Here is a 112,500-nt window from a genome sequence, read left to right as displayed (position 1 = left end):
GTCCGCCGCCTCAGAGCAGGTGGACAAGTTATGGAGTAGCAGTCTTTAGACCGCTGCTTCATAACTTCTGTTTCAGGGCCTCAAGCTCTATATGAAGCTTGATAAATATGCCCCATTATCTTTAGAATAAGTGTGAGTATAACGCAATGTGGCTCCCAGCAAATTCACGTAAAAATATTTCACCCCTTAAGTTGGCCACTGGACAGTACCTGTAGGTAGGGATGGACAAATGTGGCTAAATCGAAATTTGAATGGAAGAAAAAATACTCCTTTGAATATTCGTTTTACACAATCGAAATATCATCAAGAACAAAAATTATTTAAAATTCGAAAGTCTTATGTTATTTTCAAATTTTATATTGTTTTTTCTACGGAGGGCTGATGGGTTTCGGGCTCCACCTGCCTCATGTCTGGCCCCTCTACATTCTTCAGTCTACAAAACAGGGCTCACAGTTTAAGGAAATTGTATGGATTTACCTTTACAAATATGGTGGCTGGGTTTCCAAGATGGCTGTCACAGTGTTATACTGAAAAACCTGCCAAGAAATTTGTACAGGAAAGCTGGGTAAGGGCATATTTTCCCGTTGTGGACTAACCAAAGAGGAAGGGCTACTCACAATCACAGAGAGGTAGCTACTCGTGCTCCTATTTAGCTGCTAGCTTAGCTTCTGCTGATTTCAGACAGCCCAAAATGGCGCTACTGAAATAGATGTCCTGTTGCAGCCTTTACTCTGGGGCCCAGTAAAGTATTAAAAAGTCTATAAACTCAGCAGCACAACCAAGGTAGACTGTAGTCATACTTTATTTAGTACCAGGAGGATATGATTAAGGGCTGAGCTTGAAACGTCATGTTTTTTTCCTCCTGGTACTAAATAAAGTGTGAATACAGTCTACCTTGGTTGACTATCTGGTGTCTTTTAGCAGTGGCTCCTTCAGCTTGCACACCAATAGCCACTGGTGCTGGAGAATCTTTTGTTTTGCCCAGTAAAGTATTGTTATGAACCTGGATATATCAGTCCAGCTTTAAAGGTAGCGGATAACTAAAAACAGGCTGTGAAAGATCTGTATATAAATGTGTTGGCACATATGTTTGTCTTGGGAATCCAGTTTAGGTCACCACCCAGGACATTGATTATCGATCAATGAAGCTGGTGTCATCACTCAGAGCTAGAACAAATGGCACTATTGCCACAAAATATTAGTTTCATAAGGGGTCTTATGTCTAGAGTCCCCATATTATGCTTAGGGTGACTGTACCCAGAGTAACCTGTGTACATATAAACAATAGAGAGGCACACTCTTATGTGACAAGGGGGAAGCCATATCTCTCTCTCTGCTGAATGTGTATCTTATTTATCTATGTTTATGCAAATTAATTTGGGTGTAGTCACCCTAAGAGTATATGGGGAATTCAGGCACATTCCCAGTTTAGTATGGCTCTTCCTTATGGTAATGTAAATAGTTAAATGAGACTTTATGGAAAAGACTATTACCTTCTATAAAAATAATAAATTAGTAGACAAAACAGGTTACCAACACCTTGGTTAGAAATAGTCTATATCTCTGAAGCTTTGTCACAGCAGCCAGTGTAGAAGCTTCCAATAATAGTAGCATTGGTGATGGGTCACAAACATCTCTTCCATATAAAGACCACAAGCTTCTATTAATCCCAGTGTAGTCTGAAAATAAAAGTGTGATACGAAGACAATTTTGCTGACCTGAGAGCTGTTCTGAGGATTACCAGATAATGCCCCACCAGAACACTAGAGAATGTGGTATCTTCAATAAACTTCTGCTATCAATATGGGGCTCAGGTGGTGATTTGAGATTGAAAGACAAGTATAGAAAATCACCCTTAGAGCCTTCCTGAATTGCTGGACAGATATGGACACTGCAGAGTTCTATGCCGACATTCTGGATTTCTTTACAAGCATTTGTTGTTTTAAACACATTTATAATAATTACAATTACTATGTAATAAGATTTTGGATTGTATGTTACTATAAAGAGACAGTAAACACAAAGGGCCGATTTGTGAAACTGCGAGCGGACTTGATCGATGTAGCGTATCATATCCGCCGCACATCGATAAATGCCGACAGCGTATCATTGCACAAGCAGTTCTTGGGAACTGCTTGTGTAATGCCGCCCCCTGCACATTTGCGGCCAATCGGTCACTAGCAGCGGGTGTCAATCCGTCTGATTGTATAGGATCAGGCAGATTGATGTCCACAGCCTCAGAGCAGGCGGACAGGTTTAGAACACTGCTTCCTCAATGCTGTTTCCGCCGAGCCTGAAGGCTCACGCGGAAACAGGGGCATCAAGCTCCATTCAATCGATTGGCTTTGTGCATTTGCGCTTTTGGACATGGAGAATTTTGCGTGGTCCGTTAAAGAAAATCTATTACATGAGGGAAGTTGTGTATTGTGCTATCCGACATGAATCCTGTGGAACTCATTATACTATAAATTGCTTGATAAATATTAACAATCTAGTGCAAGAAATTCAAGCGGTATTGAATATAAGTATATTGCGCTCCATATTGCTGTCATTTTTTCATTTACTTGTAATCTAGGCAAGAGTGTTTACAATATAATATTAAACATGTGAAGATAAAATGTGATATGATACTCAGTCAAAGGAAGTTAGTTTATTAGTGAATTTAATTTAACTGTATATACTACTCAAATTTACAACATTTGGTAGAAATACTCATGCTTAATTACCTAAGTCTGCAACTTTAGTTTTTTGATAATAAACAAAACAAACTACTGATCTCTGTTTTCTGCTCAGAGGGGCTGGCGGCTATAGAAAAACCGTTGGCCTGATGTGGCCCTCGGGCCGTTATTTGGGCTGCCCTGATCTAAAGGAACATTTCACTACTATACTTTTCTGCTACTATTTACCGCTGTAATTGAAAACAGAATTGAAATTCAGAGATTCAGTTACAACCCACCTACCACTGTGCTATTTTTTTTCCATACAAGTGACCCTCATATAATTATTTTTAAAAAATTTTTATAGCTTTCAAGAGACTGCAGTTTTTGAACAAGAAAGTGTCCCATTTTAGGAATGGCTTACAATTATCATACTATTATCAGTACCACAATCTTACAGAAACACAAATGATATAGCTCTGTATTCATTTTGGGGATTAACCCTTCCCCCCCTTCCAAACACACAGCCTGCACTCCGAATAACCTTGTTCCAGCTTCCCTCTGCATGTCAGCAGGACACAGGATCCCAGTTCTCCCAGGAGCCTGGACACTGTGGGACACACCACGGGGTGTATACATTACTGAGTGACACAGGAAGATCTGTCATTCTGTCCCTTACAGGTTCTTCCATCCGTTGAAGGATGGACATGATAGTTACATCACATCTATTTTCCATCTGTCACTACTGTCCTCACACACGTCAACAACAAAAGAGGATGTGGGAAACAGACAAATGACACTAGGTGCCCGTTGACATAAATAATGGTCAAGGTACCAATATGGTGTCATTTGTTTAGTTCCAAAATGTAAAATCAACATAAATTGGTTGTAGTAAGTGATACAAACTGATAAAGTCTGAAGAATTTGTTGGGTTTGGGAAGCTGTCTACACCCTATTGGTTAAAATATCAGGAAGATATGGGTTTTACCCAAGATCTGTACTTTTACATTCAAATTTATTTAGAGGGATATGTTAGTGCAATAATATATAAATAATATAATGTTAATCTTATAATTAGACTATTGTTCCCTTAGAACTGTGGTTAACTACTGCACATGGGTGAAAAACATACTCAAAAGAACATTGAATACTAAATATATATGTCATGCACCTCCCACTAATAATGGGTGCCGCCATTTTGAAACTTAGGTGAGCTGCAGGTATCTGAAGGTGAGATGCTGCCCATGTGCAAAATCATCAAGACTGACAAGGGAATAACCTCAATACTATGCTTGTAAAATATATTTATTGTTTAATCTCCCTTTAAATTAGCATACCAGCATGTTACTGAGCATGGTATAGCTGGAACCCTAATACTATATATATATTATACCTATATATGTATATATATGTGCTCTGACATCTTGAGGTTTATTTAATTTTTGCGTTAGAATGACTGGCATGATAATGCAACAATAAAATGCTCAATTTCGTTGGACTATATCGCACAAAACTAGTTCATTCTTGAGCTGGTCCTGAAAGTATATGTGGTTGGCTACTCACATATAATTTTGATTGGACCACTGTTCATGTTTTGCTCAGTCCGTCGGCCCTGAACATGACTTTAACTATGTGTTTAACTCCTCTGCAGGGGGGGGAGTTATCTAGGAACATTTGTGCCATAAGAAAATGTGTTAAAGGGATAGTCTACACTAAATGGTTATTGTTTAAAAATGATAAATAATGCCATTACTACCCATTCCCCAGCTTTGTACAACCAACATTGTTAGATAATATACTTTATAATATTTAAACCTCTAAATTTCTGCCTGTTTCTAAGCCACTATAGACAGCCTCTTAATTATATGCTTTTTTATTTGCTTTTCACAACAGGAGACTGCTAGTTCATGTGGGCCATACAGATAACATTGTGTTCATGCCCAATGAGTTATTTAAGATTTAGCACAACACAGCACTAAATGCAAGTCAATAGATAATAAATAAAAAGTCATGTGATAAGGGAGCAGTCTGCAGACGCTTAGATACAAGGTAATCACAGAGGTAAAAAAGTATATTAATATAAGTGTTGGTTATGCAAAACTGGGGAAATGGGTAATAAAGGGGCTTATCTATCTTTTAAAACAATAAAAAAATCTATTGTAGACTTTCCCTTTAACGAATTAGAGCTTTATATAGTGCACTTTAAAGTGAAGGTCAAGTCTTGCGTTCTGCTTATAATTTTTCAATATGTTAGTTAAATTCAGTATGATGTTCATTCATCAAATTATATATAAATACAATCAAAATTTTTATTTTAACGTTTTCAATATGCTCCGTTTCACCCTGTATAATCCGCCCGCCATAACTGCCGTTATTGGAGTGACAGTTTTTCTATCGAATCTAGTGTTTACCCCCGTGGCGTCCAGGCCCTTTCCGGTTTCGTCATTGCAACCTTATGCGCATGCGTTTAAACCAAAGCGCGTCATCATCGGCATGCTCATTCATGTTTCGTGCATGCGTTGTCCGCTCTCACAATTGTTGATACATTGAATCCACATCAACGCTCTCTCGCATCCTAGCAAATTAGCCTGCAACTATAAAAACAGGTAAGAATCAATACGCTGCGCCTTTACAAAAACGAATTGGGCTAAATTATAATCGATCGTCTACATCATAAGAGTATTTATTTGTTACGTGGGTTGACGAAACGCATGCGCTATTGACTTGACGATCGCACTGCATGCGCAGTTCAAACAAAACACGGGTGCACGAGCGTAGTCCGCCTTGTAAGAAAACAAAGCACGTCATAACATCTGAATAAGGAAGTGTGGTAGGGGGCGGAGCTAATCGCAATAACGGAGGTAATATCATAAATACCATTTTATTTGAAATGGATTCGTTATTCATACATATAAACTCAGCGACTTTAATATTTATAACATAAACTTTAAATGGTATATAGATAATAGCAAAAATTGACCTTCACTTTAAAGGAACATGGATGTTATGATTCACTAATATGTATAAAAAAATGGAATGAAGTTTGTTATCTTATTTGTCTCTTTCCTTTAGTTTCCCGTTGCTGAAAACGTATCTTATTTTCATGAGAGCATAATGAGTAGGTGTTTGCAACAATGTTATAGATAAAACGTATTTGGCAATTTACTGCCTTGATTAGTTCCATGCTTATTTTTCATATGACTCTTGACTACATTAATAATAACAGGTACCCTAGGGCCAAAACATATAACTCCAAATAAGATTTAAGCCAAAAGAAGACAAAACATTTTCACTTTAATTTTTGCAGTTTGAGACTTTAGAGATCTGAGATGAAATACACAGCCAAAAAATGCAAGATTTACTCCAGATTACAGAGTGCATTTAAACCCTCAAACCCTATCAGTTCCTCTGCCTAATTGTGTGTGCATATACTTGTGAAGTAGATATGAAAAACACACACAAGAGCCATTGAATGAAAGTATGTGATGCTAATTACAGATATACCTTGCCTCAAAGGCAGGATGTCAGGGTTACACAGCCCTATTATTGTGTAATACCATTAAGATTATAAAAAAGAAAATCTAAATTCTCCATAAAATGTTTAACTGGGCATAGCTCTCTCTCTCTCTCTCTCTCTCTTCTATATATATATATATATATAGATATAATATATATATATATATATAATACAGTGTGTATGTAATATATATATATATATATATATATATAATATATATATAGCACAAAGGAAGGTAACAGCACTCCTGGTAAATATATTCAAGGCCCAATCCGCCTGTTGTTCCCAGGGTGCGCTTCAAAGTCCCTTATAGCAACAAAGAAAGGAAGGCACTCACGGGGTCTTTATCACAAAGTATTAAAACTATAATCTGTGACGTTTCGGGGTCGCCCCTGTTTTCAAAAAGACATACAAATGTTAAGCACGTGTTCTGAGGGGTTTAAAGATGGGTGAATACACTGCTTTTACTTTTGCTATGTCTGTTTGAAAACTAGGGGTGACCCCAGAAATGTCACGGATTAAAGTTTAATACTTTGTGATAAAGACCCAGTGAGTGCCTTCCTTTCTTTGTTGCTCACAATACAGTATATATATATATACTATAATATATATCTATATATATGTGTGTGTTGAGTGTGTAGTAGATAGATAGATCTATATTTTGTTGTATGTCCCTGGATTTTTTTTTGTCCCTGGAAATGTCCCTGAAAATCTCTTTTGCACAACATTTGTTTATATATTATATATATATATATATTATATATATATATTATATATATAATATATATATACACACATATACGCACACACACATACATATATACAGAAGATTAGATGATAAATAGATATAGTGTATATTTAAATATAATACATTACTAATGGAATATGTTATAATTATTGAATGGGTTCACATATTATTTGTCTTTCTAATTTTGATGCTGTGTTGTAAAAATAACCATATGCCCAGAATGTGTTCCAGAGACTGGGTAGGTGTAAGAGCTTGGTGCTGTAATCTGTATAATAAACTATGGATAGTCTAATTATACTATTTACTTTCAAATGGGTGTGGTTTTGATTGCAGAACTGAGTGGGCATTGCAGTTTGAACAGTAGGTCTTGATAAAGGGCCTATGGGGCTGAAACGCGTAGATTGCTCATCAGTATACTTGAAGTGGCACTCTGGTTATAGTAGGTGAGGTGCATCAATGCCGTCTAAATTGCTAGCGGTGCATACATATGTGTAATTCCTCACCCAGGATCTATACACCGAGTGTTTCACCCAAACCTTACTACCAATCTTTGAATCATACGGACTCTTTACTTGTGACCCCTCACACCGGAACAGGCAATAGGACCTGGAGGTTACAGCCCGTAAGAGAAGGTTTGGCTGCCAGCAAATACCTTGGCCCCAGGACTTACCTGCAACTGAGTGGAAGCACCACAATTATTCTTCAAACGGAACAGGATCTGGTAACTTTAGAACTCCAAAATACCCAGCAACATTGTTTTGCCACCCAAACCGCATAGGATTTCATCGCTGGAGTGGATACACTTACTTTTTTAGGTCCGCAACAATCCTTTTACCATACAGGATTTTCAAATACCTGAGGACGGTAACCCCCACACGTCAGTACGGTAAACACCACTAATCAAATAAGAAGCATACAATATAATTCCTCCCAATGTGGTCAAAGTTGATATGAACTGTATATGATAACAGACTTTCTTTTATGTATCTTGTATTTTTAGTTTTTAGCCGCGATATTGCTCTACCATTTGTTTTAGCACACGTTTTTAATTGTTGTCCTTGATATATTTGGTGCCGGCACCTTACAAATTATTATTCAAATCGTTTTACTATCATTTATTAATTTTGTTGTAACATTCTTTTCTGTACCATTAAAAACATAGAATCTTTTATGCTTAAACATTTTGCATATAGTTTTATTCAGTTTTATCATTGAGGTTACCTAAACACAACACGTTGCAAATGTACTCTATCTTCCCATATCTAGTTCAATTTTTTTTCCCTTATTAAGCCTCTCCACAACTGACACATATTGTTGTCTCTAACATTTTAGACAATTCAGTCCATTTCTATACTATTCCAGGTACTTCCCTCACCACACTGTCACCTATATAATTCTCCATTTTTATATACCGAGTACCACAGGTATTATCATATGCCCCTTCCTCTAAGCTGACTTAGCGCTACCCAATAAACTGTTTTTAGTTGAACAGTAGGTCGTCAATACTCCAGTAACCACTTGCTTGCTCTGCTGCAAAGGGTCCCTGGATTTTTTTTTTAAATATTGGCAACTATGTAGATAGATAGAGTAGATTGTAGTAGCCATATTAGTCCAGTAGTTAAATATAAAAATAACAAGAGTACTGCAGTATGCAGTCAATTCTTTTTTTTGCTGAACATTACATAGTAAAAGACAATCTTTCGAGAGTTTCCTCTCTTCCATTGGTATTGCTACAGACCTGAGGAAGAGATTCTTGAAAGTTTGTCCTTTACTATGTAATGTTAGTCCAATAAAAAATATATTACTGCATACTGTACTCTTGTTATTTTGAGAAAAGGGGACAAAATAAATAATGAAAGTATTTTGCAGAGTTTTTTTTATATACAATTCGATTATAATGTATACCATCACCAAAGTGTTTAATGTCCCTTTAATTATTAATATATACAGAGCAAGTATCAAAATTATCTTTGGAGATATATTCAATACATATATAAAATAATATATTTTTATCTAGAAAATGTAGATGAAATTCATCAGCATTTTCTCTGTAATATGCTTCATTAAAATATCTGACAGGATTTTTGTAGATGGAAACTGTAATTCACTCTTTTTCTTTTTTAACTGGTACTCTATGTCAGATTTTCCTGGCTTTCCCCCGCGGCGTGAAGAAACGTGTTCAGGAATTCCTTGCAGTGTCAGATCTGCGGGCAGTGAGTCGCCTAAGAGGCTCCAGGTATTGTCAAAAATATCATGGGAGACTGAGAACGAGGCGTGGAGACGCGTGAGGAAGACGTGTTGGCGAGAGAGCATGAAGGGGACACAGGAACTACCTCGGGGATAACGTCCTGTGTGTGCATAAGGCTGAAGACTTCATATATTTTCCTACCACAGATAATACCATGAAATAGCAATATGTTAAATGTGTTGTCAGAGTGTAAATATATTCTAAGTATTATATGACACCAGAGCTGTCAAGTTACACTACGGACCTAATACTCTAAAGATATTGTTTAAAATTCTGAAAGTGTTTATGTTTTATTTGTTGAATGATTTCTGTAGTGCTTATAAGTTAGAACAAGAGGGGTTTCACAAGTAAGCTTGTTTGCAATAAAATTCATTTCGTATCCTGTTGTTAATCGTTTATATAGAAATAATACAGTGATTGCACCTTTTTATTTTATTACAACTTTATTAAAAAGAAATTGATTAGTTCCCTTAAAGGGACATGAAACCAAAATGTCCTTTCATGATTCAGATAGAACTTTAAACAACTTTCCAATTTACTTTTATTATGACATTTTCTTTGTTTTCTTGTATCCTTTGTTGAGAAGCACTAAGGCAAGTTAAGGTGCGTGCACGTGTCTGCAGAACTATATTTTTTGTAAGCTTTGCAAGCATAATCGTATAATCAAATCATAGTACGGTGCCAAGCTTGTTTATCTTTACACTAGAGTTGCCAAATGCTGGACAATCTCTTGATGACTGGGCACATTGGTAGGAGGTAGGGTGACCTTATTGCCGCTTTAAAAAGGGACACATATGAAAAAATGCATATGCCAGAGTTCTTATAAAAAAAACATTTCTTTAAACAGCCTTGAAAACTGCCCTGACATATGTTATTTTCATATGTGTCCCTTTTTAAAGCGGCAATATGGTCACCCTAGTTAGTAGGAGGGGACACACAATGGGACCATTTTGCACAACTGAGCAGTAATTTTACCACTTGGCTACCAGTAACATATGTAAACAAAAGTGATTTGACCCACTTGACTGCCCTTCACTTCTTTCTGCTCCATATTTGCGATGCATTTAGATATTTATATACTTAGGGACATTTCAGTGTCCAGTACCTTTGTTTACGGAACTGTCCGGTTGAGTACCAGATACCTCGCACCCATACGTCACACACAATTGTCCTGACTCACTCTCATTAGGAAGATTTGTTTTCTCTTAAATATTAATATATCATTTTCCATATGGGAAATCATAAAATGCTTTTAGATTACAAAATACGCTTATCAATCAACCAATCAGCATTAGCAAAATGTACTAACAACCCAAAGTATTGTAAGGAAATACATGTACATTTTACAAAGTGGAACTTTTCTGTAGTATACCATTTTGGTCCTGACTTAAAAATATTGCCAGACAATCCCTCTCTGTACAAGAGACATTGGAAACCCCAGATATTCACTTTGGTCTAGTCTGGGCCTTGTTATTGCTCATCGGGTCCATATCTGGTTTCTTGCCATCACCCTTAGGGAGACTTCCCCAAGGGTCATAATTTGCTCTCAGGTGGTGACCTATTAAAGAAATAGATACTGAGCTTTTGTTCATTCCTGGTTGAGATTTTATCTCTATTTGTATATCTGAATTATGACTCTGGCATAAAGTCTCCCTAAGGATTTTGGGGAAAACCAGATGCCCAATGTTCCTAGAGGAATATGGCTGCCCCTCACTGACATGGCCCAATAGAAGGCCAAATGGTTGTTTGGTATTTCAGAGCTGGACCCTTCCTTTTTAGACAAGATCAGACTGATTACTTTCAGGAAGGTTCTCCTCTATAAAAGGCACAACTGAGCTAAAAGAGGCTGCTACAAAGTGGTGAGCTGTTGTTCATTTCTCGTTGAGCACTTCTCTTTTTGTATATTTGAATTATGAACCTAGAGAAAATCTCCTTAAAGGTGATGGGGAACCAGAAGTGGAATCTCTCTCGGTTGTTCGTTCTTGGTTAAGCCCTTCTCTCTCTTTGTATATTTGTATTATGACACTGAGGAAAGTCTCTCTAAGGATGATCAGGGAAACCAAATATGGACTCCCTGCGCAATGTGCCGAGGGATATGGTTGTATCTCACTGATAAGACCCAGAGAAGACTAAAACGTTCATCTGCAGTTGCCATGTTTCTCATTCAGAGGGGGTGCCTGTTTTTTTGTTTATCTGAACTATCTATTTCAGTCAGGATCAAACTGATATACTTTTATAAGTTTTCCTCTATAAAAGACACAATTGGTCTAAAGGAGGCTGCAAACTACTGTGTCATTGTTTATTCTTGGATGGGCACATTATTTATCTTTGCATATAGGAATCTGCACCTTCACTTGCAACAGGAATTGAAAAGCCCACAATTTTCAGCATTCAATTACAGAAAAAAGGGGAACAAAATAAATAAGGTATTTTGCAATATTACTTTTTTTACTACAGATAATTAAACTTTTTATATTATAATTTCAAAGTGTTTATAATGTCCCTTTAAGCTGGCAGGTGATATAGATTGCAATATGGCACAGCAGTGATTTTCCGTACATTCCTTTAGACCACATGTCCAGAAGTATAGAAATGAATTAGAGACACTCTAAAGCGGGTCTAATAAACTTATGTGGAAAACAAAGACCTCAGTATGCATTGCCTGATGGAAATAGGTGAAAGAGTATATGTTGAGTTAGAAACAAGCGAATACAAACAGGGAATAGAAACAGGACATAAGTATATGTCAAGGAAAGGAAAACGTATATTGTACTTATACTTATTTTTAATTAAACTTTCATTATTCATATAGAGTACAATTGAAAATAAAAATTCTGTTATCAAATGTATCTATTTCTCTCTATTCTCTTTGTTCAGATTAGCTCATTTCAATAAGGGTATACTGTGTGCTCGTGTTATGAGCACAATATTTTCTAACATTGTTGTAAATACTGCAGCCATATAGTGCTCAAGATACGTGCACACTCTTTTGTCTACCAAAGTATGCTCTAATAAAATTGAGATAAAGAGGGGAATTTAATCATCCAAATGGGTTGGAAAGTTTTAAAAATGTATACACTGTATCTTAAATGGATACTAAACCAATTTTTTCTTTCTTTCATGAATCAGATAGCGCATGTAATTTTAAGCAACTTTCTAATTTACTCCTATTATCAATTTTTCTTCATTCTCTTGCTATCTTTATTTGAAAAAGCAGGAATATAAGCTTAGGAGCCAGCCTATTTTAGGTTCAGCACCTGGGTAGTGCTTGCTGATTGATGGCTACATTTAGTGCTTGCTGATTAGTGGCTACATTAAGCCACCAATCAGCAAGCGCTACCCAGGTTCTGAACCAAAAATGGTCTGGCTCCTAAGCTTAGATTCCTGCTTTTTCAAATAAAGATAGCAAGAGAACGATCTGAATCAGGAAAGAAAAAAATTTGGGTTTAGTATTTAATTTTGACGTCCATGTCTTTGGTTGTACACATGGGGCAGAAAAAAATCCCTATACATATAATTGCACTGATCTGCTTATTGTGAGGTGAGTACATGGATAGCCAGTTATACTGTTTCAGAATATACGACAGGCAATGGCTGTTGTAGAACGTTGGGGGTCTAACAAAGGTGGAGGTGGTAACAAATGTGAAATACACAGCACACATATTATATGGAGCCACTTGGCAGAGGGTGCTGCACTGGTGTTTGGAGGGGTATAGCTGCCCCAGCCCCACCATAGAACCACCACTGAGGACAAGCACATTACTATATAGGACTGGGGATCTTAAAACAACCTAATGAAATGGGCTGACTCAATAGGTCAAGCAGTTCACATCCTCTGTCTGACATGATATCATGACAAAATATACAGATTCCTTAATGGACAGCAGGTGATTCCGTTTGGCTATTTTAGGCTACAGACTTGTTGGGTGATGACCTGGATGTCTTCCTGCAGCAGGTGGTCTGTTTATTTTTTCCTGTGGCACCTGCTAATAATACAGATCACATTTTTTTACTCAAATTGACTTGAAGATGTGGAGAACAGCAGAGCTTATCAATGGGTTTGTTGTGTTGTGCAAAAGAATCTGGACTGAGTCAACCCACCACATTCCATGCTTGTACTGATTGCACCATCATGATAATATAGTAGTTCTTAAAGGGACATAAAACCCAAAATGTATCTTTCATGACTCAGATGATGCATATCATTTTATACAATTTTCCATTTTACTCTTAGGGGTAGATTTACCAACGTCTTTCCGCCATGATACGCTGTAGCAAATCATGTCCGACAGACATTGCTGAATGCTGACAGCATACACTGTCGGCATTTATCATTGCGCAAGCAGTTCTTGTGAACTGCTTGTGCAATGCCGCCCCCTGCAGACTTGTAGCCAATCGGCTGCTAGAAAAGGGTGTCAAGCAGCCTGATTGTATAGGATCGGGCGGATTGAAGAGGCAGCGGGGAAGTTATGGAGCAGCAGTCTCCGGTGAGCCATTCGGCCCTTGTTAAATCTACCCCTTATTATCTAATTTCCTTCGTTCTCTCGGTATCCAATGTTGAAAAGTATACCTAGGTAGGTTTAGGCGCTGGGAGCTAGCTGCTGATTGGTGGCTGCACATATATGGCTCTTGTCATTGGCTTACAGATGTTTTTCAGCTAGCTCCTATAGTGCATTGCTGCTCCTTCAATAAAGGAAGCAAAATTGCTAATATAAGTAAATTGAAAAGTTGTTTAAAATTGTATGTTCTGAATCACAGAAGAAAAGTTTTTGGGTTTCATGTTTCATGCCCACCATGACAGAACTAAACTTATGCATTACTCTAGCCTAGCAATATCACTAACAGTAGTGTAGCAGTACTTATGTTCACATCAATTTATAGCAACACACATGCTGTAATGATGTTTTCCTTGTTGCTAGCAATTCTCCTTTAAAGGGATATGGAACCCAAAAAATGTATTTTGCGATTCGCTTTAGGCAGCGCATACAATTTTTAAAAAAGTTTCCAATGTACGTCTATGATCAAATATGCTTTGTTCCCATTGTATCCTTTGATAAGGAGATACCTAGGTAACCATGGTGTTACTGATCAGCTGATTAGCGCACCTGTGCACTGGTTCAGTTATAATCGAAACCTGGCCTGTTGGGGGTACTTGAAGACCGTGGTTGAGAAACACTGGTTTAGACTAAGTGCTATTGCATTGTCTTGTTATCATGCATTTGTTGATTATGCAAATCTAATGTATTTACTGGTCCTTTAAGACTCTATAGCAGCATTGCTTGCATTACTTAAAGCATTGTTGCAAGCACTGCTGCCATAGAGTGTTAAAGACACATACACATTCCGGAGCTCAAGCCTAACTGGGTTTACTCTACAACAAAGGACACCAAGAAAACAAAGCAAATTCGCTAATAAAGGTAAACTGGATAGATGTTGTAAGTCACACACACTATCTAGAGCAGTGTTTTTCAACCAGTGTGCCGTGGCACACTAGTGTGCCATGAGAGATCCTCATGTGTGCCACGGCAGACTGACAACAGTGTGACATATTTTTTAAACTTTGCTTGTTTTTTACTCCCAGTGCAGGGGTAGTTTGTAGGAGGCATAACAGCACAATACATACAGTAGGTGCGTGTTTGTGTGTATGTGTATATATATATATGCTGTATTAGGCTACAATGTGTGATTTTTTTTTAAATTTTGGGATGGTGGTGTGCCACGGGATTTTTTTAATGTAAAAAAGTGTGCCACGGCAAAAAAAAGGTTAAAAATCACTGATCTAGACCATGAAAGTTTAATTTTGACTTTACTGTCCCTTTTAGACAGTATGCTATGTCTATACATCATGTGACACTGTTATGTTCATTTACACTGTGTGTGATCTGCCAAATTCAAACTATATTTATTTTATTTAATTATTTATTTTTTAAATGTCTACAGAAAAGCTGACATCAATTAAATCTGTTTATATAACTGCAAGTAACTTAGAAAAATACAAAAACAAAAAACAAAGACCTCATAAAAGAACTGATTAAAAACAAGAAAACATAAAAAGAAAAAAAGGTATTAGCTGGGATTAAACGGATAGAAGAAAGATAAATCTCTACTGTTAGTTTATGCACCTTTATAGGAGAGAAAGGAAATGGATTCCTCTTTTGTAAAACACATATCGCACCCCTCACCCCCCCCCCAGTCTTCTCTTGGTTTAAGCATTGCATTGTCCCTGTATTGTGCTACCTTGTAAAGCCTAGCTCTGTTGACAATAGCCGGGCTACAGAATCACTCTAATCACAGTAATACCCTGTGGGAATGCTGCAGATCGGTGTTACTCAGTGGGACTTGTTCCCCTCTCTGAGAGGCTTCAGTTTATAGATGCTTGTCAGAGATATTTACTCCAAATAATTTCCTGTGGAAGAACGTTTCAGTAAAACCACTTCCCCTGAATTACCCCAGGCAGTAGATTTTAGTATATTTTACAGAAACAAGGAAATATTATACAGACGCGCACTTAGCTGCGAGGTGTCGACACTTTCTGTATTTTACACAATGTGATTAAAGCTGGCGTTTAATGCTGAGCAGCCCATAAGTAATTTATGTGATCTATAATGGTTCATAAAATCTCTACAATTTCACTAATATTTTGCTACATGTCTGGAGAAACCACCTGCATTAACCCCTTGTGGCATGGGTTGTGCGTATCCAAACATACTGTATGTGTTTTTACCACATTTTCTGGAAGGGAAATTCATCTAATTGCTCTAAATAAATAAATATCACAAAATAGCCAAGTGCTATACACTTTAAACATGATTCAGACAGAGCGTGCAATTATTTTAAATGTTTTTAGCTCTGGTTTGCTTTGTTGAACTGTATCTGCTTCCCATGAATGCAGATTCAAAAGCATGCACGTGTCTTGTGCAGTGCGGACTATGGTCTGGATTACAAATGGAGCGCAAAAATATTAGCGCTTTTGTGCATTAACATTGCTTGAGTGTAGTCAATAGTAGACATGTGCGACGCTAAAAAATTGGTTTTGTTTTCATCAGTTAAATAAATAATTTAGTTTTTGCAAATTAGTTTAGTTAAGTTTAAAAATAAAAAAATGTTTTGGTAAATTAGTTATGTTAAGTTAAATAGTTTGTTTGGATCCATTTGTTTTTTCTGATCCATACTTTTTTTTTTATATGAATTATTCTATTCTGAAGTTTAGAAAAGAATAATGCATATGAATAAAGAATGGATCCGAAAAAACGAAAGGATCCGAAAAAGACGATTTAACTTAACATAACTAATATGCCGGCGATTGCCGAAACAAAATGATCTAAAACCGCCACCCACATCACCAACACTAAATAAAGCTATAAACCCTTAAACCGCCATCCCCCCCACATTGCCAACACTACCTAAACCTATTAACCCCTAAACCGCACTCCCCATATCGCCGACACTAAATAAAGCTATTAACCCCTAAACCGCCATTCCCCAACATCGCAGATACTAACTAAACACTAAATAAAGCTATTAACCCCTAAACTGCCATTCCCAAACATCGCTAACACTAACTAAACCTATTAACCCCTAAACCACAGTTCCCCAACATTGTCAAAACAAAATAAACCTATTAACCCCTAAACCGCCATTCCCAAACATCGCCAAAACACTAACTAAACCTATTAACCCCTAAACCGCAGTTCCAAAACATTGCTGACACTAACTAAACTTATTAACCCCTGAACCGCTGCCCCCCACATCGCAACAACCTAAATTAAACTATATTAACGCCTTAACCTAACACCCACTAACTTTAACATAATTAAAATAGACCTAAATTAAAGTTAAAATTATTAAATACCTATTTAAAAATAAATACAAACTTACCTGTGAAATAAAAATAAAACTTAAGCTAGTTACAATATTACTATTTACTAACTACCTAGTTAAAATAAATACAAACTTAACCTGTGAAATAAAAATAAAACCTAAGCTAGTTACAATATTACTATTTACTAACTACCTAGTTAAAATAAATACAAACTTAACCTGTGAAATAAAAATAAAATCTAAGCTAGTTACAATATTACTATTTACTAACTACCTAGTTAAAATAACTACAAACTTAACCTGTGAAATAAAAATAAAACCTAAGCTTACACTAATAAAACCTAACATTACTAAAAATAAAAAAACTAACATTACTAAAAATAAAAAAAACTAACATTACTAAAAAATAAAACTACAATTACTAAAAACAATAAACACTAAAATTACAAAAAAATAAAAAATATCCAAATAAATAAAAATCATTTCTATTCTAATACCCTGTTTAAAAAAAACAAAACACCAAAATAAAAAAAAAACCTAATCTATAATAAACTACCAAGGGCCCTTAAAAGGGCTTTTTGTAGGGCATTGCCCTAAAGTTAACAGCTCTTTTGCAAAAAATAAAAACAAACACCCCCTAACATTATAACCCCCCCCAAACCAACAAAATAAAAATAAACCTTATCTACCCATTACCCCGAAAAGGGCATTTGTATGGGCATTGCCCTATGGGCATTCAGCGCTTTTTTGGCCCATTAAAAATAAAAAATCTAAAAAAAAAACCACCCCAAAAATAAAAAAAATCCCATTACAAAAAAATAACAAACGAAATTATCCAAATTAATAAAAATGATTCCTATTCTAATACCCTGTTTTTTTTTAAAAACACCCCAAAATAAAAAAAACCCTAATCTATAATAAACTACCAATAGCCCTTAAAAGGGCCTTTTGTAGGGCATTGCCCTAAAGTTAAACAGCTCTTTTGCTAAAAAATTTTTAAAACAACCCCCCCCTAACATTACAAACCCCCACCCCCCAAACCCACAAAATAAAAAACAAAGTAAAAAAAACCTAATCTACCTATTGCCCTGAAAAGGGCATTCAGCTCTTTTACTACCCTTAAAAGGGCATTCAGGTCTTTTTCGGCCCATTAAAAGCCCTAATCTAAAAAAAAAAACACCCCAAAAAAGCAAAACAAAAAAATAACACTAACCCCAAAATCGGTACTCACAGTTGCTGAAGTTCGGCGAAAGATCTTCATCCCAGCGGCGAAGCATCTTCATCCAGGTGGCTCCATCTCCATCCATCGAGGGACCGGCATCTTCTTCATCCCTGCAGAGGAGGAGCGGTCCATGCGCGAAGGTCCAGGCGGAGGTCCATCGGTCCGACGTGGAGGTCCTCTTCATGCAATCGTCCGCCACACACTGAGGATTCAATGCAAGGTACCCCTTTTATATTGGGGTAATATTAAAAATATTCCTATCAGCCAGTAGGAATTAGAGCTGCTTAAATCCTATTGGCTGATTTAAACAGCCAATAGGATTTAAGCAGCTCTCATTCCTATTGGCTGATTTGTCTTCTCCATTGACTTTTATTGGGGAATACGTGAACGCGTACGCTATTTGGCTGTTTAGATTACCCTGCTTAACGTGCGTGCAAAATAAGTTATTTTGCAACTTGTAATAGCTGCGCAACCCCAAATGTGAAAAAGCCATAACACGTGCGGTGTTTTCGCAACTGATTTGCAGCCGATTTGCAATGTTGCCCATAGTGGTGTCAAGAGTAGAGTATAAGCTAGAGCTTTGTGGAGGGGATATTAATTATGTCACCCCACCTATCACCACAGGTCACCTACAGACCATCTAATCGTTTTGTGGAGGAGGGCGGACAACTCTAGTTCCTGAGCCTACCACTTATGTAAAGGAGCTGATTTTCAACAAATGATTCCAAAAGAAAGAGGTACATTTGATAATAGAAATCATTTTTTTTTAATTGTCCTCTCTATGTGAATTGTGAAGGTTTAATTTTGACTTTCATGACCCACATGACCTCTTGTTCTTTTATTCCTCATTCTCCAAAAAACAAACTCTTGCTCCAGAATGTTATTAGATTTTTAATATATTTGTTCTCTTTATATCACCCGTCTCTTCTCCAAGTTACACGTTAAGGTCATGTTTGGCGTCTGCTTAGAATAAATACGAGCGACAAACCTCCCTACAGCTCTTGGCAACCATGAAAAACCTATAACCCCAATAAAAACATATCCTTGTGCTCACTATCACTGTTGCACAAGGGCAGCTCTTCTGCAAGACCAAAAGAAAGAATCAGTATTGCAAATATTAACATTGTCTTTAGGGTTTACAGTAGAAAAGTGCTTTTTCTCAATATGAGCAATGCAGCTGAATGCCTCAGAGATTTTTCACTTCATCATGGGCATAGCAGCATTTTAAGTGGTCTTTTAAAGGGACATTATACTGTAACCCCCCCTTTAATTTTGTTTACAGTGATACATTCACCTGTGTATTAAATTGTTTACCTATAACTCCTTTATCTTTATTTTGTCATTTGAAATAACTAGTTTTGCCACTGTATACTCGTCTATACTGAAAATGTTAATACTTAAGTATTGGCTATAGAAAATCTGTGTAAACATAGCCAGCAGAGGAAATTACACTCCCACTGGGGGGTAGGTGATATAAGTAATAAAATGTTAATTTTCAATTGTTCTTTTTTAAAGGTCCAATGATCTAAGGTCTCTGGGCTGGCGAGAGTATTAAAGAATGTTTGTTAGTATCTCTACTTCCCTGTTGGAATGATGTAAAGTCACTTTTTACTCTGAAAACAGGGTGTCTCGCTAAGGGGTGTATATGCATTTTCATATGGAGAGGAGAGGCAGACATTACAAAAGTACACGATAAAATTTGTATTTTAAAAATCTTACAAAACTAATAATTGAACTATTCACACAAAAATACACAGGAAAAAATTGTATTGTTAAGGCACATCAAAAATCATAACAAAATTGTTCATCAAAAATCATATTTTATCAAAAATTTTAAATTTGTATGTAAATTACACAGAAATAAATCATATTAAATATGCACAGTGTAAATCGTAATTTAAGTCCATTTGGATGTGCAAAACTCACTTAGAAATTTGTACTTTTAAATACAAAATACAAAGGGTAATTGTTTTGTTTTTTTCGTAAAATGGGCGGAGCATGGGCGTATATGAAATTATGTAAATATTTTTGCACTACAGATCTCACAGTTTTTTTGTGGAGATTAAAAGGTGGCAAGCTTTTCTCAAAACACTTAAAATATTTAGGGACCTATTAACTAAAGGTCTCTGGGCTGGCAAGATTATTTAAAGGGACAGTCCACTCAAATATTTATTGTTTTAAAAGAGAGATAATCTCTATTACCCTAATAGAAAAAAACATATGCATACAAAAATAGAGGTGATTGTAAGATGCTATACGCAGAAATCAGCGTAATGTGATTTATATTGGCTGCAGGATTTAATTTTTAAAGTGCACTCTCTGCTCACTGCTAACTTCGCCGGCCCTACACAGCGAAGTTTCCCTTTACAGCGAGCTCCACTAATTTCAATATCAGACATTTTACCACTCGCAGGGACTGCCCCTTTTATAAGATAATTTGAACAGGGCAGCCACTGTGAGGGTCAGCGTCAAAAACCATGTCTGATCTGGCGAGGTTTAGATAATTGGCCACTTATAACTAATAGAAAAACACATGCATATGAAAATATAGGTGAGTGTAAGATGATATGCGCAGAAAGAAGCATAATGTGACTTATATTGGCTGCTGGATTTCATTTTTAAAGTGCACTCTCTGCTCACTGCTAACTTCGCTCCACGGAATGAAGTGTCCTTTTCTAGCGAACACCATTAATTTCAATAAGAGACATCTAGCCCCCTTTTTACTATAATTCCACCAAGGCAGCCCCTGTGAGGCGCGGCGAAAAAAAAACACCTCTGATCTGGCAAAGTTAATATCATCGGGCTCCAAGGGCCCAGTTCTCTAAGGCTCTCTGGTCTGGCGAGATTCTATAAAATGCTTGGTCAGTCTTACCAGTAGAAATGTGTGATTCGTTTCGGATCAATTCGGCTGAATTCATAAAATTCAAGATTCGATCGATTCGAATTTCCGAATTAAAATAGTGCATAATCTACCGAATAAATCTGAATTAGTTCGGATTTATTTGGTAGATTCGGATGGCCATGGATTACACTAGTATTGTACAGTATATTAGGTTATATCACTCTGCTATGGGTTACACCTAATATACAGTACATAATACTAGTCTAATACACAGCACATCCCACCTAACACTTACTGAAATTCCGAATTTCCGAACCGAATCGAACCGAATCCAGCCGAATTTATTTGAATCCGAAACGAATCCGAACCAAATTGATTACAATTTTTCCAAATTTGAATCGATCCGAACTGAAATTCGAAAAAATCAGAATCGATCTGAACCGAACCAAATTTTTCCGCCATGCACATGTCTACTTACCAGGCCCCTCAAGGATTGTTTTAAAGGCAATTTTTACCTTGGGAACTGTGTATTTCATTTACTCCTTTGTGGGGGGTCATATTAAAAACATAGTTAGCCAGTATCAGTAATACAAACATGACATATTGTAATTTTTTTACTATTAGAATATCCCTTTAACATTGTTGCAGCTAGTGAGTTCCACCAAAGAGTTAAACAAAATGTGCAAACGGTATTAAGTCTATGAGGCCTCCCATGAAGTCTGACTGCTGCCTATCACTTGTCTAGAAGTGAAAATATGTGAGAGATAAAACGTGACAGAAAAGCATGGTGTGATATGAGGAGCTGCAGTGCCCGTGTACAGACACCGACAAAGGTGTCAGGGCTGCTATCAAAGTTTTACTCCAGGGCAAAACAACTGCCGGATTTATCTATTATTTTTAATAGGCAAAAAAACTCCCATTCAAAACTGAAGTAAAAAGTTTAATAAATTCCCCTCTGAACGCGTAACAAGAAACACATGTTGCTTCTGTTCGTTGTAAGGCTGCCCTGCGGGCACAGTTCCCACTTTATCCAAACTACAAATGTCTCTTATTTTCTGTTGCTATCGCAAGAGATGCCTCAGGAGGCAAATATTCGTAGGTGTTTATTTATACATCAAATAACTCCCAGAGAGGTGTTCTGAGGCAGACAGGCAACGTGAGAGAGAGGTAATTATGGCGCGCATCCTTAGCTAGGTAGTCACAAACAGGCGAGGAATGTGTGATCTCTCAGCTCTGAGGATGTTTTGCCATCATAATAAATGACTAAGCCATGTAACAAAAAAAATAGTGGCCTGACTAGAAGTGTGGGCTGTGTGAGGGGTACATGGCTGAATTCTTCACCTCAGGGTCTTCAGCCTTGTCTGGGCAGCCAGATTAGAAGATTCTTGCTCTGACAGGATTTCATAGATCAGAGAGACCCTAATACGGGATAAACCTGGTGTCATATTGTCACTTCACTGTCTACACATACGTCTTAACATAGAAAATGTTCTCACTCTCTATGGTGGTTAGGAACATTACTGAAAAATTACATTCTTTTTATTATTACTATTTTGTTACTAGGGACATGAAAGTCAAAATAAAAGTTAATGTAAATTTTGATGCTAAAATGCCCGGTTTTTAAAAATTTGATTAAAAACAGGGGCACTTTAATTCATCAAAATTTACATTTCACTTGTATACTTACCTTTTAAACTTGACAGCCGCTCCAGCTTCCTCTGGTAGTTGCAAGCCATTTTTGATGTCAGAAATGATGGATAGATCATCCTCCAATCACAGCTTCCCCCCTGGGGGAATCAGTGTCTGATTCAACGCCGTGATTAGAGGAAGCCTGATTCCTCATTTTAGACCCAGGAAGAGGCTTTACGACAGGTGGACGAAGCTGGATCTGCTGTCAAGATAAAAAGGTAAGTATTTTCACAACATGAGTGAAATGTAAATTTTGATGAATTAAAGTGCCTCTGCTTTTAATCGAATTTTTAAAAACCGTGCACTTTAGCATAAAAATTTACATTCACTTTAAAGTTTCATTATTCAAATAGAGCATACAAAAAATAAATAAAAAATGATCAAATCTACCCGACCCTAGGAGTCGTCAAGACTCAGCCCCCCCATCCCTTACAAATTAAACACGCTCCTTTATCCAAACCCCTACCCCAATGAAAACACAACACTTTTTTGTGGGTATAAAATGTTGACCACAGTTTCTTTATTAATACAATTACTAAATATTCAACAAATAAATTTGATAGTAAAAATAATTCATGTAGTTAACTTCAAAACCCCTTATAGATTTTATTGTGCTAAAACCAGTGGTGAGCCCCCTTATTCTAACCAACCCTAGTGTCAACAAGGCCGTAACACCCTAAACAGCTCTGGACAAAACAAAACCCTTGCAGTGTCCGTATTTCCGCCTTATCTATCTGACTCCAGGGAACCCCGTGCCACCAGAACTACCTCTTTTGTTCCCCCACCACGTGGCGAGCCATAAAATTATCAGTTAAACCTTGCTACGTACCGTAACTCTAAACTTAAAGTGGGCTAGCACCCCCGTCATGCTGCAACAATTTAGAAAAATCTCCACTGTAACCAATCTCTAAGTCGAAACAACTTCCTCTCTGGGTCAAAGGCCCCCTCCCTCCTAGGCTTTGCTCTTTGTCCGGGGCCACCTTATTGAGGTAAGCTCATGAGCATGCACGTGTCCTGTGTACTATCTGTATAATATTGTGTTAAACATTGTTCCATGTAGTGTTTGAAACACATGCATTTTTCAGAGCCTACTGTAGTAAGTTCTTATGGAAAAGAGATACGTTTTAAGTTAGGATACCAGTAAAAATATGTCAGTTGGATAATAAAACAAAATTGGAATTGCATTCTCTATCTAAACCATGAAAGTTTAATTATTTAGCTCCCAGTAGTGCATTGCTGCTCTGCAGCTGATTTTAACTATGTGTTTAAGCAATAGTGCAGTCATTTATTCTTTTTACACTTTTATGTCCTTTTGAAGACACAGCTGAGCACATACACAGCCTTTACATGAATGTTGAAATTACATAAATGCAGTCACCAAACTTTTTAAATAATGAATGAAGACTTAGAGTGGCAAGTTTTTATTATGCAGTATTTCCTCTGTTTATTGATCAATGATAAGGCCTCCAGCCAATCAAAAACCAGCACACGTGGATGACATATGACCATGCACAGCTGTGAGATACCCTTGAAAGAACAAATATACAACCATTATAGAATGACTTGCATCAGTAGACTGCCAGGACTACTATTCTGATTTCCACTGTCCCTTAAAGCAGGGTCGGAACTACAGGGGGTGCAGAGGTTGCAACTGCAACTGGGCCCCCAAGGGTGCGGGCCCAGCTTAAATTTTTTTTTATTTTTTTTTATTTTTGTTCAATAAAAAACATTAGCCTGCCACTGCCTGCACTGATATCATGTGAGTGTGATGTGATGTTAGTGTCTCTGTCTGTGACAGGGGTTAATGTTTCACCCATTGGTGTTTATGTGTGTGTGTGTGTGTGTGTGTGTGTGTGTATGTATGCCTGTACGTGTATGTTTGTGGAACCAGCAAATTACAGACCTTGTTACTACAGCATGGGGGGGCGGGGGGTAAACAGTGTCACTATACAGTACCACTATATAGAGTACGGGGGGGCTGGACCATGTCACAGACTACTGTGGTCACTTTATAAAGTACTTGGGCAGGTAGGGTCAGGTTTTTTTTTTGGGGGGGGCCTTCTTAGATTCTTGCACCTGGGCCCTGTGGTTTCTAGTTACGCCTCTGCCTTAAAGGGATATAAAATTTGTGTAGTGGAGCATGCTGGGAGTTATCTGATAAGGATAGGCGCATGGTGGGTGTTACCTGATGCTTGGGGCCTATTTTGGGTGTAGATTGTATGAAATTAACTTGGTACATACATGCATCTAAAAAGTCTCAAGTTCCACAATATATGGTGAGACCCCACTGACAAAGGGGTTAAACCAAAACATCTTTAGAGTGCTGAAACTTTAGAGTGCTACTGCAAAACATTTTGTCCACTATATTGCAGCCAGGAGATAATCAGCCACAGTATCAAACTGAAATGTCATGGGTGGGCATGCCAAAATGTGTTGCCCTTGGCTTCCTGTACAAGAATGTTGCAGTCATCAATCTCAATTTCAGGTAAGGGTAAGAGATCAGGGTCATGTTTGGGGTTAATGACAGTGTTAGGGAATTAAATTAGAGATCATAGACAGGTCTGTAGAAGTGATCCCAGAGGTCTCATTTGAGACCAAGCCTGCACCTTTTGGGGGGCCCACCTTGCCCTGAAATCAGTAGTGTTGTTGCTACATTGGGGACTGGTTGGGTCTAGGCTCTTGAAAAAGAAAACTAACCCTAAAACTAGCCAATTTAAGGGGATCACATTTGTGACTAACTATAGTCAACAATTTGAATTTATTTGTAGTATCATAAAGAGATATCTCCCTTTGTTGGCAGCAGATGATGATTTGGCCAACGTTGTTTCAAAAGGTTGCAGATTCTCAAATAGGAAAGCCGAAACTAAAGGAAATATAGTATCCCCCACAGCACTCCCGACCAAGACCACCACTACTGGGTCATGGCTGACTCATAGAGGGGTATTCAGGTGTAGTAATCGGACTTGTAAAGCCTGTGAACATTTTATACCAGGGAATGAATTCAAAAGTGAGGTTACTGGTAGAACATTTGAACACAGAGAGGTTTTGAATTGCAGATCCTATAATGTTGTTTACTTGCTGACATGCACACAGTGTCACGTACAGTATACAGGCCTAACCACAGGCCTAACCACAAGATAGGTAAGAGAAAGAATACGTGAACACATAACAAATATAGAGGCAGGAAAACTTACAACACCTAGTCCAACACTTTAAGTACAAACATGCTAGCTCCCCTGATGGATGTTAATAGAAAAAGTAAGGCAAAAGAACAATTTGGACTATGTCCTTGCAAAGAGGGAGGTTTTTTGGATCTTCAAACTGGGGACTAGGATGCCCCAGGGACTAAACTTTGAATTTGACTTAGTTATTTTTTGGCACTGAAACCTTACCATATATACCTAAACCCCTATTCTGTTAAAATTGGGCTAAGCTGTTTGGGTATATAACTAATTAAACCAAGTAAGGAGATAAGCAAAAACTAATGGATTCCAATATAAACTAAGACCTATATATATATATATATATATATATATATATATATATATATATATATATATATATATATATATATATATATATATAATGAATTAGATTGGATAAATCAAACTTTCTATACATTAGGAGTACTTTTTAATGTATGGCTTTCTGATATAAAGTTAATAAAAAGTACAGTTCTCTGTGTCCCCCATCTGAAACCACTATATTGGGTTCTTGAGGAATACTCCCCTAAGCATAGATATGACATTGACTTAGCACCGGAGAGAAAGGGAGGTATGCACCGAGTGACACGTTATACAGGGACAATAGAGTGACACATCCTCTTTTTCTGGGGTACAATGATGATGTGCTGATTTATTAAAGTTTCGTATCCTGTATATATTTTATTCACTTTTGTACAATGAATTGTTATATTCAGTTTAGACATTTGAGTACTTATTGATACAGTGATTTACGATTAGAAGATAAGCATGTTAATATGAAAAACTATCCAATTAAGGCCATTGAGCAAGTCACATATCTGTTTCACATTAATGTCGGTGTTGTTGTTTTTGATATTATGAATTTATGCAATTAAGAAAGTTACAATGAATGTACCCACTGATTATGTATTGATTCCAGCCCTTCCTCATTATAACATACATGCTATTTTGAAAGATATTTGAGCCTTGTGCAAGCAGGATTGTATTTGTATAAATATATTGTGACAAGGGATCCCGAAAAGTGGGCTGGGCAGACAGTGTCATTATGAATTACAACCTATCACGGAGGCTTTTAAGTTTTTTAAATCCAGGTTAACTTAATTTACGTTAACTGGATAGGCAGGTCATACAGCTATGACTACGGCCATTTGCTGAAACGCGTTAGCTGATCTGTGACGCTGCCGGCATCATCCGGATGTTTGAGGATCAGCGGGTATGAAGTTTGTGAAACGCTGTAGAGCGTATTTTAAATGCATATCAATAAAAGAAATTGATTTTATACAAACGGACTCCCCAGATTTCATTTTTAGATTGGATCTACCTGCATCAGGTCTGGCCTCTGTGTGTGCCCCCTGCAAAACCTGACTCACAGTTCAAGGGAAGTGTATGGGTTTGCCTAGAGTTTCATGATGGCTACCATGGTGTTTCTGTACAGAAAAAGCTACCTCTTTGACTGCACATGCAGGTAAGCAAACAGTCACAGAGGCATAGCTTGACGAATTTCTCCACTGTCAAAAAAGCTACGAATAGCTATAGCATTCCAAACATATTTGTGCAACAGATTTGGAATGTGGTGACATGAAATTGCACGGAGGTAGGTTAATTTTTTCTGAAGGGTAGCTTATTCTGATAGAACACCGGCTCAGCTTCTGCCCGAAAAGACACTGTGGAAAATGGGCCCCGCCACAGCCTTTATGCTGAGGCTAAAAGATGTCTAGTTATGCCAATGATCACGGGTACATTTTTGAATTATATAAAGACCATGGCAGCTTCCAATATTTGGGCAGATCCAATATAGCTGTTGGAGTGACGTTCCCAACAGGAAACCTACAAAAACTGAGAAGTGTGACAACCTTTCCAGCACATATACAGTACACTATGTGCTCCAGTCCCCAAGTAATCAAATGTATGGTCTGGAAAAGATAGACAACAATGAATAAGACTATTACATAGATCAATATTAGAACTGTGTTTTTTGTAGGACCTAAGGAAATCTATTATGTGTGATTAGATGTTCCACAAGAAATTACTCCAAAAGAACAGGAGCTGTAGCTGTTTTGGGTAGCAGTTTTAGAGCTTTGGGGAGTAATTATGTTGCGTGGAAGGTTTTGATGTTCTACACTATAAACTTGTACCCAGAATGTTGCTGGTGGAGTTGTTGCCTATACATAGAACGATGCCCATGAGATCCCTCTATAAAAATGTTATGGTCCTCTGTCTCAGGCAGGTGATTAGCAACATTGTGGTTGTTAGGGCTAAGGTTATAATAATAAAATTATAGCCAACAGCTATTAAATAATAGTCATTAGGTTTACATTCAAGCAACATTGGCAGAATTCATGGTCGAGATCAGTGGTTCTCAACTCAAGTTACCTCAAGGTCTGGTAAATAATAGCAGAATGTGACCAGGACCCAGTAGTCAAGTATGTATCATGAAGTTTTCAAGACGTGTTGTTGTAAAGGTGAAATTATGTTCAAAAATCATTGAACATTGCTTCAGCTGTATTTTCCACCGTTTTGTTAGCGGGCGTCCCTACATCTATAGTCACAGTGGAACCTGTTCTACGAACTGACAGGTTATTGGTTATGAGATAGACGCTGCTCCATTGATTATAATAGAGAGTAACTTGCAACTTGCTAGGGGAGAGCACAAATCTTGATGAACTATGTACATTTTTTAGTTGCGATGCTGTGGTGAGTTTTTTCCCCATGAGACATTTGTTTCACATGATCTATTGGCTCTAGGCCATCGATGCACTGCCTCTCTGCTGTAGCCACATTATATCTACGTCATTTTTTTGGTAATGGCGAAATCTTGGCTGCAATATTATAAAATTGCTGTAGGGATGATGCATCTACATCCATTATTGACAGCACAGGGGACATTACTGCATCCCACCACTTGGTTATGAGTCAATGATAGCTGTGTTAGGGTCAGATGGTGCCCCATCAATATCTCCGAAACCCCAAGAGATTTGTATATTGCAAGAAGTACTAAGTTAGATAAATACAGAGAGATTGCAATTCAACAACTACAAGAAGGGTTACCACCCAGCAGGGGTGGTTTTAGGTCATACAATTTTCAGATGCAATTTTTTTATATAAAATTTTAAATATAACGAGAACAGAAGGTACTAATGTGGAAACTAATTTTCTGCTACCTATACCCCCTTGATTTTCTTTAAAAACCCTCTGCTCCCCAGCTGGAAGAGGGCAAGGGGGGCATTGGCCTAACTGGAATTTAGCTCTTTATCAAATGAAATATATATTATGAGATGACCATGTGCACTGGATTTTAAAAATAACACTACCTTGCAAATTTATATGGCCCCTTTAAAATACGGGGTTGCAACAGTAAAAAATGGGGTGATTAACTCCCCCGGCAACACCTAAAACTTGGATATTTTAACTCAATATTAACCTCTTTAATTTTTGGTTCTTATGGAATTAGGCAATTTTGTATGGTGGGTTGACCTATTATAAATATAAGATTTTTTTTATTTTTTTTAAATTATTAGTCAACAATCTTTCATTATTATTTTTTCTTCTCACCTATAATTTAGTTAGCAAAATTGTGCATTTTGCACTGCCCCTAGAGACTGGAGAGCATTGTTCAGACTCCAGGATATAGTAGATACTGACCCTGCAACATTCTTAAACAGTAATTGCTTTATAAGTATGGAGCTCCTTTATATCTGTCCTTAAATGGATACAGCAGATGAGATAAGATAAACATTATGCTTATTCACTCAAAAATGCTGATTTTATAAAAAAAAAATACTAATTTTAAAACACGTATATATAGTAGTAGTACTTAATTTGTCATATATTACTGTGCATATACAAATTACTTATGAGTATCAATTGAAATGTACAGTGAATTGTGCCTTAGAGGTACCTGGTGGTGATCAGGGGGTCTCTCCATCAAAAAAACTGTCACCCAGAACAAACCTATCCATCATCACATCAAAACAAGTGACTGCTTTGAATTGTGAATGTGAAGTGTGTGTGAGATCTGAGAGGATCTGTGAGGGAGGAGGAGAAAAAGGATCAAAGACAGGGGAATAACTGCAGGGCATCAAAGGCTGAGCAGCACAAAACCTTCCAGGTCCTGGCTCAGACTGGCTGCTGCAGTCAGGTGCTCTGTGCCTTTAAGTGACTGTTTGCAGGAGGAGGGAGCAGTGTAGGGTGGAGCTTTCAGTTCGGGATGAATGGGAAGGACTGCAAACTCTAGCAAGTTTCATTAGACTGCAGAGCCAGAGGAAGGAACAGTGGGGGCAATAATATAACCTCACAGGAGTAAGGGGCAATACCAGGGCATTCTATACCCAGTGATCTAGAGGGGCAGAGCTAGAGAGTGAGGGCACAAACACCAGGATTACCTAAAGTAAGAAGTACAGCAGAGATTACACCATGGGACCCCAGAGGACTATCACCCTTTTTATTGTATTTATCAGCAACGTTTTCCTTTCTCTCCATGCCAAAGAAGGTGAGTTTTGTGCGCCGATGCCCAGTAGGGGTGGTCTGCTAGTTTATTTCTTCTTATGGGACCTACATACATTGTTGTAAGTTTGTGAAAGCCATTTGGGTAACGTATTATGTGGCCATGGATCATTTGTAAATGATTAACTGCCCCTCTCTCGGGCAGATTTACAGGGGGCAGCTGCCAGCTGGGTATGATAGGGTGGCTGCTGGTTTAGAGATTCCTGCCCATGTGGCTTTTAGACTGCGAGTTAGGAAGTGAGTGTTGCGCACCTGGGCAGTGAGCTTCGGTGACTTCACTTGTGAGTGAGCTGATACTTTTTCTTATAGTTGAGGTCTGCGGTGATTTGACATTTGGGATTTGAGTCTGGGGTGGAATGATCCGAATTCCAGATCTTTATTTTACTTTTATTTGAGAGTTTAGATTCCCATGTATCTTGAGTTTGTGTATTTCTTTTGTCTATGTTAAATGTGTAGGATCTGGGGGGTTGTATGAGTAGAATGTTGGGGGATTTTTTTTTCCACCCAAACTGTGTTTAAAACTTGTCTGGCTGATAAGGCGTTGCTGGCCTCTGGCAATGTAAAGGTTAAACTGTAGCATGTTTGGAACCTTGGGCAGCGTTTTGTTTTTTTATGTCTGAACTGGGGATTGAAACTGATCTGCAGGGTAAAAATCCTCTTCCCTATTCTGATCTGTTGGGCCCCAATATATGGTCTTTTCTATGCCCACATGGCAGGAGAAGGGTTAAATATTAAATCTGAATCTACCTAATGTGCCTTATTTGTAAGTGGTCACAAGAATACCCAGACATGACTGTGCCTACTTGTTTTGGGTGGCAGAGTAATTTGAGGTACATAGGCCTGTGCCCATGTTTCACATGGTTTGTAATTTAAACAAATGTAATAAAATATCTTATAAATTATATTTTGGTAACAAAGTGCATGTAATCTCTTGGATATTAATGGGGTTAATTAAGTATTGAAATTTCTACTCATCCTCACAGTATTGTGAATGCCAAATTATCCCACCTGGTCAACAAATCTTGTTTTCCCACGCCTGTGTTATTAAAGATTTAAGATCACTATATACTGTAGTTTAATTTTCATCATTTCTCAAGTTCTCCTTTGTGTGAAGTTGGTGTCATTACAACTAATAATAACTTAACACCTGCAGTGCCTTACACAGTTTGTATGTTCACAGCTCAACTGCTGATTTCTGCATATTTATATATTTCACTAATTTGGATTCAATGTTTCTCTCTAGATGAGATCACACATCCTCTGATTAATGGAAATAAATTACAAGGTGAATTTTTGGAACATGTGAGATTCAGAAATAGTGTGAAAGATCCCTGAGGGGCGACATTTATAGACTCTGTGCCAGGGGAGGAGATCATGTGCCAAACATTTAGATTCAGTTTACAAACTAACACTTTACAGCTGTTTAACAAATGAATTAACTAATTTTCTGGTACCTTAGAAGATAAACCCTTTGATTACCAACCAAGACTGTATGGCACAGTTGGTGGTGAACAATGTCAGTTTTTGCCCAGCCGGCAGGTAATCCCTCTGACCGCCACATGCCATGAGTTGAGGTTGAATTTGTGGGTCAGAGCAGGCAGACGTGATATCATCTCCCAACTCATTTCCAATTACAGCTTCCTGTAAAATAAGTGCATTATTTACCCCTCTGTGGAGTTTTCAAGCTTTACAACATCCAGTGCATAATATTTGTGTATAGGAACTTCTGAACAGAGAATTCTATGTCCACCATGTCAGACGGTCATGTGGAAAATAATCTCAAAATCTGAGATTTTCTGACCAGGTCACCAAGATTATCTATAGGACAAAATAGCCTTTCACTATAAATCTGTTCATATCTGAGTTGAGATTTTTTAATTTATACATTTTGTCTTTTAAGTAATATTTTAACTATTTAACATTTTATTATAGTGGCTTGCTGCTGTTATACAGTGTTTCTCATACACCATCAGATGTTGTAAACTCTGCTATTGCATGGTGTTTTGATGGACTGAACATTTGTGGAATACTATTACAACAAAGCGATTTATAGGAATAGTTTGTTTTACCTTTAACCCCATTTATCACTACAGGTCAGTATCACATTTGGGTTTCTTGAGATTTAGTAAGTTTTAAAGGGATAGTCTAGTCAAACTAAAACGTTGATAATTCAGATAGAGCATGCAACTAATTTACTCCTATTATCAATTTTTGCTTCGCTCTCTTGGTATCTTTATTTAATAAAGCGGGAATGTAAGCTTAGGAGCCAGCTCCTTTTTTGGTTTAGCACCTGGGTAGCGCTTGCTGATTGGTGTCTAAATGTAGCCACCAATTAGCAAGCGCTACCCAGGGTTCTGAAACAAAAATGTGCTGGCTCCTATGTGTACATTTCTGCTTTTTCAAATAAAGATGGCAAGAGAACGAAGAAAAAATAAAAATAGGAGTACATTTGAAAGTTGCTTAAAATTGCTGCTCTTTCTGAATTGTAAAAGAAAAAAATTGGGTTTGTGTCCCTTTTTAAGATGAGCTCTAAACCGTACTTGGATGGTTAGTATATATGTGTGTGTGTATGTATGTGTGTGTGTATATATATATATATGATATAGATATAGGTCCTGGTGGTTTTGTAACGTAATGGACCAAAAATTTGAGACAATACCTGGTACTTGCTTTGGAGAGCGATGTGGTTTTTTTTTTACGGGGTCCCATTTTATATTGATATGGCTCTTGGCAAATGCCTTTAGCTGTCTTGTGATCTCCTGTTAGTGAGCCATTAATGCTTCTAGATCATTATTTTTATTATTTATATTTTAGCATACATCAACCATTCCCAGGCTCTTAAAATTGGTTGTTTACTTCTTGGTTTTCATTAAGGTTTCATAACTAAGTTTAATTAATATAGATATTTTTCTAGTTACGTGTGTGCCATAAAGTGAGGCTCGACAAACCCAGGAAATAGGAAGTCACTGACTCCTAGAATTTTATTACCCCTGGCTCCTAACTTTTTGGGCCCTAAGCAACATATCTGTGTACAAATACCTCAGTCCGACTCCTAACAGTATGTCTGGCTCCTAAATTTTAAACAGATTTGTTGACCCTGCATCGAGTCACTTGCCTAATTAATACTGTAATTAATTTCTTCTGTAATTTATAGTTGGTGACCTCCGACCCCAGCATATGATGCCTTTTAACTCCTTGTTTTCAAGAGATGGTTGTAGTTTGTGTAACCAAAATGTTATCATGGTCACTAACACGCTGGCAGCATAAGGCCCTATATGTCTTTATTAGAAATAAGCTTGTACCCCGGTTCGCTGGTAGCCATTGCAACCTCCTTGTTTGGGCACAGGGTTGTCAGCATTGCTGTGAATATGACCCACACACTCAGAAGTTATTCTCACTAACTGGCAATGGGGAGCGGCTGCTCTGAGCTTGTCTTGATTCACTCTGAGGAATGCTGAGTGTTCTGCGTAATTAACCAGCTCTCTGACTTTCAGGGTTGTAAAACTCTTGTAAAACCTTAAGCTTTGTATTGTGAGCATGAGTTAGTAATCCTCTCTGGGTTCACCCTGTAGGAAACTATGGGAAATTGTAATATTTGAAGGAGGGGCTCCTTATAAATGCTGCAAAATATAATTATCCAGATGACTTTGTGTTGCCCTGGTGTGGGATATGAGGGGAAGATCCTATAGGAAGCTGTGTGAGCCGCTGTCATAAACTTGTCGGATAGTAAAAAGTTACAGGATAAAAAATACTGATGCAATTTGTAGTAATACTGATTTAGAGCGATTGTACTAAATTCTTTGAAATGGCATACTAGAGCAATAAGACAACCTTTTATGTTACAACATCTTATCGCACTGTTGTGTTAATCCCCCCACCACCACACAAACACACAGGTTAAAAACATAGCCAAAGTCAGATCTGGAGTAACAATGCACTTCATCAAGGGGTTCATGTGCATAGCCTCCAATCATAGGTTGTGTTCAGAGTTGTAGTGTATTGCTGCTCTGGAGACGATATGCAAATCATATCCTCTTCCCTAATTTAGATAAAAGAGAGTTTTATTGCTATCTGCATATGCTTCTTACTAATAGTAATTCATTTTCATTCTAAACAATCCTTGTTTATACCCATAACAACAAGCTCAGCATGTAGTGATTCCTTTTAGTGTTTAAAGGTTTCAGGTATCTACGTAATCCTAGCTGAGGTGTGTTGAATTCTAGTTTACATGTTGGTGTCTGACTTAATATAAACTTACACAGCTCATCAGTATGTGTGACATATCTCACATATACCATTGCCATCCTTATGGTCATTCAGTTACTAATGAATGGCTTTCTCATGCTTGATGGGGACACTCATGAATATGAATGAACAGGTAATGTCCTTGTAAATGTTGTCACCTTTTTGGAAAGCTCTTGTTTGCATACTGACTTCAGCTTCTGTGGGGCTTTGATATGAAAAATACCTGTTTACATCAGCAAAAGGTCATGTTGACAATCCCTTTTTTTACTAAAGGCTTTTTGTCCTTTTTTAATCTTACAGGAACTTTTTTTTTTTGTAATATGAATATCCCTCGTTTCAAAATGTGTGAACTATAGGAAGGAATGGTCAGGAAACCCCCAACTTTTCTTTAGTGATTTGGATAAAACACAACAACTTTCCAATTTACTTCTATTATCAAATTTGCTTCATTCTCTTGTTATCCTTTGCTAAAGGAAAAGCATTGTGTGTGTGTGTATATGTATGTGTATATATGTGTGTGTGTGTGTATGTATGTATGTATGTATGTGTATATATATATATATATACAGGTGGCCCTCGGTTTACAACTGTTCAATTTAAGCCGTTTCAGAATAACAACCTATTTTTTCAGTCATGTGACTGCTATTGAAAAACATTGAGAAGCAGTACATTGATTAAAATAGCCAGTAGGTGGAGCTGTCTGCTTGTGTTGCAGCAAAGATATGCAAGCCAAGCAAGCTGAAATTAATTTGTGTAACTAGACCTGAGCTATCGAGCAGTTTTCAAAGGAACAAGATTTTTCTGTCTATAAATCAGTCCAAATTGGAATGCATATAAATAACTGTTTGCAGAAAAATGCAAGTAAAGTCTGTGTTGTGTGATTATTTTATTAGGTTTATAATGCTGTTAAGGAAATGTTTTTGTTCATTTAACTTAGTTTAATTATATTATCTGTGTTGTGTGATTATTTTATTAGGTTTAAAGTCTTTATTTCAAAGCTTTAAAAATAATGTATTAGGTGTTACTTATGACAATTTTGAGAGGGGCCTGGAACCTAACTCCCTCACTTCCCATTGACTTACATTATAAACTGGGTTTCAATTTACAACGGTTTCGATTTACAACCATTCCTTCTGGAACCTAACCCCGGCGTAAACTGATATATATATTCTCTTTCTCTTTCTTTTTCTCTTTCTTTTTCTCTCCTTTTTCTCTCTCGAGCTAGGACCAAGAGAGAGGTGAATTTCATAAAGTAATTTTGGAAAGTTTTTTTTTTTTTCTTTCTATTGTACAGTGTGAATAATTACAGTTTAATTTTCACTCCCAGATCCCTTTAAGATTTTAAACAAACCATTGCAGAGTGTTTAGGCAGCCAATAGGTTTAAACTTGCTATGCAGTAACTCTAGATTTCTCTTTACAGACTGAGGTTATTGGTAGCATATTTTTCCCTTCATTTAGATGTGATGAGGCATCTGGCAGCATTTAGGACGTGTTACTGTTTCCCTGGGATTTTCAGCCACTGGTCTATTTAGTAAGAAATAGCTGTGCTCCCTGGGGGTAACACCATGTGTGACCTTCCCTAATAAGCAGTTTTTTTTTTTTTTAATTTTAGGAAAACCCACTATATGTGATGATCTTTTTAAAATGGCCATTGTCTCTTGTAGAAATAGGAATACATTGGACATTTTTTTGGATGCACTTGTTACTGTGTACTTTTAAAGGGACATAAAAAAGCAAAAATATTATTCTAATGTGTTAGAGTAATTTATTATTGCACTGTTACTCATTTGGTAAGAACAAAAATGTTCAATCAAAGTAACAGATTGTGTAAAGAAAAACAGCAAATAACTTACTTAAAATCTTTTAAAATGACACTTAGAAATTCTCAGTGTAGCCACTGCCCCCAGTGTAATGAGTGGAGATTTTTTTATTTTTTTTTATTCTGTCAGTTCTGGGCATGAGCAGATCTGACTCCCTGTTATTGAGTCTATTCATTAGCCTACAAGTTTTGACATCAGGCTAAGATAAAGCTTCCTGCAGAGACCTCTGCTGCCTTTTAGGGCTGTGACAGGAAGTAAAAGACACTGCGCAAATCTAGTGTTAAAAATAAATAAATCGTAAAATAATTAAAAAAAAATTAATACATATTGCAATGCTTTCTATTACGTATAAGAAACTGCTTAGTTTCATTATTTTATAAAAAAATAAAAAAAGCACTGTTTAACATCCTTTTTATGTGTACTCCAAAGCAGCAATACAGTCCTGGGAGCTAGCTGAGTACATCCTAAGAGCCATATGTGCGTACCCACCAATCGGCGACTAACTCCCAGGAATGCATTGCTGCTTCTCAAGATATGTACATATGCTTTTCAACAAAGGATACCAAGAGAAGAAACCAAATTCAATATTTTGGAAAAAATAAAACTTCATTCTTTCCAGTTCATTAATGAAATCACTTGATCGAGTAATAAGGCGTATCTAGTGAGTAATTATAGTCAGATTGTTCTCACCAGATTCAATAGATGACTAGTTTGTAAAACCTTCCTATTGTGTAGGGTGGAACCATTTACCAGAGCTTCCAGTGAGGGTTTCAACACCCTGTCTGGGACTTGGCAGCACTGGACATATTAGTGAGAAATGAGGAAACCAAATAGTGAAACTATAAGATGCCTTATTCAGAAGAAGTTGGGGGCAGCTGCATAAATCGTTATTATAATTTTATTATATAAATTCAATGCACCATCTTTTTTTTTATGAACATAAAAAATCTGTTGCTTTTGTGTAAAAATGTTGCTTTCCTACTTTCCCTAGAGAGGCTAAAAATCTAACATACGTTTTCTTCAAATTGCTGCAAATTGCCTAAACTAGCTATTTGATTTGCAGCATTTTCTAGAAAACCTAGGTTACATATTTTGCTTTTTGGCATCTCTAGGGAGTGTGGAACAAGCATCATTTTTGTACAAAATAAAGCTGTGCTTTTGATGATGTTTTAACCCTTTAAGGACACAGCTTTCAGTTTGCTCAATTGTTTTATGACAGAAAAATTCCGTCATATGTCTTTAAGAGGTTAATGTCACTAATAGTGTGTATTGTGCACCTTGTATTTGGTGTATTTGCATTTAGTATTGGGTCATAATCTCTCCATAGTTCATATTTGTTTTGCTGATACGGATCCCGGTTTCTGTTCAGTGAAGGGGAAATTCCAGCACAGGAAGCCTGATAGAGTTATCCTGTTAGTATTCAAAGTCTCTTCCCATACACATGCCTGAATGTCCCCTCTTCCTTCCCTGTGACCGATTGTGGCCGGAAACTAAGGATAGAGGCAAATACTTGGTTAACCTCTCCCCTGCCCAGTACAATGACACACAGTAGCAGTTTTTTTCTATTGATACCTCAATTTTACCCCTTTATTGCTGGAAAAGTGTTTAAGCACCTTAAAGTTGGGATGAAAGTGACATTAAAGTGAAGGTCAATTTTCATCAATGAGTGCCCGGTTTTTAAAAATACTTTTAAAAACAGGGGCACTTTCATTGATGAAAATTAACATTGCACTGGATTTGAAGAAATTCTTACCTTTTACTCCTGCAATGCCGGATCGACGATCCCCCTCCTCCTTCCTGCTGTAGACCACAGCAATGACGAAACTGGCTTGCTCCAATCACAGCCAGGCATCACGAGCTGGACGCTCTGGGGTGCAAGCCATGATTGGAGGAAGACTTTTTTCGTCATTTCTGACGTCAGTACAGAGGAACTGAGGCTGAGATCGGCGATCCGGCATAGCAGGAGTAAAAGGTAAGTATTTCTTCAAATCCAGTACAATGTTAATTTTCGTCAATGAAAGTGCACTCATTAATGAAAACTGACCTTCACTTAAACTTAAAATATAACCCCCCCTCATTTTTTTTTTTAAATTTATTTCTAACAATATGTAACAAAAATTCAAGTGTCATTCAAATGCAATTCTTTGATATATATATATATATATATATATATATATATATATATATATATATATAAAATTTATTTATTTTTTGCATTAGTGACCTCTGTCAAATACAACATGCTACATAGTCACATAGTAATTGCTTATGGCAGGATTTAATTTATGTCTCTAAAGGGCCACAGTAGAGGAGACAAGATACATACCCAAAATGTTTTTAAGGGGTGTATCTCTGGACTGCAAAACAGAGAAAATACAGTTCTCTATGATTCTAAACATTATTTGTATTAGTTATAGGGATATGAAAGCTCAGAAAATTTTACTTTTGTGGTTTAGATAGAGCATACAATTTTAAGACGCTTCAATTTCCTTCTGTTATGAAGTTGACTTTATTCTTGAGTATCCTTTGTTGAAAAGCATACATAGGTAGCAGCAATAGACTACTGGGAGATAGCTGGTGATTGGTGGCTGCACACACATAACCAGTAGTACATTGCTGCTCTAGAGCTGGCTTTCCAGGAGCCAAACACATTTTATTATGGAAACTACTGCGTACATATAACACATTACATTATTTTCTGTTTGCGTTTTTATCTACCTTTTTTAAAAAGACAGTCAAGTCAACATTAAAATTGCATGTCCTATCTGAATCCTGAAGTTTAAACAACTTTACAATTTACTTTTATCATTAAACTTGCTTTGTTCTTTTGGTTTCCTATGTTGAAAGCTAAACCTAGGTAGGCTCCTAATCTGATTTCTAAGCCGTTGAAAGCCGTCTCTTATCTCAATGTATTTTCACAGTTAGACAGTGCTAGTTCATGTGTGTCAAATAGTCAGCATTGTGCTCACTCCCGTGGAGTTATTTATGAGTCAGCACTGATTGGCTAAGATGCATGTCTGTCAAAAGAACTTAAAGGGACATTATACACATTTTTTTTTCCTCTGCATAAATGTTTTGTAGATGATCTATTTATATAGCCCATAAAGTTTTTTTTGTTTTAGTTTTTAAAAAAAAAATAAAAATATTTATTTATAGTTTTGCTTATTTTTAAATAACATTGCTCTGATTTTCAGGCTCCTAACCAAGCCCCAAAGTTTTATGAGAATACTGTCAGCTACCTTCTCCATCTTGCTCCTGTTTATGTAAAGGGTCTTTTCATATGCAAAAGAAGGGGGAGGGGGGGGTCTTATTTGCCACTTGCAGTGGGATTTCCAGCTACCTTTTCAACAGAGCTAAACTGAGAGTTTCAAAGTAAGTTTTTAAACCATTTTATACTGGATTTTTATATCAGTATCTGTGCATCTTATTCTTTATAGTAGTGTCTATTACATGCAGTTATATGAAAATGAGTGTATACTGTCCCTTTTAAGGACAGCCTGCAGAGGCTTGAAGACAAGGTAATGACGGTTAATATAAATGTGTTGGTTATGCAAAACTGGGGAATGGGTAATAAAGGGATTATCTATCTTTTTAAACCATAACTAAAATCAATTAGACTATGTCCCTTCTTAAAGGGACAGGAAGCCCACAAGTTTTCTTTCATGATTTGCATAGTACATACAATTTTAAACAACTTTCAAATTTACTTCTTTTATCAAATTTGCTTCATTCTCTTGGTATAATTTGCTGAAGGAACAGCATTGCACTACTGGCAGCTAGCTGAACACATCTAGTCAGCCAATCACAAGAGACAAATGTGCGCAGGCACCAATCAGGGGCTAGCTCCCACTAGTGTAGGATATGTGCGTAATCTTTTTCAACAAGTGATACCAAGAGAACAAAGCACATTTTGAAAATAGAAGCAAATTTAAAAGTGTCTTAAAATGACATGCTCTATCTTAATTAAGCAAGTTTATTTTTGAATTTCCCATTTCTTTAATATACATTGACCCTCTGTAAGCTGTTTAGCACAGCCATAGTTTACATTTCTATGTGTTCCACTTGGGGAAGCTTTCGTCAGGAGTGTGAAATGGTCCGTTCAGGACTCTCGGCTATCCCTCTGCAGGTGGTGAAGGACATAGTTCATTCTGGGTGATATTGCTTCCTCGGGCCCAGCGATATCTCTCTGCTCTGCACTGTTTGCTTTTTTTTTCCATTTGTTTATCTAGGGAGGGGGCATCTGTACAAGGACTGGTCGCACACACCTCTAGGGCTCAAAGGCTTATTGGCACAAGGTCTTTTTGCTTGGAAATTAGACCATAGAAAGAAAAACACCCAATCTGATTTTTATTTGTTAAAACACATTTGTTGTGATTTAGATTACAAACTTTATATGTGTCAATCATTGATTACTGCATGGTCTGTGCTGGGGGAATGGTTCTTTATCTTGTGGATATCTGTATAGGTCATTGTCAGGTTGAGTTTAGAGCTTGGTCATCATTTGCACAAAGAGATATGATGATTTAGTTTGTTTATCCTCTTTTAATTAATTTCAAAGTCCTGTTTAAGTCATTAAATTCCTCCAGTGACTCAGCACCAAATCCTTAAATTCCCATGCCAGGTGCTGGCTGCTCAGTAAACTGAACGCAGCTTCATCATGGACTAGATTGGCAGACATTGCTCTGCCCACATAGACAGCATTTTTGGCTGTTTGCAGTGGGCAAGCCAGGGCATGTCCCTGGAATCGTCTCAAGTCAAGTCCTGAACATTCAACGTATTTTTTTTTTTTTTTTTTTTTTTTCTCAAATAAAATTGTGTATACATAGTAATATAAAATATTGAGATTTAATTGCTGCACTATACATTTTATATCTGAGAAAAGTATATTGTTATAATTGTATATATTCTAATTTACTTAGTATTAAAGGGACACTGAACCCAAATTTTTTCTTTCGTGATTCAAATAGAGCTTTCAATTTTAAGCAACTTTCTAATTTACTCCTATTATCAAATTTTCTTCATTCTCTTGGTTTCTTTATTTGAAAAGCAAGAATGTAAGTTTAGATGCCGGCCCATTTTTGGTGAACAACCTGGGTTGTTCTTGCTGATTGGTGGATTGATTTAATCGACCAATAAACAAGTGCTGCACCAAAAAATAACTTGGATGCAAATAAAGATAGCAAGAGAACGAAGAAAATTTGATAATAGGAGTACATTAGAAAGTTGCTTAAAATTGCATGCTCTATCTGAATCACGAAATAATTTTTTTTGGGTTTAGTGTCCCTTTAAATGTTGATTTCCCGTTATATCTTATCCATATATATAATATGTTTTTCTTTTGTTTGTTTTTAGTTGTTCTCTTGGATTTTGAGAAGGCTCAAGGAGAGCTCGGCTGGTTGACTAGTCCATATGGCAAAGGGGTAAGTTTAATATACAAATATGGTTTATGCTGAGGTAGAAAAGTAGCGCTGTACTGTTTTTTTTTTTTTATTATTCAGGACGACTTTCCAATTTACTTCTATTATCAAAGCATGGCACTACTGAGAGCTATCTGAACACATCTAGTCAGCCAATTACAAGAGACAAATGTGTGCAGGCACCAATCACCAGCTAGCTCCCACTAGTTTTGGATATTTACTTATTCTTTTTCAACAATGGATAACAAGAGAACAAATTACATTTTGAAAATAGAAGTGAAATTCGAATTGTCTTAAAATAACATGCTCTATCTGAATCATGCAAGTTTCATTTTGAAAGTACATTTAGAAACTTGACTTTCCTATCCCTTTAAATGCCAATATTCAAAATCCCTGGGTTTTATGGAGTTTCCTTTATGGAACATTTGAAAATTAACATGATTTATACAAGTAACACTAACAAGATTACTTGCAAGTGACATTGGCGTACATCATTATTCAGTATGTTGGGGTAATTAGTCGTCGTTAGTATAAATGAGTAGTAATCAAAAATGTTAGAAATAATTTACTGAAATCTAAACTAGTATGAAAAAGTCTGCATGACATTGATCTATGTATCAATTGCTTTTTGGCTTAAAGGAAAAACTCTCACAACTGAATTGGCTGACAGGAACAGATCCTCTAACTTTTAAGAAACAAGCAACAGTGCACTATATATATATATATATATATATATATATATATATATATATATATATATATATATATATATATATATATATATATATATATATATATATATATATATATATATATATAAACATGGTATTATTTTTTTTTTAAGGTAGAACAAAGAAAAATGTCCTTTTAATGCGTGTATATAATGTGTGTGCGTATAAATTTCTTATAAACTATTGCAATACTAATATGTCTCTTCCTGTAGTGGGACCTGCTCCAAAATGTGATGAACGGAAGTATGATCTACATTTACTCTGTGTGCAACGTTCAAGAGGGGGAACAGGACAATTGGTTGCGTACAAATTGGATTTATCGCAGCGAGGCACAGAAAATATTCATCGAGCTCAAATTCACTGTGCGGGACTGTAATAGTTTTCCCGGTGTCTCTGGGGCTTGCAAAGAGACTTTTAATTTGTATTATGCAGAGTCTGACATGGATTACGGTACCAACTTCCAGAAACGGCAGTTCCGAAAAATAGATACGATTGCGCCTGATGAGATCACAGTACAGGGTGACTTTGCATCGCGTAATGTTAAGTTGAACGTTGAAGTTCGCTCTGTGGGGCCGTTAAGTCGTAAAGGATTTTACCTGGCATTCCAAGATATCGGTGCCTGTGTTGCTCTGCTGTCTGTCCGCATCTACTACAACAAATGCCCATCTGTAGTGATGGGGATGGCAAAGTTCCCAGAGACGGTGGCGGTCTCTGACTCTCAAACCTTGACAAAAGTTTCAGGGAAATGCGTGGATAACGCTGTTCACGTTGGAGTTGATATGCCAACCATGTATTGCAGTTCAGATGGAGACTGGATAGTGCCAATCGGAATGTGCCATTGCCAGGCTGGGTATGAGCATGTTGGTGACACTTGCAAAGGTAAGGGAGTGATTTTCTTTTATAGGCAAGAAAGGATTTAAAGGGACATGAAACCCAAAATTTTTCTTTCGTGATTTAGAAAGAGCATGTCATTTTAAACAACTTTCTAATTTACTTCTATTATCTAATTTGCTTCATTCTCTTTATATCACTTGCTGAAAAGCATATCTAGATATGCTCAGAAGCTGCTGATTGGTTGCTGCACATAGAGGCCTTGTGTGATTGGCTCACACATGTGCATTGCTATTTCTTCAACAAAGGATATCTAAAGAATTGAACAAATTAGATAATAGAAGTAAATTGGAAAGTTGTTTAAAATTGCATGCCCTATCTGAATCATGAAAGTTTAATTTTGACTAGACTGTTCCTTTAAGCAAAATGGTGCTGGCTGAATCAGAGCTGATAACTGCCCCAATTTACAGTTTCTTATCAAATAGATCAATCTGATATCTGAAACATTCCCCCAACCCCCCCTGCAGTGCAGCTTCTGTTCCCCCACCCCCTGCAGATAACTCATGGACATTGGACCGTGGGCTATTCATGTGGAGAGAACAATTTAGCACCATTTCTTTTTTTCTTCTAGAGAGAACTTCACTAACTACTGCCAATGAAGCGTGTTGTTGTTTACTAAGTAGCTTGGAATGTCTGTGAGCAATAATGAGCACCTCAGAATGTCTGTGTGCCATGTGACCCCTTAAAGGGACACTAAACCCTAATTTTGTTGTCATAATTTAGATAGAGCATGCACTTTTAAGCAACTTTCTAATTTACTCCTATTATCACATTTTCTTTGTTCTCTTTAATTTATTCTCTTGCTATCTTTATTTGAAAATCAGGAATCTTATTTTAGGAGCCTGCCCATTTTTGGTTCAGCACCTGGGTAGCGTTAAATGTAGCTGCCAATCAGCAAGCGCTACCCAGGGTTCTGAACCAAACATGGGCCGATTCCTAAGCTTAGATTCCTGCTTTTCAGATAAAGATAGCAAGAGAACGAAGGAAATTTGAAAATAGGGGTAAATTACAAAGTTGCTTACAATTGCATGCTCTATTATCAATTCATAGTTCATGTGGTAGGGAACTTAGTAAATTGATAGATAATAGATACAAATATAGCAACATTTTTTTTCTATTTCGAATATTGTATAATTTTGATTATTACAGTTAGAGAGCATTAGAAATATATAGTTTCAGATTTTTATAATTCGAATATTGTATTATTTGATTTGAATTATGCAATATTCGAATTTAGAAATTTTTGAATCGAATATTAAATTTAAAGATAGCATTAGAAATACTAGAAGTGTTAGATTGTTGTACAAACATTAGAAATTCGGAATAAATGAATGTGTTTAAAATTCAGTACATTTTTCAAATGTTGCTAAACATCTGCCCATCCCTAATTTTTTTAGCTCCAAAAAATATACACGCTGGCATCTGCAGAAAGCCGTAGCCCATTTTAGTCTGCCAGTTTAGCTTTCTCATAATAAATGTTGTTTACTTTAAATTTAAAAATCCCAGGGATTTTGTAATTCCTTCCTGTAAAATAATACTAGTGCAAAGTCATAGTGTTTTGTTCCCTTCCAACTTTCTACTTTAGAATATTTAAGATGATAAATGTTGGTGCATTGAAGGTTTACGAACCTTCTAAATGGTTATAAAATAATTTCTTCCATATTAGCTCCTCTGATTAGATAAGAGAGTATAGGATTTCCTCTCACGTCCCCCCACTTGAGTGCCACTGGAAGCAGATTTCTATGGCTTTGTGGCAGGTTGGCTTTCAGTTTGCCAGCAAACAATTGTCACTGTTCCCAGGCACCTCTCGCTAAACGAGCAGATGGGGCCAACTCCCGTCTTACAGCAGCTCTGAGGAATGCAGAGCGAGGGCTGTGCAAAGAGAGCAGGATAAGGTGAGCAGCCTCACTCTTAGTACGGCAGATGTGCGTATTGGCATGTCTTAGAGAGTATTTAACCACTTGCCTGCCGGGAGGTTAATCTGTACTGATTTTATTTTACATTTAGTAATAAAGTAAATAATCACAACAATGACCCATGCTTGCCCAGAATTTACATGGGCAAAATTCCCTGCCGCCTAAAACAGTGATTAAATTCCCTTGATGAACTATTTTTGCAAGGGTTAAAAATACGAACTGCTAGAAGTGTCTTATCTCCTTGATTGCCCAAAAATCACTTAGGCAATCAAGTGGTTAAATCACTGCTTCAAGCCCCCTGGAACCGGAGATTGGTCAAGATCTGATCTAGCAGGGGTATATGGCAAGGAACTAAACCATTCTCAAATCTAACTTTTTGCAGAATATTTCATTAATTCTATATGTTGTACACTAAGGGGGGGGGGGGGCTGCTGAAGTATCGGTATTGTGATCAAATCAGACAGGATTACTCCGACTATGACCTCTGACCTGGTAGTAGAAAAGTGCTTTTATTATAATGTTTATTTTTTGCAGTGCTATCTGGTTTATAAAAACCCTAGGGCACTAGACTAGCCTACATTTAGATGCAAATCTCTAGTACACATTTCTGATATAATCTTGACCCACCTTTTTTTAAATTCTGAATCAATAAATATGATAATGAAGATTCTGTATGGCTAAGTGCTCTTCGATCTTTTTATTGGCTGCTGGGTATGCGCTTTCTTCATGAGAACGCTTTAAATGAGCCGAGGGCTGGAAAGAGAATATTTGTTTTTGGGAGGGGGAATTAGATCAGGGGGGCTGCATCTTGACACTAAGGATTTCTACACAATGTGCTCACCGGCATCTATTGGGTTAAGTGCGAGGATATGTGGCTATACATTGCTGTTTATCTCATTAAAGGATTAGGTTTAATCTCTGGACTCAATGAGAGAATAGTCAGATATCTTTACATTAAAGTGAAGGTCAATTTTGATGAATTAGTGCCCGTTTTTTAATTAAACCTATTAAAAACAAGGGCACTTTAATTCATCAAAATTGACATTTCACTTGTTTTCTTCAAAAACTTGCCTTCTAATTCTGGCAGCCGCTCCAGCGATTTCCCACGGCCGTCGGTAGCCTCTGCAGATGTCAGAAATGACAAATCCGGCTTCCTCCAATCGCAGCTTCTCCACCAGGGTAATCTTGGCCTGATGCAACGCCGTGATTGGAGGAAGCCGGATTCGTCATTTTGGACCCGCGAAGACGGTTTGCAACGAGCGGAGGAAGTGCTGGAGCGGCTGCCAGGATTAAAAGGTATGTTTTTGAAGAAAATGAGTGAAAATGAGTGAAATGTCAATTTTGCTGAATTAAAGTGTCATTGTTTTTAATAGGATTATTAAAAACCGGGGACTAATTCATCAAAATTGACTTTGATAAAGATAGCAAGAGTTCTGCTTTCAAGTAAATAATTTTGTCCAGGTGATGTCATTACTGAATACAAAACTGCGGGCGCATAAATCTTGCCCCAGTTAATGTATATTTGCAGCAAAATATTATGGTAGATATTGTCTCACTTTTTTTATTTTAAATGTCTAGTCTGTAAACTACTATATAAATTGCATTGGTTATCATTCTTTTAAAATTAAAGCAGGTGTGTACTTAAAGGGTTATGAAACCCAAAACTTTTCTTTCATGATTTAGGTAGAAAATACTATTTTAAACAACTTTCCAGTTTACTTCTATTAGCAAACGTGTTTCATTCTCTTGGTATCATTTGTTGATGGAGCAGCATTGCACTAGTGGTTTCTAGCTGAACAGATTGGTGAGCCAATGACAATCGGTGTATATGTGTGTGTGTGCAGCCACCAATCAGCAGCTTGAACCTGGGTTCTTTGCTGCTCCTGAGCTTACCTCGATAAACCTTTCAGCAAAAGATAACAAGAGAAGGAAGTAAATTAAATAATAGAAGTAAATTACAAAGTTGTTTAAAATTGTATGCTCTGTCTGAATCATGAATGTCTAATTGTTGGAGGGGACCAGTTTTGAGGAGTAGCAGAGGGGTGGGATTGCATTCTGTATAATTCAAATACCTGAATTTTATATATACACAAAAATGGAATTAATACTCCTTCTACCTCGTTCCCTGGGCACACGCATGCCATCTGTACCTGTTCCTCCTGCCAACAGGACGTGTGGAGGAGGTTCGGTAATATGGTCTCTAAAATGTTTGCTTATAATACACAACTTTTGTGTATTCAGTAATTGCTGGAGCGGTTTATACACTGTGTCATTTTATGCAAAGCAGTTCTATTTCCCTGTGCCGTACCAGGACACAAGTTAAAGCGATCTCCTAGGCTAATGCAGTGCGTTAATAAAACAGCAACTGTTTTTCCGATTAGGGCGGTTTTGCTCAGTTCTCCTGTCTGCCTTCTTCAGAAGCCTAAAAGTAACAAGTTTTATTGGATCCAGATTGTGAATGTGTCTGAATTCTTAGAGAAGAAGAGAATAGAGAAAACCAATGGAGGTCAGACTTCGAAACAGAATAAAATTTCCCTGTAGGTGCCTTAAACCCACGGCCTGTGGGAGTCCGGCTAAAATATGCAAAGAATGAGGAACACATATATACATGTCCTGCTGAGCAGAGGTGCAGAAAGTGCCCGGAAATTTGGGTGAGGTGAGGCTTGTGGGACAATTTGTTAAAGATCTATGAAACCCAAAAAAGAGCATGCAATTTTTAAACCACTTTCTAATTTACTTCTATTATCAGTTTTTCATCATTCTCTTGGTATCTTTTGTTAAAAAGCAGAGACATATGCTTAGGAGCCGGCCCATTTCTGGAGCACTATATAGCAGCAGTTTTGCTAGAATGTTGTCTATTTAAAGAGCACAAGATGCAGCACTTTTTTTTGCCATGAAGTACTCTAGATGCTACCTAGGTATCTCTTTAACACAGAATATCATGGAAGTGAAACAAATTTGAGAATAGAAGTCAATTTGAAACATGTTAAATTGTTATGCTCTGTCTGAGTCGCAAAAAAAATAAATTTTCGGTTTCATGTCCCTTTAAGCAGAACTTTTGTTATTAAAGGGACACTGAACCCAATTTTTTTTTTCTTTCATGATTCAGATAGAACATGCAATTTTAAGCAACTTTCTAATTTACTTCTATTATCGATTTTTCTTCATTCTCTTGCTATCTTTATTTGAAAAAGAACGCATCTAAGCTTTTTTTTTTGTGTGGGTTTTTTTTTTTTTTTTTTCAGAACTCTGGACAGCACTTTTTTTTTTATTGGTGGATGAATTTATCCACCAATCAGCAAGAACAACCCAGGTTGTTCACCAAAAATGGGCCGGCATCTAAACATACATTTTGCATTTCACATAAAGATATCAAGAGAATGAAGAAAATTTGATAATAGGAGTAAATGAGAAAGTTGCTTAAAATGTCATGCTCTATCTGAATCACAAAAGAAAAAAATTGGGTTCAGTGTCCCTTTAAAGCGTGTAGCGATGAATTGCAGCTTTTTTTTTTTTTTTTTTTTTTGGGGCAGTCACCTACAAAAAGACACTTTGTGTAATTGGACATTTTATTTGCAATAAGCCGGGTGTCTGTCTGTCTTTCCCACATCTTGCCGAATTCCACAGAGACCCTAGATGTCCTTCAGTATTTGTCTCGCCCCACGCAGACATTTCTTCAACAAGAGGCGCCTCAGGGCGACCCTGTTTCCGCTGCTCGGAGATGGGTAGGATTAGTGATCAAAATGGAGCTAATTAGATGTTTGCTTGATAGTTAAACAAGTCAGAATTGTCTTTTTACAGGAAGGAACTTGTTCAAGCAGGTGATTTGGGTGTGTGTGGGGGGGCGACGGATATCTGAAGACAGTTGCAGAATGAACCCCTTCAGCTGCTGGATGCAAACAATCATGGGGTGTAGCGATTGTTTATCAAAAGGCACTTTATGTGCCAGACCTGACATTCCTCGTAGCGCTAGAGGTCACCTTCCTATCTTACATACTATAATTTATAGGATCATTGTTCTAGTTTATTAGACAAATGTTCTGTCTTGTTGGGAATTGCAGATATCTATCTGTAGGGCCTATCGCTCATAAATCTTCTTACAATAAGACAGGATTCCAGGTGCTGCATCACATTTATGATAATGGGGCCAATTAAACCTCTTAAAGGGACATTAATGTGCAAAATACAATTCTGATGTGCTAGAAAATGTTATGATTGCACTATAGCTTGAGCAGACCTATGTAATTTAAACCTGCAATTGGGTTAAACACATAGTCAAAATCCGCTCTGGACTGGCAATGCGCTACTGGTCTGGATGTGAGATGTGTTCAGCACAGGATCAGTGGTGTTTTGCTGGTGCTTATTTTAACTATGTGTTTAATGCCTTTGGGGGGGCTAGACATAAAGTTCTGTTCAAGCAACAGTGCAGTAATAAATTCTCTTGCACATTTAAAACATTTTAGTATTGCAATTTTATATCCCTTTTAAAGGGACATAAACCCCCAAATTGTCTTTCATGATTCAGATAGAGCATGTAGTTTTAAATTAACTTTTTTTTATTTACTTCTATTTTCAAATGATTTTTTTTTTTTTAGTTCTATTGGTATCTTTTGTTGAAACGCAGGTATGTAAGCTTAGGAGCGTGGACATGTCTGGAGCACTATATGGCAGTAGATTTGCAAGTGCACTTGATGGCAGCACTACTTTGTCATGTAGTGCCCCAGGTGCCTATCTAGGTATCTCTTCAACAAAGAATACCATGAGAACAAAGCAAATTTGATAATAGAAGTACATTGGATTTTTTATTTTAAATTGTGTGCGCTATGTGAATTACTAAATAACATTTTTGGGTTTCATATCCCTGTAATGGTGTCTGACCCAGGCTTTCACTATTTCCCTACTTATCTCTGGTCTTCATATCTCATGTCTATTGTAAATAAATATCACCCCCCTAAATAATGACTAAATAAATATCACCCCCATAAATAATGACTAAATAAAGCAGCCGCTTGTGGGGCCTTGTGAAGGGTCCCGCGCTCACTACGTGCTGGCACAATCTGCGGGGAGCTGACCCTTGGGTTCTGGGAAACGGACACTGTAGCTATTTTCTGTATGATCCATTCCTCACCCCGGATGAGCAGATGGGGGAAATCACATGGGGACATGCTTCTATGTTTTTTTAAAGTATTTTTAGTTGCTTAGTCTAGTTTCTTATTTATAAACTTTATTTTTACTTCTTTATCGCTGATACACGGACAGAAGTTTTGTGTTAATTACAAAATTGGAGAATTGGGAACTTAAAGTGTTCCCTTTTTTTCCTTTTAATTTATTTAGAGCCAGATTACAAGTGGAGAGGTAAAGTAAGTTTTTCGCTCGCATGCTAACCCGATGCACGCAAAGTCGTACTTCAAATATTGCGTGCGTGTTAATGTATTCTCCCATAGAAGTTGATGAAGCTAAAAAAGTGGGGAAAAAACACTCTACTCGCATGCAAACCCTATTGCATATTCTCAAGTGTGCTAACCCGACATAAAAATGATTAATATTTCTCATTCCAATGTTATTCACATAGAAGAATATGTTCTATATATTCATAAATACATATGTGTTGTCCTGACAAAATCATTTGACAAAGGGAATGCCCGAAACATCAGGAGCTTATAACTATGGAATACATTCTTGCTAATTTGAAAAGTCCATTGAGTGCTTTCTGTACTTTGGGATATATGGAGATATATATTCATTTTTTTTTTGTGCACAAATACATATTTATACCTACATATATAGATGATGATTATATTTATATATATATATATATATATATATATATATATATATATATATATATATATATATATATATATATATATATATATATATATATATATATATATATATATATCGAGAGAGATAGCTAGGAATATCTATTTACAAATAAATAGAACATATTCTGCTATGTGCAGAACATTGGAATGTGAAATATGTACAGTAAATACACAGTATAACTTTATTAACTATAAATATTGTATAAATATGCAGTACTTTTTTTTTTTTTTTTTTTTTAACACCTGAGACCTCATATCTTTGAGTCCTTATAACTTTTTATTGCAATTGTTAAAAAATAATTGTGTTATGAGTGTAACTGTACTTTGTAATGAATGTATTTTGTGACACTTTTGTGTTTTGCAAAACAGTTGACCAGAGCTCTGAGGACGCACTCTCCCGACAAGCGTTAACTTCAATTGCGTTCAAGCGATCGTGTTTACTTTCAACTTGTAATACGAGTGCTACACCCGACGCGCGTAATCAGATGCAATAAACCCCTTTTCCCTTACGCGTAACTGTTCGTGTGACACTCTTAATCTGGTCCATAATGTTTAGAGCAGGCCTTAACAAATTCAGTAGTTTGACACATATATGTCTATGTATTAAACCATTTACTTGGCTCCTAAGAATAGCTATGGCTGGCTCCAATGGTTTAGAGGATAATGCACAGAAGTTGTGTTCTGTGATCAATTTGATGGGTTTGCAGTTTCTGTCACCCTAACCTAGCAACGTAAAACATCAAAATGTACTTAAGGTTCTGTTTGTGGAGGTGACTAATCTTAAAGTGACATAATGTAATCATAAAGGGCTTTAGAGCATTTTATTATAGCATAAATGTTCATGTGTAACTGAATTAACCCCATGAAAGGGTTAAATAGTTCATATCCTGAACAGAATATGGCCAGTGACTGAAAGCTTCATGTTTATTCTGCTCATATAGGCTTCTCTAGCTTAAAGGGACACTAAACCTAATTTTTATTTCTTTCATGATTCAAATAGAGCAGCAATTTTAAGCAACTTTCTAATTTACTCCGATTGTCAATTTGTCTTCGTTCAATTGCTATCCTTATTTAAAAAGCAGGAATGTGATGCATAGGAGCCGGCCCATTTTTGGTTGAGAACCTGGGTTATGCTTGCTTATTGGTGGGTAAATGTAAGCCTCCAATAAGCAAGCGCTCTCCATGGTGCGGAACCTAAAATGGGCTGTCTGCTAAGATTTACATTCCTGCTTTTAAAATAAAGATAGCAAGAGAACAAAGAAAAATTGATAATAGGAATAAATTAGAAAGTTGATTACAATTTAATGCTCTATCTGAATCACGAAAGAAACATTTTTTTGGGTTCAGTGTCCCTTTAAGAGTATCAATATATTGTTGCTTATGAGTGAAATTTAACTGCATAGCCCCTTTTGAAAGGGTTAATTACATCATTCAGTGTGAACATTTGGGCAGTAATAAAATGTTCTACACATTAGAGATTTATTGCTTTAATATACATCATATGGCCTCTCAATGCAGGTATTTTCTTGACACTTGTTGGCAGTTTAGGCAGGAAGAGTTAGGCCGATAGCTGTCACTTATGTCTGACTCACACTAAGCAGACATGGGCAGCTGTCCTTTTGCTCTCACCTTATCGAGCATTGTGGGTGTGAGGTTTGTGTAATATGGAGCTGTTAAGCAGCTTCCTGTTTGTCAGGATGTGAATCACATTGGACAGGTGAGCGTCTTAGATCTTTTATTAAGCGTTTGAGATCCGTGGGAACTGGGAGTAGCTGTCACCAAGGCATCAGAAGTACAGAGAGCAGCAATTCATTCCAGTTGGTGACGGGCACCTCAGAGAGCTCAGGCTGTTTGTGAGTGCTGTGTTCATAGATCACAAAGATGCTCTCATAGCAAAATAACACACCATCAGATGAACAGGCATTCTCAGGATTCTTCCAAATGATTTGGGGAATGTGTTCCCTCTTCTTTAGATGTATAATATCTCTTTTGTCAGGGTAGCTGCTCCCTATCTTTGCTGTTTCATGAGTATTAAACCCTTGTTTGCCAGAAAGTGCTTAAACACATTTCTTTGTAGTAGAAGTTGAGAATCTGACTTTCCAAACCAGAAGAACGAGATTGGCGTTCTGCTTTTGTACCCTTCAGTGAGGGTGGGGTGAGGGGACATCTGTTATCACACTGGGTTGGGGACGTTCTTAGTAGCTATATTGTGCATTGTATTGCCCTCACTATAAAATATTCCCAGTCATGTGACAGAAAAAATGATCATTATTCTCTACGAGGGACATAGCTGTATATACAGTAACCTTGCTCACAACAGGGGCATTATTGAATAATGTGGATTATATGCAAAATCTCACAGGAAGCTCCATTTCCCTTCTCCATTTCGAGGTCGGGCCGAGCTTTACTATGAGGGTGAGATCAGGAACACAGCCGGGCCAAAAACAGGAAAGTGAATTCTGTGGGATATCCGATGTGGATATGATGGAATTTGTACCGGATAATATGCTACCGGTGCACAGCGCAGTCAGAAATCAAATAGAAACTGCGAGCTCTGTAATGGGGTTTGCCCTAGTTCTTAAAATAAAAACAATCTGCCATATAATGTATTTCATTTTTAACTAACTTGTCACTTGACAATAATATTAAATATTATATCCTTGTATACATATAGACACAGGATTTGAGCTTAAAAGGATATTTTTATGAATGTTCCTGTACTATATACGTAAGCCTTTCACCACTTTCTCTCCTTGTGCCTGAACTCTAGAGGTGTAGGGTGTGAGTCGGATACTGCTTTCAATTTAATGGAACACGTATATATGTATCTTTCCTTCCAGCTTGCATGCTTCACTTGCAAATGTCACCAAGTAAGGGGTAGAGAATCCACTCGGCCTTTACTTATAATAGTGTCTGTCATCTCTGGTTACAAACCCAGTAAAGTTCATAATCCTTTGTTTGCTCAGTAAGGAAGGACTTTAGATTTGTGGAAGTTTGCCAACTTTTATTTATGGTGTGACCCTTTATGTGTTTTATTGAATTGGCTAATTTATGTCTGTATTCAGCCTACGGTTGTCATCCTTGTGATCACTCCACTTCACTTAGACAATAATTGTGTCCGGTAAATCAGATATACCAAATAGCTGTAACACAACTTGGTGTGATCTCTCTTTCTTGCCATGTCGATAGATTTACAGCGCTGCTCTCCAACGGACCTGACAGATTGTAGCAGGATTTATTTGATCACACATCTGAGGTCTAACAGAATGAGAAGATTAGTATGGAATGTGTAGGGTGAACATCTGACAGGTTCCACGCTGTACTATCCCCATATCCTGATCTTTGACTTGCAGAAACTATTGAGTTTTTTTTGGAAAACCCCTGCTTAATACACTTAAATGTAGTAGTTTATCTTTAAAACTTGGATTTCAAATAATTTGGTGCTTTCCTACCTTAAACTTGTCCATAAACTTATCTCCCAGCTGTGCACATGTGATATTGTAGTGAGGGAGGTGATGGCAATTTTAGGATTTCTGAACTTGATGACTACCCATTGTCCAGTAGCACAAAATCCTCCATCAATTACCCCCCCCACACACCCCATCTCTGATTTTCCTCCATAATCTTTAACTATTTGAAGGTTATGGTGCTTATCAACATTTTATATTCACTAATGAGTACAGACGAGCATTCTGTTATCATTTAGATAAGGCATTAAGGAGTTTCTACAAAACTATGAAGTCCTATCTAAGGATGCATTGTATTTTATGGTTTTACAGCCAATTGTATATCTGTCACATTATCTTGTCGGTCTGGGCAGATATGTACAAGGAATTTGCTGAATTTTCAAATAGTTGCAAAAATAATTTTTAGTTTGATAACTGTAAATACCAGAGTGTAATTGCCCGTGCAGGAAACTTCTGCTAGAGGCAAGACAATAAAAGACTTGTTGGGTAATATCAACAGCTACTTAATAGTCCAAGAATCTGATACACAAACATTGTACCACTGTGGTCATGCATTATGTATAATCTGCAGCCTGGAAACACTTGGTGTTCCCCTGACAGCAGCCCAGATCATTTCTCCTTGGTTAGGTGTGTTGGATCGGATTGCAAAGAAAGTTAGTGTTCTGTACAACAAATTGGAGTCAGAGGTCAGCAAGTAAGGGGTGGGAGAGGAATTAGAGAAGGCACCTGGGGCAAGGGGGGGGTTTGCTGTCCTGCCACCAGCTGCTGCACAGGCCAGTATTGTCCTTGCCAGTATGTTTGTGCCTGGGGGCAGGGTGGGGGATTAAATCTGGTGGGATTACAGGCGTTGCTTGTAAAGACAGGACAGCCCAAGGTAGTCTACCTGTTGTTAAAAAGGGGGGCTGAAGCTTCTATCAAAGGAGAGAAACCATATAGTGTCTGCTTGCTGCTAAATGCTTTGCAGATATACAGGATGTTCTAGGTATCCAGCAAATTATTGTGTGACCCGTACTAACACCTTCAACAGCAGACATGGTTTTTAACCAATGAAACTAAAGTAGTTGTTTGTTTTTTAGGGACTTGAAACCCAAATGTTTCAGACAGAGCAAGCAAACTTAAACCACTTTCTAATTGACGTCTATTATCAAATTTGCTTCATTCTCATGGTATCTTTTGTTAAAAACAGGCATGCAAACTTGGGTAGTGCACTTGTCTGGGGAACTATATGGCAGCAGTTTTAAAAGGGACACTAGATGGCCGCGCTATTTCCTGCCATTTAGTGCTCTAAACGTCTACCTACGTATCTCTTCAACAAAAATACCATGAGAATGAAGCAAATTTGATAATAGAAGTAAATTGGAAACTTTCTTAAAGTTATATGCTCTGTCTGATTCACAAAAGAACTTTATGGTTTCATATTCCTTTTTAATTACATTTTTCAAATAGAATCTTACACTAATATCTCCACTTAAAGGGACAGTCTACTCCAGAATATTTATTGTTTAAAAAGATAGATAATCCCTTTTATTACCCATTCCCCAGTTTTTCATAACCAACACGGTTATATTTATATACTTTTTACCTCTGTGATTACCTTGTATGTAAGTCTCTGCAGACTGCCCCCTTATCTAAGTTCTTTTGAAAGACTTGCATTTTAGCTAATCAGTGCTGACTCCTAAAAAAACTCCACAGGAGTGAGTACAATCTTATCTATATGGCATATGAGAGCATACTCTGGTAGACTTGGGAGCATGTATGTGTCTTTGGCCCAATTCTGCACTAATTATTTATTATTTATTTATAAAATATTTTACCAGGAAGGATACATTGAGATTTCTCTCGTTTTCAAGTATGTCCTGGGTAATTGCAGGGGTTTAAACCAACTCATAGTAATATACAATCAGTGCAATAATAAAATGCTGACACTTTATAGCATTTTCTTTATGTGCTATTTTTGTGTTTTTTTTTTTCTTTAACCCCTTAACGACCACAACGTACCTTGTAATCGCTGGTCGTTACGTGTTTTCCTGCCTATAATAACACAGGTCTCGCCACCAGCAGCAAGACCGCACTATTATAACCTCCTGCAGGCGTCCTGAAATATCGCAGTCTCGCCACTGGCTGCGAAACTGATCAGTTGAAAAACAAGCCCCATAGAAAGACCAGCTATGTACAGGGTACTTCGCTGGTTGTTAAGGGGTTAACAAAAAGCTTTCAACATTTTTAATTTTAAGGTATAAATAAGTATATTGAAATTTGTAACAAAGGGTTAATTATTGTGCATAAAACATCTTTAAAATATTAAGTATTTATGTTTTTCTATTTTAAAAAAAAAAATGCTAATTGCTACTGACGGCAAATCCATTGTATTACGCCACCCTCATAATTGTGAGAGAATCCACCTTAGCTGATACCTATTATTGCAGCTGTCAGCTATTGTAACTTATTTCTTAAGAATCATTTTGGCAGCTTCTGATAAAACCAAGGGCAGGGTGCAAATTATGAAACTGAGAAGCACTTAAACAACAAACAAACAAACAAAAAATAATAATAAAATGAATGTCCCTTTAACTGATATGCATGCACTGAATAAAAGTACTAAAAGAGTTGTTTTTTATTTAATTGATACTCTTGAGCTGAGTAATACTCTTGTTTTTTTGTTGTTGCGTGTGGAGGCATTTCCCTCTCCACCAATCGTGCTATGGGAGAGATCCGTATTGCCCAAATGGTTATTCTGGTCCATTGGGATCAGTTGTGCGCAAACACACTTCCTGCAAGTTTTGCTATCATTCTAACCATCCCTTTTTTGTAATCTTTTTTTTTTTTTTTTTTTTTTTTTAACATATTTACTTTGTGCTCTTCTATACGTATGAAGGGGGAAAAAAGTTCACCATCCCTTTCACCACAATAATACATATTTGTGGTAAGAAGTAAGAGCTTGAAGTGCAACGCAAACATTACTCAGCCGCTTCTGCAAGTTTCCCGCATCCTGTTTGGGCTCAGGCGTGGTCGCCATAGTTACAGCTGTCTTTGTCTCTGATTGACAAAAGGGAATGCAAACATCCATCTGTTGATGGGAAGGAGGCTGCCACTTGAAATGCCAAGGATCTCCCACTTAAAGGGACATTATACACCAATTTTTATATAACTGCATGTAATAGACTCTAATTTAAAGTATAATATGCACAGATACTGATCTAAAATCCTTTTTTTAAAACTTACTTAGAAGCTCCCAGTTTAGCACTGTTGATGAGGTTAGACTGGGAGACCCAGTGAAAGGGGCTGGGGAAAAAAGGAACAGGCAGACCCCCCCCCCCCTCCCTGGCACATGAAAAGACACTTTACAGTCTGTGGACATTAGTATACATCTAAAACGTTGGGGTGTGGTTAGGAATCTGAAAATCAGCTCCAAATTTAAAAAAAAATAAGCAAAACTATACATTTTTACAAAAACACTCCAAGATGGGCTATATAAATGGATCATCTGCAAAACATTGATGCAAATAAAAATCTAATGTACAATGTCCCTTTAACCACAAATTAGGGAGTTCTTGAAACTAATAGCAGCCTGTTTTATATAATCTTATTTTGTATAATTTTATCCTGAACTCAATCTATTGTATGACAATTAAATTGTATCCATTGTATGAAAATGTACTGGTTACACCTTACTGTTAGAACCCAGCCTTATACCCCCTGGCACAATTGCACTTCCAATATCAAGGTGGCACTTCTGTAATACTTTTTCCAAGCTGGCCTGTTCCTGTATCCTGCCCTTGTGCTCTGAAAGCGTTAAATAAACCTATGTCTGTTTTCTGCCCAGAAAGTGCCCTGACCTCATTATAGTGTTGCTATTGAGAGTTAATGGAAGACTATTCACACTGAGCTCTGTAACTGAAATCTGAGTCTGAGAAGGTGCCCTGGTGTCTGTCTGGGACGTTCATAATTGAAGTATAGAAAAGATCCATTTAAACATACTGAATTCCCAGTATTTTCTTGTGTGCATGTATTGCACTGACACTGTGCCAGCACCCCGGGAGGGCAGAGAGAGCCGGTATCTCTTAATCAAATTACTGGACAAAACTGTGCTGCTGTTAGCTCATTCCCATGGACGTAGCAGTGTCTGTATTAGGCTCCCCTTGGGCAGCTGTGCTATGCTGACTCAAGTCACGAGGGGTTCCCTGTGGCTGGCAGATGCTCGCGCCCCCCCCCCTCTTCTCACCGCCCCCTCTCTTCCCCCCTATTTTCCTGCTTTACATTTATCTGATTACAATGACTAACACTTGAGGTCTGGTGTGCGGATTGTACTTCATTTCTCTGCCGCTGACAAGTTGGGTCAAGAGATTCCATTGACCCCCTCATCAATCCATCCTGGGAAAACCCTCTACAGGACACTGTGTGGGGGAGTAGGAAGTCAGTGACCCCTGTCCATGCCTGGTTTAAATTTAAGGGAAAAAAAAAACTTATCTCTTGTTGTACAATGTGTTCCTTTAAACATTGTTTGAAATATAAGATTTATTAAATGACTCTTTAAACTTTTTGTAACCTTTTTGCTCCAACAACTTTCTCAAATAAAGGCCGTAATATATTGCACTCTGCACATTAGTAACAAAACAAAATATACCTCCTCATTGACCTGGTAAAACATTCATTTTATAAAATATATATATATATATATATATATATATATATATATATATATATATATATATATATATAAACACACACACACATATACACACATACATATACACACACACACACACACATATATATATATATATATATATATATATATATATATATATATATATATATATATATATATATATATATATATATATATATATATATATATATACATACATATACACACACACACTTTTCAAGGCCTGGCAGATTACAGATCAGTGATGCCCATATTTTAGGGAAAGTAGCTTTTTGGGCGTTTGTCTTTGAAAGCTAGGCTATAAATTATGTATTGGGGGGGGTCTCTGCTTGGTGGGAGCTTGTGTGACACTTTTTAGTGAATGGCAGCCTCTTTTTTTTTTTATGTGTAATTTTGAGTTTAAATGATTAGTAAAGTCCAAAATTAAACTTTCAGAATCAGAGCATGCAATTTTAAGACACTTTTTAAAAACCACTTCTATTTTCAAATGTGCTTTGTTCTTTTGGTATCCCTTGTTAAAAAAGGAATACACACACATCCTACACTAGTAGGAGCTAACTGCTGATTGGTGCCTGCACACATTTTGTCTCTTGTGACTGGCTAACTAGATATATTCAGTTAGCTACCAGTAGTGCAGTTCCTTCAACAAAGGATAACAATATAATGAAGCAAATTTGATAATAAATGTCAATTTGAAAGTTGTTTTAAATTGTATGTTTTATCTGAATCATGAAATTACATTTTTGGGGTTTCCTGTCCCTTTAATGTCTTAGTTCTTCTTCTGATTTTTTTTTTTTTTTTTTTTTTTTTTATATATATACATTTGAGAGACTAAACCTGTTTTGAATCAGTGCCGCCAAACTCCGTAGTGCTGGGTACACAAGAAATGGTTAAAAAAATAGACTGATTGTGTACCATGAAACCGATACATAAAACAAAGAAGTAGGAGAACCCTGCACCAAAGGACTTCCAATCTTCAGATATTGTATTAAACTGCTCCATACTAATACTAGAATACTGAGCTTTTCTTATTCTGTAAAATGTATGTTTGTAAGAGCGCACGACTTACAGTAACCATGTTGAATGGTGATCTTGTTCATTTATTTTTTTTAATCTCTTGAAGCAAGATCTCTGGTGCTGAGCTACAACTTACTAACTCTCACCACACACTCTCTAGTAGGGAAACTGGTTGAACTGGCTGCAGCTAAAGAGGCCGTGTATAAGGGGACTTGTAAAATATGCACCTCAAGGATAGCTGCGCTGTTACTGCGTTCTAGAGATCACCACTTGTTCTGTAGTTATGAATGGGCAGAGTGAGCAGGAGTGGCAGTTCTGGGGTGGAATTTGTACTATGTAGAACACAAGTTGCTGCCAAGTCTCTTTTATGTGTATTTGTATACAACGCATCTTTTCTCTTCCTTTGGACAGAGATGATTTAAAGCATTGATCAAGCAATCAATGTTGCAGTGTTATACACTTTGAGATGGTAATATATAATGCTACAATATACTTTAGTTTGTACCCTTTCCCTGTAATTCCATTCTCAAATTGTGAGCTTTTCAGTTTGAAATGGAAGTGCAGAACACTTATATTCCACACAGCCATTGGCTGCGCACTCTAGTGACCTATTTATAACTGTCCCTAATTGGCCACAGCAGAGAAAGAAACCTAAGTTACAATATGGCAGCTCCCATTGCTTTATAGACACTAAAAGTTTACCCTTATTTTGTCAATATTTAAAAGTACATCTATCAAGAAATTGCTCACCAGTCTTGTGAAAGATAAAGACATACAGATGAGACCATATATAACGCTGTACTGCCCACATTAATGTTTGACTTTAGTGGGAGCACAAGAATTTTAATAGGGGCAGGAAAGAGCAGAAGATTATAGACACAATGTATAGTAGCATAGCCGCTCTCTGCTGATGCATCAGTATTAACTGTATAAACCCCACTTTGTATTCAATCTATGACTCAGCCTATTTCATGTGTATGAGGTTATGAGATTGCAGCAGGGGTTGGGTTAATCGCGTCATATTACATTTTTTATATATATAGAAATTGTCAGTCCCCTCCATAGGCTCCAGTAAAACCTATTAACGAGACCAGGCTCTTGTAAAAAGCACCAAATAAAACCAGCTAGACAGTGACAGCTTTGTGCTGGTGAAGAATGATTCTGTTCCTAGCAGAACAGGGATCTATTAGCGGGTGCCACATGGGGGTACGCAATGCTGTATGTACTGTCTCCTGCAGGGACACAGCTGTGAGCAGCAGGGGTTGAGAGTATTTATAGGAAGAGGGGCAGAGTAGGGGTGTGAGCTGGTATTTATAGGGTGACTTGCACAGATCTGCCCCCATTCCTGTGCCATGCTGAGTTTTCTGTTCATGTCTGTCAGAATCACCTACTCTGGGTTAAACAGGTGCAACGAGTCTATTTAGTGCCATGTGTTAAAGAACCACTAAATACAGTAGGATTGAATCACAGACAAATACACAGTAAAAAGACAAAATAGCACTTAATTTGAAATGAGTAGTAGAATATTTTCGGGCATATTTCAAAGTTTAATCCATTTTTCCTCCCCCTGTATCACGTGACGCTCATCAGCCAATCAGAAAATACATATACCTATATACTGTGCACTTTTGCACATGCTCAGAGTGTGCATAATAAATTCACATTATTTTTATGCATTTATTATTTTTTTTATTTTTTTCCGTACTTCTATTTGAATCATGAAACTTTTAATTTTGACTTTTTATTAAAAGCCTGTGTATTGTGCTGGATACTCTGCAAATCTGATATTAAGCTTCTATTTCTCTCGGTTTCAGCCTGTCAACCTGGATTTTTCAAAAGTGACATCTCTGACAACGCCTGTCTGCCATGTCCAGACCACACAGAACCATCTGAAGAAGGTTCCATATCCTGTCCTTGCCAAGATGGCTACTATCGCGCCACTTCTGATCCAGTTTCTTCTCCTTGTACCCGTAAGTAGTGTAAGATATAAAGGGACGTGATAATTTAAGCCTTTATGATAAAGAACGTATGATTTAAAAAAACTTTCCAATATACAACTGTTGTCAAATTTACTTCTCTCTGTAGGCTTAGTAGAAACCAATTTCCATTGCATGAGAGCCTACTGAGTTAGGTTCAAGAGTGTGTAAGAGTCCTGTAGTGTTTGCAACTCAATAGTGTTTAGCATTGTTCCAAAACATTATTGGAAAGACTTCTTCCATATGCTGCTCAATACACGTGCACACTCCTGAGCCTATCCTTTCATGGGGATAGCTAAGTTTTAAGAAAGGATAGCAATAGATAGGGGTACATTTTGATAATAGAAATAAATTGAAAAGTCTTTTTTCAAAATTATACTCTTTATCTTAATTTTAGTTTTGAGTTCCATGTCCAATTTAGTAGACTCTGTGAGTGACAAACAACCAATAATAAATAAGTGTATGTGCATCCTGAGCTGAGAATGATGACCACTTTTTCCTTTGCTAGAATCTCCCACTGCACCACGTGATCTCACTTCTGTGACATTGGGCTCCACTGTAAAGCTTCTCTGGTCACCTCCCCTCAACACTGGTGGCCGTGATGATGTCACCTACACTGTGACTTGCAAACAGTGCTTCCCAGAACCCAGCGAATGCCGTTCTTGTGACTCCAATGTGCGATACTCTGAAAACCCATCCGAGCTAAAAGGGACCAGTCTGGCCATCACAGAGTTGGAGCCACATCTTAATTACACCTTCACTGTGGAAGCACGAAATGGCGTATCTAGATCCGGGACTGGCCACAGTTACACCACCCTGCGTGTCAGTGTAAATCAGACCGGTAAGCGTAGCACCTGTTTGTGATGTTCCAGAGCTGAAAAATTAAACCCTTTTTTTATGAAAATGTCAAATTTATTGATTGTTTTGTGTCTCACATCTTTCTTAGAACCACCAAAGGTAACATCTGTGAACTTGGATACCCGAGACGCCCATTCCCTTAGCTTGTCCTGGTCTGTCAGTCCCCGTCAACAAAATCGAGCCTGGAAGTATGAGGTCACTTACAATAAAAAGGTAGGAGACCTGTTCTAAAGCACTGTTTCACCTTGGATACAATCTTCTAGCATGGCTAATGTTTTTATAGATGTGTGTGCATTGTTGTTTTTATCATGTTTAGTCTACACTTTCATTCTTTTGCATCAACAAGACAAAGTGAGGGGCACTGAGCTTTATATAGTGAGTAAATTTGTACCGGGGATCTTGCAATAGCATCTATGAACCAAAGGGAGTAGAGAATGAATCATTAGTAAATCTGGGTGTCATTAGCTTAGAGATGATGCTAATTCTGAGTGAGGATCTGTAGAGTGAGGCAAGTGGAGGCCAAAACATTTGTAATATGGCAAGTGTGGTTAATAGGTAAGAGCACTTTGTCATTGTCACAACAGGGGATGACAATTTGGAGAATTTGGGTGATCAACAATGGTATAAGCAGCAGATAGACATTCACTGAAAGTAACTACGCAATAAATATTTCTTATAGACAGAATGTCTCTTGGACAAGTTCTGGGCAATTTCTGGTTTTTATACTAACATTTTTTTTTATTTTTTTTTTCCAGCATGATATGAGTAGTTACTCTGTTCACCGAATAGAGGGAAACTCTGTGACCCTCGGTAAACTTTCTCCAGGTACCATCTATGTGGTGCGAATCCAAGTGGAAGGTCAGAGCTCAAACAACGCGGAGTACGAGTTTGAAACACTTCCTGAGGGTAAGTCTGTATGTAACGTCAAGCCCGGGGGGGTTAATGGGTAGAAGGGGAAATGTGGTCAAATATACAAAGGTTCCTAGTAAATATGTGCAAAAATTCTTTAGTGAAACAAATAACAAAAATGGTTGTGTTTGGTTAGTTCCGGCATCTGATTTGTTTCACTAATAATAAATCCTAAAGTTTTGCCCATGTTTGTGAGTCTGTCTTTCTTTTCCCTATTTTTATAACCTGGGAAACACATTTCCATCTTTATTTGTATTTAAAAAAAAAAAAGAAATAAAAAAACTACTATACAGTGGTGACATAGAAACATAAAATAATAACTTAATAAATGAACTCACAAAACCATATTTACAAATTTTATTCATTTTTAATATTTTGCTCTATTCTTATTTTTTCTTTCCATTGTTTATCCAGCAGCCCCAGAAGAGTCTAAACAGGTTGCAATTATCGCAGCAGCCGTTGTGACCGTGGTGATTATTTGCATAGCTGCATTTATAATCCTCTACCGCTGCCGAAAGTAAGTACCACACAGACTAATAGTTAACGTAGGTCATACCCCCAAACAATACACGCAAAATAAATGTTCTAAACCCATTTAAAACTTTTATTTTATTGTTTTTACATTTCTAGGAAATGCACCTTGAAATAAATGTACATATGTCTTATCTCCTTGACTTTGACCAATTGGGGACAGATATATACACATAAAATAGGTCCAGCATTGATAAAAGTAATCACTGTGTATAATTTTGTAGGGCCAAGTATTAAGTTTGCAGGATGCAGTACATTGACAAAATCCACAAATATGTCAGGGTTACATTTAAAGAAAAGGGAACAAAATAAATAATGAAAGTATATTACATTTTATTTAGTTATTTATTTTTGCTACACAATTAATTTTGAATTACATTTTTGAGTATAATGCCCCTAACCCAGTCATTAATTTGTCTGTTTTATTTTGCAGTAAGAGAAATCTACATGGCCGGGATTGTCCTGATGATGTATACTTCAAAGCAGGTAAGGAACCTATTAAGTTTTTACACACACAAAAAATTCTAGGCACCATATTTCTTCTTACTCATCATCATTTGGAATTTTTCTTCTTCTCAGAACAACTGAAACCTCTAAAGACCTATGTAGACCCTCACACTTATGAAGATCCTAACAAGGCTGTGCTGAAGTTCACCACCGAGATTGCTCCCAACGCTGTCTCCAGACAAAAAGTAATTGGAGCAGGTAAGCAATTAAGCAGATATATATATTTATTTATAAATGGTTGTTTGATGCAAAAGTGGTTAAAGTTACATTGACTCTACAGACCCAATATTGAATTTGTATAGCCCATACAGTCTTCTACTCAAGGTGATATGTTGAAGTAAACTGTGTATAGATATGGAATAAATATACTATGTTGTTGATATCCGTACACTGCTGGCCAACTTCATGACGTGCCAGATTAGACACTATTTTACACAGTATATTATCCCCGCGCTGGTAGGTAAAAGCTTCTTTCCCCAAAAGTCTCCCTCCAGACTATACAGAAAAAATGGGAGAGGATAGGAGCGCTGAAATCGCTATTACCAAGGAGAGAAGTTAATTTAGGGATAGGAGCACTGAAATCGCTATTGTCATGGAGAGAAGTGCCAGATTAGACAACCAGCTCTTCTAGGAATTTTTGAATCTGTTGAGCAACCTACCTGTTTTTTAGAAATAACATTCTGGATATTGTGTTCTTGTAGGGGAGTTTGGAGAGGTGTATAAAGGAATTCTGAAGCTTCCAGGAAAGAAGGAAAGTCCGGTGGCAATCAAGACTCTGAAGGCCGGATACACCGACAAACAACGTATCGACTTCCTGAGCGAGGCCAGTATCATGGGACAGTTCTGCCATCACAACATTATTCGTCTGGAGGGCGTTGTATCCAAATGTAAGGCATAAATAAAGTACCATCACAAATTTCTATATGAATATTTTTTTTTCTCCATTATCTTTTCTTGTAGGACACTTTTTTTTTTTAATTTTATTTTTTTGCTGAATGCCTCTTCTAATATTTTTGTCCTCTTGCAGATAAGCCCATGATGATCGTTACAGAGTATATGGAAAATGGAGCTCTGGACAAGTTTCTGAAGGTAGGTTATACATGTAAATGTCCTATTACATGGCAGAATGTATAGAAATCATATGTGAAGAGTCACTGGCACTGATGTTTTGGTTATGATATTGGGACTGTTCATGATATTTCAGAAATTTATCCTAAACATTCATTTTTGCATTTAAGTTATAGATGACAAAATGTAACAATTTGACAAATTAGGTTAGAAGTTTCTGCCATCTGAAATTAAGTGCTCAATCTTCCCTCCAAAACCACAGGACAATGATGGGGAGTTCAGTCCAATACAGCTGGTTGGAATGTTACGGGGAATTGCTGCTGGAATGAAATACCTATCAGAAATGAACTATGTGCACCGTGATCTGGCAGCTCGGAACATACTGGTGAACAGCCAACTAGTCTGCAAGGTGTCCGATTTCGGACTGTCCCGAGTCCTGGAGGATGATCCAGATGCTACGTATACAACCAGTGTAAGTAAAGTCTACAGCCAGGAAAGGAACGTGCTACATATTTGTTAGGCTGTAGGAACTAATATATTCCTTTTTTTTTTTTTTTTTTTTTTTATTGATGTATATCTTATCTTTAAATATTTTTGCATGTTATTCCTTGTATCTAAGCAGTAAACTACAATTGTGGCACATCTTAATTATCACTTGGCACAGCTACATATGCATAGGGTGGAGATCAGATTCCATAGTCTGTTTGATATGGATTTTCTGGGTGGTAGCATTTTGCCTGTAGTGTATAATGACTCATTGACATTTATTACTAAGGTGGAATTTTTTTTTTCTCCAGTAACAGAAATCTATCTGTACCCTATGGTATTTTATTCATTATAGTGTAAATGCATTCTACAAACAGTAGTAAATATGTTAGCAGCATGTGGTTTGGGGGGGGCCTACTTCTCGACCCTGCATGTAGTTACCTGTCTGGTTAATAGAGGGATAAAGTCGGGCCTGTGCATTTATTTCTCCATCACTGAAATTGCAGTTTCGCTCACATTAGTTATCTTCCCATTTACAGGGTGGTAAAATCCCAATCCGTTGGACAGCTCCTGAAGCCATCTCATACAGAAAGTTCACTTCTGCCAGCGATGTGTGGAGCTACGGCATCGTTATGTGGGAAGTGATGTCATATGGCGAGAGACCCTATTGGGAAATGTCCAATCATGAGGTAAACATTTTTTCACAATTCTCATTAAAGGGACAGGAAGCCGCCTTCCATAATTTGGATAGAACATACAATTGTAAACAACTTTCCAATTTACTTCTAGTATTGAATTTGCTTCATTCTCTTGTTATCCTTTGAAGAAACAGCATTGCACTGCTGGCATCTAGATGAACACACCTAGTTAGCCAATCACAAGAAACAAATGTGTGCAGGCACCAATCACCAGCTAGCTCCCACTAGTGTAGGATATGTGCGTATTCATTTTCAACAAGGGATACCAAGAGAACGAGGCATATTTTAAAATAGACGTGAAGTTAATAGTGTCTTGAAATGATATACTTTATCTGAATCATGCAAGTTTAATTTTAACTTTGCATATAGCAATTACTTTAAGGAACCACTAAATACAGTAAAACTGAATAACTGGCAAATAGACAATAAAAAGACAATGCAATATCCCTTACTTTGAGTTTGAAATGAGCAGTATAATATTTTCCGAAAATTTTCATTTAATCCATTTTGAGACTCCGCCCCATCATGTGACAGCCATCAGCCTATCACAAAATGCATATAGGTATATACTGTGCACTTTTGCACATGCTTAGTAATGCACCTGGAATATACACGGTTATTCTACAAATTAATAAAGCCTGCACTTCTCATAGTAATACAGGCAGACTCAATGACCTTTGTGGTTCTTCTCTGCTGATAAAATCTTTTTGGTTTATTCTAGTCATTTAGAAAAACTTATCAAATGGTTTATTTGCACACATTTCCAGAAATTTCAGTTGCTTTTTATATATATATAAAAAAAAAAAATATTAGAAAATAATTTCTAAATGATGAAATCATACGCTTATGGGCAAGATTGAGTGCAAGGCGAATGCCCAGATCGGTTGCAGGCTCGTTCATTTGAGCCTGCAACTGATATTTATGAAGCAGCTATTTTAACTGCTGCTTCATAAACTCTCCTCCAAACTGAAGTTTGCGGATGAAAATCACCCTAGATTAATTTGATCAGGGTGATTGACAAGCCCTGAGTGTAGGAGGGGGCGGCATTGTTCCCTCATGCAATGATAAATACGGGGGAACATATCTACCCCACCATTTGCGATCAAGTGCAGACAGGTTCACAACTTGTGAATCCTGTCCGCTCGTAAATTGATAAAACTTGCCCTATGTGTTTTTATGTTTCTGATACGCAGCTATGTAATTACCTTTTGGATATTAATTATGTTGTTCTGTTTGTACATGGCAGGTGATGAGGGTGATCAATGAAGGCTTCCGTCTCCCGGCACCCATGGACTGTCCGTCAGCCATATTCCAGCTTATGATGCAATGTTGGCAACAGGAACGTAACCGCAGGCCCAAGTTTACAGACATCGTCAGTATCCTGGACAAACTGATCCGAGCTCCTGACTCTCTGAAGACTCTGGCTGATTTTGACCCAAGGTGAGTAAACTGCTGGTTGTGGTTAAGGGCATTCTCTGATGCCAAGGAATAAACCAGGTCGCTGCATAACATCTTGTATGAGAGAATTAGGAATACTGATTTAGAAATGGTCTATTATACTGTTTTATTTTCAAACCTATTTTAGTGACAGCTGATGAACAACTTTATTTGTCAGTAACAGACAGAGCAGGGAGGAACAAGAAGAGAGTATAAAGGGGCATTCTGTTAAAACAAAAAAATGCTGTATAATTCCTTAGAGTATTTTAATATCAGATGCTTATTTTTTAATGTGTTTGAGCACTATTAAGGGATTAAACACATAGTTGAAGTCACACAGATGAGCTTCTATGTTGATTCTTGACATGGCCAGTAATTGGTGGCTGTGTGTGTGTGCTGTTTTTGATTGGCTTACCGGCCTGCATTTAATATAATTATTGCATTTGATTATTACAATACAATGCCCTTTTTTAATAGCAGTTGAGGAATTTTATACCATGTGATTCTTACCTACCCACTCACATTTTTAAGAATTGAAATTTAAGCCCACAGGCTTTTGCTATCACTAAACAGTTAAATGAAGAACATAAATCTCCCAAACATTCCAGTAAAGTCTTCTGTTTATCTGTCCCATAAACTGGCCCCAAGAGAGCTTTTTGTGTCAGTTATAAATAACGGTCAAAGGTCATCTGTTTATGTCTATTTGACCCCAGCTTTTCCTTGCTGTCTCCTAGAATCTCCATCCGTCTACCCAGCACTAGCGGCTCAGAAGGGATGCCGTTCAGATCCATTCCCGAATGGCTGGAGTCCATCAAAATGCAGCAGTACACAGAATGCTTCCTGTCATCTCCATTCAACTCCATGGACAAGGTCATCCTTATGAACCAAGAGTAAGTGTCCTAACGTATTTAGTATTGATGTTTGTTTACGCCAAATTCTGCTTCATGGGAGAAATTCCGGAGCAGAATTAAAGGGACACTAAACCCAATTTTTTTTTTCTTTAATGATTCAGACAGAGCATGCAGTTTTAAGCAACTTTCTAATTTACTCCTATAATCAATTTTTCTTCATTCTCTTGCTATCTTTATTTAAAAAGCAGGAATTTAAAGCTTAGGAGCCGGCCCATTTATTGTTCAGAACCTGGGTTATTCTTGCTTATTGGTTTACTAAATGCAGCCACAAATAAGCAAGCACTATCCAGGGTGCTGAACCTAAAATGGACCGACTCCTAAGCTTTAAATTGCTGCTTTTTAAATAAAGATAGCAAGAGAACGAAGAAAAAATGATAATAGGAGTAAATTAGAAAGTTTCTTAAAATTGCTGCTCTATCTGAATCATTAAAAAAAATATTGGGTTTAGTGTCCCTTTAAAAAAAATATTAATAATAATAAAAAAAAATATATATATATATATATATATTTATTAGAACATGCAATACCAGCATCTAATCAGTTTGCTTTTGCCTTTTAGGGACATTAAGCAGCTGGGCATTCGCCCACCAGGACATCAGAAACGAGTAGCATTTAGCATTCTAGGACTCAAGGAACAAGCTAGTACTATGGGAATCCCAATCTGATGACCAATGTGGGGCTCGTAATAGTGATCATGGTGACTGCATCCATGTAAGGACCAATAAGGTGCAACCTTTCCATCCTCTTGGAAATCTCAGATTGTGCAGCCCTTACCACCTGTGGCCATAAGGAGAAACTCTTCTGGGCATTTTCCAAAAACTAAAACCGGACATACTTGAAGATTCAAATAGTTAGTGTTTTCAGAACCAGCAAGCGTCAAGTTGAAACAAAGTCGTTGCCATGTCTTACCTTATTGTGCACATGGACTATATTGTCTGCAGACACAAGATTCTATTTTTTTCAAGTTGCTGTGTTTATTTTGTGTGCAGTGCACATCTGAGAGTCCCTGCGGCGTCAGACGCTGCACACACAGCTGCTTATAACAACAAACACCTTACTGCTCCTCTGCCCTTTATTAGACTTTTCTGTGGGCCTTTGTAGGAGCAGAAACAGTTGGATTCGATTGGTGCACAAGTTTTGGATTTGGGAACTGCAAGGTAACCCAGTTCATGTAGTGGGGTTTGTGTGAACCTAAACCTTTTGAGACCAGTTCCTGTTACTGCAACGTTTGCTGGACTTTGGAGAGCACTTTGAATTTCACTCAATATACTGAGTTTTGTGAAGACTGGTACTCAGGGTGAAGATGGAATCGGCACAGTCCGTAGACCGTAAATTCCAGGCCTGTTACTGCGGACTGCTGGGCATTCTAGGAAAATTACAAGCTTGCCAAGAACTGCTGCCAAATTAGTTTATTCTTCTTTATTTTATTTTATTTTGTTACACGATGGGAAAACATTACATCATTTCAAAAATATTATTTTTATCATAACTGTTGGATAATAATATGCTTTAGGTTAAAAGCTATCCGTTCAATTTATTTTAATCTTTTAACATTCAAAAACAGTCTGTATATATGAAAAGTGCCTGAAATGCAAGATTGTTCAGTTTTTATTTTCTAATTTATTCCTTTGTGCCTATTGTATTTAGATGTGTGCTCTGCACTCAGTGTTAATACTGTACATTTACTAATTATTTATTTTTTTATATTTATTGATAGGCTTTTCTCAGAAATAAACCTGCAGATTAGTTTTTCAAAAGAATAAAGTGTTGTGTTTTCTTTTGTGACCACACACACACATTCTCCCCAGGACCTTTTTAATGGATGCACAACCTGGCTGAATTAACTGACCACCTGGCTAAAATTTTAGCTAAAAATAAGCAAAAATTAGCTAATAGCAATTTTCAAAGTTTATTGCTCAAAAAAAAACCCAAATACGTTGTTAAATTATGCAATTATTTTGTGCTTTGGATAGCATAAAATATTATACTATTAGAAAGTATTACACTGCCCCCACCCGGCTACTTTGTAATGCCATCCGGCTCGCTAAATTTTCTGTAGAGAACACTGTATGTATGAATATTTGTGTGTGTGTGTATATATATGTATATGTATGTATGTATGTATATATAATATGCAATATATATACAATATATATATATACATACATACATACATACATACATACATACATACATACATACATACATACATACATACGATATAAAAAGTCTACACACCCCTGTTAAAATGTCAGGTTTCTGTGATGTAAAAACATGAGACAAAGATAAATCATTCCAGAACTTTTTCCACCTTTTAATGTGACCTATAAACTGTACAACTTGATTGAAAAACAAACTGAAACTTCTAGGTGGAGGGAAGTAAAAATAAAAAGAAAAGAATATGGTTGTATTAACTGGGGATGTAGCTGTGTTTAGAATTGAGCAATCACATTCAAAATCATGTTAAATAGGAGTCGGTACACACCTGCCATCATTTAAAGTGCCGCTGATTAACCCTAAATAAAGTTCAGCTGTTCTAGTTGGTCTTTCCTGACTTTTTCTTAGTCGCAACCTACAAAAGCCATGGTTCGGAGAGAGCTTCCAAAGCATCAGAGGGATCTCATTGTTAAAAGGGTATCAGTCAGGAGAACGGTACAAAAGAATTTCCAAGGCATTAGCTATACCATGGAACACAGTGAAGACAGTCATCATCAAGTGGAGAAAATATGGCGCAACAGTGACATTACCAAGAACTGCATGTCCCTCCAAAATGGATGAAAAGACGAGAAGAAAACTGGTCTGGGAGGCTACCAAGAGACCTACAGCACCATTAAAGGAGCTGCAGGAATATCTGGCAAGTACTGGCTGTGTGGTGCATGTGACAACAATCGCCCGTATTCTTCATATGTCTGGGCTATGGGGTAGAGTAGCAAGACGGAAGCCTTTTCTTACAAAAAAAAACATCCAAGCCCAGCTAAATTTTGCAAAAACACATCTGAAGTCTCCCAAAAGCATGTTGCAAAAGGTGTTCTGGTTTGATGAAACCAAGCTTAAACTTTTTGGCCATAATTCCAAAAGATATGTTCTGCGCAGAAACACTGCATGTAACCAAAAGAACACCATACCCACAGTGAAGCATGGTGGTGTCAGCATCATGCTTTGGGGCTGTTTTTCTTCAGCTGGAACTGGGGCCTTAGTCAAGGTAGAGGGAATTATGAACAGTTCCAAATACCAGACAATATTGGCACAAAACCTTCAGGCTTCTGCTAGAAAGCTGAACATGAAGAGGAACTTCATCTTTCAGCATGACAACGACCCAAAGCATACATCCAAATCAACAAAGGAATGGCTTCACCAGAAGAAGATTTAAGTTTTGGAATGGCCCAGTCAGAGCCCAGACCTGAATCCAATCAAAAATCTGTGAGGTGACCTGAAGAGGGCTGTGCACAGTAGATGCCCTCGCAATCTGACAGATTTGGAGTGTTTTTGCAAAGAAGAGTGGGCAAATCTTGCCAAGTCAAAATGTGCCATGCTGAAAAACTCATACCCCAAAAGACTGAGTGCTGTAATAAAATCAAAGGGTGCTTCAACAAAGTATTAGTTTAAGGGTGTGCACACTTATGCAACCATATTTTAGTTTTTTATTTCTACTTCCCCTCACCTAAAAGATTTCAGTTTGTTTTGCAATTGAGTTGTACAGTTTATAGGTCACATTAAAGGTGGAAAAAGTTCTGGAATGATTTATCTTTGTCTCATTTTTTTACATCGCAGAAACCTGACATTTTAACAGGTGTGTAGACTTTTCATATCCACTATGTGTATATATATATATAATAGAGTAAGGAAAGCGCACTCTCACTTAAAAAGCATCTACCAGGGTGCAGGCACGAATTAATACAGTACAGATGAAGCTTGCACTCTCTGGATTTTCAAAAAGGTGCTTTATTTAGCCAAAAATGTGACGTTTCCGGGATCAATCAATCCTTCATCAGACCGGTCTGATGGAGGAGTGATTGATCCCTAAAACGTCACATTTTTTGCTAAAAAATAAAAATGTATTTAGTGGGGGGTTTTTCCCAATTGTTGCCATTGCATTAGAAAATTCTGCTGCTCCCTGTAACCCTAACCATTAACAACTCTGTCCATTGGGGTTTGTGGTTTACACATGAGCAGCAGGAACGGAGATACGTTTCTGCACTGCAAAGCTTCTGTGATTGCATTGGTAAGAAATTGTAAGAGTCTAGTACGAAATTATCCTTTCTCCTATGTTTAAGTGAACAAGTAACTTTTTCTCCTCCTTATTGTTAACTTTAGTGATACTTTCCAAAGCGTGTGTATATATTTTGTGTGTATGTATATATGTGCATGTGTATATATTTTGTGTATGTATGTGTGCGTTTATATATTTTGTGTGTATGTGTATATATTTTGTGTGTGTGTATATATATATATATATGTGTATATCTATATGTACATACACAAAATTCAGTTCTCACAGGAAATAGTCACTGAGATCAGTCCCCAAGGACCAGTTTAACCATGAGATTATAAATAAAAACATGTCAAGACATTAGCAGTATGTTGACAAAGAGCAGCTGGACTCTGAGATACTTTTAACAACTTTCTAAACAAACTTAGTCTTACAATCCTACATGGCAAGCAGCTGTAATCTTTGATATTCTAAATCCTGCACCTTGCTCAGAGCAGCTATGCAATGTGTTTCAGGTGTCTTTGACAGCTAAGGGGTTAAACGATCCTTTCTTGGCTCTGTTTTTCAGAAAACTTAAAATTGTTGCTGTCTATTCAAAATGATATTAAATACATATATGAGTGAACATTGCTGAGAAGTTTTCAAATGATCTCAGAATGTTTCTTTACAGCACTTACTGATATGCACAGATTTCCTACATTTAATCCTTCCCTTATCCTCTGGGAAATTGCTGTGCGGGTTCATTCAAATTTGCAGCACACACAACTCTGATTACTGCAAAATACAGAGCAGCTACTTAAAGGAACAATAAACACATTTACAATTTTACTGCATATTTTTTTTATTTACTGAACTGTCTGACCATCTATTGAGAGCACACATTGCTTACTTCAGGCGTATACTGGCATATTCCCCTTAGGGCTGGCAACATGCTCTGACAACTACAATTGCACATTCTTGCATTGCTCGACGCCACCTTGTTAATGTATATTGTTTGCTTAAAAAGTTCACTTCCTGAATGTTACACCTTGAACTTAAGAACACACAAATATTTTTTTTCCTTGTCACATTTTATAATGCATTATTTTTTTTATTTTGCAAAAGGAATGTCATTGTACTGAGAAGGAATATGTATATTTTCACGCTTGTGAGACCTGCCACAAAATTAACAGCTAGGGACAATAAAGTCAAAATTAAATGTTAATGAATGCAGATAGAGCATGAAGTTTTAAGAAACTTTAAAATGTCCTTCCATTATCAAATTGAAAACAGTATTTCCTTCTTAATACAGGGAAAGTCCACAGCTGCATTCATTACTTGTGGGAATACTGAACCTGGCCACCAGGAGGAGGCAAAGACACCCCAGCCAAAGGCTTAAATACCTCCCCCACTTCCCTCATCCCCAGTCATTCTTTGCCTTTCGTCACAGGAGGTTGGAAGTGTCAGAAGATTTTGGAGTAGTTCCTTATGGAGGGTACTACCCGTCGAGATGGGACTGGAGTTTTAAGTAGTCTTGTTAGCCTCTCAGTGAGAGCATTGATGAAAGTTAGAGTCTGGAGATGCAGGGAGAGTCTTTCTGCGAAACCATCCAGACTCATATTAACAGCTCCTAAGCAATCAATGTTGACGAGATTCGCTGCCTGGTTTTCTAAACTCAAGTCCATGTCAGAAGCGCGGCTACAATCTGTCAAACTTGAAGGACCGTGTTTCTGTTCCACGGCATAGATTCCGGTAAGATCATTTCATTTTTTATACATATGTTAACGATAGAAGACAGGGTCACAGTGGGACTCCTTGTATCTGTATGGAATCATTTCCTATTCCTGACCGTGTGTCTGCAGCAAGGATTGATTTTCTCTATCTGTCTGAGTCATAGGAGGTGGTGAGTGGCCCAGCCATTGGGGGTATAAGGTGCCAGTTGTTGTTTTTTTTTCTATAATTAGCGAATTATGGAGGATTCTAGTAATTTAGAGGGGGATCCCTCTAATACTGAATTTGATACCTGTGTATATTGTGAAGAGGCTCGAGTAGTCCAGTTCTCTCAATTATGTTCCGTATGCCGCAACAGGGTGTTCTCATCAACCAATGTTGAGATGTTAGAGATCATTGAGCCGTCCACCTCTGAGGATTCCTTGTCCCGTAAGGTGTGTTCCCTAGAATATTCTGTTCCTACACATGCAGTTTCCCCAGGTACCACTGCGCAGTTCCGCGTGGCCATCTCTACGGCCTTAGCGTTTTGCCTCTTCCTGCTACGTTCAAGCGAAGGGTTAATCCATGCACTCCTGCCCAGGGTCCGTCATATATATTGACGATTGTATTCAATCAGTCATCTGGGGATACGGTTCCCTCTGAGGCCTCAGAGGTAGGACCTCCAGGGACGGAGTCTGTTGATTTGATTCTTCCGACTGAAGAGGATTTAGCATTTAGATTTAGAATGGTACGCCTGCACTTGCTTTTGAGAGAAGTTTTGGCAATGTTAGAGACTCCTAGTACTGATCAGTCAGTCGAATCTTTGTCCTCTAAATCAGATGGCAATCTTGATTAGACGAGTGGAGAAAGATGGGGTTCCTATTCTTTTCTCGTCTACACATTTTTTTAAAATTTTATTTTTAGAATCCCAGTCCAGAGCTCTACAGAGGAGTTTGTGTTGTAGGACAGGCAGAACATGTTTTTTTGCACATTCCTTCTTGGCTATCACTTCTTGTGTGCTTGCCTATTTTCTTTTATATCCGGTTAGGATAGTTTTTTTGTTTAAAAGCTCTTGGTTGTTGTAGAAACTCTTTTTCGGAATACGTTTTGTCATATGGGATGTTAGAGGGTGACGACTTCGGTTGTCAATATTTCTGGCGGCTTCCTATGGAAGCATCTCGATTCAGTTCAAGGTGATGGTTCCCTCTGCATTTTCGAGTCAGATTTACCGTCGTCATAGCTTGTTCGCAATCTTCTAGCAGGAGCTGGAATTTAAGAATTTTCGGTACGTTTCACTCCTTTTCTTCTTTTCGAGAAAAGGAGTGAAACGTACCGAAAATTCTTAAATTCCAGCTCCTGCTAGAAGATTGCGAACAAGCTATGACAACGGTAAATCTGACTCGAAAATGCAGAGGGAACCATCACCTTGAACTGAATCGAGATGCTTCCTCCATAGGAAGCATCTCGATTCAGTTCAAGGTGATGGTTCCCTCTGCATTTTCGAGTCAGATTTACCGTCGTCATAGCTTGTTCGCAATCTTCTAGCAGGAGCTGGAATTTAAGAATTTTCGGTACGTTTCACTCCTTTTCTTCTTTTCGAGAAAAGGAGTTGGTTTTAGCTATTCCGGCCAAGGCTGAGCAGGTCCATCTAACCTTGATAAAGAAGGGACCTGTTTTAGGTTCTATCTTATATGGGTGTTTAATTCTGGATCATATCAGTTCCAGGGGTCCTAGAGACCGGAGCAAGGCTACATGTCCTGTATTTCTGGACAGTTTTTCTTCTTTTGCCATGTCTTTCAGCAGAGAGAGACATTTTTTTCAAGTATCTTTTGGAGAACCTTTGCAATGTGAGACTAATTTCATTACACTGTTTGTTTTCGGGTCCAGTATAGGGAGGGGTCTCCCGTCCTATTTGGATTCCAGGGTACTCAAGCAGAACTTGATTTGTTCTCCTTCTTTTTGGGGTAAATATAAGTTCTCTCTTCCGGGTTGGGTTCGGAAGCACTGCAGGTTCACTGTCGAGAAGGATATCTTTCCTTTTTTTTTCTTCCTCTGGGAGTATTATCCGGTTTCTTTAGACCTTCTCTCCCAGTAATCTTGTCTTCTGATCTTAAGTTTTCTGTTTGGGATCTGGGATTTATTGGACAGTGACCTGATTACAGTAACATACAGGGAGTGCAAAATTATTAGGCAAATGAGTATTTTGACCACATCATCCTCTCTATGCATGTTGTCTTACTCCAAGCTGTATAGGCTCGAAAGCCTACTACCAATTAAGCATATTAGGTGATGCGCATCTCTGTAATGAGAAGGGGTGTGGTCTAATGACATCAACACCCTATATCAGGTGTGCATAATTATTAGGCAACTTCCTTTCCTTTGGCAAAATGGGTCAACAGAAGGACTTGACAGGCTCAGAAAAGTTAAAAATAGTGAGATATCTTGCAGAGGGATGCAGCACTCTTAAAATTGCAAAGCTTCTGAAGCGTGATCCTCGAACAATCAAGCGTTTCATTCAAAATAGTCAACAGGGTCGCAAGAAGCGTGTGGAAAAACCAAGGCGCAAAATAACTGCCCATGAACTGAGAAAAGTCAAGCGTGCAGCTGCCAAGATGCCACTTGCCACCAGTTTGGCCATATTTCAGAGCTGCAACATCACTGGAGTGCCCAAAAGCACAAGGTGTGCAATACTCAGAGACATGGCCAAGGTAAGAAAGGCTGAAAGACGACCACCACTGAACAAGACACACAAGCTGAAACGTCAAGACTGGGCCAAGAAATATCTCAAGACTGATTTTTCTAAGGTTTGATGGACTGATAAAATGAGAGTGAGTCTTGATGGGCCAGATGGATGGGCCCGTGGCTGCATTGGTAAAGGGCAGAGAGCTCCAGTCCGACTCAGACGCCAGCGAGGTGGAGTACTGGTTTGGGCTGGTATCATCAAAGATGAGCTTGTGGGGCCTTTTTGGGTTGAGGATGGAGTCAAGCTCAACTCCCAGTCCTACTGCCAGTTTCTGGAAGACACCTTCTTCAAGCAGTGGTACAGGAAGAAGTCTGCATCCTTCAAGAAAAACATGATTTTCATGCAGGACAATGCTCCATCACACGCGTCCAAGTACTCCACAGCGTGGCTGGCAAGAAAGGGTATAAAAGAAGAAAATATAATGACATGGCCTCCTTGTTCACCTGATCTGAACCCCATTGAGAACCTGTGGTCCATCATCAAATGTGAGATTTACAAGGAGGGAAAACAGTACACCTCTCTGAACAGTGTCTGGGAGGCTGTGGTTGCTTCTGCACGCAATGTTGATGGTGAACAGATCAAAACACTGACAGAATCCATGGATGGCAGGCTTTTGAGTGTCCTTGCAAAGAAAGGTGGCTATATTGGTCACTGATTTGTTTTTGTTTTGTTTTTGAATGTCAGAAATGTATATTTGTGAATGTTGAGATGTTATATTGGTTTCACTGGTAAAAATAAATAATTGAAATGGGTATATATTTGTTTTTTGTTAAGTTGCCTAATAATTATGCACAGTAATAGTCACCTGCACACACAGATATCCCCCTAAAATAGCTAAAACTAAAAACAAACGAAAAACTACTTCCAAAAATATTCAGCTTTGATATTAATGAGTTTTTTGGGTTCATTGAGAACATGTTTGTTGTTCAATAATAAAATTAATCCTCAAACATACAACTTGCCTAATAATTCTGCACTCCCTGTATAGTTCCCGTGGCATAATTATGCTGGTTGATTTACGGTAGTATCGTCTGATAGAAGACTTTTAGGGACTTTTTCTGTCTTCTTCAATCCTCTGAGATGGATCTAGACCAAAGTTTATCTGGTGAAGGTGCCAGATGGATCCCTGGTTATTAATTTAGCCTTCCTAGCCAGGTAGACTTTACCTTAAGGTTAGCCCCTTCAGGTTGTGCCTTTTAGACCTGCTTCAGTCCATTGCTAGCTCGGTGTCGGGAGGGTGAGGACTTGTCTTGGGGTCCTTTTTGGACTTCATCCCTTTTGCCAGGCCTCATCCCATCCGAGGTTCGGTGTAGGTTGAAGCAGTGCAATGGAGATGTTTCAAATCTGTCTTTGCAGATTTTCCTGGACTACTGCTTGATAGAATAGTTCTCTCATGTCTTTGTCAAGACCTCCCTATCCTGTGGGACATTTCTCTGATCTCCAGGGGCAGTTTGGATTTCGGTCGCAGCCCATCAGGAGGATCTCCGGAGGTTTTTCTCCCATTGATATGTTGGATCTTCAGGCAAATCCTTTCTGCTCTAAGGGTTTAGTCTACTGGGTTCGTCCCAGTGTAGGGATCTAGTCAGTCTTACTTTTGCTGGCTTGGATCTCCTTTGGAGATCAAGAGTCTCCCTAGAGTTGGGGGTAGCATTTCGAGTTTGGTGGTGCGCAGAGGCCCACTGCGGCTCGCCGTCAGCGACACTCTTTGGGATGGATTTTATCTAGAGATATACTTTTGTTATCTAAATTGCAACTGGAAGGGGACGCCGAAGGAGAATCTTTGGACGTCTTTATTCCAGTCTACCCATTATGGGTTGTGATTCAGGTTCTTCAGGAAGAGCTAATGCATACATAAGCAGTGCCTTGGAGGTTCATTACCTTTTTCCCTTTTTCTGCCATATCATTCTTGCCTTGAGTGGTGGCTCGAATCTAGCAGGGGTAGGCGTCGGTGATTATGACTGCTCCATGGAGGCCACATAAATCGCGGTTCCCATTTTCGTGGTTTGGTCTCCATAAAGTTTGCCCTGGTTGCAGGGATCTGCTGGAACAGGGTCTCCTTTTACTACTGAGAGATGTCTCTTAGTTTTAGCTGATGAAACAGTTTTTCTGAGAGGTTATGGTCCTCTCCTTGAAGTGCGTAGCTGGTCCCTTGTCATCTATCTCAGGTGTGGAGGACCCCTTCAGCCGGAAAGTATGTGGTTTTGTCCTGGCATTCTATGGGCCTGCCAGGACTCTTTCTTTCCTCCAGGATGATCTGGAGGAGGGCCTCTTAGCTAAGTTCCTTGTTAGGACAGTGTTGGCCCTGTCTGATTTTCTGTCTGGCTCCAGAGGCTTGTTGAGTTTCTGGACGTTCAGTTTTTTACTAGATCTTTTACTGTGGTCAGGCAGGTGTGTAGTTCAGATGCTCCTTCTTGGGGTTTGGACTTTACTCTTATAGTCTTGCATCGGGCTACCTTTGTACCTATGCGTGATGTTGTCTCTAGATCATTATCTTAGAGTCCTTCTACGTCTTTTCTTTCTTCTGCGAGCAGAAGTCCCTGAGTTACGGCCTTGCGTTGCGTCCCTCCTTTTTGGGTGTTCCACGATTGTAGGCTGTTTTCTGCGGTCTTAATTAGGATTTCTCCTAAGTTTGTGTCTTATCGCATTTTTAGCTGAAGTTTTGGGTACGTTTTTATCTCCTATTCCTTCTTCGCAAAGGAAATTTTTCTACTTTTTTTTTTCTACTTATCTTTAGGCTATATAATAATAGACCGTTTTCTCTGTTTATTTTCTATATGAGAAGCGTAAGGGTCGGAGGGCTCTTAGTCTTCTTTATTTTTTTAGTTGAGGAGTATCTTCCGCTTGGGTCATGACTCAGCGGGACGCTAGCATCCTCAGAGGTTTACGACTCAGTCTTTTCAAGCAGTGGCGTCCTCTTGGGTCTCTAAGATGAGGTCTCTAGGGTTCTTTTTGGTGGACGGACTATTTCCTTACTTTCCTTTTAAAATTCTATTGAGGTTTTTGCTTCGGTAAAGCAGCCTTCGGGAGAAAGGGTTTGCAGGCTGTGGTGCCCTCAGATGGGGGCCGCCTATCTTTTTGCCCTCCCGTTAGCATTCAGTGTCCGTGTTCTCTGTAGCTTGGGTATAATTTTCCCACACGTAATGAATGCAGCTGTGGACTCTCCCTGTATTAAGAAGGAAAACATAAATCATGCTTACCAGATAATTTCCTTTCCTTCTGTACAGGGAGAGTCCACAGTTCCCGCCCGTATTCTCTGCAGAATGACTGGGATATGAGGGAAGTGGGGGAGGTATTTAAGCCTTTGGCTGGGGTGTCTTTGCCTCCTCCTGGTGGTCAGGTTCATTATTCCCACAAGTAATGAATGCAGCTGTGGACTCTCCCTATACAGAAGGAAAGGAAATTATCTGGTAAGCATAATTTATGTTTTTATATACACGTTATGAGGCACCAGCTTGTACTATACTGACTATACTGTTACCACAGTGATCACCTGACTATACTGTTACCACGGTGATCACCTGACTATACTGTTACCACTGTAATCACCTGACTATACTGTTATCACGGTGATCACCTGACTATACTGTTACCACGGTGATCACCTCAATATACAAAATTATTTGAGGGACTTGTGGACTAGAAAATTAACTTTATTAGGGGTCTCTACGCATACCAGACTTTTTTTATTGCACATATAATGTCCCATTCCCAAGCAAATCCAAATGCATTTTGTTTTATTTGGAAGACATTGTCTGTGTACTACCACCACATTTGAAAGAGCAGGTGATTCTCTTTCAAATAGAGGTTTGTAACTGCTAAGGGAGCTGAGATTGAGGGGTTTGAAAAACAACCCCCTATCTAGCTCTCTTACAGCTACCTAAACTTCCTTGTTCCTCCCCCTTTGTGACAGGCAACTCTTTTTCAAGTGTGGCCGCTAGGCCATCAACGATCCCCACCCTATAGTGCGCGGGGGATCACCAAAAACGGCATCATAACGTGCCCACAGGTCGCGATGCACATGACGAACATAGCTTGTCATGCACATCGATTTGGTTAACTTAAAAGGAAATAAACTACTTTACTGATTCAGATAGAGCATGCTATTTAAAATCTTTTTAATTTACTTTTGTTAGCAAATTTAATTTGATCTATGGGTATATTTTGTGGTCAAACATACCTAGGTAGGCTCAGTAGCAGCAATGCATCACTGGAAGTTTGCTGGCGATTGGTAGCTACATACATAGCCTCTTGCCATTGGCTCAACAGCTGTGTTTTGCTTTGTCTCAGTAGTGCATAGCTGCTCTGGAATTGACTTTAACTATGTGTTTAACCCATTTGCAAAGTTAAACACCTAATTATAAGTAAGTGATTGTTCAATAATAAACAAATTAGCGCATTTTCATTTTGCACTTTTAAGTCCATTTAGCCTTTTTCAGGCAAAAAAACTAAGTTAAACATGCTTTCTGTCTGGCAGCCAAAGGGTTAAATGGAGGTTGTGAAGTACAGCCTCTCCTGATCAAACTGTACAGGTAAGGCTGTGACTGAGATGTGGGGATAAAAGAGTTAACAAACACTTTCTAAACTATTCTAGTTCCAGAAAGTACAAAAATCCCTTTTATCACCACCCACTATCTGCATTTATGTTGGCGATTTATCAAGCTGAGGTGGAAAGGGGCGCACATACGCTCACCTGTCCGCCACAGCTTGCCTCTGGCAGGCTGAATTCCACTGGCGGAATTCAGCAATGTACATGAGCGCTATTTTGCGCTTGCATGCAATCCCGTCCCCTGCCTGGGCACAGCCTATCACGCACGGGCAGGAGCTGTCAATCTTCCCGGTCGGACTAGACTGCGGAGATTGTTTTTTGTCACTTTAGAAGTGGCGAAAGGTTAGGAAAGCAGCAGTCTGATGACTGCTGCTTGTTAAATACGGCGTGCAGATTCTTTTGGGAGAACCAGCAGCCATAGGGACTTAAAGGCTGGCGAAAGCCTTTGATACATCGACCCCTATAACTCCAAATGCTGCCACCACAAAGGATAGTTAAAATTAGGGGTCATTTGTCCCCTACTACACAGATTAAAATCCAAACCCAATTGGCAAAAATCTATCTAAAAGACACTGTATTAATATTACCAGTCTCTTTCAGTAACGTGGTTCAAATATAAGTCAAAAGCAAAATTTAAAGGGACAGTCTGATCCAAAATTTTTATTGTTTAAAAAGATAGACAATCCTTTTCTTACCCATTCCCCAGTTTTGCATAACCAACACTGCTATATCAATACACCTTTTACCTCTGTAATTACCTTGTATCTAAGCCTCTGCAGACAGCCCCCTTAAAGCATGCCTCTTTATTGCATTTTAGCCAATTAGTGCTGTGTTCTGCACAACTCCACGGGAGAGATCAATGTTATCTATATAGCTCACTTGAATTAGCTGTGTCTTTTTGTGAAAAGCTAATAAAAAAGTATATGATAAGAGGCTGTCTGTAGTGGCTTAGAAACAGGCAGAAATGTAGAGGTTTAAATGTTATAAAGTTTATTAATATAACAATGTTGGTTGTGCAAAGCTGGGGAATGGGTAGTAAAGACGTTATCTATCTTTTTAAACAATAAGAATTTTGGTGTAGACTGTCCCTTTAATAAAGGAACATTTATGATGAGCAAAAAAGTAACAGTGCATTTCTATAAGAAGAAAAAATGGTGTTTTAACAAATAAAATTACACAAGGCAAAACAGTTTTAAAAATAAATTGGAGAAACACTTATCATAACACTGTACTAGCTTAGGTACTTGCGCCAAGGGAGCTTGGCAAGAAAAGATGGTCACGTTGTTGTTACTTAGGCTCCCATGTAGAATGTTGGAATCAAAGTTATATACCCTTTTCTCTGTTAACAGATTTCTGGACTAACCCTCCTTCCAGAAAGTAGCCACCCCTCTCCCTTATGTGGCCTGTCATAAAACTCTGAATCCCTGGCTGAAATGATAGAACACCTTATGACTTCTGTTATGTATATTCAGTACATATACACAGAAAGGCAATCCCCCTGTGATGTTATGAGGATTATATTGATATCAAATATGACATGTATATCAAATTTGGTTACCCATAAAAATATGTCATAAAATATTCCAGGGTGTCACCTCTGATTGACCTCAACTGTCACTGGGTAGGGGCACTGGTTTAACAATGTAAATTAAAAAGTTGTTTAAAATGGCATGCTCTGTCTGAATTGTGATAGCTAAAGGGATAGGAAAGTCAAAATTAAACCTGCAGGATTCAGATAGAGCATGTCATTTTAAGACGCTTTTAAATTCACTTCTATTTTCAAATATGCTTCATTCTCTTGGTATCCCTTGTTGAAAAAGAATATGCACATATCCTACACTAATGGAAGCTAGCTGCTGATTGGTGCCTGCACACATTTGTCTCTTGTGATTGGCTAACTAGATGTGTTCAGATGCTAGTAGTGCAGTGCCGCTCATGCAGCAAAGAATAACAAGATAATGAAGCCAATTTGATAATAGAAGTAAATTGTATATTCTATCCAAATCACAAAAGAAAATTTTGGGATTTCTGGTCACTTTAATGTCCATTTAAACTCCAGTCATAACTGACAAAACAGAATCATAAAACTTAGAATATGATTGCGTGGTAGTTTCATAGGAATGTATGCTAGACCAGGCTTCTTCAAACCACGGGTCGGGACCCATTACTGGGTCTCAACACCATATTTATTGGGTCTAATACGTGATAAAATCACAGTTGAGGGGGCGCAGAATGGTATACAATTCAGATGGTAGTTATTGATAACCCTTAAAGACAATTTGAAACTTAAACAAACTAATGTTATCTTATGAGGTGAAAAATATATCAATATAAGGTTATATAAATCCCTTTTGGAGTAAACAGGAAAGAAAATGTCTCTTTTTACAAATAAGTTGATAGCTGAGCGGCGGCTGCCTCCTCTCAACCGGATGATCCAGGCAAGAACTAGGAGAAATAAAAAACAGAGGGGCGCCTCATGTGTGGTATAGTCTGATTGAAGACATAAGAAAAAGCAACAGAATAGCCAAATGAGTACTCACATACTCCACGAGCGATTTTTCTGTGTGCTTTAGCAGAAAATGGACTGCCATATTATTGATTGGTAACATAACTGGAATATATTTATTATTTCACTACTCATTTTTTCTTTCTTTCTTTTCTTCTATATGTAACACATGAATGCACAACTTGGTATACACAAAAGGGTGAATATTATAACATACTAAGAAGTTTATATTCAGTTTGTTATTGAAATAAAAATGCCAAAAAAACACACATAGACAGCAGCCTTTTATGCAGCTGCCCTTTGCAATTTTTCAGTGTGCATTAGCAGAAAAGGGATTGCCATATTATTGATTGGTAACATAACTGGAATATATTTATTATTTTACTACACATTGTTTCTTTCTTTCTTTTTTTCTACATGTAACACATTAATGCACAATTTGGTATACACAAAAGGGTGAACATTTCAATTTTTTATTTTGCAAAGTCAATTTTTTAGTTGCAAAGTATATTTTTTCTAGTGAACAACCAATTAGCCTCAGAGACACCTGATAGCTCACACAGGTGAGAATCAATTAGGAACACACCTCTTAGAATGGACACAATTGTTTGTCTGTAGGGTATAAAAGGCAGAGGTAGGAATGATTATGATATGCCTGATGAAACGGTTTGCCAACCGAGAAACGCGTTGCAATCATTGGGGCCAACTGGGTGACCCTGTAATCCACTTTGTATAACAACCCTGGTGTTGTTTTTAAATTTTTGTTTTTAATAAATATTTGCAAATTTTTACTTTTGGAGTGGATCTCATTTCCTACCATCTGCCTGCAATCACTATTAAGTGCACAGCTACTGAGAAGCATTAAACCTGCCTTTGTTTTCACTGCATCAATACCAAAAGATCGTTTGTTTGGGTGAGCTGCCACACCTGCCTGAATCTGCAGCCTGTATCTACCAGCACATTTGTGTGCTTTGGGAGTATGTGAGTACCCACTTTATACTATAAAGCACATTTCTATGTATCATCCTTAATGGTCTGCACATATAGTGCTCTCTATTTGTTTTACACCTGTTGCAGAACTACAGTATTGGAAGTATCCTTGAAAGGGTGAGCTGTCACACCCATCTAAATCTACAGCCTGCCCCTACCAGCACATGAGTGTGCTCGTGGAGTATGTGAGTACTCATTTGGCTATTCTGTTGCTTTTTCTTATGTCTTCAATCAGACTATACCACACATGAGGCGCCCCTCTGTTTTTTATTTCTCCTATATTTATTGGGTCGCAACTTGTGTGTGTGTGTTGTAGGAGTGTGTGTGTTATATAAGAGTGTGCGTGCGTGTGTTATATGAGAGTTCTTGTGGTGTGTGTTTCTGTTGTATGAGAGTGCATGTGGTGTTTGTGTTTGGTGTATGAGTGTGTGTGGGTGGGTTGTATGAGAGTGTGTATGTGGTATGTGTGTGCTGTAAGAGTTCTTGAGGTGTGTTTTTTTGTTGTATGTGACTGCATGTGGTGTTTATGTTTGGTGTGTTGTATGAGAGTGTGTGTGTGTTATAAAAGTTCTTGTGTGTGTTTCTGTTGTATGAGTGCATGTGGTGTTTGTGTTTGGTGTATGAGTGTGGGGGGGTTGTATGAGAGTGTGTGTGTGTTATAAGAGTTCTTGTGTGTGTTTCTATTGTATGAGAGTGCATGTAGTGTTTGTGTTTGGTGTATGAGTGTGTGTGGTGTGCGTGTGTGTGTTATAAGAGTTCTTGTGTGTGTTTCTGTTGTATGAGAGTGCATGTGGTGTTTGGTGTATGAGTGTGGGGGGGTTGTATGAGAGTGTGTGTGGGAGTTGTATGAGAGTGAGTGTGGTGTGTGTGTGTTATAAGAGTTCTTGTGTGTGTTTCTGTTGTATGAGAGTGCATGTAGTGTTTGTGTTTGGTGTATGTGTGTGGTGTGTGTGTGTTATAAGAGGTCTTGTGTGTGTTTCTGTTGTATGAGAGTGCATGTGGTGTTTGGTGTATGTGGGGGGTTGTATGAGAGTGTGTGTGTGTGGTGTGCGTGTGTTATAAGAGTTCTTGTGTGTGTTTCTATTGTATGAGAGTGCATGTAGTGTTTGTGTTTGGTGTATGAGTGTGTGTGGTGTGCGTGTGTGTGTTATAAGAGTTCTTGTGTGTGTTTCTGTTGTATGAGAGTGCATGTGGTGTGTGGGGGGGGTTGTATGAGAGTGTGTGTGTTATAAGAGTTCTTGTGTGTGTTTCTGTTGTATGAGAGTGCATGTGGTGTTTGGTGTATGAGTGTGGGGGGGTTGTATGAGAGTGTGTGTGTGGTGTGCGTGTGTGTGTTATAAGAGTTCTTGTGTGTGTTTCTGTTGTATGAGAGTGCGTTTGGTGTATGCGTGTGGGGGTGAGGGGGGTGTTGTATGAGAGTGTGTGTGTGTATTGTTGAGAAAGAGTGTGTGTGTTATTACCTTTTACAACACTTTCAAGTTTGACTACAATCAGGAATAAAATATGCACACATTTTAGTCACTTTGCCAAATATTGCAGCTATCTAGTTATATATTACTTCAGAAATGTTCAGACCAACCATAAAAATAGGGCCGCAAAGTTATGGGGTAACATGGCACTGGGTCTTGGGGGAAAAAGTTTGAAGAGTCCTGTGCTAGACAGACTCTGCTGCAAAATAAGGGGATTCAGATTATCTAAACAAATGTGTATGTTATTTAGCAATCACACTAAATCATAATGCCAACACCACATCATATCTTTTGTGTGGGTGGTTTAAAGGGACGAAGAATGCATTTAACTTTATTAAATACAAGCAAATAGTTAATCATTGCCAGTACTTTGGTAGTAATTCATTATTATCTATGTTTAGAACTCACTTCATGGTTTAGTTTCTTGTAAGATTTCATAGCACATTCTCACATCTTTAAGACAATTAACCCCTTAAAGGGACATTGTACGCTAGAATTTTCTTTGCATAAATGTTTTGTAGATGATTCATTTATTTAGCACACCTGGGAGTGTTTTTGTAACAATGTAGAGTTTTTGCTTATTTTTTAATAACATTCAGATGATTTTCAGACTCCTAAGCCCCACAGTGCCAGATGTATACGCGTGTTTACAGACTCTGTTTATGTTGTCTGTCTTTTTATATGAGGGGGGGGTTTCTGCCCTTTTTGTTTTTCCAGACCCTTTCACTGGGTGTCCCAACTTAACCTCATCAACAGTGCTAAACTGGGACCTTCTGAGTAAGCTTTTAAAACGTTTTATACTGGATTTTTTTATATCAGTATCTGTGCATATTCTTCTTTATAGTAGTGTCTATTACATGCAGTTATATGGAAATTTTAACTATCAGTTTCTAGTTTTGTGTAATCATCTGGGTCAGCATTTTTGGCAGTCATATACCAATAACCATGCCATTTCCAGTTTCATGGGACTAGTACATTATGTGTCCTGTTTCTTTAAAAATGATAGATATATATATATATATATATCTCTATATCTCACACTTTGATTATGAATAAGGGTAATATTAAAACCTGCGGTTTATTTCAGCTGCCTTATACTTTACCTGTACATTTTTTGTCAAACAGGGTGTAGTTTGGTATGAGTGAATCATTGTACAGGTTAATATTTCTCTAAAATAGAAAATCACAAAGCGATTTCGCAACAAAGCAGCAAACTGGAAGATAAAACAAAGCTAAACTCTGAATAAGCAAAACAGAAAGTAACCTCTTGGCTTCCAGAGAGATCTGTGATGCTTCACTATTAGGGATGGGCGAATGTGTAAATTTCCGAATTCGAATGTTAGAACAAATGTTATTACCGAAATTCGAATTATAAATCCGAATGTTGATAAGAACGAATATTCTTAAAAATTCTATAATCGAATGCTATTTACAGTTTTCGAATGTCACTTTCGAATTCGAATGTTTATAATTATATCGAATGTCCACATTCGAAATTTCGAATTTAACATTCTATTTAACAAATACTAGTCAGAAGTTAAATAGTTCATGTGGTAGGGAGGGAATCTAGTAAATTGATACATAATAGATACAAATATATCATTTTGAATGTTTCTATATAGAATATTGCATAATTCGAATATTACATTTAAAGAAAGCATTAGAAATACTATTACAAATATAAATTTGAATTTTTCGAAACTAATATTTTCAAATGTAATCTTAAAATTCGAAACGGAACATTCAAAAATCGAATGTTAGAATGTTATGTAAACATTCGAAATTCGATTCGAACAAATGTGTTAAAATTCGTTTCATTTTTCGAATGTTGCAAAACATTCACCCATCCCTATTCACTATGTTAAAAATGTAGACTCTTAACCCCCGATAGAATGGCAATACAAATATAAATTTAACCCCTTGACTATCCAGAGAGGTCTGTATCACATTGTTCGTCTTAAAGGGATATAAGGGTCAGCATTGAAATGTGCATAGGTGCATTTCAATTTTAAATAGAAGCAGTTTTGCTATATACTTCCATTTGCAAAAATGTTTCTAATAAAAGCTATCAGACATATGTACATATGCTGTGGGATCCTGGGAACCTCAAGTCAAAACAAACTTTTATGATTCAGAAAGAGCAGCAGTTTTAGGACACTTTCCAATTTACTTCCATTGTCAAATTTTGTTCAGTGTTTTTATATTTACATTTTCTAGACTAGATCCTACTGAGCATGTGCACAAGCTCACAGGGTATATTTATACTAGTCTGTGATTGGCTGATGTCTGTCACATGATACAGGGGGCCGGAAAAAAGGGGGAAAAATACATTTGACAGAAAAAAATCTGCTTTTGTGAAATTCAGAGTAAGTGCTATTGCCTTGTCTTTTAAATATGCAATTATACTGCATTGAGTGGTCCTTTAAAGGGACAGTCTACACCAGAATTTTTATTGTTTTAAAAGATAGATAATACCTTTAATACCCATTCCCCAATTTTGCATAACCAACACAGTTATATTAATATACTTTTAACCTCTGTGATTATCTTGTATCTAAGCCTCTGCAAACTGCCCCTTTATTTCAGTTCTTTTGACAGACTTGCAGTTTAGCCAATTAGTGCCTGCTCCCAGATTACGTCACGTGCACAAGCACAGTGTTATCTATATGAAATACGTGAACTAACACCCTCTAGTGGTGAAAAACTGTTAAAATGCATTCTGAAAAGAGGTGGCCTTCAAGGTCTAAGAAATTAGCATATGAACCTCCCAGGTTAAGCTTTCAACTAAGAATACCAAGAGAACAAAGCACAATTGGTGATAAAAGTAAATTGGGAAATTGTTTAAAAGTACATGCCCTATCTGAATCATAAAAGTTTATTTAGGCCTAGACTGTCCCTTTAAATCATGAACATTTTTTTTGGACTTGACTATCCCTTGAAGACCCAGCTGCACTTCCTGTTAGTGTCAAAATGAAAATAAACAGCTTAAAAGGGAAATTAAAACCAAACTTTTTCTACCATGATTCAGACAGAGCATGACATTTTTAAACAACTTTCCAATTTACTTCTGTTATCAAATTTGCTTCATTCTCTTAGAATTCTTTATTGAAGGAGCAGCCATGTACTACTGGGAGCTAGCTGAACATATCAGGTAAACCAATAACAGGAGACATATATGTACAGCTGCCAATCATTAGTAATCTCCCAGTAGTGCATGGCTGCTCCTGAGCCTACCTACGTATGGTTTTTAACTAAGAAAACTAAGAGAAAAAGAATCAAAGTAAATAATGTAAGTCAATTATTTGAAATTGCATGTTCTATCTGAATCATTGTTTAATTTTGACTTTACTGTCCCTTTAATTGAACCTTTTTTCATAGCAAAAGTATTTGTAGCATATTTAAATAGTGCTTATTATATGCATGATACATTTAGTTTTTAGTCCCTTTAAATGGCTCACTGCCAGAACGCTGCAATTCGCTGCTATGAAATAGTGACACCAGAGTTGGCTAAGAAAAAACTATTAAGAATACCCTAACTTGTTAGAGCAATTTATTATTACATGGATGTTCATTAGTAGCTATGGATTAAAACCACTGTAAAAAGGTTAAACACATAATTATACCCCATAGCCACAATGTATTGCAGCTCCTGAGCAGGAGACAGACACTGAACCAATCAGGAGTGGCCTATGCATGTAATGGCCAATCACTGTGTCTTGATCAGGAATGGCACATGAGCGGCCCTAGTATGTGAGATTATATGTGAGAACCAGCTATAGGAACTAAACACACAGGGCTCCATTTATAGTTAAGCATTGCAATGTGAAAAATGTGTCTTTTTATTTCATCACACACACTCTCCTCTATACACATCATGTACAGCACACACGCTCTCCTCTATACACATCATGTACAGCACACACGCTCTCCTCTATACACATCATGTACAGCACACACGCTCTCCTCTATACACATCATGTACAGCACACACGCTCTCCTCTATACAGGGAGTGCAGAATTATTAGGCAAATGAGTATTTTGACCACATCATCCTCTTTATGCATGTTGTCTTACTCCAAGCTGTATAGGCTCGAAAGCCTACTACCAATTAAGCATATTAGGTGATGTGCATCTCTGTAATGAGAAGGGGTGTGGTCTAATGACATCAACACCCTATATCAGGTGTGCATAATTATTAGGCAACTTCCTTTCCTTTGGCAAAATGGGTCAAAAGAAGGACTTGACAGGCTCAGAAAAGTCAAAAATAGTGAGATATCTTGCAGAGGGATGCAGCACTCTTAAAATTGCAAAGCTTCTGAAGCGTGATCATCGAACAATCAAGCGTTTCATTCAAAATAGTCAACAGGGTCGAAAGAAGCGTGTGGAAAAACCAAGGCGCAAAATAACTGCCCATGAACTGAGAAAAGTCAAGCGTGCAGCTGCCAAGATGCTACTTGCCACCAGTTTGGCCATATTTCAGAGCTGCAACATCACTGGAGTGCCCAAAAGCACAAGGTGTGCAATACTCAGAGACATGGGCAAGGTAAGAAAGGCTGAAAGACGACCACCACTGAACAAGACACACAAGCTGAAACGTCAAGACTGGGCCAAGAAATATCTCTAGACTGACTTTTCTAAGGTTTTATGAACTGATGAAATGAGAGTGAGTCTTGATGGGCCCGTGGCTGGATTGGTAAAGGGCAGAGAGCTCCAGTCCGACTCAGACGCCAGCAAGGTGGAGTACTGGTTTGGGCTGGTATCATCAAAGATGAGCTTGTGGGGCCTTTTCGGGTTGAGGATGGAGTCAAGCTCAACTCCCAGTCCTACTGGCAGTTTCTGGAAGACACCTTCTTCAAGCAGTGGTACAGGAAGAAGTCTGCATCCTTCAAGAAAAACATGATTTTCATGCAGGACAATGCTCCATCACACGCGTACAAGTACTCCACAGCGTGGCTGGCACGAAAGGGTATAAAAGAAGAAAATCTAATGACATGGCCGCCTTGTTCACCTGATCTGAACCCCATTGAGAACCTGTGGTCCATCATCAAATGTGAGATTTACAAGGAGGGAAAACAGTACACCTCTCTGAACAGTGTCTGGGAGGCTGTGGTTGCTGCTGCACGCAATGTTGATGGTGAACAGATCAAAACACTGACAGAATCCATGGATGGCAGGCTTTTGAGTGTCCTTGCAAAGAAAGGTGGCTATATTGGTCACTGATTTGTTTTTGTTTTGTTTTTGAATGTCAGAAATGTATATTTGTGAATGTTGAGTTGTTATATTGGTTTCACTTGTAAAAATAAATAATTGAAATGGGTATATATTTGTTTTTTGTTAAGTTGCCTAATAATTATGCACAGTAATAGTCACCTGCACACACAGATATCCCCCTAAAATAGCTATAACTAAAAACAAACTAAAAACTACTTCCAAAACTATTCAGCTTTGATATTAATGAGTTTTTTTGGGTTCATTGAGAACATGGTTGTTCAATAATAAAATTAATCCTCAAAAATACAACTTGCCTAATAATTCTGCACTCCCTGTACACATCATGTACAGCACACACACTCTCCTCTATACACATCATGTACAGCACACACACTCTCCTCTATACACATCATGTACAGCACACACACTCTCCTCTATACACATCATGTACAGCACACACACTCTCCTCTATACACATCATGTACAGCACACACACTCTCCTCTATACACATCATGTACAGCACACACACTCTCCTCTATACACATCATGTACAGCACACACACTCTCCTCTATACACATCATGTACAGCACACACACTCTCCTCTATACACATCATGTACAGCACACACACTCTCCTCTATACACATCATGTACAGCACACACACTCTCCTCTATACACATCATGTACAGCACACACACTCTCCTCTATACACATCATGTACAGCACACACACTCTCTAGAAATATACTTTTCTTTGAAAAAATATTCACCATGCTAATTAACATATGTTATCATAAATAATTATGCAGTTTAAGTTAAAAGATCACAGAACCCAAATTTTTTCTTTTGTGATTCAGATAGACTGTGCAATTTTAAGCAACTTTCTAATTTACTCCTATTATCAATTTTTCTTTGTTCTCTTGCTATCTTTATTTGAAAAAGAAGGCATCTAAGCTAAGGAGCCAGGCAATTTTTGGTTTAGATCCTGGACAGCACTTGTTTATTGGTGGGTGAATTTATCCACCAATCAGCAAGAACAACCCAGGTTGTTCACCAAAAATGGGCCGGCATCTAAACTTACATTCTTGCTTTTCAAATAAAGATACCGAGAGAATGAAGAAAATTTGATAATAGGAGTAAATTAGAAAGTTGCTTAAAATTGCATGTTCTATCTGATTCACAAAAGAAAAAATTTGGGTTCAGTGTCCCTTTAAAGGGACAGTCTACTTGAAAGTTGTCATTGTTTAAAAAGATCGATAACCCCTTTATTACTCATTCCCCAGTTTTGCATAACAAACACTGTTATAATTAACCCCTACAGGACGGGGGCAACTAGACAAGATCGGAAAAAAGTTGTGAAGTAAACAAACTGAAAAAATACAGGAAGTCACGTGGTCGCCGATGCTGCTGATTGGATCTGGGGGACTGCCTACGATGCTAGGGACGTCCCCCAGTCAGATCTTTCCTGTTTCTTCAACACGGAAGAGACCAGGACGCTTCAAATGTTAGGACATTCTATGTCGTCCTAACAGCATTAAAGCGTGGTGCATGGAACATTCTAATGGCGTCAACAGGTTAATATACTTTTTACCTTTATAATTACCTGTATCTAATCCCCTGCAGACTGCCCCTTGTCTCAGTGCTGTTGACAATCTTTTATTTTAGCCAATCAGTGCTGGTTCTTGTATAACCATTGTTATTCACCACGGGAGTGGGCACAATGTTATCTATATGGCACATATGAACTAGCACTGTCTAGCTGCTGTGCAAGATGTAAAAAGCACTGAGATAAGGGGCAGCCTGCAGGAGCTTAGAAATAGGCAAACTTAGAGGTTATAAAGTATATTAATATAACAATGTTGGTTGGGAAAAGCTGGGTGGTGTTATCTATCTTTTTAAATGATAGAAAATAAATCAAGTAGACTGTCCCTTTTAAGCTTATAGGACTGGTGCAAATGATAAATGATTTGAAATTAAACTCTCACATACTTAGATGTTTACTTTATTTCTATATTTATTTTTTATATCTACATTAAAAACAATGTTTATGGAAACGTTATGCATAGTTACTAACCATAGGCTACTAAAGACTCTTGAATGCTCCTGAGACCCTATCAGCCTTATTAGGTTTACACTTCAACAAAGGATACCAAAGGAACAAAGCAAATGTGATAGTAGATGTCATTTGAAAAGTTGATTAAAATTCCATGCTCTATCTGAATCATTGCAGTTCCAGGGGCGGACAAGGTCCCTATCTGTGAACATTTTCCATCTGGAGAATGTTAAAGGGACAGTAAAGTCAAAATTAAACCTAATTGGGTTGAATAGAGTGACATTTGAAACAACTTTCCAATTTACCTCAACTGTCAATTTTTCTTAGTTCTCTTGGTATCCTTTGTTAAAAGTTAAAACTCAGGGGTGTGCTTGTGTTTTCAATAGCCATCGGATAGCAGTGTTTGCAACAATGTTGATAGCAATGTTATACATAGCTGCAAACACTGCTTCCATAGAATGCTAAAGACATGTACAGTCCTGATCTCATATCAGCCTACTTAAATTTACTCTTCACCAAAGGACAACAAGAGAACAAATCTAATTTTATAATAGAAGTAAATGCTCTATCAGAATCATGAACATTTAATGTTGGCTTTACTATCCCTTTAATGCTGTGAATGATAACATACAACAATGTCCCTTTAATCCTCTACAAGGTGTCCTTGGCTATATTGCTGGAGTCATAGCCCTGTGTGCCAGCAGAACGGAGACCCAGTCACTGTGACAAGAACCAATTGTGTAAAACTCATCTGGAACTGAGCAGTGGCCACTGATCCTTGACCACTACTTCCAATGTCTGATTTCAGTCCGTTCCAGTTCCTGACCTGCTATAATCTGCTTAATTAGCAGGATCCTTTTCCTGACCTTTTCTGTATTGGTTCAAAGCTAAAAATAAGACAGCTGGAGCTGCACACCAGACACAGTTGCACAGTGCACACCAGAAACAGTTGCACACCAGACACAGTTGCACACTATAGGAGGCTGCACACCAGACACAGTTACACACTATAGGTGGCTGCACACCAGAGGCGGTTGCACACCAGAGGCGGTTGCACACCAGAGGCGGTTGCACACCAGAGGCGGTTGCACACCAGAGGCGGTTGCACACCAGAGGCGGTTGCACACCAGAGGCGGTTGCACACCAGAGGCGGTTGCACACCAGAGGCGGTTGCACACCAGAGGCGGTTGCACACCAGAGGCGGTTGCACACCAGAGGCGGTTGCACACCAGAGGCGGTTGCACACCAGAGGCGGTTGCACACCAGAGGCGGTTGCACACCAGAGGCGGTTGCACACCAGAGGCGGTTGCACACCAGAGGCGGTTGCACACCAGAGGCGGTTGCACACTATAGGCGGCTGCACACCAGAGGCGGTTGCACACCAGAGGCGGTTGCACACTATAGGTGGCTGCACACAAGACACAGTTGCACACTAGAGGCAGTTGCACACTATAGGTGGCTGCACACTAGAAGCAGTTGCACACTATAGGAGGCTGCACACCAGAGGCGGTTGCACACCAGAGGCGGTTGCACACTATAGGTGGCTGCACACAAGACACAGTTGCACACTAGAGGCAGTTGCACACTATAGGTGGCTGCACACTAGAAGCAGTTGCACACTATAGGAGGCTGCACACCAGAGGCGGTTGCACACCAGAGGCGGTTGCACACTATAGGTGGCTGCACACAAGAGGCAGTTGCACACTATAGGTGGCTGCACACTAGAAGCAGTTGCACACTATAGGAGGCTGCACACAAGACACAGTTGCACACTAGAGGCAGTTGCACACTATAGGAGGCTGCACCAGACGCAGTTGCACACCAGACGCAGTTGCACACCAGACGCAGTTGCACACCAGACGCAGTTGCACACCAGACGCAGTTGCACACCAGACGCAGTTGCACACTATAGGTGGCTGCACACCAGACGCAGTTGCACACTATAGGTGGCTGCACACCAGACGCAGTTGCACACTATAGGTGGCTGCACACCAGACGCAGTTGCACACTATAGGTGGCTGCACACCAGACGCAGTTGCACACTATAGGTGGCTGCACACCAGACGCAGTTGCACACTATAGGTGGCTGCACACCAGACGCAGTTGCACACTATAGGTGGCTGCACACCAGACGCAGTTGCACACTATAGGTGGCTGCACACCAGACGCAGTTGCACACTATAGGTGGCTGCACACCAGACGCAGTTGCACACTATAGGTGGCTGCACACCAGACGCAGTTGCACACTATAGGTGGCTGCACACCAGACGCAGTTGCACACTATAGGTGGCTGCACACCAGACGCAGTTGCACACTATAGGTGGCTGCACACCAGACGCAGTTGCACACTATAGGTGGCTGCACACCAGACGCAGTTGCACACTATAGGTGGCTGCACACCAGACGCAGTTGCACACTATAGGAGGCTGCACACCAGAGGCAGTTGCACACTATAGGAGGCTGCACACCAGAGGCAGTTGCACACTATAGGAGGCTGCACACCAGAGGCAGTTGCACACTATAGGAGGCTGCACATTAGAGGCAGTTGCACACTATAGGAGGTTGCACACTATAGGAGGCTGCACACTAGAGGCAGTTGCACACTATAGGAGGCTGCACACTAGAGGCAGTTGCACACTAGAGGCAGTTGCACACTAGAGGCAGTTGCACACTATAGGCAGTTGCACACTATAGGAGGCTGCACACCAGACGCAGTTGCACACTATAGGCAGTTGCACACTATAGTAGGCTGCACACCAGACGCAGTTGCACACTATAGGTGGCTGCACACTAGGCGGTTGCACACTATAGGCAGTTGCACACCAGACGCAGTTGCACACTATAGGCAGTTGCACACCAGACGCAGTTGCACACTATAGGCAGTTGCACACTAGAGGCAGCTGCACATCAGACACATTTGCACACTATAGGCGGTTGCACACAAGAGGTGGCTGCACCCTATAGGCGGCCGCACCCTATAGGCGGCCGCACCCTATAGGCGACTGCACCCTATAGGCGGCTGCACACTTGGTGGGTGATGGATAGTGTTCTGTTGATTTGGAGACCTCAAATTATTTTGTTCCGCATTTACTTAGTTGCCAACATTTCAATACGTTTTGTAAAATAATTATTTGTTTTTGCTGTTGCAATACCCATGTATTTAATTAGATGTCTAAGCAAAAATAGCAAAAAGGCAACAGCAAAAACTTTCCTGATTCAGGTGGCACATGCCATTTTTAAAAAAAAACTTTACAATTTACTTCTATGATCTAATTTACTTCTTTCTCTCTGTATCCTTTATTGAAAAGCATACCTAGGTAGACCCAGAAGCAACACTGCACCACTATTTTGACACTTCAGCCTGAAACAGAAAAACACAAAGTCTGGCTTTGTCATTTAGCTCTTTGCTACTATTGCTTTGCACAGACTTACAATCCTCTCTGGCAGACGAGGGGTTAAAGTCAGTATATTTGGAGACAAAATGGTGGCAGGAGCTTGGGACACTCTTTGTCTCTCAGGAAGCTGTAGGATGTGCAGCCCAATCTCCTTGTAATTTACATTCCTGTTGTTTGTGACAGGAAGCAATAGCTGCACTGGGCTATAATTACCTAACAATATGGGCTCCTAGTCATGTCAGACGTTTCCTTATTCAGGAGATTTTTGTCTTAGAGATGAAAGCTTCTGTGTGCATCTCCCTGCCCTATATACAGCCATCTGTAGCTCTAGATGTGCCCAGAAGGTCTATTGCTCTACAGGGCAATTTCAAACCTACAGTAAGAATACTTTATAGTAGGTATTCAAGGGACACTAAGCTTACAACTTTTTATTTGTAGCAAATGTTCTTACTGTGCTGATTTAATGTATGTGATTTCATGAACACCTTTTATTGAATTATTGTGGGGTATATTTATAGCACTCACTAACCTCTGGCTGCCCAACTGCAGAAACTTTTTTCATTCTTATAAATGTTATTGGCCAATTCAGCCAACTAGATAGACACTGTACTGTCCTCTCCATACCTGCTATGCACATTGTATCCATATTTTACTATTCATGGCTTAGCAGGGGCTGAGTCTATCCTATGAATTGAGTGGTGTGACATTTCATAGGCTGTACCCACAAATGGGTTAAATGTCCTGATCAGGGCATAGCCAATCAGCTTGGGTCTAGCAAGGCTTGTGGCTCCCTAGAAGTGTATTATATTTTGTGGGGATTAAACAAATTGTTATCTAGAGCGAATAATGCAAATTTAGCAAATTAGAGCATGACATTATTAGAATGTCCCTTAAAGTGACAGTCAACACTAAAATTATTATTGTTTAAAAAGATAGATAACACCTTTACTACCCATTCCCCAGCATTGTTATATTAATACATTTAAACCTCTAAATTTCTGCCTGTTTCTAAGCCACTACAGACAGCCTCTTATCACATGCTTTTTTATTAGCTTTTCATAACAGGGGAGAGCTAATTCATGTGAGTCATATAGATAACATTGTGCTCTCTCTCGTGGAGTTGTGCATGACGCTGCACTAATTGGCTAAAATGCAAGTCAATAGATAATAAATAAATAGCCATGTGATCAGGGGGCTGTCAAAAGAGGCTTAGATACAATCACAAAGGTTAAAAGTGTATTAATATAACCGTGTTGGTTTACAAAACTGGGGAATGGGCAATAAAGGGATTATCTATCTTTTTAAAACAAAAGTAGACTGTTCCTTTAAAGTGCTATAATCTTTGCCAATAAAATCAAACAGTTTGGCGTTAGCTCTGTAATATTTGTCTCCTGTTCCCTTTGTAATATAAATATTTTCTTCCTTGAAAGCATAACGTGCATATTTTGCATCTTTTATAATTGTTTTTAAACAAACTTTTTTATTAATAAGATATTTTCAAGAAAATAAAATTTAAAAACGTCAAAAACCAAGGGAAATAAAGGAATATTTCATGTCCCCTATTCATCTAATACAAAAGTGAAAATATATCTTCATTGGTCTGTAGTAGATACTAAGTATCACTTCAAATTTTTATAAAATATTAAAAAATAAAAATTAACAAACTAACGGCTAGATTTAGAGTTCGGCGGTAAAAGGGCTGTTAACGCTCCGCGGGTTTTTTTCTGGCCGCACCATAAATTTAACTCTGGTATCGAGAGTTCAAACAAATGCTGCGTTAGGCTCCAAAAAAGGAGCGTAGAGCATTTTTACCGCAAATGCAACTCTCGATACCAGAGTTGCTTACGGACGCGGCCGGCATCAAAAACGTGCTCGTGCACGATTCTCCCATAGGAAACAATGGGGCTGTTTGAGCTGAAAAAAAACCTAACACCTGCAAAAAAGCAGCGTTCAGCTCCTAACGCAGCCCCATTGTTTCCTATGGGGAAACACCTCCTAAGTCTGCACCTAACACCCTAACATGTACCCCGAGTCTAAACACCCCTAACCTTACACTTATTAACCCCTAATCTGCCGCCCCCCGCTATCGCTGACCCCTGCATTACACTTTTAACCCCTAATCTGCCGCTCCGTAAACCGCCGCCACCTACGTTATCCCTATGTACCCCTAATCTGCTGCCCTAACATCGCCGACCCCTATGTTATATTTATTAACCCCTAATCTGCCCCCCACAACGTCGCCGACACCTACCTACACTTATTAACCCCTAATCTGCCGAGCGGACCTGAGCGCTACTATAATAAAGTTATTAACCCCTAATCCGCCTCACTAACCCTATCATAAATAGTATTAACCCCTAATCTGCCCTCCCTAACATCGCCGACACCCACCTTCAATTATTAACCCCTAATCTTCCGACCGGAGCTCACCGCTATTCTAATAAATGTATTAACCCTTAAAGCTAAGTCTAACCCTAACACTAACACCCCCCTAAGTTAAATATAATTTTTATCTAACGAAATAAATTAACTCTTATTAAATAAATAATTCCTATTTAAAGCTAAATACTTACCTGTAAAATAAATCCTAATATAGCTACAATATAAATTATAATTATACCTATTTTAGGATTAATATTTATTTTACAGGCAACTTTGTAATTATTTTAACCAGGTACAATAGCTATTAAATAGTTAAGAACTATTTAATAGTTACCTAGTTAAAATAATTACAAATTTACCTGTAAAATAAATCCTAACCTAAGATATAATTAAACCTAACACTACCCTATCAATAAAATAATTAAATAAACTACCTACAATTACCTACAATTAACCTAACACTACACTATCAATAAATTAATTAAACACAATTGCTACAAATAAATAAAATTAAATAAACTATCTAAAGTACAAAAAATAAAAAAGAACTAAGTTACAGAAAATAATAAAATATTTACAAACATAAGAAAAATATTACAACAATTTTAAACTAATTACACCTACTCTAAGCCCCCTAATAAAATAACAAAGCCCCCCAAAATAAAAAATTCCCTACCCTATTCTAAAATACAAATATTACAAGCTCTTTTACCTTACCAGCCCTGAACAGGGCCCTTTGCGGGGCATGCCCCAAGAATTTCAGCTCTTTTGCCTGTAAAAAAAAAACATACTATACCCCCCCCCCAACATTACAACCCACCACCCACATACCCCTAATCTAACCCAAACCCCCCTTAAATAAACCTAACACTACCCCCCTGATGATCTTCCTACCTTGTCTTCACCATGCCAGGTTCACCGATCCGTCCTGGCTCCAAGATCTTCATCCAAGCCAAGCGGGGGCTAGACATCCACTGAAGAAGTCCAGAAGAGGGTCCAAAGTCTTCCTCCTATCCGGCAAGAAGAGGACATCCGGACCGGCAAACATCTTCTCCAAGCGGCATCTTCTATCTTCTTCCATCCGATGACGACCGGCTCCATCTTGAAGACCTCCAGCGCGGATCCATCCTCTTCTTCCGACGACTAGACGACGAATGACGGTTCCTTTAAGGGACGTCATCCAAGATGGCGTCCCTCGAATTCCGATTGGCTGATAGGATTCTATCAGCCAATCGGAATTAAGGTAGGAATTTTCTGATTGGCTGATGGAATCAGCCAATCAGAATATAGTTCAATCCGATTGGCTGATCCAATCAGCCAATCAGATTGAGCTCGCATTCTATTGGCTGTTCCGATCAGCCAATAGAATGCGAGCTCAATCTGATTGGCTGATTGGATCAGCCAATCGGATTGAACTTGATTCTGATTGGCTGATTCCATCAGCCAATCAGAAAATTCCTACCTTAATTCCGATTGGCTGATAGAATCCTATCAGCCAATCGGAATTCGAGGGACGCCATCTTGGATGACGTCCCTTAAAGGAACCGTCATTCGTCGTCTAGTCGTCGGAAGAAGAGGATGGATCCGCGCTGGAGGTCTTCAAGATGGAGCCGGTCGTCATCGGATGGAAGAAGATAGAAGATGCCGCTTGGAGAAGATGTTTGCCGGTCCGGATGTCCTCTTCTTGCCGGATAGGAGGAAGACTTTGGACCCTCTTCTGGACTTCTTCAGTGGATGTCTAGCCCCCGCTTGGGTTAGATGAAGATCTTGGAGCCAGGACGGATCGGTGAACCTGGCATGGTGAAGACAAGGTAGGAAGATCATCAGGGGGGTAGTGTTAGGTTTATTTAAGGGGGGTTTGGGTTAGATTAGGGGTATGTGGGTGGTGGGTTGTAATGTTGGGGGGGGGGTATAGTATGTTTTTTTTTACAGGCAAAAGAGCTGAAATTCTTGGGGCATGCCCCGCAAAGGGCCCTGTTCAGGGCTGGTAAGGTAAAAGAGCTTGTAATATTTGTATTTTAGAATAGGGTAGGGAATTTTTTATTTTGGGGGGCTTTGTTATTTTATTAGGGGGCTTAGAGTAGGTGTAATTAGTTTAAAATTGTTGTAATATTTTTCTTATGTTTGTAAATATTTTATTATTTTCTGTAACTTAGTTCTTTTTTATTTTTTGTACTTTAGATAGTTTATTTAATGTTATTTATTTGTAGCAATTGTGTTTAATTAATTTATTGATAGTGTAGTGTTAGGTTAATTGTAGGTAATTGTAGGTAGTTTATTTAATTATTTTATTGATAGGGTAGTGTTAGGTTTAATTATATCTTAGGTTAGGATTTATTTTACAGGTAAATTTGTAATTATTTTAACTAGGTAACTATTAAATAGTTCTTAACTATTTAATAGCTATTGTACCTGGTTAAAATAATTACAAAGTTGCCTGTAAAATAAATATTAATCCTAAAATAGCTATAATATAATTATAATTTATATTGTAGCTATATTAGGATGTATTTTACAGGTAAGTATTTAGCTTTAAATAGGAATTATTTATTTAATAAGAGTTAATTTATTTCGTTAGATAAAAATTATATTTAACTTAGGGGGGTGTTAGTGTTAGGGTTAGACTTAGCTTTAGGGGTTAATACATTTATTAGAATAGCGGTGAGCTCCGGTCGGCAGATTAGGGGTTAATAATTGAAGGTAGGTGTCGGCGATGTTAGGGAGGGCAGATTAGGGGTTAATACTATTTATGATAGGGTTAGTGAGGCGGATTAGGGGTTAATAACTTTATTATAGTAGCGCTCAGGTCCGCTCGGCAGATTAGGGGTTAATAAGTGTAGGTAGGTGTCGGCGACGTTGTGGGGGGCAGATTAGGGGTTAATAAATATAACATAGGGGTCGGCGATGTTAGGGGTAGCAGATTAGGGGTACATAGGGATAACGTAGGTGGCGGCGATTTGCGGTCGGAAGATTAGGGGTTAATTATTTTAAGTAGCTTGCGGCGACGTTGTGGGGGGCAAGTTAGGGGTTAATAGATATAATACAGGGGTCGGCGGTGTTAGGGGCAGCAGATTAGGGGTACATAAGTATAACGTAGGTGGCGGTCGGCAGATTAGGGGTTAAAAATTTTAATCGAGTGGCGGCGATGTGGGGGGACCTCGGTTTAGGGGTACATAGGTAGTTTATGGGTGTTAGTGTAGTTTAGGGTACAGTAGTTAAGAGCTTTATAAACCGGCGTTAGCCAGAAAGCTCTTAACTCCTGCTATTTTCAGGCGGCTGGAATCTTGTCGTTAGAGCTCTAACGCTCACTGCAGAAACGACTCTAAATACCAGCGTTAGAAAGATCCCATTGAAAAGATAGGCTACGCAAATGGCGTAGGGGGATCTGCGGTATGGAAAAGTCGCGGCTGAAAAGTGAGCGTTAGACCCTTTAATCACTGACTCCAAATACCAGCGGGCGCCCAAAACCAGCGTTAGGAGCCTCTAACGCTGGTTTTGACGGCTACCGCCGAACTCTAAATCTAGGCCAAAGAAACAATCCAAAATGGGAATGGGGGTAAGGGGGGCAGAATATTGTGAGATATCAAGAAGAAAAAAAACCCATAACTAAATGTAGAAATGTAATGACAAAAAATGGTATTGAATAATGGTTACAAGATTCATTTTTGTGATGTTATTGGAAAAAACCTCAGTAGTCTTTGACCAGCTCTGGTCTTAAAGGGACAGTGCACACCTTGTAATTACTAAACATTTCAGTTGTGTTGCTATAGAACATTTTAACCAAGTCTAAATGCTTTTTTTATTTGTAGGAGCCAATCTGGGGTTTAGACTTCAGACAAGAAGGATAGCTACAGTCATACAGTTAGTATAAAGTGCATTGTTTTACAGTTGTTATTAGCTACAGACAATTATAGAAATATATGTAGCAGAGTTAGGCTAGATAAGTCAGCATGGTGCATTTCATGTTCTAAGACTTAGAAAATCCTCATATTTCAGAGCTAATTTACAAAAAAGGGGACATAATTAATAATGAAAGTATAATACAGAGTTCTTTTCCTTATGGATAAACATTTTATATAACAATGTCTGGGTGTTTACTGTCCCTTTAAATGGATATTACTGGCCTGAGCCTTGCACCAATACCTCCTTCAGAAGCAAGTTGTGTGTAAACAAGTGTTTGGAAGGTTGTGACAGGCGTGACAGAAATATCACCTTTCCAGTACTGACAGACATGACCCCTGGCTGAGATCCTGCATGTGGGTAACAGACCTGCATTTGTAGGAGGCAAGGATGCTACTTCTGGTTCACAATTACTAGCTCCCAGACGGCAATAAAAGTTGTTTGCAGCAAAAGCAGTCAACTAACTACACACAGCTTGAAATACTTGTGTATTCATCACTGTCTCACTGCTACCTCTTAATGGGCTTCCAAATACTTATTATACCAGCTGTAGAGTATAAAATGTTTGACAAATTGCTTTTTAGGTTTATTTTTGTATATAAATAGCTGGTTTTGTTTTTTGAAACCACAACCCATTAAAATGGGTTGAACTTGCAAACACACACACATGATTCTTTTTTCTCCATTGACTTCTATTGGCGAATACGTGAATGAGCACACAATATACTAAGTTCGGCTTTTTGCACTCTTTGGGTTTAGTGCTCTAACAAAAACAGTTTACTTTCAGCTCATAATACAAGTGCAACCCAACAGGGCAAAAAGCTTACTTCTAGTGCAATTTAACGCTCAAGCGGGAGTGTTAATTTGCACTCCACTTGTAATATGGCCCTTAGCGTTTAGTGTCTATAAATGGACAGAAAACACTTTGAAATAATATAATACTATTTTTTTTCATCATGGTTTTTATTCACTGTAACTGATTTTGAGACTGTTTTGGTTGCCCTATACCAGCTTCTCTCAGAAGGAAGTATAAATCTGTTGTGTGCTGATCTAACAAGACAAAAAACGCTGCCTTTTTTTCGCCGATTTTCACTGCCAAATTCATTCTTGTGCAACAGCAAGATGCTAAAACCTGTACAAATACAAATTTTAGCGTGTTGCTGTTGCACAAGAATGAATTTGTCAATGAAAATAGCCGAGCGGCATGAAGGGACCCCTTCTTCCTCATTCTGAGGTTCAGGAAACCTCTGCATACACAACTCTACACTGGCAGGGCAATGTCTGTGTTTAAAATGGACTCTGGAAGCAAAAATGTGAGGCCTTGTGCAGTTCATTTGCATATCCTTTCCCATAATCCTCTGCTCCACTGGAATCTCTAATACGTTTTCTGTGGAATGTGCTATACAATGATCTATGGTTTATATTTATTTATAAAATTCACTACCGACATGAGGTAAGTGGCAAGTTGTTCACTAAACCCTTGCACTCATCCTGTGCTCAAGACCTCATTGAATAATAAGAAGACATTCTGTTACTATGCTATGAGCTGTCGAAGTGCTGGTTAAAGGGACGGTGTACTGTAATATTTTATCCCCTATAATTTGTTCCCAATGATCCATTTTACCTGCTGGGGTCTATTAAATTGTTTACAAATTGCTACTTTTACCTTTATTGGAGATTTCAGTTCAGCAATTTTACTTACAGAAAAGCTATCTATGTAAGATGCAGCTGCTTGCATTTGTCCGTTATCCCTTTAAAGGACCATTACACACAGTATATTTGCATAATCAACTAATAACTAATAAAAATAATTTCTAATTTTTTTTTTGGCAGATTTCAAAGTTAGTTTAATATTCATTCCCCCTGTATCATGTGACAGTCATCAGCCAATCACAAAAGGTATCCACTTGCACATGCTCAGTAGGAGCTGTTGTGCATATGTTGATGGAAGTGAATTTAATTTTCTTTTTTAAATCACACATTGGGTGTTGCTGGCGAGTCTTCAGACTCGCCAGAAACAGCAGTTATGAAGCAGCGGTCACAAAGGCCGCTGCTCCATAACCCTGTCCGCCCGCTCTGAGCAGGCGGACAGGAATCGCCGGAATTCAACCCAATTGAGTACGATCGGGTTGATTGACACCTCCCTGCTGGCGGCCAATTCACTGCAAGTCTGCAGGGGGTGGCATTGCACCAGCAGCTTCTGTGAGCTGCTGGTGCAATGCTGAATACGGAGAGCGTATTGCTCTCCGCATTCAGCGAGGTCTTGCGGACCTGATCCGCACTGTCGGATCAGGTCCGCAAGACCTTTAGTAAATAGGCCTCATTGTCTAAATCATGAAGGTTTAATTTTGACTTTAGTGGTCCTTTAATGCTTGTGTGACAGTAACACATTATGTGACCTACCCCAGATGTGGTTTACTTGATCAGGGCGCAGGGCAGGCTAAAGCTAAGAATAGTGCCTGACCATGGCCGGGCCTACAAAACAATGAGACATTACAATGACTTGTGTTTGTGTACAATGGATATTCGATGCAGTGAAGCATAAACCTGATGCCATATAATTATTGTATCTAGTGATGCAGGTCTAAAGCTTATGTGGATAATTGTCCTAGTGCACAGAGGTCCTATTGTCTTGGAACTGAAGATCTTTCTTTGTTTAGGACCTGTAAAAGCAGATAGACTTGTCCCATTGGGGTATTTATGTAAGGGGGTAGACAAGGGGACTAAAAATATGCACCATGTACAGTGTATATGTGTATATTATATATATATATATATATATATATATATATATATATATATATATATATATATATATATATATATATATATTAGCAGAATATACTCAGAATGTATAATATTTACAGATGGCAATGTACACCTGAGTGATAGGTATTGGCATAGCAGTATATGTTTAGTGTATATGCCAGTTGCACTGAACAATGTAGACCTGTTGGGGGGAGGGGGGTAGGTAGGTAAGAACATTGCAGTATAACCTCAGCATGTATGCCAGTTGCACTGAACAATGTAGACCTGTTGGGGGGGAGGGGGGGTAGGTAGGTAAGAACATTGCAGTATAACCTCAGCATGTATGCCAGTTACACTGAACAATGTAGACCTGTTGGGGGGGGGGGGAGGGGGGTAGGTAGGTAAGAACATTGCAGTATAACCTCAGCATGTATGCCAGTTACACTGAACAATGTAGACCTGTTGGGGGGGGGGGGGGAGGGGGGTAGGTAGGTAAGAACATTGCAGTATAACCTCAGCATGTATGCCAGTTACACTGAACAATGTAGACCTGTTGGGGGGGGGGAGGGGGGTAGGTAGGTAAGAACATTGCAGTATAACCTCAGCATGTATGCTAGTTACACTGAACAATGTAGACCTGTTGGGGGGGGGGGGCGTAGGTAGGTAAGGACATTGCAGTATAACCTCAGCATGTATGCCAGTTACACTGAACAATGTAGACCTGTTGGGGGGGGGGGGCGTAGGTAGGTAAGGACATTGCAGTATAACCTCAGCATGTATGCCAGTTACACTGAACAATGTAGACCTGTTGGGGGGGGGGCGTAGGTAGGTAAGGACATTGCAGTATAACCTCAGCATGTATGCCAGTTACACTGAACAATGTAGACCTGTTGGGGGGGGGGGGGGTAGGTAGGTAAGGACATTGCAGTATAACCTCAGCATGTATGCCAGTTACACTGAACAATGTAGACCTGTTGGGGGGGGGGGGGTAGGTAGGTAAGGACATTGCAGTATAACCTCAGCATGTATGCCAGTTACACTGAACAATGTAGACCTGTTGGGGGGGGGGGGGGGTAGGTAGGTAAGGACATTGCAGTATAACCACAGCATGTATGCCAGTTACACTGAACAATGTAGACCTGTTGGGGGGGGTAGGTAGGTAAGGACATTGCAGTATAACCTCAGCATGTATGCCAGTTACAACTAGCATTGTACACCATGGGATAGTAATGGAGGTTGCAGAATATGTTCTGCTTCCTCTATATACGTATGACAGCACTGGGACTATGTAGGTGTCACAGTTTTGGACAGGGGAGAAACAAAATATCTACGTCATCTCACTGGATCAGGGATAATCTGGAATGATACAACCTCTGTAATAACACACCCTTGCTGGGCAAACAGACAATCTGGCACCTATTCTACCCCATTTTATTGCCCCAGAGACATATGTTGACCAGGGCATTGGTGGATCTGTGTGTTCCACTAAACTGACAATGTCCTATGGATGGAGAGGTGATATTTTCTTATAGTTTGTTTCAATTTCAGGTATCAAATATGAATTAATTATAGCTTTTATTGTATGTGATTTCATATCTTTGAAAGACTTTTTGCAGATAGAACAAAGAGATTACTCATAAAGTATACACCACTGAAATGTCTACATTATACAAAACACACAGCATTGATACTCTTTTTACAATGTGTGTTATTTATTTACTGATGATTAATGGGATGGAAAAACATGAAGATGTATTGTTATCATTACCTGTTGTATCCGTCTTTGAAGTATGAACTACTAAAGAAGTAAATTATTAAAGAAGATGACTTCATTTGACTTTATCACGAGACAGGAGCTTCTATGATTGTTGACTCAGTATGTAGAACTGGGTGCATATAAGCTCTGTGTCAGCCTTTTGCCCCTTATATCTGTGTGGTAATGAAAAGTTTCAGGGAACTATTTGTGGGTGAGAGCACAGGGCACGTTAGACAGTGAGGAATGTGCAGAAATATATAATCTCATAAAACATGAAATGCAACTTTAAACAGCAATGACCATGTGTCAGTATGCTCCTCTGAGCCACAAACAATTACAGAGCAGTATGTACATTCCATCTGGTTTTCAGGAATTCCTTTACTTTATACAACAGTACCAAGACCAGCCATGGGGCTTCCTGCAATAAAAAGCATACTGTACATATAACTAGTTATACAGAGATGAAAGAGAGAGAGAGAGAGAGAAAGAGTGTGTGTGTGAGAGAGAGAAATTGTGTGTGTGTGTGTGAGAGAGAGAGAGAGAAAAAGAGTGTGTGTGCGTGAGAGAGAGAGAAAGTGTGTGTGTGTGTGTGTGAGAGAAATAGTGTCTGTGTGTGTGTTTGAGAGGGAGAGAGTGTGTGTGTGTGACTGTGTGTGTTAGAGAGAGAAAAATAGTGTGTGTGTGTAAGAGAGAGAAAGTGTGTGTGAATGTGTATGTGTGAGAGAGAAATAGTGTGTGTTTGAGAGGGAGAGAGTGTGTGTTTGTCAGAGAGAGAGATATTGTTTGTGTGTGAGAGAGAAATAGTGTCTGTGTGTGTGTGTGTCAGACTCAGAGAAAGAGAAATAGTGTGTGTGTGAGAGAGAGAAAGTGTGTGTGAATGTGTATGTGTGAGAGAGAAATAGTGTCTGTGTGTGTGTGTTTGAGAGGGAGAGAGTGTGTGTTTGTCAGAGAGAGATATATTGTTTGTGTGTGTGAGAAATAGTGTGTGTCTGTGTGTGTGTCAGAGAGAAATGGTGTGTGTGTGTGAGAGAAAGAGAGAAATAGTGTGTGTGTGTGTGTTAAGGAGGGAGAGAGTGTGATTTTGTGTGTGTGTGTGACTGTGTGTGTCAGAGAGAAATAGTGTGTGTGAGAGAGAGAGAGACGGAAATAGTGTGTGTGTGTGTGAGAGAGAGAAACAGGGGGATATCTATCAAGCCGTCAACTTTGTTGCATTCGCCGGCACCAATACGCTCGCCTAACATCGCAGCCACATATCTCAATACACTCTCCATATTTATAAAAAAAGCCGGCATAAAGACGCGCACCAAGTACGGGGTGATGAGCTATGGACTGTTAACTAGCAGTCATCGATCCCGCGTCTTTTCGGCTTTTTACCAATTTTATTTATACCCTGTCACTAAATGCCGCCACTATACTAAAATGTTTAACCCCAATCCCGTTGCTCCCCGACCCCACTGCAACCTAAATAAAGTTATTAACCCCTATTCCGCCGCTCCCCGACCCCGCTGCAACATAAATAAAGTTATTAACCCCTAAACCTCTGGCCTCCCACATCACTACCACTAACTAAACCTATTAACCCCTAAACCGCCAGCCCCCCACATCGCCATAAACTAAATTAAGCTATTAACCCATAAACCTAACAACCTGCTAAATTTAAATTAAAATTACCACATCCCTATCTTAAAATAAATTTAAACTTACCTGTAAAATTAAAATAAACTATTTTTAAACTATTAATTAACCTACCCTAACTATTATCCTACAATTAAATTAAACTAGCAATTAAATAAACTAAATTACATATTAAAAAAACCTAACCCTACTAAAATTATTTAAATCTACTATTAAACCTTATTACAAATTACTAAATTACAAAAAAAAATAAATGCTAAGTTACAAAAAATAAAAAACACTAAATTACGGGGGAAAAAACCCACATTATCAAAAATAAAAAAGAATTACACCTAATTAAATAGCCCTATCAAAATAAAAAAGAGCACCCCAAAATAAAAAAACCCTAGCCTACAATAAACTACCAATGGCCCTTGAAAGGGCCTTTTGTGGGGCATTGCCCCAAAGAAATTAGCTCTTTTACCTGTAAAAAAAATTCAAAACCCCCCCCCCCACAGTAAAACCCACCACCCAACCAACCCCCCAAATAAAAAAACCTATCTAAAATAACCTAAGCTCCCCATTGCCCTGAAAAGGGCATTTAGCTCTTTTACATGCCAAGACCCTAAACTAAAAATAAAACCTACCCAAAACAAACCCTTAAGAAAAACCTAACACTAACCCCAACGATCCACTTCCAGTTATTGAAGTCCCGCTTGAAGGATCCATCCAGGCGGCAAGAAGTCTTCATCGGGGCGGCCTCTTCCATCTTCATCCAGCCGGCGAAGTCTTCATCCAGACGGCATCTTCTATCTTCATCCATCCGGCGCGGAGTGGGTCCATCCTGAAGACATACGGCGCGGAGCATCCTCTTTATACGGTCACCGCCGTAAATTGGAACTTCAATGCAAGTGACGTCATCCAAGATGGCGTCCCTTGCATTCCTATTGGCTGAAAGATTTAAATCAGCCAATAGGATTAGAGCTGCTAAAATACTATTGGCTGATTGGAACAGCCAATAGGATTTTAGCAGCTCTAATCCTATTGGCTGATATGACATCACTTGCATTGAAATTTCAGTTTACGGCCGCGACCGTATGAAGAGGATGCTCCGCGCCAGATGTCTTCAGGATGGACCCGCTCCGCGCCAGATGGTTGAAGATAGAAGATGCCGTCTGGATGAAGACTTCTTTCCGCCTGGATAAGGACTTCACCGGCTGGATGAAGATCAAAGAGGTCACCTTGATGAAGATTTCTTGCCGGCTGGATGGATCCTTCAAGCGGGAGTTCAATAACTGTAAGTGGATCGTCGGGGTTAGTGTTAGGTTTATTTAAGTTTTTTTGGGGTGGGTTTTATTTTTAGATTAGGGTCTGGGCATGTAAAACAGCTAAATGCCATTTTAAGGGCAATGCCCATACAAATGCCGTTTTCAGGTTATTTTAGATTGTTTTTTTTA

The 112,500-nt window shown here is 38.3% G+C and overlaps 1 protein-coding gene across 2 annotated transcripts; it reads left to right on the top strand.

Moving 5' to 3' along the window:
• The first annotated feature begins 30,172 nt into the window (after nt 1–30,172).
• EPHA2 (EPH receptor A2) lies at nt 30,173–71,594 on the top strand. Of its 2 annotated transcripts, none has more exons than XM_053690254.1 (17): nt 30,173–30,436; nt 41,869–41,936; nt 42,877–43,543; nt 62,264–62,419; nt 62,934–63,266; nt 63,372–63,496; nt 64,039–64,189; nt 64,610–64,709; nt 65,157–65,209; nt 65,303–65,428; nt 65,932–66,117; nt 66,258–66,319; nt 66,561–66,770; nt 67,324–67,473; nt 68,729–68,922; nt 69,654–69,809; nt 70,390–71,594. In XM_053690254.1, exons 1-17 carry the CDS (start codon nt 30,361–30,363, stop codon nt 70,493–70,495), a joined length of 2,919 nt encoding a protein of 972 aa, XP_053546229.1. In that variant the 5' UTR covers nt 30,173–30,360; the 3' UTR covers nt 70,496–71,594. The 2 variants fall into 2 exon arrangements, with proteins under 2 accessions (XP_053546229.1, XP_053546228.1); XM_053690253.1 differs by having other exon boundaries at nt 30,174–30,436; nt 64,607–64,709.
• The last annotated feature ends 40,906 nt before the right edge of the window (nt 71,595–112,500 follow it).

Source organism: Bombina bombina, chromosome 8 (assembly GCF_027579735.1).
Source record: "Bombina bombina isolate aBomBom1 chromosome 8, aBomBom1.pri, whole genome shotgun sequence".
In the NCBI taxonomy this organism is placed as follows: domain Eukaryota; kingdom Metazoa; phylum Chordata; class Amphibia; order Anura; family Bombinatoridae; genus Bombina; species Bombina bombina.
Note: the sequence above shows the minus strand (reverse complement) of the source record. Positions and strands in the feature narration are given on the sequence as shown.

What these genes read in the sequence shown, in the direction of transcription:
- EPHA2 (XM_053690253.1), top strand. Translation starts at nt 30,361, where the DNA reads ATGGGACCCCAGAGGACTATCACCCTTTTTATTGTATTTATCAGCAAC. An exon ending in TGATGTATACTTCAAAGCAG is followed by an intron (nt 65,210 to 65,302) that starts GTAAGGAACCTA and finishes TCTTCTTCTCAG; the next exon opens with AACAACTGAAACCTCTAAAG. An exon ending in CTGGCTGATTTTGACCCAAG is followed by an intron (nt 68,923 to 69,653) that starts GTGAGTAAACTG and finishes GCTGTCTCCTAG; the next exon opens with AATCTCCATCCGTCTACCCA.